This window comes from Salvelinus namaycush, chromosome 34 (genome assembly GCF_016432855.1).
Source record: "Salvelinus namaycush isolate Seneca chromosome 34, SaNama_1.0, whole genome shotgun sequence".
Taxonomy (NCBI): domain Eukaryota; kingdom Metazoa; phylum Chordata; class Actinopteri; order Salmoniformes; family Salmonidae; genus Salvelinus; species Salvelinus namaycush.
Window position 1 is genome coordinate 18,839,171 of NC_052340.1, and position 144,179 is coordinate 18,983,349.

The 144,179-nt window shown below is 42.7% G+C and overlaps 4 protein-coding genes across 4 annotated transcripts; 1 reads left to right on the forward strand and 3 right to left on the reverse strand.

Annotated features, from left to right (window-relative positions):
- Positions 1-2,346: 2,346 nt before the first annotated feature.
- Positions 2,347-9,665, reverse strand: LOC120028625 (protein FAM222B-like). The gene is made up of 3 exons (XM_038973838.1): positions 9,538-9,665; positions 7,527-7,657; positions 2,347-7,355 (listed from the first exon to the last, which is right to left on the reverse strand). The coding sequence occupies exons 2-3, from the start codon at positions 7,609-7,611 to the stop codon at positions 5,182-5,184; spliced, it is 2,259 nt and encodes a 752-aa protein (XP_038829766.1). The 5' UTR covers positions 7,612-7,657; positions 9,538-9,665; the 3' UTR covers positions 2,347-5,181.
- A 457-nt stretch (positions 9,666-10,122) lies between these two features.
- On the reverse strand, positions 10,123-23,978 carry LOC120028724 (flotillin-2-like). Its single transcript, XM_038973947.1, has 11 exons — positions 23,779-23,978; positions 21,835-21,916; positions 20,447-20,537; positions 19,976-20,099; positions 19,269-19,387; positions 14,904-15,017; positions 14,527-14,646; positions 13,977-14,191; positions 13,430-13,613; positions 12,763-12,912; positions 10,123-12,436 (listed from the first exon to the last, which is right to left on the reverse strand). Exons 1-11 carry the CDS (start codon positions 23,933-23,935, stop codon positions 12,398-12,400), a joined length of 1,395 nt encoding a protein of 464 aa, XP_038829875.1. The 5' UTR covers positions 23,936-23,978; the 3' UTR covers positions 10,123-12,397.
- Positions 23,979-57,960: 33,982 nt separating this feature from the next.
- Positions 57,961-67,179, forward strand: LOC120029079 (polypeptide N-acetylgalactosaminyltransferase 17-like). The gene is made up of 11 exons (XM_038974384.1): positions 57,961-58,198; positions 58,533-58,716; positions 60,950-61,116; positions 62,812-62,986; positions 63,492-63,689; positions 63,829-63,946; positions 64,306-64,491; positions 65,220-65,357; positions 65,563-65,658; positions 66,428-66,589; positions 67,024-67,179. Exons 1-11 carry the CDS (start codon positions 57,961-57,963, stop codon positions 67,156-67,158), a joined length of 1,797 nt encoding a protein of 598 aa, XP_038830312.1. The 3' UTR covers positions 67,159-67,179.
- A 6,967-nt stretch (positions 67,180-74,146) lies between these two features.
- LOC120028268 (calcium-binding protein 8-like) lies at positions 74,147-119,103 on the reverse strand. The gene is made up of 5 exons (XM_038973443.1): positions 118,986-119,103; positions 113,739-113,882; positions 109,264-109,376; positions 76,516-76,672; positions 74,147-74,274 (listed from the first exon to the last, which is right to left on the reverse strand). Exons 1-5 carry the CDS (start codon positions 119,101-119,103, stop codon positions 74,147-74,149), a joined length of 660 nt encoding a protein of 219 aa, XP_038829371.1.
- Positions 119,104-144,179: the final 25,076 nt, after the last annotated feature.

The window sequence follows — 144,179 nt, forward strand, 5'->3', positions numbered from 1 at the left end:
AACTGCCTTTGCTATACCTTATCCACCTCGTCCAAATGTCTCAACTTGGTCTCATTTCTCCAGTAACGATTCATCAACAATTTCTTTTAGCTAAATATACAGGTTTAAAAATATATACTTCTGTGTATTGATTTTAAGAAAGGCATTGATGTTTATGGTTAGGTACACGTTGGAGCAACGACAGTGCTTTTTCCACGAATGCAACGCAGGACACGCTAGATAAACTAGTAATATCATCAACCATGTGTAGTTAACTAGTGATTATGATTGATTGTTTTTTATAATATAAGTTTAATGCTAGCTAGCAACTTACCTTGGCTTCTTACTGCATTCGCGTAACAGGCAGGCTCCTCGTGGAGTGCAATGAGAGGCAGGTGGTTAGAGCGTTGGACTAGTTAACTGTAAGGTTGCAAGATTGAATCCCCGAGCTGACAAGGTAAAAATCTGTCGTTCTGCCCCTGAACAAGGCAGTTAACCCACCGTTATTATTGGGGCGATGGTTCACATTCCAACAGGACAACATCCCTAAACACACAGCCAAGACAATGCAGGAGTGGCTTTGGGACAAGTCTCTTAATGTCCTCGAGTGGCCCAGCCAGAGCCCGATCTAACATCTCTGGAGAGACCTGAAAATAGCTGTGCAGTGACGCTCCCCATCCAACCTGACTGAGTTTGAGAATATCTGCAAAGTAGAACGGGAGAAACTCCCTAAATACAGGTGTGCCAAGCTTGTAGGGTCACACCCAAAAAGACTTGAAGCTGTAATCGCTGCCAAAGGTGCTTCAACAAAGCACTGAGTAAAGCATCTGAATACTTATGTAAATGTGATATCAGTTTGTTTTTACTTTGTCATTATGGGATATTATGTGTAGATTAAGGGTGGGGGGGACAATTTAATACATTTTAGAAAAAGACTAATGTAACAAAATGTGGAAAAAGTCAGTCTGAGTACTTTCTGAATGCACTGTACATGTTTAGAATGACTCACTGTATATCATTTGAAAATTCAATTTCATACGTATCACCTCAAGCCTTGCTGTTACAAATAAAATAAACAGAATCGGTTTTGCAAATGCAAACTTTATTTTGGTTAGGGGAGAATGTTTGTGCAAGGCATAGTTTCTGAAGGATAGGCAAACTGGAATAACACAATTCTACAAAGTAGAGAAACATGAGCTTCCCCAACCACTGCCATTCATGTCACATTTCCACTTATATGGAGCAGAAACTCTCTCTCACAAGCACAATTTAGTCATCACAGTCCCACATGCTGTTCCTACAACTGTCTAGAGGAAGGTAGACAACTTTTGTCACCACCTTAAAATAGCATGAGTCATTAAACTTAATTCAATCCAACCTGCCTAAAGAATGTTTGTGTCCAAAATGGCCCCCTATTTTCTAAATAGTACCCTAGGTCAAGTCATACACTATAGAGCAAATAGAGTGCCATTTCGGACACAGCCTGTATCTAAGCTTTGGGCCATGGTGGTGGGGAAAGCTTGGTGACTTTGGTCAGTGGTTCAGTAGCAACCATTCAGACTCCTAACAGTGTCTGGAAACATTGTGGCACGTGAGAACGGACTTCTGTCTAGTATCAGTAGTTAGAAGCTTGGGCCCCCAACAATGGATAGAAGTGCACCACTGTGTAGTGTGCACAAGCACCTAGGCTATGCTTCACACCCTTTCTCTCTCTCGCGCACACACATTCCATATTAAATCCAGTGGAGGCACTTCATTTGAAATAGTAACTGTAAACCTGATTTTCTCGAGCGGTACAACATAAAACAGGACAAATCAGCTAAAATGTAACGACAGGTACATTGCTTGGTTCACTGTAGCAACAGTTGGTCCATTTCCACTGCAAAGATTTACCATCTCGCATTTAAAAAATCCATGACAACAGTATAAATAGTAACCTTTATTCCACTAGTACAACCCATACATCATTACTATACACACACACACACACAATTGTGTGTTCAGACTTGAATTCATTAGCAGCTTCAAGGGCCAGGCACACAACAGTAGTAAGAGCCAAACAACAGAATCTAGCTCCCGCCCTCAGGGAAGAAAGCTCAATCCATAAGATTAAAGGTGCTACACATAGGGGACAAATTCTATCCAGAAGCTCTGTGAATTGCAACAGCACTAGGCTACTTCCAAAACAAAATCTACCCTCTCCCGCAACCCATTTCCCCTAACATGGAGACTCACGCTTGAGCCTTTTAATTTCGGTTTTGGTCCACCAGCTTCAAAACAGCTGTAAAAACGATATATTTTTTGTTATTGAAAATATATTTCACAGATTTAGATGGTACAATGATTCCCTACACTATTCAGTGCTTGTTTTCTCACATACAACTGAAATACAACAGGAAATTACGGAGCGTTTTTTTTTTTTACATTGGCCGCTTGACCCGATTTCCACTAAATAACACAGCTAAAGTCAAAACAGCTTTCCCATTTCAACAACATTGAGACTCCCAACAGTGTCTCTGGCGGGAGATGAATATCACAGCTAATTGGGCAGGTATGTAATACTATGAAACGATATCATTCCACTATTACTGCAGATATATTATGGCCATTTTATGAAATGACAATGCAAAATCCTATGTGTAGCACCTTTAAGGCTACATAAAATGACTTATGACTTTTCCATCTCTTACTGAATGCAGCTAATTGTGAGACGTCAGTTTGCATTGTTTTGTGTCTGATGATATGCTTTACCTATGGCACCTATGAGGAAAAACCTATGACTTCAGAATGCAGTGATCAAGGAAATAAATTAGCTAAGATCTAAATTACTGAAGGCTATTTGTCACATAGAAACAACTAAAGAAACGTAGTCTGAAGACCATAGTTACAGCCCAGTGCCACACACACCTATAAAACTCTGCTAAATACTATTCATCCATTAAAGGAGGATTTTTACTTAGCAATTTTACAGTGTCCTTAAATGAAAACATATGCAGAAACAATTGCTAGTATCATAACTATTTTCGATATAGGATTCTACACCATGCAGTTTGAGGAAATCCAGCATGGTGTGTAGTAAGTCATACAACATTTAAGGTGTCGAGGGTAACTAATACAACATTTTAAGGCTTTTTTTTCAAGAGTTATCAGGGAGGAGGAATGTGAGGCCATCAAAAAAGTAAGCCGTTACCCAAGCTAAACTGAGGGAAAATGCAGCATGCTAGACCCATAGAAATACAATTACTAGAATAAGAAGTAATTATATTTCTACGGCTAGACCCATCTACTAGTATGAGGTAACCTGCATTTAAAAGAACTGGATCTCAGTTCTTCTTTCTAGGTAGTACAGAGACAATATACAATTAGGGTTAGGCTAGCAAGTGAAGGACAGGCGTATCCTACGAAGCAAGCTAGATCTACTTAGGGTTTTCTAAAGCTAGCCAGAATCCGTTAGCGTCACAATCCAGCTCTTATTCGTACTACGAAGGTGGATATTGCTCATCCGCAGGGTAGGGTAGTGTAGTAACTGCACGTGTCGCACATGGCTGAAACATCAATCCATGGGCGAGTCAGTGCCACATTTTCATTTGTGGTGAAATCAAAATAAAATCTTTCAAATTCCACAGACTATGGTATGAAATGGGCTTTTAGAAGCACCATCTTTATTACTTATCGTTGATGCCAACTTGGTGCGCTTATCAATGAACAACCACAAGGACCTTTTTCCCCACTCCTATCGATACAATTTTATTAAGTTATTAAAAGTGTTACTGGGTGTGAAGTATAAAATGCATTGTCATTACCAAATATGTAATGTGATATATTTTAACATTACTCTAAGACAAACAAAAATGTATTAAATATTTAAATCACTAATCTTCCTCAAATGAAAGGGATCATGACGCTATCTTTGCAAGAGGGTGGAAATCTAACTCTGTTGGTCCTCCACTCGTGGCTCAGTCGTTTCATTCAGTGTAAGTGGAGTTAGCCTTCCCCAACGCAGGTTAGTTCTAAAGGATTCGTTGCCAGAGATTTACCTGGCTAAAAGGTGAGCCACTTTCGTATGACCGGTTATCCCGAGTTGAACTCAGTTGACCAAAGTTACCTCTCTAACTCCTCAAACCTGCTTCGTAGGATACCCCTCAGCTTACCACAACCCCCACAGACAGGCAAAGATCCACAAGGAATTGTTTACAGTAGTGTATAGTGGTGAAACAAAGTAGCAAATTAACCTCCTGGTATGTTCAGTTGTACTTGCAAGTGATCAATTTGGTCTTTGCACACACAGATAATTCCTTTCAAGATCAAGGGATTGATTCTACAGGGTTCACATTATTCAAAGACATTTAATGTTTTTCCAGAAGTGAGCTTATGTTCCTTTTGTAATTGTTTAGCATAACATTTTGATTCTCCAAGTCATCACACTGAAAACGTCACCGGTGAAATTCAAGTAGAGACAATTAAAGTAACAGCACAAGGTAGGGATAAAATAAAACAATTCAAAATGACTTCAAAAGCACTCCGTCTTAAGGCCTTACCATACACAAGAGGGCAGTACACAATGGCTGTAGCATTACCTTACTGTATATGGGGAGAGATTGAAGTAAGAATATACTCTTAGACATTGACCTGATTCATATTAGCATACACAAATACCCCTTCAGCAAATTAGTCTCATTGGGGCATTAAAAAGCATGTATCCTCCATCATGTCTATATGGAATTTTTATAGATGCATAATTGTAAATGTAAACATAGGACAGGAAAGAAAACCCAATTTTAAGCCACTGTAAAAGGGAGTGGTTGGTTCCATGACAACCTGGGCATAACTGGCACTTATGTGGACAGGATGTAGCCCTACTAGGTTCTCTACCTAGTCCTAGATCACAATAGCGTTTCCCAGAAAATACTACAATCAGCAGATGTCCATGTTGTGGTATGAGTAAGTATTCCTCATCACTGGAATAACAATATAAAACCTTTCATCTGGCACTAAGGTTTAACAGATACCATTTTAAAGGGCTGAGGACGCATTTTTAAAAAGACAGATAAGTCAGCGATTGAACATTGAGAGCAGGAGCAACCAACTAGGGAGAACATTCAATTGATCACTTGCAAGATATCTACAACATGTTTACACCTGATTGTAACCTTGAATCATTCACCAACCATAACACATGACTGGTGAGGTGAAGAGAGATATCTATCTATAGCCTGGGTGGTGAGCATGGATATTTCTACTGTTACCTAGCTCTGGGCTCTGGGCTGGAGCTCTACCCATGGGGGGCCTGTGCATCTTCCCCATGGCGCCTGGGTTCTGCTGGAACGCCTGGAACTCCCCAGACAGGTAATCATTCACATTCTGCTGCATCAGCTTGGTCTGACCCAGGTCTGGGACCCCGGGTCTGGCTCCAGGTCGGTACTGTGATCCTGGTGTGCTGCAGTCTATGGAGTCCCCTGCCGGGCCCCCCTGGAAGGCCATGGGCAAATCCTGTGGGCCTAGACAGTCACTTTTGGCTGCTTGTAGGACGCTGCCCCATGGAACCTGCAAGTAGCGCCCGTTGGTGTAGCTTGGCATGATGCCGCCCGCTGGGCCGGTGACGGGGGGCGAGGGGATTGTCTTGTCTGATGGGTGTTTAATGGGGAAAGATTGTGGCTGCGAGGCCAGCAGCTTTTGGGGGTAGTTGTGGGTCTTGGCAGGGAAGCCAGGCCCAGAGGGGGCTTCTCTCCTTGGGTTCTTGCAGGGGTGGGCTCCATCAGGCAGGTGCTGCATGTGAGCCAGCTGGTGCTGGTTCCAGGAGCGCTGCTGTTGGATTTGCTGCTGTTGGAGCTGATGTTGCTGCTGTAACTGATGTTGTTGTTGCTGCTGCTGGTGAACCTGTTGGAGCTGCTGTAACTGATGTTGATGCTGGTGAGCCTGTTGTAACTGCTGTAATTGCTGCTGCTGTAACTGCTGCTTCGTGTCAGTGTGGAAAGTAGGTGGCATCCTGTTCATAACAGCCATGTTGGGCTGTAGGCCATTAGCACCGGGGGCTTTCTCTGTGTGGCCCAGCAGGCAGGAGGGAAGGAGGCCAAGGTTGTGGGGTGTGTTGACCCTGGAACTGGCGTTGATGAGGAGGTTACGGCTGATGGGGCTGGGGTTGGCGATCTGGCCCTCGCACACTGAGGTGGCGCCTAGTCCGGCCCGAGCCTGGCAGAACTGGTTGATCTGGTGCACGATGCTGCTAAGGTCGGTGCCCGGCCGGTTGTGGTGCAGGGCGGCCGCCATGGACAGTGGGATGGTGGAGGTAGATACGGTTACGTTTGGTGGGACGTCTGCATCTGGCAGCTTCCTGGGGCCATAGGGGGGGCCTGGCTGGGGTTGCACGGCATTGGAAGCAGAGGGGGAGCCAGGGCCGGCACCGGAGGCCTGGGGGAGAGGCTGAGATGGGGGGAGGCCCTGGGAATGTTGCAGACTGGGTGGCTGGGCCTGGGCCACATCAGGCAGGTGTCGCAGGCCCTGGGGGAGAGGCTGTGACAGGGCCAGGCAGTGGGGGTGCTGCAGGCCCTGGGAAAGTTGCAGACTAGGTGGAGGCTGGGCCTGGGCTACGTCAGACAGGTGCAGGAGACCTTGAGCCCGAGCCTGCTGTAGTAAAGCTTGTTGGTGGGGAAGAGTCTGGTGCTGCAGAGTCGGAGGATGAAGAAGATGCTGCTGTTGTTGCTGCTGCTGTAAGGTTTGTGGCCGTGTCTGATTTTGCTGCTGCTGCTGTAGTAAAGTCTGCGTGTGAGGCAAAGTCTGCTGCCGCTGGACATTCTGCGGGTGCGCCAGATTCTGCTGTACCGTTTGCAGCTGGGACAAGCTTTGTTGCCGCTGTAAAGTTTGAGGGTGGGCCATGTTCTGTTGCTGTAAAGTCATGGGGTGAGCCATGTTGTGCTGCTGCTGTAGAGCATGCTGTGGATGTGGGTGGCCCTGTTTCTGTGCCAATGCCTGGGGCTGGGTTTGAGACATGCCCTGGAGGTGGGGGACAGGCTGGGGGAGGTTTAAAGTGCTCTGAGCAACGTATGGCCCGCTGTGGAGGTTCATGGATTGTTTGGGAAGCAGACGGGCTCGGCTGCTGTCTGTGTCTTTGAGGACGCCTTTGCCGGGTGAAGTGCGGAGGACGGCCAGGAGGCCCGCTCTGGTGCTGCTGACCTGAGACGGGTAAGGACTCTGGCGCTGGCTGGAGCTGGATGTGTCCAACCCGTTCACAGTGCGGCGGATGTGCTTCCTCTGTGGTACTTTGACACTGTTGGGGAAGATCTTTATGGTCAGAGGATTGTTGGCGACTTTCTTAGCAAAGGCATCCAATTCTGCTGGGGTTGGATAGTTGGCAGATTTCATCTTCTGTGTAGTGTCCCCTAGGATGGGAACAAGGATAGAGTGAGGGAACAAGGAATTTTAGCCTAACCAAAGTTAATTCATTCAACTAATGACTGGAAAGGATATACAACTCATTAAGTGGAAATATGAAGAGGAAACTGATTTCTCTGATATTATAGTACTCAATTCTATCAGATAAAAACACTTACATTGCTGAAGTCCAGTGTTCATCTGCGTGTGGGAGAGAAATCGCGGGGTAGGTTCACCTGATGATGCTGGCAGACAGGCCAGCATGTCACACTTCCACTAATGCAACATGGGAAAAGCTCTCCTCACCATGCTGAGAGAGACACACACGTCAGCAGTCAAACACCACATTGACCATGTAAAATGACTCAGCCATAACGCTATTTATTTCCTGTACATTGTGACCTTTCTAAAATGGCAGTCAGCAATTAGCCGGCATTTGCGCCCCAGCCTTCAACAGCAAACACCTTGCCTGCAGCTAGACAGAGATAGCAGCGGGTTTAAGATGGAGATGCCTTTTCTCATTTCCCAGGGCACAGCAGGACAGACTGCATGATGGCTACCAGCTAGAGAGCCTCCAGCTGCCTTCACCAATCTCTATGTCTGCATCCCAAATTACATCCCTTTCCCTATATAGTGTACTACTTTGACCAAGGCCCATCGGGTGGTGATGAGGAAAAGGCACTCCAAAGACCCTTCGTGTCCGGAAGTAATTTAGCCATTCATTATAGTCATTGTGATCTGTAGAGCTAATATTTTCTCGAATTTTCTTGTGCCAATTACCACATGACATTCCTGGATAGCTCATTATATTAATAAAGTCTGATTTAATAAACTACAATAGTCAGTTGAAAAAAGGTTATGGGTATAAGACTGTACATATCTGTCTGTGTTGGTAGAATCACAATTGAGGGTGCAGTATTTATGACGTTTTGCAATGAGGATGAAAACTAGCATTCAGTTAGCCAGCTAGTTTACCAACAGGGAAAACGAGCATGGGCCAACAGTAGTGTGCATGTGCACCAGCTGGTCACCAGCTGGGCGCACATGTACACTAGGCTAATTCAGGAAACAGATTGTAGTTTTTATTCCCTGATATAAGGAACCGGCTGCGAAAAGTATGATTAAACAACTCAGACTGAAACGAATAAGTCAGATGACTTATATTTAAGGAGAGCAAATCGATATACAATCCCAAAATCAGCGGTAACTGTCAACAGTAGAACAAAACGATGTTTGAGTGAACCCTGAATACAGAAAATGAATGGTGAATTTCCTTCCGGACACAAACTCCTCACCACTATATAGGGCTCTGGTCAAAAGAAGTACACTATATAGGGACTAGGGTACCATTTAGGTGGGTGTGTCAATAGTTTACAATACTAAGCAATGCAGAACAGCTTTGTGTTATGTATGTAATGGTGCTTTGTCACCCAGAACCCTTTTCAGTTCTGTAACGAAGCTAAATGTGACCGAATTCTGAAGTCCCAATGACGCAAGCATGATACGTCTTACACTTTAGCTGGTTAGTGTATCCAGCGGACCAGTTCTTGTAAATTATGGACATGTAGCTACTAGTTACAATAAATATATTCATTCTGATGACTGGGTCTACCAGAAATGTTCCTGCATCATTGCGTAAATATCAATAACACTAGTCATTCAACGTGGTTGTAGCCTAGGTAGGGCTTCTCTGATCTAGAATGCCAGGACTTGCATATTACTAGCTCGCTAGTTATGAACAAAGATAATTCTTAAATATTATCTAGCTGGTGTCACCGTTGAGCAGCATTGTCTAGTAGTCAATAGACCATTCAAAATGTAAATGAACACTAGCTAGCTACTTAGCTACTGTACTGCCAATATTTGCGTGGCAAAAAGTATATATTTTTTCAAATGTATAATATAACCCTGGAACTGTAGTTCTAAATCAGTAACGTCACTTAACTAGTTACCTTCTCGTTTAACTGTAGCCTAAGTTAATCGGTTAATAAATAAGCAAGCCATGTAGATAGCAATGATGAATGCTAACAAGCTAGTGTTAAATACCTCGAGTCATAGCACCACAAAGCATTGACCACTTCTTTGTGCTGCTAGCGATCAGATAGGCTAACTAGCTAACGTTAGCCAGCTACTGAAGTAACACTTTTGCTAAAGGAAACACCAAAAACAAATAATACGCAAAATACTTACTCCCTGCGAAGTCAAGAGAAAGGAATTTGCGAAAACGTCATTTTAGCGAGATGATCGAACATAGATATTTTGGTTGTTAGCTCAACAGTGGCTTATTTCTGGTATTTGCTTTCTGCAACAGCAACTTTGAGAACACATGCGCAGTAGGCACTCTGTGGGTTTTAGGACCTTTATTACGCATATTTTAGGTGTGCATACTCAATGCCTGACTAATATTCCTTGAGATTGCTGATGAGAGATGAAAGTGCTGAGATTCTTCCTGCAAGATGCATTACAAAAGATTTATGATAAGGATTGATTGAATAAGTGACAGACTTTGGCTCAAATTAGTAAAGTATTGCAAGACTAACTGGGGCGGTAACCGAAAAGCGTTGGGCCAGTAACCGAAAAATTGCTGGATCGAATCCCCGAGCTGACAAGGGAAAAATCTGTCATTCTGCCCCTTAACAAGGCAGTTAAACAACTGTTCCCCGGTAGGCCGTCATTGTAAATTGGAATTTCTTAACTGACTTGCCTAGTTAAATAAAAATCTGGTTTTACATGCCATGAATGTTGCAGCTGTCCACATCGATGCAAGATACTGAATTATTAGAAGAGCACAACTATGTTGTAATTTTATTAGCATGACAGACGAAGACTCAAATAAGGTAATATTATGTAACATTCACAAATATGTAGTCCTGTTGAAAAATAAAAACATCTACATTGACTTTAAAAAATGGAGTGCATGAATCTCTCTATATTTGACACAACAGTAAAGTGATAATTATTTAACAAAAAGTATCCAAAAAGTAAAAAAGTATCTTTAGTGGATTGTCAAAAATAAAAGCTTAGCCAGAACAATGCATTTGGTCGTGAAGCCACAATGTAACTCAAAATTCCAAATTACAGCTGTTACACAACTGAAACCTTTTCACAGTATTGTCAAAATTACTTAGATTACAATGGCTGCAATGAAGTAGAGTCAAATCAACTTGAGGGCAGACAAAAAGAAACATAACAGTAACAGTCCATAAGTCGTTTTCATTTGACTAATTAAAAATAACATTACGATATGTCTTGGAGGGGGAAAGGACAAGGGAACATTTTTCCAATCCAAACATCATTTGAGCGCTGATATTCTTTATAATTTGCTCAGTGCTTTTTTGTAATCTGTCCACTTACATGATAGCTGGGAGTTTTCCCATCTTGGTTTACCATTTTCCATGAACTCATGTTGAATAGTGCAAGTCACCAAATCAGTGATGATGGCATCCACATATATAAAAAAAATGACCAAGATCTGCCGTTTCCCTGTCCTTGTACAAAGGGCTACTCTCCACCTTGGTTAAGATTACAACGTAAATAGTGATACTAAACAACAAGCAGAAAGTTAGTCTTTTACCTCTACGATGACTAACCACAATACAACAAAAAGCCAATATAAATCCGATTGTGATTCAGTCTTGGAATGAGCTCAACAAACAGATCATAAACATGGAGGTAATATGGAATGGCAATAGTGTAACAGTACATATACCCATTTCCACAATTATAGATGATTAAAAGCAAGATAAATTACTAAATACATTGAACAGCATTGTCTAAACAGGAGTGATATCTTTCTCTGACAAGTGTATGATATACAGAGTTATCTTTAACAAAGATTACATCGTGGACAGAACCTGAAGAGCTGTCTTACATGGCTTAAAATGTACTTATATTACTATATAAAACTGCAACAAGTGTCGGTCAATGTTATAATCAAGTCACACTAATCAATTGAAACATGAAATTAAGAAAACAGAATTAACAAAATGACTTATTAAAAACATATCACAGCTCATAAAAAAATAAAAACTATTCCTGAAAATAAAAATGATAAGGAGCAATGACTAGTGTTTGGCTATGAGTAACACCATTTTACTTCTTCTTGGACTCAAAAACACTTCAATATTTCACATACTGAACTTTCACCAGGACAAAAAGTTCTCTCAATAAATTACGCTACATCATTAGAATCCCACAAAGTACTTAATCTCTCCCTCAAACTTACTTCATGCCAATTCAGAAAGAGGCATCATAGCCAAAGAAACAAAAAGGACTGCCAATCAGGTTTCTGGGATGAGTATAAAAAGCCATTCTTGTTGCTATAAATGAAAATGTGTTTGGAATAATGTACTAAACAATGTTTGCAACGTAAAACTAAATGAAAACACATGATTTCTTAAAGAGTGGGAAGAATTCCCAGTTACCCAGAGTTTTGACAAAGTAGAAGCCTAAATAAATTGAGGATAGTAAGCAGTGAGCACCTTGTTTCATGTAGCACTTGATACAACTTGTCACCTGATTGTGAAAACCCATAACTCATCATAATGGACACAAATTAAATCAGTTAAATTAAAAGTTATATACATTAGAGTACAGTAACTTCCATAACCTATAAAATAGTCACATGAGAGCAAGAAGAGATAATTACTGAGTAATAATGAAGTGTATAATAGGCAAGGTGAGTACAACTTTGAAAGAAAATCATAGAGATTGCTCTTCTTGACAGCTGTTCACTGACATGATATGGTAAGGTAGAGACTAGAGGTTTATGAGTAACATCAAAAAGGCTCAGTTCATGCTAAATGATAATGTCATGCGATCTACTTATTGTAAAAAGCTTCATGATTCAAAAAGTAGTGAACTCAAAAGATACATAGAGTATATAAAGGAGCAGCGGTACATGCAGATATTCTGGTCCTGTAGAAATTAAGGCACCAGAGGTTTAAAAAAATCCACTTGTTCATATTTAATAAATCAATAATAATTTCAAGGGTATTGAAGGCAGTCTATGAGTGTGCATAAAACAGAGAGTAGAAGGGAGAGATTGTTTTCAGGCCTGAGCATCAGTCATCCTCTGCAGTAGTGGGATCTGTGGAATAGGAAACAAAAAAAAATCAATTTAGGCTAGAAAGAGATATTGTATGCTAACGTTTCATTTCACTATTTCTGAAAAATTGCATGTAGGTTGGAACAATCCAGCAGCACCAATAGGATTCTATAGGACATATTGGCTAATTCATAGAATTAGAACAGACATTACCACTCTAGTGGTAAGTCAACGTTCCATGATGGGTGTAATTATATTTCTATGGACTCACTAATCTGTTTTACCTACCATTTTCACCATGCATGTCTGGTGAACAATACTATACTGATGCTAAGTGAAGTTAGACTTCCTGTCCAGCCCCTAATTACCTTTGATAGGTCAATTCCTGTGAGGGCGCTGACGGACACAGGAAGTTCAGCCAGGAGGCGGTTCACTTCCCCCGTCACATGGTTTCCCTCCCCGCTCAGGATTACTATCTCATTGGTCCTGGCCAGCGGCGCCGCCACCTTGGCTGCAATCTAGGAAGACACGGGCACATTGAGATGTTTTTATTGTGCTCACATCACAAGACACATTTATGGTATATAATGGCATATTACATCAACAAATCATCTGACTTCTGAGTCACTTTAAAATGGTGTAATCTTACACTTGTACATGCAGTCTACCACCTCTAACACTGGCTGACAAAGATACCATAGATAACTACTGGCTGATGACTGATACTTCTGTACTTTGTCAAGTCAGAAATAAAAAGTCAAACGCTGGCATTATTACTGTTACTAGATTTTAACTGTTTATTACTGCTTTATTAGTATCAATGTTACTAGGTTTATCTGGGGGCATGTTAATGAGTGTCTACTGTACATCTACACATTACTACCTCAATATAAATACATCTGTATGAAGGTCTCATCAAGGCAGTAGTGATTTAATTTGATCACATCTAAACTATTCAAACGCACGCATGAATACACTGCATTTAAAACAATCAGTGCAATATGACTTATGTGACTTAATTCCATAGTCTGTTACCTTGGGCAGGGCCTCCAGGACAAGAGCAGTCTTGGCTGCCTCTCCATACTGCTGGTAGGCCTTAGCCTTCAGTCTCATCTTCTCAGCCTCAGCCTTCCCTATAGCCTCAATGGAGCCAGCCTCTGCCTCGCCTATTCTCCGGATCTTCTCTGCCTCTGCCTGGGCCGTCAGAACCTTCTTCATCCTGAAAGACACACCACACTTGTATCAGAACAACTGGGAAACTAGATTGTTTTCCAAAAGAGACTAAAAGTATCCGCTAGTTTCCAAAATAAACAATTTAATTCATATGCTATTATTGTGTAATTACCATTTTAACTGCTCACTTGATAAAAAAAACTAGCATTTTTTTTCCACAGTTAAATGAAGTGCTACCAATCTACATGTGTTGAAGAATTCCAGACTCATGAGAAAATATTTCTGTGATAGAAGACAATGCACAAAGTTGAGTGGAATCACTAGTGATCGACAGTTTGTATGTTACAGCTAGGTAAGCGTATAACGGGACTGTGGAAATGCTCTGTTATGATATAAAAGCTGTTCCCACTTCTGTCCCTCAGCCAGCTGTTGCATCTTGTATGCCTCTGCCTCGGCAGGCCTCTTCACCATGGCGATGAGCTCCTTCTCTGTGCGGGAAATCTCCTTCTCCTCAATGGTGATCTGCTTCTTCCTCTGAACCACCTCAATCTCTATCTCCTCCAGCCTGATCTTCTGCTGTTCTTTAGCTGCCTGCAGCTCATAGGCCAGCTGGGCTTCCGCTTTCTGGAGACACAGAGACAGAGAGAGACATGACCATGACGTCCATGTTGAAGCACACAGACAGAGAGACAGGATCATGACATGGCCGTCTATGTTGATAGAGGAGTTTTTATGTTGAGGTTGGCTGGAGGAAGCGTTTGGCTGCTTAGGGCTATATTTAATGTTAATTCCGGGCTCTTTGATCGCGTAAAATGTTGCATTTACTAAATTACTAACGCCTACTGATAATTTAGACTCAGATGGACCAACATCATAGAATAACTTAGTAGACTGGAATTGCTATCGCACTGTACTCATTTAACTGACATTCAAAAGTGGAGTATGGAGTTCATGCAGACCTTGGTGTTGACTTCTTGGTTGAAAGCAGCCTTCTGCAGTTCAAGTTCTCGTTTGGAGTCTGCCATCTTTGTGTCGGCGAGGAACTTGACATCCATCATCTCCTTCTTGCACTCCGCTTCCTGGCGAGAGAGAGTGAGACAACGAGAGAGAGAGAAAGACAATGAGAGAGAGAGAGAGAGAAGAGATTTGAATGTACATGAGAGAGAGAGAGGGCGAAAGGATGAGGAGAGAGAAACAGAGTGGAAGTGTATGAGGAGAGGAAAAGGGGAAATTAATAAAATGAGCTTACAAACCTTTCAAATGAAATGTATGTACATTATTACATTAATATAGAAATAATTGCCCCTCTCGAATTATTAAATTTATTGAATCTTACTCTTATCCCAGCATCCCTTTCTGCCTCTGCCACACCGATGTCTGCATCCCTCCGGACTGCTGCTGTCTGAGTCTTCCCCAGTGAGCTCAGGTAGTCCACTTTATCATAGACATCCTACAACACACACACACACACAGTAGCTCAGATTACCATACACTACCAGAGATACTTGAGGGAACAAAAACGTAAATAAAATGTCCAACATCAACATATAATAACATCTAATTCATTGTCGCACTTGTAGTGAAGAGCTTGTCATGACATGGCCCTTTCTGGGTGTAGATCATGGCTTCCCCCCCCTCTCACACTATCCTAACCCAGGTTTATCACCTCCGGTCGTAAATACCGGGTAGAAACTACCATGCAGTATTGAGGGAGAGTGTCTCCTAGAACAGAGACTTGGCCAAACTCCTAATCCCCAAAATGAGAGAATTAAACCATATGGCTACTTTTGAGAATAATCCGTGGACACTTAAGGGACAGTTATGACAAGTGTGTTTCATTTGATGATCTCATGAAGAACAGGAAACACACATAACGGTATCTCTTAAAGTGTACATTTCCCAGCTGGCAGGTTTACATCTAAATATTGTGAAAAGTATGTGATTAAACATGAAACTATTTGTGAAAAGATGTAATGTGATATTGACCTTCTAAATGAGTATGGATTTTCATATAAAGATTAACTAGTCAGTGGTCACACCCCCAGGAGCCTAGCCATCACATTAGGCGCCATGGACCACCCTTTTCTACTGTTACGTATAAAACCAACTCCTGATGAAATTCACATCAGACTAAGCAAACCCCAGTGTGAGCTGTTTGTGGCCTGCACATTTGTGGCCTGCTGGAGGTCATTTTGCAGGGCTCTGGCAGTGCTCCTCCTTGCACAAAGGCGGAGGTAGCGGGCCTGCTGCTGGGTGGTTGCCCTCCTACGGCCTCCTCCACGTCTCCTGATGTACTGGCCTGTCTCCTGGTAGTGCCTCCATGCTCTGGACACTACGCTGACAGACACAGCAAACCTTCTTGCCACAGCTCGCATTGATGTGCCATCCTGGATGAGCTGCACTACCTGAGCCACTTGTGTGGGTTGTAGACTCCGTCTCGTGCTACCACTAGAGTGAGAGCACCGCCAGCATTCAAAAGTGACCAAAACATCAGCCAGGAAGCATAGGAACTGAGAAGTGGTCTGTGGTCACCACCTGCAGAATCACTCCTTTATTGGGGGTGTCTGGCTAATCGCCTATAATTTCTACCTTTTGTCTATTCCATTTGCACAACAGCATGTAAAATGTATTGTCAATCAGTGTTGCTTCCTAAGTGGACAGTTTGATTTCACAGAAGTGTGATTGACTTGGAGTTACATTGTGTTGTTTAAGTGTTCCCTTTATTTTTTTGAGCAGTGTATATTTTTTTTACACCTTTATTTAATCTTTATTTAACTAGGCAAGTCAGTTAAGAACACATTCCTATTTTCAATAGGAACCTAGGAACGGTGGGTTAACTGCCTCGTTCAGGGGCAGAACGACAGATTTTTACCTTGTCAGCTCGGGGGATTCAATCTTGCAACCTTACAGTTAACTAGTCCAATGCTCTAACCACCTGCCTCATTGCACTCCACGAGGAGACTGCCTGTTACGCGAATGCAGTAAGCCAAGGTAAGTTGCTAGCTAGCATTAAATTTATCTTATAAAAAACAATCAACCAATCAATCATAATCACTAGTTAACTACACATGGTTGATGATATTACTAGTTTATCTAGCGTGTCCTGCGTTGCATATAATCGATGCGGTGCGTATCGTTGCTCCAATGTGTACTTAACCATAAACATCAATGCCTTTCTTAAAATCAATACACAGAAGTATATATTTTTAAACCTGCATATTTAGCTAAAAGAAATCCAGGTTAGCAGGCAATATTAACCAGGTGAAATTGTGTCACTTCTCTTGCGTTCATTGCACGCAGAGTCAGGGTATATGCAACAGTTTGGGCCGCCTAATTTGCCAGAATTTTACGTAATTATGACATAACATTGAAGGTTGTGCAACGTAATAGGAATATTTAGACTTATGGATGGCACCCGTTAGATAAAATACGGAACGGTTCCGTATTTCACTGAAAGAATAAACGTCTTGTTTTCGAGATGATAGTTTCCAGATTCGGCCATATTAATGACCTAAGGCTTGTATTTCTGTGTGTTATCATGTTATAACTAAGTCTATGATTTGATAGAGCAGTCTGACTGATCGATGGTAGGCACCAGCAGGCTCGTAAGCATTCATTCAAACAGCACTTTCGTGCGTTTGCCAGCAGCTGTTCATGACTTCAAGCCTATCAACTCCCGAGATTAGGCTCGTGTAACCGATGTGAAATGGCTAGCTAGTTAGCGGGGTGCGCGCTAATAGCGTTTTAAACGTCACTTGCTCTGAGACTTGGAGTGGTTGCTCCCCTTGCTCAGCAAGGGCCGCGGCTTTTGTGGAGCGATGGTTAACGCTGCTTCGACGAGGGTGGCTGTTGTCGTTGTGTTCCTGGTTCGAGCCCAGGTAGGAGCGAGGAGAGGGACGGAAGCTATACTGTTACACTGGCAATACTAAAGTGCCTATAAGAACATCCAATAGTCAAAGGTTAATGAAATACAAATGGTAGAGAGAAAAATAGTCCTATAATTCCTATAATAACTACAACCTAAAACGTCTTACCTGGGAATATTGAAGACCCATGTTAAAAGGAACCACCAGCTTTCATATGTTCTCATGTTCTGAGCAAGGAACTTAAACGTTCGCTTTCTTACATGGCACATATTGCACTTTTACTTTCTTCTCCAACACTTTGTTTTTGCATTATTGAAACCAAATTGAACATGTTTCATTATTTATTTGAGGCTAAATTGATTTTATTGATGTATTATATTAAGTTAAAATAAGTGTTAATTCAGTATTGTTGTAATTGTCATCATTACAAAAAAATACAAAAAAATTATAATAATTAAACAAATATATAAAAAATAAATTTAAAAAAAAACGTCAGATTAATCGGTATCGGCTTTTTTTGGTCCTCCAATAATCGGTATCGGCGTTGAAAAATCATAATCGGTCGACCTCTAGTTAAGACCACGCAAACCTCAGTGTAAGCTAAGGTAGCAAATGGTTGAATCTCTAAGACCAAAACATGCCGGGTGATGCTGGTGTTCGAAGTGGTTTAAACTACAACTCTACCAAAGGACAGGACTATACCACGTGGAGCATTGGCTACATGGCTGGAAATGGTTAAACAGACTATCGATCCCTACTGAATAAGAGCAAATCTTAGATGTATAATTACTAATCCGCAGCTAGAAATGACGTAAACCTAGAACGAGAATACCAACAACCGCCGAAACATCTATTCTAGGAGAACATTCCCGAATGGTACTCTTTAGTATCCATTCTAACAACCACAAAATACTTTAATCTTCAGGGAATTGCATCCAGAGAGACTCATGAACTCTCCAGCAGACGGACCGGATTCCAACAGAGAAGACAACAATGACATACGGGCGTAAATATATACTTCCAATTATTTTCGAATGAGCAGCCGTTCATGTGCGAAGGATTAGCATTTCAATTAATATAAATATAGACTGTGTGTAATGAATCTATTTTGTCTTTCCCGCTCTCAGTATCACCCTTCCCTTTTGTCTACCAAACTGTCATATCGGCTTTACCCACTAGGGACTTTCCTATCATTGTTAGTAACCAATATCTACTGTTTGTTATGTATTTCTGTGATTTGATTAGTTAGTAAATAAATAATTAAGCCAATTTGTATATCGCTGATTCATAATTTATGCTAGTGTTCGTGCAGATAACCAAGAATTTTACGACGTTCAGATGAGACTGATAGAATGTAAAGAATAATTAATGATTGATTGCTATTAATATAAAAGATCTTTAAGAGTGGATTCGGGAGATAGCCTCTCTATATAAACTAATGCTTCAGTGGTGCTCCAACTTCCTAGTTAATTAAGTTTACATGATTAGTTTAATCACGTAATAATAATTACACATAAGGAATTGATTTGAAAATAGCATGTCATCTCATTTAACCATACTAGAGACACGACAAGCTGCTAATAAAAAGTGGATCTCATTGACGGGGACTGTGACAGTCTAGGCTAACGGCTATTAGAACTACTACCAATCCACATTACTCAATCCTAATCAACAACGGTAAAGACTAGTTAAGTGGAGTCGCCTCTCAAACAGGTTTACATCATCCATTAAATGCCATAGGATAAAACACACCAATAAAACAAAAACATTCAAATAAAAACGTGTGTTTAACTGCATTTACCCTCCACACTTCATGGCACCACCAATTGACTCACCTTGATAGTGAAGCTGAGGATCTCAATGCCCATCCTGCCCACGTCGGGCGCTGCCACCTCCCTCACCAGCTGGGCAAACTTGTCCCTGTCCTGGTAGATTTGCTCCACCGTCAGTGTACCTGGGGAGAGGGAAGAGCAGAAGAGCCTGTCAGTTTCTACAACACTGGATATAGACCTACTTCACTTAAGGCTATCCCACATGGTAATCAAATAATCACTGAAATTCATTGGTATTTACAAAGACAAAATGCATTGATAAAAACACATAGATCTCTAAAGTCATCATCATCATCATAAAGTAAGACATGATAAAATATCATAATACAGAACATATAACGTTTACTTTTCAATAGTGCAGTCTATATTCTCAGATTTCATGTTTGTGGTATTAGAAGTTACCCTTTCACACATTCAGGCTCTCATTACATTGACTGTCATTTCTACTTTTTTCTAAATTATAATAATTTAGACAGGCTATATTTAGTACAAAGCTTGAACAAACTGTTTGAAAAGCTACCCATCTGCAATTCTATGTTGTTGAAAAACTACTCATCAGCAAAACCCATGTGTATGTGTGTGTGGGACGCTGAGGTTTAGCCACTGATTTACATCAGCTAACAGAACAAAGCTGACAACAACCAACTGAAATCAACAGAAGACCATAATATAAAAAAACATATATTTTACTTTGGAGAGATTCTCCTCACCTAGAATTGAGCGTAAATGTCCCTCCAAGGTTTGCAAAACCACTCCTTTGATTTCGGGGACGGATTTGCCCAAAAACTGCTCGCAAGCAATTGCCAAAAGATCATGATCTGTCATCACTTTGATCTGGAGAAGAGATGAAGGAGAGATTCGGAAAGACTGTGGCCTGGTTGCATACGCAAATATGAATCACTGTGATTTAACAACTTGATCTATGGCTGTAAGTTAGTTTACACAAAGAGCTCGCTATAGCTGCAGTTTGTAAACTGGTATGCTACAATGAGATATTAAAATTAATAACAATTAAAGTTATAAATATTTTCCAATTCAATGGTGTCGGTTTTATACAACTGACGAAACGATACTTTGGCACTGTTTTCACTGACAACGCATTTTGCGAGACAAATTATGGGAGGTATGTCATGGTGGTGACTAGTCTATTTCTAGCAGTTAAATTTTTTTTTTTTTTTTACCTGTGCCACCCCTGTGACAGTGATGGCGACCCCCTCTGCAGTCTCAACATCCTCACACTTGGGTTGGAGTGTCATAATCTCCAGTGTAATCCTATATGAGGGGAAAAAACGTATTTTAGTTAATGCAGACCTTAAATTAAAGGGGCAACCTGCAGTTGAAACAATAACGACACGTTCTCTCTCCACTGTTTCGGAAAAAAGCTAAGGGATGGGGCTGTAGAAATGCAACCACTCAAATTCATACAGAGCTATGGATACAAGGAGTGACCATCCATGATTTCAAAATTATAGTTTTAACCATCTTGTGAGGCTATAGTATACAGTGTTTGTTTTCATTCACTTTGTTTACAAACATAGTAAAACAAGCTTAAATTTTGGGTTCTGATGGAGTACGACAGTTGAACTAAGCTCATGAGGCCTTTATAAGTTAAATTATTCAAGAATCAATGGTTACATATCATTAACCAAAAATGGATATAGCAACTGCAGAAAAACACTCTGCATCAGTATTATGTGACAATGTTGTCACTGACAACACATCAGGAGAAGAAATAATGGAATAATTTGGAGGCTCAGCTGAAATATTGTTATCTTATCTCATCATTGAATAAATATCATTGGGAAGTCACATGAGGAGTTTCACAATGGCAACATTTCAGTCATGGAATATTTCTATAGTGGAACGTTTATTGTTTCTGGAGATTTACTACTTCTATTGCCACCACTTCCTTGACACGCCCCAAACGACTAGTGACTAGTTACTGGCTATTGAGCAAAAATAACCTGAAGAAACCCTAAACAAAACATTGCATGCTTTCATGTAAACCCAGAGGATAATGCCTTACAGTCAGTTAATAAACAGAGGACAGCACCTAACCTACTGTGAAAAAGGGTAAGAATGGGGCCAAGTGACACACGGGGAAAAAGGCAGAATAGTGAATGTGTACTGTAGTGTAAGGTGGGGCCAAGTGTCCTTTGCCATGTTTCCATTTGAAACATCCAGAATTCATTAACACAATGTAGGTCAGTCAGGAAAGTGTGGCAAAGAATAAAATAATAGTCTTCCACGCACACACCTCCTGGCTGATTTTTAGTCTGCTTGGTGTGTTTACTGAATTATAGGCTATCATTGTGGAAATCTACGATAGCTGAAAAACCTGTTGGAGCTGTGTCCATAAATGATTGTGGGTTTCTAAACCTCAGGCAGCCCTTTTATCCAATTTAGTATTTGTATGGAAACGTTTGTATTTGTATGGAAACGTCTTATTTATCCATTGAAGAAATAAAACAAGCCTCCTCCAGACCATTTGCAAAACAACCCATGATTGCTGATAGACTGATGAAGACAATTCTATAGCATACCATGACATCGTCATCAACGGTCTCACCTTTGAATGTCAGTGATGAGCCACCAGGCCCAGGCCCAGCCCCCCACCATGTAGGTCTTCTCATCTGAGCCACAACAGGCACCTGAGAAATGAAAAAGACAAGATTTCCATCAGGGAATGACTATCATTCATCAGCACTCATTACTGATGCTCAGTTGACACCCTTCTTAGTTGTTACCACAACAATTCCTTTGTCTTGGTGCCATGCAATAGCTAGGTTACTACAGGGCCAAATGTAAAACATGTAGGTATAAGCTACTCATAGACTTCTATAAGGGTAGGCTACATGATTACATAGCATTGTGTATAATTTCCCTGCAAGCTAAGAAATCCCTTGGCCTTGCACTTGGCAGCTAAGTGAGGATCATATTACAGTGTACATAGCTAAGGATGTAGTAACTCAAACAATCAAAACATGGAAGTGTTGGTATCACTTCGCTCATTCAAAACTATAATTTTGACCTAAAATATTTTTGTCCCTCATATAGGTTTACACCAGAGATTATGACACTCCAAACCAAGTGTGAGGTTGCCATCCCTGTCACTGGGGTGGCACATGTAAAAAAGAAAAAAAGAACCTGTCCATAGCCTGCTTCTCAGGCATATTGCATGACTGTTATTTGGAATTGTGGTAAAGGCCACCAGCTGGAAAGAGACTAGTTACCACATTGCATTAGCAAGGCTTGCATCCCAGTTCAGCAACATTAAAGTGACTGTGTTTCCAGAATTCAAATCAAATTGTATTTGTCACATGCTCCGAATAAAACAGGTGTAGACCTTACCGTGAAATGCTTACTTACAAGTTCAAGAAATATCCTGCTAAGCATTCAAAATGTAATGAGTACTTTTGGTTGTCAGGGAAAATGTATGGAGTAAAAAGTACAATATTTTCTTCAGGAATGTAGTGAAGTAAAAGTTGTCAAAAATATAAATAGTAATGTACAGATACCCCCAAAAACGACTTAAGTAGTACTTTAATGTATTTTTACATAAGTACTTTACACCACTGCCATTTTCACAGGTAGACTGGTCCTGGCAGCTAAATCAATCAAATAATCAATCTATCGATTCTCAAATGCGATCCAGTTCTAGAAACAAATACATTTACTTTCATATCACATCTACATTTCACAAATGCAAAATACACACTTTATTGTACACTGTTTTAACCGGCTTTACCATAGTTGCAGCCGACAATATTTTTCAGTTACAATATGTTTCTGGCGACCTTCTTCGGTTACACACAGGTGTTCGGAGCACGCAAGTTAGCTAATTAGTACAGGTGGTCCCTCTGTCTTTCTAATTAGCATAGGTTGTCCCTCTGTCTTCCGTAAACAGTAAACACGTGTTTTAACATAGATATATGGCTGTGTGGGAACAATAACCCTATAAAAAAAATGTGTGTATCAACTTAATATTTTCATTTTTCAAAATGATTTGATATGAAAGATCAAGTCCTTCTGCTTCCAAAATCCTACCACAATCAATGCGTGTTAATGTTCAGACAGAGTTGCTTTCAACAAAACTCCCCACAGAAGACGCCTTCCTCCAATGACTCGTGTGTGTAATGTAATAGAACTAGGAGACATGATCAAGGGCTAGTAACAACCTAACTGACTACGTTAGTGAAGCGATATGACTTATGTTGTTTATCCGTCGAGCAAAATCAATGCAATGACCGTTTCATTAACTAGCTAATCAATCAAATGTATTTATAAAGCCCTTCTTACATCAGCTGATGTTACAAAGTGCTGTACAGAAACCCAGCCTAAAACTCCAAACAGCAAGCAATGCAGGTGTAGAAGCACTATACATTAACTGAACCGTTGGTAAACGAATAGGTTAACAAAATAACCATATATTAACAATTAAGCTTGTATGATAGCAAGCTAGCTACGTTAGCTTCCTAGCTACAGTAGCATGGCAGGAAGGGGGGACACCTACCAGAGACAACCACGGCTTCATTTGGTCCAACTGTAAGGCAGCTACCCATCTTCTTCTGGTGATATAATCTCTCAAATATACGTGAAACCCTTCTGTATTGTAATATATATTGCTGTGTGGTTAAATGTCTCTCAATTCGATTAAAAACAGTAAACATTCACAGCGTCTTTGCCACCTTCCTATTAAATCTCCTGCAAGCCCCCGCCCCAAATCAAGACGGTGACGTAGCCTAGCTAGAAGCTAACGTTTGTCAACACGACATGCCCTGCCCACTTCATGGGTCTCTCTCCCTTCGCATGCAGTGTACTAGTAGCCACTAGGTAGTAGTAGTTTCTATTGATAAAGAAGGAAATATACTCTCTTACAGAAGGTTCTTAGAAACATATAACTTCCCAATACATTATAAAGATTGTAATTCTATATGCAAAGCAATACCTTCAGGACTTACTCAATTAATTAAATCTAATTTGTGTTTTGTGTTTTGGAGAACATGTCAAGATAGATGCACAATTTATATTAGAAGATTGCCCCCTGCCGGATAAGAAATGTAATAATATTTTCATAAGATAACTTTTTATTTTTTTTATTTTTTTTATTTCATCTTTATTTAACCAGGTAGGCCAGTTGAGAACAAGTTCTCATTTACAACTGCGACCTGGCCAAGATAACGCAAAGCAGTGCGACAAAAACAACACAGAGTTACACATGGGATAAACAAACGTTCAGTCAATAACACACTAGAAAATCTATTAGCAATGTGTGCAAATGTAGTAAGATTAGGGAGGTAAGGCAACAAATAGGCCATAGTGGTGAAATAATTACAATTTAGCAATTAAACACTGGAGTGATAGATGTGCAGATAATGATGTGCAAGTAGAGATACTGGGGTGCAAAGGAGCAAAAAAAATTATGGGGACGAGGTAGTTGGGTGGGCTATTTACAGAGGTGCAGTGATCAGTAAGCTGCTCTGACAGCTGATGCTTAAAGTTAGTGAGGGAGATATAGGACTCCAGTTCCAGTGATTTTTGCAATTCGTTCCAGTCATTGGCAGCAGAGAACTGAAAGGAAAGGCAGTCAACGGAGGAGTTGGCTTTGAGGATGACCAGTGAAATATACCTGCTGGAGCGCGTGCTACGGGTGGGTGCTGCTATGGTGACCAGTGAGCTGAGATAAGACGGGCTTTACCTAGAAAAGACTTACAGAGGACCTGGAGCCAGTGGGCTTGGCGACGAATATGAAGCGAGGGCCAGCCAACGAGAACATACATGTCCCTATCTGTGGTGAGTTGGTACAGCCTATCCTGACTCCCCATGATCCCTGCTTACCACCTACAGAGCGATATTCGAGGAATCCTGGTGCCTGCCTGAGTTTTCTTTCTCAGTGCTTGCTTATTTTCGAGATACAGCCATCTTCGTTTTCTTCAGACCGATCGAAGATAACATATATTATTACGCTAATGTCGGGAAGGGTGCTCTTCTGGGCTACAGCAGTTTGGGAACAACAATCGGCCATCTGGAGGAATTCATGGCAGAGGTGAGAAGTTTGAGTCTCCGGTATCCGGGAGAAAGGCTTGAATCCGGAGTCTCTTTTTGATACTTTTCTGCACAGATTATCTGAGGAGGTTAAGGATGAGCTAGCTGTTTCCTGTCTCTCTGTGCCAGTTTGTCTTGTATGTTTCCAAGTCAACCAGCGTTTTTTCTCGTTCTCCTGCTTTTTGCATTCTCCTTTTTCTAGTCCTCCCGGTTCTGACCCTTGCCTGTTTCTGGACTTTGTACCCGCCTGCCTGACCATTTTGCCTGCCTTGACCACGAGCCTGTCTGCCACTCTGTACCTCCTGGACTTTGATCTGGTTTTGACTTTTTGCCTGTCCACAACCATTCTCTTGCCAACCCCTTTGGAGTAATAAACATTGTAAGACTCCAACCATCTATCTGCCTCCTGTCTGCATTTGGGTCTCGGCATGAAAAGAGTGTCCCCTACTGTGCATGTTGTAGGGGCCATTTCCGTCTACTTATGTCGATGGCTTATGTCTCATTTAATCAAGTGTTGTGAATATATTGTCTGTCTAGGGCTGTTTTAACTTCGTCATTTGTAAACTAGTGTGACGCACTCAGGCGTAGTGGGTGCGGAGTCAGGCGCAGGAGGCTGAAGGTACAGAATAGTGCTTTTATTACAGCACAAGGAAAATCGTACACGCCAAAATGCCGGGCGCACAATCACGATTAGCCCAAAAACAGTATCCAACTAGTCCGGAGAAAAACCCAACATGAAACACACTGCCACACATAAACACAGTGGAAAAATAAGCCCGCACAAAGAGCAGGCGGGCCTACCGGCTTAAATAGCCCAACTAAAAACCTAAACAAGAAACAGGTGAAACCAATAAGACAAAACGAACAGAAAAGGGAAAAGGGATCGGTGGCAGCTAGTAGACCGGTGACGACGACTGCCGAGCGCCGCCCGAACAGGAAGAGGAGCCACCTTCGGTAGGAGTTGTGACAACTAGGGGCACTCTCACATGGGGTTAGGTCACTGGTCACGTGTGTGTATATAAGTACACAGGTGACCAGGACGTGTTAGCACAGCATGAACACACCTCTGTGCTTTTGTACAGTAAATTATTTTACATTTTCCAATAAATAGTTTACTCAACTAAAGAAATACATCTGGATAGGCAATTCTATGTGGATGTGTAATGGGGCTTTTGGGTGCCTAGTAGTATTAATGTATAATATCAGCTCTAGGCCTACTGAAGTTGAGCTGAGTCTGCTGAGTGCCATGCCATATCATATTGTTTGTGTGCCACCCTGTGGTCAATCTATAAAAGCTCTTTATTGACATTGTTTCATAGAGTACTGTACCACATTGTTTTCATAGACAGGTGTAGGCCATTGTCATCAGCATCAAAATTCTTGCAACTAATGGATAATTCCAATGAGCTCATCTTATACTATCTGGTAGTAGTATGCTATTTCAATACACTTTCCACACTTCTAAGCCGAGCTGACCCGAGCCAAGCTGTACTTGGATGGCCCGGAAACGCATTCACGATCATAGACTACTATTGCCAACTGTAGTCTGCTTTGCTGGCTCTATTTTTCAGCACAGTTCCAGCAACAAGCTGGACCTGTGCTGAAAAGGAGATATCAGACCCAGCAAAGTAGCCTACAGTTGGCAACACCAGTCTACAATAGCGTGAAATATTCTGTCTAAATTCTTGTCATTTTCCCCACCTAGCCCCCTCAATAGTTAATTTGCCAGCCAGTGGAGTGGGTGAATCAGAATATGCAGGGCAACAGCCTGCCTGTCTGCTCAACATTAATCCCAAACTATTCTATGCCTTTAAACATACAGTACCAGTCAAAAGTTTAGACACCTACTCCAGGGTTTTCTTTATTTTTTATTTTCTACATTGTAGAATAAAATTGAAGATATCAAACTTTGAAATAGCACATGCAATCATATAGTAACCAAAAAAGTGTTGAACAAATCAAAATATATTTTATATTTGAGATTCTTCAAAGTAGACACCCTTTGCATTGTTGACAGCGTTGCACACTCTTGGCATTCTCTCAACCAGCTTAATCAGGTAGTCGCCTGGAATGCATTTCAATTAACAGGTGTGCCTTGTTAAGTTCATTTGTGGAATTTCTTAACGCCTTTATGCGTTTCAGCCAATCATTTGTGTTGTGACAAAGTAGGGTTGGTATACAGAAGATGGCCCTATTTGGTAAAAGACCAAGTCCATATTATGGCAAGAACAGCTCAAATAAGCAAAGAGAAATGACAGTCCATCATTACTTTAAGTCATGAAGGTCAGTCAATCCGGAACATTTCAAGAACTTTGAAAGTTTCTTCAAATGCAGTCGCAAGAACCATCAAGCGCTATGATGAACCTGCTCTCAAGAGGACTGCCACAGGAAAGGAAGACCCAGAGTTACCTCTGCTGCAGAGGATAAGTTCATTAGAGTTACCAGCCTCAGAGAAATGGGCAATTAACTGCACATCACATTGCACCTCACAGAGTTCATTTAACAGACACATCTCAACATCAACTGTTCAGAGGAGACTGGGTGAATCAGGCCTTCATGGTTGAATTGATGCAAAGAACCCACTACCAAAGGACACCAACAATAAGAAGAGACTTGATTGGTCCAAGAAACACAAGCAATCGACATTAGATCGGTGGAAATCTGTCCTTTGGTCTGATGAGTCCAAATTTGAAATTTTTGGTTCCAAACGCCGTGTCTTTGTGAGACGCAGAGTAGGTGAATGGATGATCTGGTGCTTTGCTGGTGACACTGTTGGTGATTTATTTAGAATTCAAGGCACACTTAACCAGCATGGCTACCACAGCATTCTGCAGCGATATGCCATCCCATCTGGTTTGCGCTTAGTGGGACTATCATTTGTTTTTCAACAGGACAATGACCGAAAACACACCTCCAGGCTGTGTAAGGGCTATTTGACCAAGAAGGAGAGTGATGGAGTGCTGCATCAGATGACCTGGCCTCCACAATCACCTGACCTCAACACAATTGAGATGGTTTGGGATGAGTTGAACCGAGTGAAGGAGAGTGAGTGAAGTGAAGAGAAGAAAAGAAAAGCAGCCAACAAGTGCTCAGCATATGTGGGAACTCCTTCAACTCCTTCAAAACAGTTGGAAAAGCATTCCAAAAGCATTCCACTACCTCATGAAGGTGGTTGAGGAAATGAAAAGCTGTCATCATGGCAAAAAGGTGGCAACTTTTTAAAGAATCTAAAATATATAACACTTTTTTGGTTACTACATGGTTCCGTATGTGTTATTTCATAGTTTTGATGTCTTCACAATTATTCTGCAATGTAGAAAATAGTAAAAAATAAAGAAAAAGCCTTGAATGAGTAGGTGTGTCCAAACTTTTGACTGGTACTGTATGTCTTCCAGGAGAGGCATTAAAAGAATCCCAGCACTCTTGAGAGAGAAGAGAAGAAGCAGAACCTGATCTGGCTTTGTTCTCCTTTTTTTTAAAGCCCACAACAATACGTCTGCTACTCTTCTAATGTGCGGCGTTCGCAGTCGGTTTGGTTGCCTTGCCTGCCTTCTCTCACAGAAACAGAGAGAGGAGCAGGAGCTCTCGGATAAATATTTACCGTAATTACTTTCACTCCACCATGTCACGCCCTGACCTTAGTATTCTTTGTTTTCTTTATTATTTTTGGTTAGGTCAGGGTGTGACAAGGGTGATATATGTTTTTTGTCCTGTCTAGGGTTTTTGTATGTTTATGGGGTTGGTACTAGTCTAGGTGTTTTGTATGTCTATGGTTGCCTAGATTGGTTCTCAATTAGAGGCAGCTGTTTATCGTTGTCTCTGATTGGGAACCATATTTAGGCAGCCATATTCCTTGATTATTTCGTGGGTGATTGTCTATGGTTAGTTGCCTGTGTCAGCACTATTATTATATAGCTTCACGTTGTTTTTGTATAGTTCGTTCAGTGTTCTTTCTTCATTAAAGAAGATGTACTCAAATCACGCTGCGCTTTGGTCTCATCACTATAACGAACGTGACACACCACCACTAAGAGAGAGAGGGAAAGATGGCAGCCAATGTTGCATTAACGACCACTTGTGCAGTGGCAGCAATTATCAAGTGCAACACTGCAGTTATCGGCCTATCCACCATCATCAGGATTACACAGGCACTTACATGTATTTCCTGGAGGAAGGGAGAATGGCGTATCTGTCCCTGTGGAAACCTTTTAGAGATGTCATTATTTATTTATTTGCAGAACACAGAGCTGTGGGATTGATTCATGGGATTTGCATTGCAGAGACACTATAAAAGTTGCGTTGTTGCAACTTCTAGCTCTTGTTTCCACTGTTTGAATGTCCTAGACCCCCCCCCCCCCCCCCCCCCCCAAACACACACACACATACACACACACATTCTAAAACACCTCACACACATTTGAAAGTTTCCACCCCTACAACCACAGTAAATATCCAATCTGTTGTCCTCAATGCTGCAGTTTAGTACGTGGACACCCATTCAAATTACGGTAGTGGATTCTGCTATTTCAGCCACACCTGTTGCTGACAGATGTATAAAATCGAGCACACGGCCATGAATCTCCATAGACAAACATTTCCAGTAGAATGGCCTTACTGAAGAGCTCAGTGACTTTAAACGTGGCACCGTCAAAGGATGCCACCTTTCCAACAAGTCAGGTCGCCAAGTTTCTGCCCTGCTAGAGCAAGTCAACTGTAAGTGATGTTACTGTGAAGTGGAAATGTCTGGGAACAACAGCTTCTTGTGCTGAAGCACGTAGCGCGTAAAAATCGTCTGTCCTCGGTTGCAACACTCACTACCGAGTTCCAAACTGCCTCTGAAAGCAAAGTCAGCACAAGAACTGTTCGTCGGGAGCTTCATAAAATGGGTTTCCATGGCTGAGCAGCAGTACACAAGCCTGAGATCACCATGTGCGATGCCAAGCATCGGCTGGAGTGGTGTAAAGCTCGCCGCCATTGGACATCCGCCAAACTGGGTTCCTGCCCCAATAAATAGTGACAACTGTAAAGTTTGGTGGAGAAAGAATAATGGTCTGGGGCTGTTTTTCATGGTTCGGGTTATACCCCTTAGTTCCAGTGAAAAGAGATCTTAACGCTACAGCATACAATGACATTCTAGACGATTCTGTGCATCCAACTTTGTGACAACAGTTTGGGGAAGCCCCTTTCCTGTTTCAACATGACAATGCCCCCATGCACAAAGTGAGGTCCCTACAGAAATGGTTTGTCGAGATCGGTTGTGGAAGAACTTGACTGGCCTGCACATACCCTGACCTCAACCCCATCGAATACCTTTGGGATGAATTGGAACGCCAACTGCGAGCCAGGCCTAATCGCCCGACATCAGTGCACTCCCTCACTAATGCTCTTGTGGCTGAATGGAAGAAAGTCCCCGCAGCAATGTTTCAACATCTAGTGGAAAGCCTTCCCAGAAGAGTGGAGGCTGTGATAGCAGCAAAGGGGAGACCAACTCCATATTAATGCCGAGGATTTTGGAATGAGAAGTTCGACGAGCAGGTGTCCACATACTTTTGGTCATGTAGTGAATCTTTCCTCTCTAATACTCAGGCTACTCCATACTGCTGCATGGGAACAGACTTCTAAGAGCATTGTCGTGTCTTTTATCAAGTCCATTATCAATGTGTAATTATTATTATGTGATTAACCTAATCATGTAAACTTTAATTAACTAGGAAGTCGGGGCACCACGGGAAAATGTTTATAGAGTCTCTATTTCCCGAATCGACTCTTCAGATATTTTATATCTTATCAAAAACAGTCGCTTATTAATTAATTATTATTACCTCATCAGTTCTCATTACTGAACGTCGCAAACCCTTGGATAACTGCACGAACGCTAGCCTAAATGATGAATCAGCAATGTACAAGTCGGATTAATTACTTATTTACTAGCTAACTAAATAATCACAAAAATACATAACAAACAAACAGTAGATATTTGGGTTGCTACATGATACAAAGAAAAAGTCCCCAGCGGATGAAGCCGATATGACGGCTTGGTAGACGGGAAAGACTAAATCAAATTTGGACTCATCAGACCAAAGGACAGATTTCCACCGATCTAATGAGCGGGAAAGACTAAATGGATTCACTACACACAGTTGATAATTATATTAATTGAAATGCTATTTCTTTGCACATGAACAGCCGCTCATTCGAGAATAATTGCAATGTATATATTTACGCCCATATGCCGTTGTTGTCTTCTCTGTTGGAATCGCCGGTCCGTCTGCTTGAGAGTCAGTTCATCAGAGAGTCTCTGGTTAACTTCCCCAGAAGTCACAATGTCCTTTGTGGTTGTAGCTTTCTCCGCGGCTCTGGATAGTGTCTGTTGTAATGGATACGTCAGGTCTACAGATGGTCGTTGCATAGAATAGACGCTTCCGCGGTTGTCGGTATTCTTGTACTAGATTTACGTAATTTCCAGCTGCAGATGAGTAATTATACGTCTAGGATTTACTCTTATTCTGTAGTGATTGATAGTCTCAGAGTTGAACCATTTCCAGCCGTGTAGCCAAAAATATAGCTGTATGGTCTCTGTGGCCTATAGAGTTGTAGTTCTTAACCATTTCAACATGTAGCATCAGCTCCATATTTTCTGGTCTAATGTACATTTTGTCAGGAGTGGGTTTTATACACTTCTGAGAAAAGGGCGGTCCATGACGCCGACGTAATGTCTATGCTCACGTGGGCGTGGCCATTGATTTGGTTAACTTTATATGAAAACCCATATTTTCTCATTTAGAAGGTTAACATCACATTACATCTTTTCACAAATAGTTTCATGTTTAATCACATGCATTTCACAATATTTAGATGTAAACCTGACAGCTGGGAAATGTACACTTTAAGAGATACAGTTATATGTGTTTCCTGTCCTTCAGGGTTTCTACTTCCGGCGCCGACAGAGATGGCCGCCTCGCTTCGCGTTCCTAGGAAACTATGCATTATTTTGTTTTTTTTACATGTTATTTCTTACATTGGTACCCCAGGTAATCTTAGGTTTCATTACATACAGTCGGGAGGAACTACTGAATATAAGAGCAACGTCAACTCACTATCATTACGACCAGGAATATGACTCTCCCGAAGCGGATCCTGTGTTTTGCCTTCCACCCAGTACAATGGATCAGATCCCAGCCGGCGACCCTAAACAACGACGCCGTAAAAGGGGCAAACGAAGCGGTCTTCTGGTCAGGCTTCGGAGACGGGCACATCACGCTCCACTCCCTAGCATACTACTCGCCAATGTCCAGTCTCTTGACAACAAGGTTGATGAAATCCGAGTAAGGGTAGCATTCCAGAGAGACGTCAGAGACTGTAACATTCTTTGCTTCACGGAAACATGGCTCACTCGAGAGACGCTAACGGAGTCGGTGCAGCCAGCTGGTTTCTTCACGCATCGCGCCGACAGAAACAAACATCTTTCTGGTAAGAAGAGGGGCGGTGGGGTATGCCTTATGATTAACGAGACGTGGTGTGATCATAACAACATACAGGAACTCAAGTCATTCTGTTCACCTGACTTAGAATTCCTCACAATCAAATGTCGACCGCATTATCTACCAAGGGAATTCTCTTCGATTATAATCACAGCCGTATATATTCCTCCCCAAGCAGACACATCGATGGCCCTGAACAAACTTTATCTGACTCTATGTAAACTGGAAACCACACACCCTGAGGCTGCATTCATCATAGCTGGGGATTTTAACAAGGCTAATCTGAAAACAAAACTCCCTAAATTCTATCAGCATATCGATTGTGCTACCAGGGCTGGTAAAACCCTGGATCATTGTTATTCTAACTTCCGCGACGCATATAAGGCCCTCCCCCACCCTCCTTTTGGAAAAGCTGACCACGACTCCATTTTGTTGCTTCCAGCCTACAAACAGAAACTAAAACAAGAAGCTCCAGCGCTCAGGTCTGTTCAACGCTGGTCCGACCAATCTGACTCCACGCTTCAAGACTGCTTCGATCACGTGGATTGGGATATGTTCCGCATTGCGTCCAACAACAACATTGACGAATACGCTGATTCGGTGAGCGAGTTCATTAGAAAGTGCATCGGCGACATAATACCCACAGCAACGATTGAAACATTTCCAAACCAGAAACCGTGGATTGATGGCAGCATTCGCGCGAAACTGAAAGCGTGAACCACTGCTTTTAATCAGGGCAAGGTGACCGGAAACATGACTGAATACAAACAGTGTAGCTATTCCCTCCGCAAGGCAATCAAACAAGCTAAGTGCCAGTATAGAGACAAAGTAGAGTTGCAATTCAACAGCTCAGACACAAGAGGTATGTGGCAGGGTCTACAGTCAATCACGGATTACAAAAAGAAAACCAGCCCCGTCGCGGACCAGGACGTCTTGCTCCCAGACAGACTAAATAACTTTTTTGCTCGCTTTGAGGACAATACAGTGCCACTGACACGGCCCGCTACCAAAACCTGCGGGCTCTCCTTCACTGCAGCCGAGGTAAGTAAAACATTTAAACGTGTTAATCCTCGCAAGTCTGCAGGCCCAGACGGCATTCCCAGCCGCGTCCTCAGAGCATGTGCAGACCAGCTGGCTGGTGTGTTTACGGACATATTCAATCAATCCTTATCCCAGTCTGCTGTTCCCACATGCTTCAAGAGGGCCACCATTGTTCCTGTTCCCAAGAAAGCTAAGGTAACTGAGCTAAACGACTACCCGCCCGTAGCACTCACTTCCGTCATCATAAAGTGCTTTGAGAGACTAGTCAAGGACCATATCACCTCCACCCTACCTGACACCCTAGACCCACTCCAATTCGCATACTGCCCCAACAGATCCACAGATGACACAATCTCAATCGCACTCCACACTGCCCTTTCTCACCTGGACAAAAGGAACACCTATGTGAGAATACTGTTTATTGACTACAGCTCAGTGTTCAACACCGTGGTGCACACAAAGCTCATCACTCAGCTAAGGACTCTGGGACTAAACACCTCCGTCTGCAACTGGATCCTGGACTTCCTGAAGGGCCGCGCCCAGGTGGTAAGAGTAGGCAACAACACATCTGCCACGCTGATCCTTAACAGTGGGGCTCCTCAGGGCTGTGTACTTAGTCCCCTCCTGTATTCCCTGTTCACACACGACTGCGTGGCCAAACACGACTCCGACACCATCATTAAGTTTGCTGACAACGCAACAGTGGTAGGCCTGATCACCGACAACAATGAGACGGCCTATAGGGAGGATGTCAGAGAACTGGCAGTGTGGTGCCAGGACAACAACCTCTCCCTCAATGTGAGCAAGACAAAGGAGCTGATCGTGGACTACAGGAAAGGGCGGGCCGAACAGGCCCCCATTAACATCGACGGGGCTTTAGTGGAGCGGGTCGAGAGTTTCAAGTTCCTTGGTGTTCACATCACCAACAAACTATCATGGTCCAAACATACCAAGACAGTCGTGAAGAGGGCACGACAAAACATTTTCCCCCTCGGGAGACTGAAAAGATTTGACATGGGTCCCCAGATCCTCAAAAGGTTCTACAGCTGCACCATCGAGAGCTTCCTGACCGGTTACATCACCGCCTGGTATGGCAACTTCTCGGCATCTGACCATAAGGAGCTACAGAAGGTACTGCGAACGGCCCAGTACATCACTGGGCCAAGTTTCCTGCCATCCAGGACCTATATAATAGGCGGTGTCAGAGGAAAGACCATAAAGTTGTTAGAGACTCCAGTCTCTCCAGTTATAGACTGTTTTCTCTGCTACCGCACGGAAAGCGGTACCGGAGCTCCAAGCCTAGGACCAAAAGGCTCCTCAACAGCTTCTACCCCCAAGCCATAAGACTGCTAAACAATTAATAAAATTGATCTACACTGCTGTGTTCAGTCCACCATCCGTAACTTAAGAACATACTTATTTTTCTGACAGTTTTGGGACATTTTTACTGAAAATAAAAAATACAGTACTAGCAGAGCCCCAAGTCCCATGGTGACGTCCTTAGCGGCGTGGATGTTCTCCCCATCAAAGGCCAGCGTGATTATTAGAATTTTGCCACTCGCCTTGCGCAGTCCTTAAATTATATTTTAATCTATTTTCATTCCATGGACTTGATTCATTTCTGAGAAGATCTGAAAAGATCATTTGCACACATTGTATTTCTGGAGGTTTAACTTGATTCACATAGCCTTTTAAAAAATGGCAAATGTGTGACCTAACTCACAATGCTGAAGTGACACAGTGCAGGAAACTCATTGAGACTCTTTTTGGTGTGGTGTGTGCCGATAAAATGGTCTGTCTCCACCGAGATTCTCTTCATTTTGTCCTGCAGGAGGCTACGGTCAGGATGGTTTCTTTTGCATTCTGCCTTCATTCTTTCGATGTGCTTTGTCACACTGAAGGTGTTTTCTGCACTCTGTATCAGTGTCTAGTAGAGATTAGTACAATACCAGTCAATTTCGTCAGAATAATGAGCATATGTTGACAATTATATGACTGTTATTTACTTGGTTTAAAAGTGATGTAGCAGACAGGCCCCCAAGTAGCTCCACATCATGTGTGCCATTAATCACCTATGACACAAACACACATATGCACAGGTAAAGGGCTTGATTTTTAAAGAATGTTCCCACTTCATCGGAGAGTCACATATACTGTATGGTCCATATATACTCAAACTATACTCACAAACGATTAACTGCAACTTTGTTGACAAGCAAACACTTGCTGAAACTAAGGTTAGGTTTAGGTTTATGGACAGGGGTAAGGTTAGCCACAAACCTTGGCTGTCTTTGATGCTGTGCCTGCAATCCCATCAGAACTCCTTTTCTGTGTGAACTTAGCTCTGATAATTGCAACCTCTGTTTTTGTCATTGAAGAGGTTGCCTTTCTTTTTTTAATGTATTTTTGATCATCCCATGCCATGATTCCTTAGTAAAGGAGAATGGAGATTTAGTTATTAGTAATGACCACACATTACTGTGAAATGTGTAAAAAAATATATATAAAAATATTACTCATGTATCCTTGTCCTGTACGGGTCCCTTAGAAATGGGAACTTGGAAAACCAATGATGTCCAGACGTTGGTATATTGTCTGCTTGTAGGGTATCTTTGAAGAGTAAATCAATGTAGTTCCATTATAGCATAACACATCACATGACTACACACACACAAACTCACATGATGTGCCAATTAAAAAAATTACCAGGTATATATGCACATGGTATACATTTTTTGGGGGATGATTTGGATCCTCCACTTGGACCAATGAGTGGGAGAGTGGAAATCTTCTCTCTGTTGGTTGAGTTTACACTGCAGAACTGTGGGGAACTCAGGGAGGGTGAATATTGTGGACCACAGTTTTGCGTTGGTTGGTGGATGGTGGTTGTTGGTTGTTGGCTGGTAGTTGGGACTGGTAGCAAATTGTAGTGGGTTGGTCTTGTTGGAGAGAGCTGAGACATAGAAGCATATAAGTTTACATGTTAAGTTCTGTCGTCACAAACACAAAGCAGATTGTAAAATCTATACAGCAAGAAACAAGGTATGAATTATTGTTATGGTATTACAAGTTCAATAGCTTTGTCGTACAAGGAACAATTATGTAGAGATAATTATATTGAAAAATAGCTGATAATTACCTCATAGTTACATCCTTTTTAAAATGTCCAATTAATTTAGCAAATCGAACGTAAGTTTTCATGACAGGAAACAGCTGTTTGATCATACTGTTGTTTACGCCCATGAGTGTCTCACCATCGATGGGGTGGTCTGTTGAGTAAAGTTGAGAAAGTTGTATTAGATATGAGATATTCATATTTTACAGGATTATATATTGCATTGTAGTCAAGACTGGAGCCAAGTCTACAGACCAATACCCATCCTCTTAAAACCAAGAACTAGGGTATCAAAAGCTATGACGAGATCACAACCAGTTTAAATGCTAAAACACAAGACGCAAGACGCAATATTTTAGACAAAATCACCTGCAAATCCAGTGCCGGACAGGGATTGTGAGTCTACTGTCACGTTCCTGACCTGTTTTTCCTTTTTCTTGTATTTATTTAGTTGGTCAGGGTGTGAGTTGGGGTGGGTTGTCGATGTGTTATTTTCTGTGTTCGGCCGGGTATGATTCTCAATCAGAGACAGCTGTCAATCGTTGTCCCTGATTGAGAATCATACTTAGGCAGCCTGGGATTCATGTGTGTTTTGTGGGTGTTTGTATCTCGTGTCAGTGTTCGTACCACACGGGACTGTTTTCGGTTTTGTCACGTTTGTTGTTTTTGTATGTGTAAGTGTTCAGTCTACGTTAATTAAAAGATGACCACTTTCCACTCTGCGTGTTGGTCCGATCCATGCTCCTCCTCGTCTGAGGAGGAGAACGACTTCGACAGCCGTAACAGAAACACCCACCATAACAGGATCAAGCAGAGTGGGAACAGACAGCAGCAGAGACCGAGGACACAGGACTCGTGGACTTGGGAGGAGATCCTGGATGGCAAAGGACCCTGGGCTCAGCCAGGGGAATATCGCCGTCCCAAGGCGGAGCTGGAGGCAGCGAAGGCAGAGAGGCGCTGGTATGAGGAGGCAGCGCGGCGACGCGGTTGGGAGCCCGAGAGTCAGACCCAAAAATTTCTTGGGGGGGGGAACACGAGGAGTGTGGCAAAGCCGGGTAGGATACCTGAGCCAACTCCCCGTGCTTACCGTGGAGTGAGAGGGCGTCGTACTGGTCAGACACCGTGTTATGCGATGAAGCGCACGGTGTCCCCAGTACGCGTGCTTAGTCCAGTGCGGGCTATTCCACCTCGCCGCACTGGTAGGGCTAGGTTGGACATCGAGCCGGATGTCATGAAGCCGGCCCAACGCATCTGGCCACCAGTGCGTCTCCTCGGGCCGGCATACATGGCACCAGCCTTACAGATGGTGTCCCCGGTTCGCCAGCATAGCCCAGTGCGGGCTATTCCACCTCGCCGCACTGGCAGGGCTACGGGGACCATTCAACCTGGTAGGGTTGGGGAGGCTCGGTGCTCAAGAGCGCGTGTCCTCCTTCACGGTACGGTATACCCGGTGCCACCTCCACGTACCAGTCCTCCGGTGGCAGCCCCCCGCACCAGGCTGTCTCTCCGGGTTCGCTCTCCAGCTGCTCCCACCTGTCCAGCGCTGTCAGAGCTTTCCTCCTCTCCAGCGCAGCCGGAGTCTGAACTGCCTGCCTTCCCAGCGCTGTCTGAACTGCCTGCCTTCCCAGCGCTGTCTAAACTGCCTGCCTTCCCAGCGCTGTCTGAACTGCCTGCCTTCCCAGCGCTGTCTGAACTGCCTGCCTTCCCAGCGCTGTCTGAACTGCCTGCCTTCCCAGCGCTGTCCGTCTGTTCCGAGCCATCAGAGCTGCCCGTCTGTACTGAGCCTTCAGAGCCGTCCAGCCAGGACCAGCCAGAGCCGTCCAGCCAGGACCAGCCAGAGCCGTCCAGCCAGGACCAGCCAGAGCCGTCCAGCCAGGACCAGCCAGAGCCGTCCAGCCAGGAGCTGCCAGAGCCGTCCAGCCAGGAGCTGCCTGAGCCGTCCAGTCAGGAGCTGCCTGAGCCGTCCAGTCAGGAGCTGCCTGAGCCGTCCAGCCAGGACCTGCCTGAGCCGTCCAGCCAGGAGCTGCCTGAGCCGTCCAGCCAGGAGCTGCCTGAGCCAGCCAGTCAGGAGCTGCCAGAGCCAGCCAGTCAGGAGCTGCCAGAGCCAGCCAGTCAGGAACTGCCAGAGCCAGCCAGCCAGGATCCGCCAGAGCCAGCCAGCCAGGATCCGCCAGAGCCAGCCAGCCATGATCCGCCAGAGCCAGCCAGCCAGGATCCGCCAGAGCCAGCCAGCCAGGATTCGCCCCTCAGTCCGGTGCTGCCCCTTAATCCAGTGGGGTTAATTTGGAGGGTGGCCATTGGGAGGAGGCCAAGGAAGCGGGGTTTGACTATGGTGGGGTGGGGACCACGACCAGCGCCAGAGCCGCCACCGTGGACAGACGCCCACCCAGACCCTCCCCTAGACTTTATGCTGGTGCGCCCGGAGTTCGCACCTTAAGGGGGGCTTATGTCACGTTCCTGACCTGTTTTTCCTTTTTCTTGTATTTATTTAGTTGGTCAGGGCGTGAGTTGGGGTGGGTTGTCGATGTGTTATTTTCTGTGTTCGGCCGGGTATGATTCTCAATCAGAGACAGCTGTCAATCGTTGTCCCTGATTGAGAATCATACTTAGGCAGCCTGGGATTCACGTGTGTTTTGTGGGTGTTTGTATCTCGTGTCAGTGTTCGTACCACACGGGACTGTTTTCGGTTTTGTCACGTTTGTTGTTTTTGTATGTGTAAGTGTTCAGTCTACGTTAATTAAAAGATGACCACTTTCCACTCTGCGTGTTGGTCCGATCCATGCTCCTCCTTGTCTGAGGAGGAGAACGACTTCGACAGCCGTAACATCTACACTCGGGATCAAGGTAGCTGTCCAGACCATGGAATGCCAGTTCCTCCCCAGGCACCACAGCTGCCCACTGGAGACTGTCCTCAACCACATAGGCATGTGCATGGCTGTTGAAACTGGAGGGAGTCATGAGCTTTCCACACAAATACCAGCTGCCCAATATGCGGTATATATGTGGTTTACTTTGAAGAACACTGGAATCTCCTTAGTGTGCGCCATCCCAATCACAAGACAATCACCAATCTTGTATTACACGCTGTTTACAGTGAAGCACTTCGTTTTGCTGACATGGTCTTGATTCAGATCCTCACCAAATCTAGCCTGCAGAGCACAAGTGACAAAGACCGGGATGGCACGAATTGGGATGTCTCTTGTGTCTGCGCAGAGTGGTACTGTGCTTCCTAAGCATGTGTTCTTTGACTGCTCCCAGCATTGCCTCATCCGGTGTCTTTTGGCCAGTGTCTTTGCAATGTTTTTGTAGTTGCAGATGACATGCAATTATCTTGAAGTACTGATGTTTGGCTTCAAAGCGCATACATGACAGATGGATAAGTGGTCCATATGCCATCAGCAGTCGGATCTGAAAGTGCATCTTGGGTGTTTGATTGTTTGGGAAGACTTCTTGAAAAAGAGCATGAAATTCCATAATTTCCTCTTGAAGGTATGATACCCAAGACCTTTTGATGGTAGGTGCCATGATTATGTCCCCAATTTCTCTCAGTAACAGGTACACTTTCCATGCATCATAGCTGGATATTTGGGACGCAATCATTTGGGGAAGCAATCTAAAGACGGTGAATTTCTTAGATATACTACCAGCCAGATACCCAGATATTCCTCAGGACATGCTCAGATAGTGGCGATGGTCTGGATGATCTGTCGTAATTGCCATAGGGGAAGTCATCAATCTCGTAATTTAGCTGGGCCACAGTGATTTGTTTTGTCTTCACAAGCTCCTGTAACACAAACCTCAATACAGCAGGTATGATGCCCTCAAGGAAGTCATGCATCACATCAGGGGGAAATAAATACATAATGGCTGAAGGTGCATATGTCATCTCAGAGAAGCAGCATGGATTTCTGACACCATTGTCACGTTCCTGACCTTATTTCCTTTGTTTAGTCTTGTTTAGTTGGTCAGGACGTGAGCTGGGTGGGCATTCTATGTTATGTGTTTCTATGTTGGGTTGTCAACTAGCCTGATATGGTTCTTAATCAGGGGCAGGTGTTTTACGTTTCCTCTGATTGAGAACCATATTAAGGTAGGCTGTTCTCACTGTTTGTTTGTGGGTGATTGTTGCCATGTCTGTGTTTGTGCGCCACACGGTACTGTTTTCGTTAGTTCGTTTGTTCACGTCGTTTATTTGTTTTGTATTTTGTCAAGTGTGTTTTTCGTCTTCGTTGCTTTATTAAAAGATATGTATTCAACCCACGCTGCATTTTGGTCCGATCCTTGCTCATCCTCAGTCGAGGAGGAGGACGAGCGTGACAGAATCACCCACCAACCATGGACCAAGCAGCGTGGTAACGGGCAGCAACAGCAGCAGCAGCAGCGGCAGAAATCTCAGGACTCCTGGACATGGGAGGAGATTTTAAACGGAGAAGGACCCTGGGCACAGGCTGGGGAATATCGCCGCCCCAAAGCTGAGCTGGAGGGAGCGAAAGCTGAGCGGCGGCGATATGAGGAGGCAGCACGGCAGCGCGACAGGTACGAGAGGCAGCCCCAGAATTTTTTTTTTGGGGGGGGGGGTTAAAGAGGAGTGTGGCTAAGCCAGGTAGCAGACCTGAGCTCACTCCTCGTGGTTATCATAAGCAGCGCGTTACTGGTCAGGCACCGTGTTATGCGGTTAAGCGCACGGTGTCGCCAGTGCGTGCCCATAGCCCGGTGCGCTATAGGGCAGCCCCCCGAAAGTGTCATGTGAGTGTGGGCATCCAGCCAGGGTGTATTGTGCCTGCTCAGCGCGTCTGGTCTCCGGTACGTAGTTTCGGTCCAGGGTATCCTGCGCCGGCTCTGCGTGCTGTGTCTCCGGGGCGCTGGGAGGATGCAGTGCGTCCTATGCCTACGCTCCGCTCGTACCGGGCAAATATGGGAGTGGAGCCTAAGGGAGAGGTGCGCGTAGTAGGCACTAGATCTCCAGTGCTCACCCACAGCCCGGTTCAACCTGTGCCTGCACTCTGGAGGGTCCGGGCTGGAGTAGTATTCCAGCCTGGGGGAGTGGTGCCAAGGCTGCGCACCAGAGCTCCAGTGCTCCCCCACAGCCTGGTCCTTCAGGTGCCTCCTCTTAACACCAAGCCTCCTGTAGGTCTCTCCAGCCTGGTGGGTCCTGTGGCAGCCCCACGCACCAGGCTGTCTCTCCATCTTCTCCCTACAGGTGTGCCCGTCTGCCCAACGTCGCCTGCACTGTCCGTCTGCCCAGCACCGCCTGTACTGCCCGTCTGCCCAACGCCGTCTGAGCTGTCCGTCTGTCCAGCGCCGTCTGAGCTGCCCGTCTGTCCTGAGCCTTCAAAGCCGCCCGTCTGTCCTGAGCCTTCAAAGCCGCCCGTCTGTCAGGAGCCTTCAGAGCCGTCCGTCAGTCAGGGGCCGCCAGAGCCGTCCGTCAGTCAGGAGCCGCCAGAGCCGTCCGCCAGACAGGAGCCGCCAGAGCCGCCCGCCAGACAGGAGCCGCCAGAGCCGCCCGCCAGAGCCGCCCGCCAGACAGGAGCCGCGAGAGCCGCCCGTCAGACAGGAGCCGCCAGAGCCGCCCGCCAGACAGGAGCTGCCAGAGCCGTCAGCCAGCCAGGAGCTGCCAGAGCCGCCAGCCAGCCAGGAGCTGCCAGAGCCGCCAGCCAGCCAGGAGCTGCCAGAGCCGCCAGCCAGCCAGGATCTGCCAGAGCCGTCAGTCAGCCAGGATCTGCCAGAGCCGTCAGTCAGCCAGAATCTGCCAGAGTCGTCAGTCAGCCAGGAGCTGCCAGAGCGACCTGTCACGCCGGCGATGCCGGAATTCCCCCTCAGTCCGGAGCTGCCCCTCAGTCCGGAGCTGCCCCTCAGTCCGGTGCTGCCCCTCAGTCCGGTGTTGCCCCTCAGTCTGGTGCTGCCCCTCAGTCCGGTGCTGCCCCTTAATCCAGTGGGGTTAATAGGGAGGGTAGCCATTAGGAGGAGGCCACGGAAGCGGGGATTAACTATGGTGGGGTGGGGACCACGTCCAGAGCCAGAGCCGCCACCGCCACCCAGACCCTCCCCTACAGGTCAGGTTTTGCGGCCAGAGTCCGCACCTTGGGGGGGGTGGGGGGGGGGGGGGGGGACTGTCACGTTCCTGACCTTATTTCCTTTGTTTAGTCTTGTTTAGGTCAGGACGTAAGCTGGTTGGGCATTCTATGTTATGTGTTTCTATGTTGGGTTGTCAACTAGCCTGATATGGTTCTCAATCAGGGGCAGGTGTTTTACGTTTCCTCTGATTGAGAACCATATTAAGGTAGGCTGTTCTCACTGTTTGTTTGTGTGGGTGATTGTTGCCGTGTCTGTGTTTGTGCGCCACACGGTACTGTTTTCGTTCGTTCGTTTGTTCACGTCGTTTATTTGTTTTGTATTTTGTCAAGTGTGTTTTTCGTCTTCGTTGCTTTATTAAAAGATATGTATTCAACCCACGCTGCATTTTGGTCCGATCCTTGCTCATCCTCAGATGAGGAGGAGGACGAGCGTGACAACCATAGACTCTTGCATTTTCTGGGTTTTCTTGGACTGCCTGCAGGTGGTAGCTGTAATTTGTTGAGTCACGCATAGTGAACTCCCCCTCTGTAAACTTAGAAGAAAAGCGGCAGATCCTTCCTGAACTTAAGTTTTTTGATAAACCAGCAGCATCATTGGAAGAGAGGTTGTCGGCGGAGATGGTGGAAATGGTGGCATGAAAAACCTTGCTTTCTCCTTTGCACTCCAAAGAAACACCTTGTGTCTCCAGTTGTATCATCAAGCAGAGGCTGGAAGAATTCATCATAACTTGTTACTCCTTTCTGAATTAGCTTGTGTTGTATCAGGGTGGAGAGGTAAATGTTTTGCAGCTGAGATGTGAGTTTCTTGTCAAGATTGACAATTTTGAAATACACAGCTGAAAGCTTGTTTTCCTTTTTTTGATCCAAGTGGATTGACAACCTCAAATTCATCTATATAAAAATGAAGCTCCAAAGTTTGTTTTTGCATGAGCAAGGGATTGTTCTTCAAAAAATTCTCATCTGTGAAATCGCTCAAGATTTAATTGTTGGCAGTTTCTTCTTCTCTATTTAAGTTCGCCCAAACATCTTAATTTTGTGACACCTTCTTCAAAAGGTCAGGTATGGGATTTATGGAAAACTGCCCCTATCCTGTTCTTCACCACTCAGATGTGTCTCTCATACTAACTATTCCCGTTTCTTCACAGCAGTATTGTTCCAGCATCCACCCAGTGTTGATGCTTCTCATGCACTCTTCAAAAGCCTTTGTCTGGTTTAAAAGCTCACACAAGTCATCGTCCTCATCTACATTGAAGTGAATGTTTCGAAGATGGATTTTCAAGGCAACGCTGTACATGAATAAAGAAAATAATGAAAATCCTCCACTATACTGTTCTGCACAGTCGCAGGAACACAATGCTTCTCACTGATCTTCAACATAAAAAGGCAGAGGTTTCTCTTAAGACTACTAACCAGGTCTTCAGTTTTGAAGTTCACGGACTCAATAACATTAGTTGCCCACGTGAGATCAGAGTCGTCATCGTTCACATTTTCCTCAATGTTGTCAGGCACAGGGATTACAGAACCATTAGGCCTATCTGTCAGCAAATCTTTGTGTTTTCTGTAGATATGTGTCTTATATGATGCAAAGCATTTACCTGTTTTCATGCAATCTCCAATATGTTAACAGGAACCATGGCTCACTCTGGTGATACAGACCAATGTGGCGAATCTGTTTTTATGAGCAGAAATAAATGCTTATTGCATATTGGGTTAATTACAGTGCATTCGGAAAGTATTCAGACCCCTTGACTTTTTCCACATTTTGTTACATTGCAGCCTTGTTCTAAAATTGATTTAAAAAAATATTCCCATCAATCTACACACAAAACCCCATAATGAGAACGCAAAAACAGGTTTTAAAGAATGTTTACAAATATCGCATTTACGTAAGTATTCAGACCATTCACTGTGTACTTTGTTGAAGAACCTTTGGCATCGATTACAGCCTCGAGTCTTCTTCAGTATGACGCTACAAGCGTGGCACACCTGTATTTGGGGAGTTTCTCCCATTCTTCTCTGCAGATCCTCTCAAGCTTTTTCAGCTTGGATGGGGAGTGTCGCTGCACAGCTATTTTCAGGTTTCTCCAGAGATGTTTGATCGGGTTCAAGTCTGGGCTCTGGCTGGGCCACTCAAGGACATTCAGAGACTTATCCCGAAGCCACTCCTGCGTTGTCTTGGCTGTTTGCATAGGGTCGTCCTGTTGGAAGGTGAACCTTCGCCCCAGTCTGAGGTCCTGAGCGCTCTGGAGCAGTTTTTCATCAAGGATCTCCTTGTACTTTGCTCCGTTCATTGTCTCCCAGTCCCTGCCACTGAAAAACACCCCACAGCATGATGCTGCCACCACCATGCTTTACTGTAGGGATGGTGCCAGGTTTCCTTCAGACGTGACGCTTGATATTTAGGCCAAAGAGTTCAATCTTGGTTTCAACAGATCAGAGAATCTTGTTTCTCATGGTCTGAGAGTCCTTTAGATGCCTTTTGGCAAACTCCAAGCTGGCTGTCATGTATCTTTTACTGAGGAGTGGCTTCCGTCTGGCCACTCTACCATAAAGGCCTGATTGGTGGAGTACTGCAGAGATGGTTGTCTTTCTGGATGGTTCTCCCATCTCCACAGATGAACTCTGGAGCTCTGTCAGAGTGACCATCGGATTCTTGGTCACATCCCTGACCAAGACCCTTCTCCCCCGATTGTTTAGTTTGGCCCGGGCGGCCAGCTCTAGGAAGAGTCTTGGTGGTTCAAACTTCTTCCATTTAAGAATGATGGAGGGTACTGTGTTCTTTGGGACCTTCAATGCTGCAGAAATGTTTTGTGCATCGACACAATCTTATCTTGGAGCTCTACGGACAATTCCTTCGACCTCATGGCTTGGTTTTTGCTCTGACATGCACTGTCAACTGTGGGACCCTTATATAGACAGGTGTGTGCATTTTCAAATCATGTCCAATGAATTGAATGTACCACAGGTGGACTCCAATCAAGTTGCAGAAACATCTCACGGATGATCAATGGAAACAGGATGCACCTCAGCTCAATTTTGAGTCTCATAGCAAAGGGTCTGAATAGTTATGTAAATACAGCTTTCTGTTTTTTTACTTTTCATAAATTAGCCAAAATTTCTAAAAACCTGTTTTCACTTTGTCATTATGGGGTATTGTGTGTAGATTGATGAGGATTTGTATTTATTTAATACATTTTTGAATAAGGCTGTAATGTAACAAAATGTGGAAAAGGGTAAGGTGTCTGAATACTTTCTGAATGCACTGTACAAAGCAGGCATTTTGACTGGTGTTGACTGGCAGGTAGCCTAGCAGTTAGCCTAGCAACAAAAATCTGTTGTTCTGTCCTCGTGCAAGTCAGTTATAACACCCCCACAACAAGAGCTACCCTGTAGCGGAAGTCAAGTTTTGGTTGGACCTTGCATGCAATTGACGATAAAAAATGTATTTAAATTAAAAACCTTGGAAAGGAGGGGTGTAGTCCTCCAACTGTTTTTGCTGAAGCCACTGGCAGACATCCTCCACTGACCATCCAGACGCTTTAGAATTTCTGAAAAGAAACAACAGAATCAGGTTTCATGCCAAAGTCCAGTTAGGCTATGCAAATGCACCACATATCTTGTCCCTACGAGGAATACCTATGAAATTACTAAAACCAACTCACCAAAAACATTTGAAATCCATTTATATGCTCATAGATTTCAGTTTGTATTGACTGCTATGTAGGTTAAATGTACACTTCAAGTGCAGCTGTCTTACAACATATCCATACCTTCTTCTTGATCCCAATTGCATTGTGGCCATGTTCTGTCCTAGGAATAATTTTAAAGGCAGGGAAAATGTGTCAAATAATAGTCTTACAAGCATTTAAATAAAAAAAATTGTAATATATATTTAAAGAAAAATGGCATCGACATACAATTGAATGCAAACTAGACTAACATATTGGAGAAAGCACTCGTTAATACTGTACTGCTATACAGTGAAAGTACTACCATACAGGCCTAATATCAAATGTCAAGCTATCTTTGTACACAAAGTGTTCAATATTTTATAAGGCTTACTTGAAAGACTATAAACAACATTTTGCTGCTTGGCAATACTGTGTTTGGATTCTGAAGGGCATGCATATATACAAAAGAGGTAGTCTAGTCACTGTATTAATAACATTATGCATTTGAATCCCATCTAGCTAGCTACCATCTAAGATATTAATTTCCCTCCACAAGGGGGCATACATGTAATGTTTCCAAAAGGGGATAGTATTGTACATGTAATATTATTCCCCCTTCTGAGTTCATGATGGTAGCAGGCTATATAAAGAGGAAGCCCCCCATTGACAGATTTAGTTCATCGCAGTGTTGCCAACTTAGCGACTTTGTTGCTATATTTAGCAAGTATTCAGACCCCTCTAGCGACACATTTTCAAAAAAGCGACTATCAAATCAAATCAAATTTTATTTGTCACATACACATGGTTAGCAGATGTTAATGCGAGTGTAGCGAAAAGCTTGTGCTTCTAGTTCCGACAATGCAGTAATAACCAACAAGTAATCTAACCTAACAATTCCACAACTACTACCTTATACACACAAGTGTAAAGGGATAAAGAATATTGTTGAAGAATATTGTTGGAGAATATTGTTGGACCCAGTTGCACAGGGCGGGGTCGAGACCCAGGGTCTCGAGCTTGATGACGAGTTTGGAGGGTACTATGGTGTTAAATGCTGAGCTGTAGTCGATGAACAGCATTCTCACATAGGTATTCCTCTTGTCCAGATGGGTTAGGGCAGTGTGCAGTGTGGTTGCGATTGCGTCGTCTGTGGACCTATTGGGTCGGTAAGCAAATTGGAGTGGGTCTAGGGTGTCCGGTAGGGTGGAGGTGATATGGTCCTTGACTAGTCTCTCAAAGCACTTCATGATGACGGAAGTGAGTGCTACGGGGCGGTAGTCGTTTAGCTCAGTTACCTTAGCTTTCTTGGGAACAGGAACAATGGTGGCCCTCTTGAAGCATGTGGGAACAGCAGACTGGGATAAGGATTGATTGAATATGTCCGTAAACACACCAGCCAGCTGGTCTGCGCATGCTCTGAGGATGCGGCTGGGAATGCCGTCTGGGCCTGCAGCCTTGCGAGGGTTAACACGTTTAAATGTTTTACTCACCTCGGCTGCAGTGAAGGAGAGCCCGCAGGTTTTGGTAGCGGGCCGTGTCAGTGGCACTGTATTGTCCTCAAAGCGAGCAAAAAAGTTATTTAGCCTGTCTGGGAGCAAGACGTCCTGGTCCGCGACGGGGCTGGTTTTCTTTTTGTAATCCGTGATTGACTGTAGACCCTGCCACATACCTCTTGTGTCTGAGCTGTTGAATTGCGACTCTATTTTGTCTCTGTACTGGGACTTAGCTTGTTTGATTGCCTTGCGGAGAGAATAGCTACACTGTTTGTATTCGGTCATGTTTCCGGTCACCTTGCCCTGGTTAAAAGCAGTGGTTTGCGCTTTCAGTTTCACGCGAATGCTGCCGTCAATCCACGGTTTCTGGTTTGGGAATGTTTTAATCGTTGCTGTGGGTACGACATCGTCAATGCACTTTCTAATGAACTCGCTCACCGAATCAGCATATTCGTCAATGTTGTTGTTGGATGCAATGCGGAACATATTCCAATCCGCGTGATCGAAGCAGTCTTGAAGCGTGGAATCAGATTGGTCGGACCAGCGTTGAACAGACCTGAGCGAGGGAGCTTGTTGTTTTAGTTTCTGTTTGTAGGCTGGAAGCAACAAAATGGAGTCGTGGTCAGCTTTTCCGAAAGGAGGGCGGGGGAGGGCCTTATATGCGTCGCGGAAGTTAGTATAACAATGATCCAAGGTTTTACCAGCCCTGGTAGCACAATCGATATGCTGATAGAATTTAGGGAGTTTTGTTTTCAGATTAGCCTTGTTAAAATCCCCAGCTACGATGAATGCAGCCTCAGGGTGTGTGGTTTCCAGTTTACAAAGAGTCAGATAAAGTTCGTTCAGGGCCATCGATGTGTCTGCTTGGGGGGGAATATATACGGCTGTGATTATAATCGAAGAGAATTCCCTTGGTAGATAATGCGGTCGACATTTGATTGTGAGGAGTTCTAGATCAGGTGAACAGAATGACTTGAGTTCCTGTATGTTGTTATGATCACACCACGTCTAGTGACAAATCTAGCGATTATTTCTGGTGTTATTGGAGACATTTGGAGACTCTGACGTGAAAGCACGTATCGTTCTTACTCTTCTCAACGAGCAGCGGGTGCTGCCGTGGGCCCCACCCCTGTCCCAAAGCACTCACAGGCGGCCCAGTCCTCGTGCAGCAGTCCCTCCCAGCTGCAGTCAGAGCAGGAGATGTTCACCCCTCCGCGTCCAGACTGCAAATGAATCGCGCATGTGGGAAGCCGCCGCTGGCTGATCCCGCCCTGGCTTACATGCAGGGCGGGATGTAAAATGTAAAAAACTAAACTAAATTATTATTTTTTTAAATAAAAAACAAGAATCAACAGAAGAAAGTTCATTTGTAGTTCTAAACATATTTAGTTTTTTTTTACTCACTTTCTTCTCTCTGCCACGAAAGTACTCCTCTCTCCTACAGCGTCCATCACAATTACATGCACATGGCCAATTATGCAAATTAGGCGATGACATCATTTAGTGACTTCTAGCGACTTTTAGGACAGCCAATAGCGAAGAAGTGCCAAGATGGAGGCTTGAACAGACGCTTTTTTACCGAGCTCCGTACCAAACTTCAGAAAGATTGTGAAAAAAAAAACAAGTTTACAGTCATTACTATTTTTATTTGTTCAAGATATGTGAACGCTGCGTGTAACAAATCCGGTATCAGGATAAATAAAAAGCAAGGTCTGCTAACTTTCTTTAATTATGTTTAATTACCGCAAGCAATGAATGGCAAATGCAATTTTCGTATATACGGGTTCGCTGTATCTCCACGCAGGGTAGAACAGGGAACTGGCAGGAAGTACGTAAACAGCTGTTTTTATACCGTGATGACGTAGTTCCAACGCGTCTGTTGGCCTATCACAGTAGAGGCTGAGCGCGGTTTAGACTTTGCTCCGCCTTTGCTGGCCCTCGGACTTGTCCAAGTCCCTTAGTGCTCTCCTCTGTCCACCTCTGGTTGTTGGGTAGATTAGATCCGTCTTGTGCCGCTACACTCAAACAGTTCCTTATATGGTATTGTCCAGTGTCCTAACCTCCCTGGTTGGCCTGGAGATATGCACCCCTCCCCTCTCCAGATTGACCACAGCTTTTATGGCCTGTCACTCAATGTTGGTCAGTCTTTACACACATACATCTGTATTGTTTGTGTGTGTGTGTGTAACAAAACAATATTCATCTTCATACAATATGGTAGCAGGCTATAGTGCATAAACATACATCCTAACAGATATAACACAGATATATTTCGGCATGTCCAAGCAAAGTTGTGACAAAAAAAGAAAGGAAGAAGCTAGCCGTTCTATTGCTAATCAACAAGCGAGAAACCGTGCTTATAGACAACTGCCATAACTACGTTTGCCCTATGGATAATATCATGCTTTCGAATGCTGTTGAAGATGACGAATTCCCCTCTTTACCGGTTACACCGTGCAAACCTCCACCCTCCAAAAAACCCAACATGAACTCTGACATCGTGGCTACTCTCTCCTTACTCATCAACTCCAGGTCTGACGCCATTGAGAAAATGGTTGGCGCGAACACCATGGTTATCGAAGGCTTGAAAAAGACTGTGGAGTTTGCATGTGGTGAAATCAAGGATGTGAAAACGAGAGTGGCAAAAGTTGAAAAAAGTGTGGAAAAGAATAACAATGTCTACCATAGACGTCTCACTGATCTGGAACAATACACAAGAAGATGGAACCTGAGACTCTACGGCTTGCCAGAGGTGGAGAATGAAGATGTGCGAGGAGAGGCCAAACGCATCTGCCAAGAAGTTATGCCTGCAGAGAAGAACAAAGTTGGTGATACCATCGACGTTGTGCATCGCCTCGGCAAGAAGCAACAGCAAAACGATTCAAGACCAAGGGGTATCATCATCCTCTTCACTGCCAGATTCTACAGGGATGCTGTCTGGAAAGCTGCTAGGAAGAACGCCTTCCTTCAGAGCCATGGTATGCGTTTCGCCGAGCATCTCAGCCCGGAGGACATAGAAAGAAGGAACAAGTTGTGGCCAACGATCAAGAAAGCACGAAATGAGGGAAAGGCTGCTTACTTCGTCGGAGGACGAGGCTTCATCAACGGTTCAGAAATCCATATTCCTCCCTAAAATCTCACCAGAAGGAACAGGTTGATGATTTCAGCTATGGTATTCTCATTTTCCTTATGTTGTTTACCTAACAAGCATCAGGTGACTGTTTTTCAGGAATACTCAGGTACCTCAATTTATTAGTTTGTTCTTGTATGACCAGAAGGCCTATTTTGTTTACAAACTTACGAAGAAGATTGAAAGCTGTATTTATTTTTTATGTATACAGTAATTAAGATACTGTTTTAAAGGGAATACAGGTCTGCTCTGACTTTACACGGTTATTGTTCCATTTAGTTATTAATACTTATTTCCAAAAAAAGATCTTAGGAACGTGTATATGTAAAACATTTTTTATTCAATTATTTTATGATCAGTTTTCATATGCACTTAAAATAATAGGTACCCTTTTATTTAAATTATTATTTTGTATTTTATTTCTCAGAATAGTTCCTGATTACACTAAAGAGGGTTTTTAGTCTCTCTTACTACAAGAACCCTTGGTTTGGTCTTGAACATAATTTTCAGTTGAGTTGAATTTCAAAGCCGGATAACGTCTAGCTCAAAGTTTATGGAATAAGATATTTTCACTTTAAATTGACTTAAATGGTGCAGATCTCGGTTCCTTATCGTTTACGTTCACTGCTCCTACGTCTTTGACTCATCCTACTACAGTTTATACTTGTATATCATCTTTGTTGTTTTGTCTTTGTCTTTAGTTTCTCTTAATGCTAGGGGGTTACGAAACAATGTGAAGCGCAAGGCCTTATTTTTATTTGCTAAACAATTTCGAACAGATTTTTGCTTTCTTCAAGAGTCTCACTCAATTTCGACTGATGCCAACTTTTGGAGGTCACAGTGGGGCAACGATATTTGGCTTTCCCATGGATCTGAACGGTCCGCTGGTGTCACTACAATGAAAAATACCTTTGGTGGTAATATTCTACACTCGGAATGTGACCCCTTGGGTCACTTTATTTGTCTTGTGATCAGTTACAATGACATTACGCTCATTACTGTAAACTTCTACGGGTACAACACCAAACATGAGAATGATGAATTGCTTGAATCTATAGAGAAACATATACTTCATTGGTTATCTAAATTTCCCAATTCGTTATTATTGATAGGAGGGGACTTTAACATTACAATAGATAATTCAACTGATAGATGGCCCCCAGGTAGACCAACCAATCAGAATTTGGGTTTAATACTTTTTATGGAAAAGTTTGATCTTACTGATATATGGAGAGAGAGGTTTCTGGCCGACAGATCATTCACTTGGAGTAACAAAACAGGTTCCAGACAATCCAGAATAGATTTTTGGCTTATATCCAAATGTATTGATAGTGAGCGTGTTACTACAAATATCTGTACTACTCCTCTCACAGACCATAGGGCCATTTACATTGATATCAAAATATTTACCCCTGATACTAACCTTGGCAGAGCATCTTACTGGAAGCTAAATAGCTCATTATTAAATACTGATATAGTTAAATTTGAGGTTAAAGATCTGCTCTCACACTTTTGGGAAAGGGCTTGTGAAGAAAAATCTTATTGCAAGAACTGGGAGCTCTTTAAATTTGAGGTGTCCAAATACCAAATAATAGAAAATATGGTAGTAATCTTGCTAAGACCAGAAGAGCTGAGGAGGAAAAGGTGATCATTAAGATAACTTCCCTTTCTCAGATGTCCCCAGCCGGCCTCTCGGTGGAGGAGAAGATGGAACTGAATGAGTTACAAAATAAACTGGATAATATATATAGATTAAAAGCAGAAGGAGCCTTTATTAGATCTAGGAAAAAATGGATTGAGGAGGGAGAACAGAATTCATCCTATTTCTTTAGACTTGAGAAATGTCACTCTAAAAATAACACTATCCATAAATTAAACATTGATGGTGTTATTACAGATGACCAAAAAATAATCGCTAAATATTGTAGCAATTTTTACAGAAAATTGTATAGCTCTACGTACTGTCAGGAATCCACAGATATGTTTTTTAACTCACTGAATAATGTTCACTCTATCAGTGATATAGAATCTAAACAGTGTGATGAACCCATCAAAGTTGAAGAGATTATAGAGTCTATCAAACATCTAAAGAACAATAAATCACCAGGTGTTGATGGAATTACATCAGAATTTTACAAATTATTTTCTGAACAAATAGCTCCCTTCCTATTTGAAGTCTTTTTAGAGAGTATTAAAAACAATGTTCTCCCTCCTACAATGAGTCAGGGGTTAATAATACTGATACCTAAGCCTAAAAAAAGAAGTGCTGCTCATTGATAACTGGCGTCCAATTTGTCTTCTTAATAATGACTATAAGATATTAGCCTTACTACTTGCAAAAATAATTAAAGAAGTCCTGAATGCAATCATTGATGAAACACAGTCTGGCTTCATGAGGAACAGACATATTTCTAACAATGTCAGACTAGTATTAGACATACTTGACTACTCAGACCTAATTACTGAGGATAGCTTCATATTATTTTTAGATTTTTATAAAGCATTTGACACAGTAGAGCATCAGTTTCTCTTCCACTCCCTTGAGAGACTTGGCTTTAGGGATTTTTTCTGTAAGGCTATTAAGACTCTATGCAAATGGTAACAGCTCTATCAAATTGAAATATGGCACCTCACTTAGATTTGAGTTAAAGAGAGGAATTAGGCAAGGTTGTCCTATCTCCCCATATCTGTTTTTATTAATCACCCAACTTCTTGCAAATTCTTTAAAAAATAGTCCTGTACAAGGTATTTCCATAGCTGGTAAAGAAATTATTATAAGCCAGCTGGCTGATGATACTACACTTTTTCTGAAAGACGCTAACCAAATTCCCATATCGATCAATGTGATACAATCCTTTTCCAAAGCGTCTGGTTAATAAAGCGTCTGGTTAACATTAATAAATGTGAACTCATAGCTGTCAAAGATTGTGTGACACCTTCATATTATGGTATTCCAGTAAAAGAAGAACTTACATATTTAGGCATAACCATTACAAAGGATCAGAAGTCTAGAGGCTTACTAAATTTTAACCCTCTTATTAAAAATACCCAGAAGTGTAACAGCAGCCTTCCTCCTCTTCAAGAGAAGAGAAGGTGTAGCAGGGATCGGACCAACACGCAGCGTAGCCAGTGCTCAACATGTTTAATGATGACGAATAAACGTGAACACTTAACAAATAACAAAATAACAAAATGTGGCAAACCGATACAGCCCTATCTGGTGAAGAGAAAACACAGAGACAGGAAACAACCACCCACAAAATCCCAACACAAAACAAGCCACCTATATATGATTCCCAATAGAGACAACACAAAACATCTGCCTCTGATTGAGAACCATATTAGGCCAAACATAGAAACAGACAAACTAGACACACAACATAGAATGCCCACCCAGCTCACGTCCTGACCAACACTAAAACAAGCACAAACACAACAAGAACTATGGTCAGAACGTGACAAGAAGAAGCTAAATCAATGGCTACAGAGGGACTTATCTTTAAAAGGTAGTCCTAATAACCAAGGCTGAAGGTATCTCTAGACTAACATATGGCGCTCTATCTTTATATCTTGACAGTAAAATAAGCAAGGAGATAGACCAGATGCTTTTCAACTTTCTTTGGAGAAACCGTACCCATTACATTAGGAAAACTGTTGTAATGAACACTTATGAGAATGGTGGACTGAATTTTCTGGACTTTACTACTTTAAATAATACTTTTAAGATCAATTGGATAAAGCAATTCCTAAGAAGACCCACTTCTATCTGGAATTTTATTTCTCATCATGTTTTCTCTACTTTTGGTGGCCTTAACTTCATGTTGTTGTGCAATTATAATATTGACAAAATTCCAGTGAAACTTTCAGCTTTTCATCGGCAGGTTTTCTTGTCATGGTCCTTAATTTATAAACACAATTTTTCTCCACACAGATATTATATATGGAATAATCGGGATATATTGTATAAAAATACTTCTTTGTTTTTAGAATATTGGTTCTGAAATAATATCCTATTGGTGAGCCAACTGGTAAATGCAGAGGGTCTTTTACGCAGTTATAAGGAATTCTTATCTCTTTACAAGGTCCCTGTAACACCTAAAGATTTTGCAATTGTTTTAGACGCCATTCCCTCAGGTGTTGCTCTGTTATTCAGGAACGTGTCAAGACCTGACCCTCAGGGACTACCTTCTATTGACCCTTCTATTGACCCCTTGACTCATCAGTAGGAAAGATTTGTTTCTCTTTTGGCCCATTCAACAACAGAGCGATACGAACCTTGTTTCAGCAGGATGTTGTATCTATACCTTATGTCATGCCTTATTGGAATGGATTTATTGATAAATATCTGTTGGAAAAAAGTTTGGATGTTGCCACACACATACATACCTACTTGTTAACAAAATTAAGGAGGTTTCCTTTAAAATTATTCATAAATATTATCCTGCCAACCACTATATGAAGAAGTTTAAGGAAAACATTAACTCAAATTGCTCCTTTTTTTTGTAATGACCACCCAGAAACAGTGTTGCATCTTTTTTGGCATTGTATACAGTGGGGGGAAAAAGTATTTAGTCAGCCACCAATTGTGCAAGTTCTCCCACTTAAAAAGATGAGAGAGGCCTGTAATTTTCATCATAGGTACACTTCAACTATGACAGACAAAATGAGAAAAACACATTGTAGGATTTTTAATGAATTTATTTGCAAATTATGGTGGAAAATAAGTACATGTAAGAAAACTGTGGCAAGACATCAGTAGATTTATAATTGAACACATTTATGAAGATTTTACACTATTGTGGAGAGATGTACTGCTTGGATTCTTTACATACGATAAAAAATAAGCTGAAACATTTACAGCTAGCTAGTTCATTCTCACAAAAGTGAGAAACCTGCTCTAGATTGGAAACTTACTTTAATGAGTGTAAAGCAACGTTGGCTTTATGTAAACTATATACAATATATGGGGCAGAATATTGTTCAGTAAACAATAAAAACCTAGTTCTGCCTAGTTAGCTAAGTAGCTTGTTCATACAACGGTCAAACCCAGATTTCTAACGTTTACTTTCATTCTTCTGAACAACAATTATCTAGCTAACGTGACAGCTAACATTACGGAAGCTATTCATAGAAGACCACATGCACAGAAGCTTTGGGACCTTTAGCTGTCGGGAAGAGGGGTCCAGAAAAGTCAGATCCACAGGCTCTGCTCGCTTTTTAAGCTTGCAATAATTACATTTAAATAGCAGAATAAAAACGATTTTAGTATTCTGATAAGATTTGTAATTGTAAAATTGGTAGGCCTATGTGTTTTTTGAAAGTTTTGGGAAGATAGAAGTGGGGGAAATGTTGTTCATTATATCACAGTTTTATGTTATTTCAAATGCATTATTTCACTTGGGACATAGGCTTACAGTAGCTTACAATAATCATGGGAGGAAAGTTTCAGACAAAATATGATTTGAATGCACCATAATTGCAGATAATTGGTGCGAGTCAACTCAGCCCACCCATCCGTCTGCTTTCTTCACTGTGTCACTGGCTGGCACACTAACCAGGCACGCTCAAAACAAATCTCTTCCTAGGAACTCAATTCCCTGTTTTCCTGCGTGCCATTATTAAGCGCTATCTAGCTAACACATTGGAATAATTCGGCAAAATTTGATAACACGACAAAATAAGAAAACGGCGAGAATACGGGTATAGTGGAAAAACGTTTTACATTACTTTGAATAGTCCGAATGTGAGACGACACCTCGCTTGGAATTATTTCATCCGCATTTATGTTCTGCATTTGAGGTGTCTTTCATCGGCGCTGCTGCATTCTGCGGACGGTTATATTTTAGGCTGGCTGGCTGGCTGTGTAGCAGTCTATTCGTGCAATGCACCGCTCAAAACGTCTCACAATTATTTCTCCTACACGTGGAGGATCAAAGCTGCACAGAGAATGCTTAAACATAGGATAGGTGTTTTATGTGGTCAGTATATATCTGCTATGATTTTGAAGATCCGAGGTCAGAGACAGACAGTGGCTGTCCTCAATCGCGTCATAGCCCACTTCTGCTGGATGCAAAGAAAGAAAGACAGACTTGAGATAGCCTTCTGACTCTTTAAATATTTAAGAAAACGGACTCAGTCTCTGTCTAACATCTTCTACGCTTGATCTTCTAACAATACATTTTAAACAGAGAAGTCACGTATGAGAGCCCATAACCAGGCTCCAAAATTACCCCGAACGAGGACGCAGCCTAAAAATTGATCCAATGCGAAATGGTAGGTGGTTAAAGCTTATTATTGAAATGTTGTAATTAGCCTAAATTATGTTAGAATATGAGCAATCGAAATCTGAAATAGAGCCTATGTTTCAGCTTTGTTTCTCTGTTAAACGTCCGGCAGATAGTAGCCTAGCCTATCAATGCGCACACAGTTCAATTTGATCATACTGTAGCAATTATCTACTGTTGATTTGCAGCACCAGCTTCTCCAGTTGGAATGTCGCCTACGGTATATACATACAAAAAAATGCCTTCATCAACACAAATTTACATTGAACCTTATTGCACATCGCAACAAGGAGGACTCCTGAATTTGTCCTGAATCGTTCCAAAAATACTGCAATTTGGATCCCGGACATCAACAACTTGAATGGCTTTTGTGTTAAGAAGATGGAGAGTGTTATTGGTGCTGAACGTGGTTGCGGTTGCGGGGTTCATGACACTTTGGACCAAGTGCACCCACACCCGAGTAGCAAAAACCATCGGTCAGGACGATGTGAAAAGACAATCACGATCTAACGGCACTGCTCAAGGTTTGAGCATCAGTCATGAAGTATTGCTAAAGAGACTCGGGTCGTTGGAGGACGTGGTTTACAGACAGCTTAATGGTAGGCTATGACTCTTTAGCACTCTAGCTTACCCATTTAAAAACAATGACTATGCTTCATTGGTTACTTTGTATGTCACTCAAAACCTACCACGATTGCTGTTATTTACATTGGCTGATGCTTAGGATCCTCCCAAATGGCACTCTATAATTAGTGGACTACTACTTTTGACCAGGGCCCACAGGTTAGTGCACTATATAGGGAATAGGGTGCCATTTGGGACATATATAGTATACAGCTACTGTACCTCCTTTGTTAAAAGTCAATGATTCTCAAAACAAAGAAGCAAATGTGTTATAGCATAGTGACCTTTTCTTGACTGTGTGAATTCCAGGTCTGTCCAAGTCCCTGGGGCTGATTGAGGGTTTTGGGGGGCGAGGTAAAGGGGGTTTCCCCGCCACCCTAGCCTCAAAAGAAGAGGCTGATGCCAAAGTACTGAGGGAGAAATATGGATACAATGCTTACCTCAGCCAAAAGATATCACTGGACCGGTCCATACCAGACTTCCGGCCTAGCAAGTAAGTTTTCGGCACCCTATATTGCACTCTTTTTGGCCCATAACGGCACTCTATTCCTTATATTGTGCAGCATTACTTTTGACCAGGGCCACTCTTACTATAGCTCAGCTGACAACCGTGTTTCAGTAGGATAGACCCGCTACAATTTTCATGTGCTTTTATGTTTTTCCAAAGACCAATCCAGGCTTTGACATAGGATTGTGTCAAAACATTACATTTGGGTTTGTAAGCTGCAAGTTGCAAGCATTAGTCTGTGTGTGTGTGTGCACTTTATTTTATTTTATACCCATCTCTGGATCTCAGCCATATCTTGGGCTCATGATCTAATCAGAAGTGATAAACATGGTAGTGTATACTTTGGTCTGTTAGTTGTTTCGCTGCTACTGGATTGTTGCCATGGTCAGAGAGTCATGATTAAAGCTATGACAGCAGATGTTAATGTTTTGGCACCACTTAGCTTTGTGTTAAAAAAATACAATATTCTTAAAACCATCTAGTATTATCTCTGTAGCCTAATCCCTCTTTCTTTGTTGTTTTTTTGCGGTCTTATTTGTGATGAAGTTGCAGTGTAATGCGGCAATTGACACTTGGACGCATGTCGGAAGTGCGCGCACACACACACACGTTATGTTTGTGCGTGTACACAACCCATCAGCACACAGAAACAAATGTATGTTTGAACATTAGCAGTGCAGCTCTTTTAGACACTTTTCTAAAGAGACATTTCTATCTGTCCCCAATGCTGTGCTGGTTAGCAGGCAGACCCCATTTGAAAGCCCCTGATGAGAACTCCCTCGCCCCAGCTCTGCTCTACTACCAGCTGTGATACACACCCGCCGGCAGCCGCAGGGAATGGGAACACACCCACACTCACATCTACTAACACACAGACACACGCATTTGTAATTTAGTTTCTCTATTTCGAGCTCTAAGAGGACCATGATGCATGTAGAGTGTGATTTATCTTTGCATGGTAACACATTAGAATGGGAGCCTTCTCTTTTTGGTATATCTTTGCTTGTTAACAGAACAGTATCGTCTAGCTACCTCCTACAATGGAAGCCTTCTCTCTATTGGGTATCTCTCTCTATGCCCTGCAGCAGAAAGAGCTAGGATTTAGAGCCATGAAATTGACTAGCATCATCCAATCCTTTCCTTACTTACTTGGATGTACTGTATCACAATTCTTCGGATGTATCTCAGCAGTCGAAAGTGACTGCTGACTTGCTCTCAACTGTCCAATTCTTTAAGACCAGCACAGTTGAGGGAAAGGCGATAAGAGGAAGGATAGATACCGACACATTGTCGAAGAGTAAAAACTTCAAAACAAAAGCCACTTTGAACTATTAGGACATAGCCAGCCACAGATTCCTCACTTCCTCTCATTAGGGCTGAGAAACAAACAAATGCTACAGTAAAAATAGACTTCCTATCGCTCTCTCCCACAGTGTACTTGCTGTGAGGCTAGGGAGAGGGGGTGTGTTGAGACTTGTGAAAAACGTGATTGTGAGGAACAGGAAGAGGCACGTGGTTCTCATTTTCAATTGCAAACCAAAATGTGTCAGCTCATCATCAACATGTACAGAAGAGACTTGGAGAAGAAGCAGCTTGCATGGTGGTGATAAACTTGGAAACCTACACTGGAATGTTGGGTAGTACTTTACATGAGCCCTCTGCCATAAGGGCGGGTTACATTATATTTTAAACTGGGTGGTTAGAGCCCTGAATGCTGATTGGCTAACAGCCATGGTATATCAGACCGTATACCACGGGTATGACAAAACATTTATTTTTACTGCTCTAATTACGGTGATAACAAGTTTATAATAGCAATAAGGTACTTTGGGGGTTTGTGGTATATGGCCTATATACCACAACTAAGGGCTGTGTCCAGGCACTCCGCGATGCGTCGTGCATAAGAACAATATACCCGTGGTATATTGGCCATATACCACACCCCCCCATGCCTTATTGCTTAACTATACACATATTATTATTATATAGGGCTACTTAAGACAGTAGCTTTACATAGGAGTGTTAAAGTACCATGTTCCTGAATATTGAATATTGAATGATGGATTCACTGTTTGCCTTTATCTATAATGTTTAAGGATGTATTAATGTTTGATGTCATTAGTGACAATAGCTAATGATGTGTGCGTGTATGTCTCTCTGTGTGTGTGTGCATGTGTGTCTGCATATGTCTTTGTGCGTGTGTGTGTGTGGTCTCCAGGTGTAAAAAGGCCAGCTTCCCCAGGGATCTTCCAAACATCTCCCTTATCTTCATCTTTGTCAATGAGGCGTTGTCAGTAATCCTCCGCTCCGTCCACTCAGCTGTCAATCACACACCGGCTCACCTCCTCAAAGAGATCATCTTGGTGGACGACTACAGCGATGACGGTGAGGAGAAATACATATGCACACACACACACACACTGCCATACGCAGACATACACACACACACACACACACACACACACACACACACACACACACACACACACACACACACACACACACACACATACCTGAAAGTGCATGTTGGTGAAGAAATGGTATGAGAACACATACACACACATCCAATATACATTGATGCATATTCATACAATATACATTTTGTTTATGCATTTAATTTAATTATATTCTATGCTTTATAAAGACATCCTTGTCCAACATGCTGTTTTGCTGCACGGACAGGACAGTCAGATCAAGGCAAGAGAAGATGTCTGTTTGACAAAATCCATCCAAGGAGAGGGACAGTTGTGAAGCGAGTAAGCAGTGAGCAGAGAGAGAGGTGGTTAGAGAGAGGAAGAGAGACAATTATAGGCGCAGAAAGGTGGATTTAGAAAGGAAGAGGGAGAGATGTGGGTAGAGGGAGAGAGTGAAAGGGTGGAAGAGTTTAGTAGAAAGTGAGGGGCAGAGGGAAAGAGAAAAAGGAGAGAAAATCGGTTCGATTTCCCCCACGTTCCTGGCACGGCAGGATGGAAGAGGACCAGCAATCCATCATGGGGGGTGGGGGCATAAGATATTGCAGTGGTTGAGATGGAGAGGCATGCAAACAAATAACACACACCCTCTTACTGTCTGCATAAGTCTTCTCTCAGCCACACATGCACTGCACATCCGCCAGCATATCGAGAAGGGCATTGCTGCATGTGGACATACCTGCATCTGCAGGAACGTCTTTTTATGCTATTTGTAAATGTTTAAGCTAGGACAGGCTGGAGGCAGGGGCGCTCCAGCCTGCCGAACACATGCCCTCACTGTCGTTAGCAGAACTGCGAGGAAATAGTACCCGACAGGTGAGGGCGATGGACACTGTCTACCAATTGACTCTGCCTCAGGCGGGAGGCTGGGGCAACACCATGTGCTAGCTAACTAGATCGCTTGTTAGCGACACCGTGTGCTAGCTAACTGGCAAGCTAGCACACGGTGTCGCTAACAAGCGAGCTAGTTAGCTAGCACATGGTGTCGCCCCAGCCTCCCGCCTGCTGGGGAGGCAGGGTCAATCGGTAGACAGTGTCCACTATTTCCTCGCAATTATGCTAACGACGGTGAGGGCATGTGTTCGGCAGGCGGGAGTGAATGACACTGTCTAAACTCAGATAATACTTTTATTTCCCTTTTGACCCACATTTAAAAAATATCACAAGCATGAAGATGTTGTGCTCGTTCATGTAGGAGCCAATGGACTCCATTTGCATACTATTGAGCAGATCTGCCAGTGTGTGTTTGAGTGAGGGCTGTGGGGGTTCTGAGAGCGTGTCCAGGGGGAAAAAGTTCATAGCGCAGAAGCCATAGCTCAGGAAGCACCCAACTCCCCCTGGTGTTGTTGTGAGACTGTTAGAAAGCACTGCAACGCTGGGGCCCATGAAAACAGATACATCTCTTCTCTCTCTGTGTGTGTGTGTGTGTGTGTGTGTGTGTGTGTGTGTGTGTGTGTGTGTGTGTGTGTGTGTGTGTGTGTGTGTGTGTGTGTGTGTGCACATGCGCTTAAGTGTTTTTCTGAAAGTGTTTGTGGGTGTGCTTCTGTGTGTGTCTGCTTGCTTATGTTTGTCTGTGTGTGTTGCTTAGTTATATTTGGTTGTGTCCCAGAACAACTGAAAGGGCCGTTGGAGGATTATGTAAACAAGCGTTACCCAGGTATGGTGAAAATCGTGAGGAACCAGAAGCGAGAGGGACTGATCCGTGCCCGCATCGAGGGCTGGAAGGCAGCCAGTAGCGAGGTGACGGGTTTCTTCGATGCCCACGTTGAGTTCACACCCTCCTGGTGAGTGTATGTGTGGGTTTCAACTTGAACTTTCAGTTGTTGGGATCGATGGTTTAATAAACTTTGACTTAAAGGGGGGGATCAGAAAGAATACTTCAGCAGTTGGTCAAGCAGCAATGTGAGATTTTCCAGCTGAAAGAATTGCATACTACTTCTAGCCATCTAGAATATCTGCATGACCATATTTGTAATAATATTCTAAAGAACTGAATTGCCGTAAGCTTTTATCAACTGACAGTATTAAAAGTAGGCCTAGTATTCAAGTACAGTCACGGTGTTGGTATGTTCCTTATGTATACACTAGAGTTGACCAGGGCCCACAAATACACAGAAAAACTACCCACTACCCAGGGAGCTGCTTCTAACTCAACTCAACTTGACTTGACTCAACTCAACTCAGAAGAACTAGGGGGACTGACTTGGAGGCTTAGGGAGGCAGAGGGGGAGAGAAGGAGACAGTAGATCTTAAGAAACCTCCGGCCCCATCTTTCTGTCTCTATGTCAGGGCTGAGCCGGTTCTGACCAGAATCAAAGAGGACCACAAGAGGATCATCCTGCCCTCCATCGATAACATCAAGCACGAGACTTTTGAGCTGGAGCGCTACGAGAACTCTGGCCATGGCTACAATTGGGAGCTGTGGTGCATGTACATCAACCCCCCCAAACAGTGGTGGGATGACGGGGACACCTCCGCACCCATTAGGTAGGCTACACACACACACCGGCACACATACACAGGACACAGGGGCACGCAAACGCATCCACACAACTAAATAAACACTTGAATTTAGAGAACCCAATTGCCAAAATAAGGGAAACAGAATCCCCTCTTCCCCCCTCAGAACTCCTGCAATGATTGGTTGCTCCTTTGTGGTGAACCGGGAGTACTTTGGGCACCTGGGGCTGCTGGACTCTGGCATGGACGTCTACGGAGGAGAGAACATCGAACTGGGGATCAAGGTTTGTGTGGCACCCATTTCTCTGTGAAGGCTGAGCATAAATGGGCTCTGGTCAAAAGTAGTGCACTATAAAGGGAATAGAGTGCCATTTTGGATGCAGTTATTGTATGTTAGGGTGGCGAGAGGCAGGGTGACTAGTGTGTGAATAGTGCATTCTCTATCCTGTATTTGTTGTATTTTGTCCTATTTCAGCAAGTATGTAATTGTGGTTCTTTGAGTAGAGCTAAGCATTGGGTTGTTTGTTCGTGTGTTTGTCTACTTGCTTTCTTAATTATTTGTGTTAGTCCTGCAGAACATTTGTTGTGTGTGAAGGTATGTGCTCTGTTCTCATACTATTTCTCCACCAACATGCACTACCAGGTGTGGCTGTGTGGGGGCAGTATGGAGGTGCTGCCCTGCTCCAGAGTGGCTCACATCGCCAGGATGAAGAAGCCCTACCACAGCAACATAGCCTCCAGCACGCGGCGTAATGCCCTGCGCGTGGCCGAGGTCTGGATGGACCAGTTTAAGTCCCAAGTCTACCTGGCCTGGAACATTCCAATGGAGGTTAGTTGCTCCTACATACTGATTTGAAGTCATTTTTGGGGGGGCATATGAACATGTATGTTCAGATAGAACTCCAGGTCAGGGAGTTAGGTGAAGTTGAACCCTATACACTGATCTATGATCAGTTTTGCTTACATACATTACCATTCAAAAGTTTGGGGTCACTTAGAAATGTCCTTGTTTTTAAAGAAAAGCAAAAAGCAAAAAGAAATGTCCATTAAAATAACATCAAATTGGTCAGAAATATAGTGTAGACATTGTTAATGTTGTAAACATTAACGATGTCTACACTGTATTTCTGACCAATTTTGTTATCTTAATGGACAAAAAATTTGCTTTTCTTTCAAAAACAAGGACATTTTTAAGTGACACCAAACTTTTGAACGGTAGTGTGTGTTCAGATAAAACGCCTATTCCCCTACCTAGATTTTCACTAGTCTATTTCAATTAATCTCTTCATTATCCTAACTACATTATGCAGTATATGTACACCATCCATTTCATTGCTAATGTTACATATTTGTAATTGTGTGTGCATCTCAAATGGCACCCCATTCCCCATATAGTGCACTACTTTTGACCAGAGCCCTATGGTGTTAGCCTTGCGAGCCACCTGGAATTCCGTACAGCGAACCATTATTGTAAGCTTGCGAGATCAGGATAGCTCACGAGGCTACTTTGGGGTGCCATTTGGGAAACAATCTGTAATCAACCACTCCCTGTTCCAGAACCATGGGATAGACTATGGGGACATTTCTCAGAGGGTAGCCTTGAGGAAGTCTCTGCATTGTAAGAACTTTGAGTGGTACCTGGACAACGTCTATCCAGAGATGAGGAGGTACAACAACACTCTCTTTTATGGGGAGGTGAGTTTTACTGGCGACAGGGCCTATACACAACATTTTACTAAACACTCATCAAACACTCATAAGATGCTTTTAGCAGCCAAGTAGCTTTTTCCCCTCATAAAAAGTTTCCCACCCTTTCTCTCTTTGTCTTTTTCTCTTTCTCTCTCTACCCCCTCCATCCCCATCTCTCTCTCTCTCTTTCTCTCTCCCTCCCTCCCTGTAGATTCGTAGTAGCAAAGCGACCCATCTGTGTATGGACCAGGGAGAGAAGGTAAACCACACGGCCACCCTGCACCCCTGTCACGGAATGGGACCTCAGGTAACCGATTAAACTAGGTATACAGTATGTCCCAAATGGCACCTTATTCCCTACTTAGTGCACTACGTTTGACCAAAAGTATTGCACTATATAGGAAATAGGGTGCTATTTGGGATACATTCTAGGTTCACTAGAGAGGCACTGTGCCTGCAAGCTGTGAGAGCAAAATCTGCAGGGGAACTTTTTTTTAAACCAGAATGTAGTCCTTTGCCCCTGTGACATACAAATGTAGCGGATATCATGACAGGTTCTACAGTCAAAATAAAATATGCAGACAAAATGTCTCAATCATATCATGTTAATGCATTTTTTTAAGACCCACTTTGAATGAGAGCGGATATAATATCATATCACAAATGATTTCAATTGATTTAAAATAAAATAGAAACAACTTGCTCTGCAGGAAACGCAATACAACAACTGCAGTCGAAACAATCTACCAGACTTGTGTCAGAAAATAATTTGTTAGCGTTTGTGAAATAAAAATATTTGATAACTTTTTACTTTTTAGCCATGTACTACTGTAACTTGTCTCTCTGTGTGTTCTTCCCAGTTGAGTTGAGGAGGACACACCTAGTTGTTGTTGATAGCCCTTTACCATTCACCACTTAATTTGGTCTCCCTGTGTCTCTCTCCTACCAGTTGTGTCAGTACATCAAAGAGGGACAGTTCTTCCTGGGTGCTCTGGCCAGTACAGGGGAGAACACATGTAGTGTTGTTGATAACCCTTGACCAGCCATTCACAGTAGTGTATCCCTGTTCCTCCCAGTTGGGTCGGTACACCAAGGAGGGCCATTTTTTCCTCGGCGCTCTGGGCAGTACAGGGGACGAAACACACTGTCTGATGGACGACCAGGTCTCCAATTTCCCTCAGCTCCTCAACTGTGACAAAGTCTCCAACACCAGGCTGACCACATGGCACTTCTCTCAGGTCAGACTCACTTTTACATCGTTTTTTATTTTTTAAATGTTGTAATTTTTTAAAACTCCTTTAATTTAAGTTTATCTTATACCGTGTTACTTACTTACTTACTTATTTACTCCTCTTCATTCCCTGTAGAGCATAGGGCCGCAGCGAGCCCCTGCCATGCCAGACCTGTGCAGGTTAACCCTGTGTAGTAACACTGTAATAACACCACATTGTAAGGACCTGTGAAGTCGGAAATAAAAAATGATAGAAGCTGCCTGGAGGTGACTGTTGATCATAAAGCATCTAAGAGTAGGAGTGCTAATCTAGAATAATGTAAAAGGCTAAACTGATTTTAGATCAGCACTTTTAGTCTGAGAAGCTTTATGAATACTCTGAGGTCCCATGAATGTAGTAGCCTACTCAATTGAGAACATTCTATTTCCTCTGTTCTTCAGAACGAGTCAATCATCAACAGAGCCACGGGCCGCTGTCTGGAGGTGATACAGGCGAACGCTTACTTCGGACACTCGCTGGTGCTTCAGACCTGCTCCGGACAGAAGTGGAACATCAAAAACACAATGAAGCAGTAGCCACAGCATGATGCAGAATTCTTCTTTGGCCAAGATAGTGTTATTGTACTGAATTGTATCAGATGTCATACTGTATTATTACAATTATTCACTTGGTGTTATCAGTTGGACTTTTCCAAGATTGTCTTCCAATAAACTGCTGGTCTGATGGTATTTAAAAAACATTTTTTTTTAAGTTGTGTATTCAAATACCACATGGGGTGATTAAGTTGACACAATATTAACCCATCACAGCCTACAACAGATTTATTCAACTTCAATGTTTTGATTTCTTGAAAGGGTTTAGCCCTTCCTTTTCAGCAACCTATTAAGATATTTCCAAATGGAAAAGAAACAAATATGAAAAGTGCATTAAGACCAAACTGTTTTGTGACTGATTCAGGATTCAGCACAACTATCTCTGACACACCATGCTTTGTGTTCTTCATTTTTTTATTTCACCTTTATTTAACCAGGTAGGCCAGTTGAGAACAAGTTTTTATTTACAACTGCGACCTTTGTTAGTCCTCTATTTATTTACTGTTGTTAAAAAATATATATTTTCACTGTCAATGAGAGCATCCAAAATCATTTTTAATTGATTTCAAAAGAGACTGTCCCTTTTTTACATTCAGCTTTATCCCAGCTGGCTAGCATCAGGGAGGAAACTGCCAGCAGAGCCATGAGAATGCGGCTGAGGTATGAATGGAACAATCACATTCACTATGTACTGTGTCTGTGGGAGTAAAGGAGGAGGCAGCCATTAAAAACGAGGCAGTCGAGGCCCGTATTCATAAAACGTCTCAGAACAGGAGTGCTGACCTAGGATCAGTTTAGTCTTATTTAGATCATAACGAAGATTGCATGGACAGAGGGACTTGATCCCAGATCAGCACTTCTATTTTGAAACGTGTTATGAATACAGACCCAGGGCCTGTATTCATAAGGCCTCAGATTAGGAATGCTGATCTAGGATCAGTTCTAACTTTTAGATCATAAATAAAAATGAGGGAGCTAGCGAGCTGAAGGAGAGTGCTCTCGACTACCTATTTTATTTTGTATATTTCAAACATTTCCATTTTTTTGTTTTTGTGTTATTTATTTGACACCAATTTAAACATCAACCACCCGCTTGTGCTGGCCCGACCACGGAATCATGCCAAAGCTATACCTGTTGATCCCCGGTAAGCAAGCCCGCTGTCCTCCGGCACACACACACACCCAACAAGGTTCGCACACTCATACTTCCATGTTAATGCACACACCTATTGAGGTTACAGAACAATTAGGCTTGCGCCTAGGGCCCCTCGACTCAGCGAGTATAGTGCAACAGTAGGCTGTGTAATCAGTTCCATAACAGTTGTCTGACCTAGTAACTAGGATCAGTTTTGCCTTTTAGATTACATGGACAGGGATCGGCACTCCTACTCTGAGATGCTTTGTAAATATGGGCGCTGATCTATAATTTACAACCAGGTTTACAGTATACTGATGTACTGGCTTATACCTCCATTTTGTGGTCTTCTAAACAACACTAGTCGTATCTGATGGAAGACAATGAGATACAGCAAATTTTACAAAAAAGAGATGTTTTATTGCATAAATGCTTTCCATTTACTTTTGTACCGATTTCAGTATTTACAGATACAATATTCAGGCTATTATTAATAATACAACTTAAATCTGGACTAAAAAGCACTTTCAATGGAGATTTTCCATTGATCTTGCTATTTAGTCCAGCACGAGGCTAAATGTGTGTCCGGGAAACTGCCCCTACATGTTTTAATGGTGTGCATGCACAGTTTACATGTGTATATGTATGTACTGTATTCCAGTGCTTAATTTGTAAATCGGGAGGTGCCGGAACAAAAAGTGAGCGTGGGGGGCTGACCTGGGGAGGTACCGGAACTGCTGCTGCAGTTCATTCAGAACCCTTCGCGCGGCTATGATTCTATAAGGAAATACATGATGAACTGCAACGGAGAGATGGATGAGAGTTGCAGGCTCATGTCTATCAGAGCAGAGAGGGAGAGAGATCATACAAAGTGAATCCCATTCCAGTATGTGAGAGATAATGGCGCGCTTCTCACACAGCCACCGCCAGGCGTTGGCCTCAAACATAGGTTAGTTACAATGTTGCTCAAACCATAAACCCGGCCGGCCCAACTCAAATCAACACTTAGAATATTAGGCAAGGGGTGAAAACCTACTTTTTTAACATTACGTTTTTTTGTGAGGGTAGGAGATTTAACGAAGAAGCAACTCGAATGAACTTTCATTAGAATTTTTACATTGTACTTATTGTACATTTTCATGCCACAAGAGGTACCGGATCCGGCCAAATAGTTTCCGGAACAAAACAGTCCAAAATGGAGAGGTGTTCCGGCAGGATCCGGCTCAAATTAAGCACTGTGTATATCTATGTATTTTATGTACAGTGTCCATACAGCACATACATGTGTAATTCAAACACAATGCTACTGAAGTGAGACTGTTAGTTTTCCAGTCACATTCACCATCAGTTTTAATGATCAAGACATGCACTGATTCTGTGAGAGCAGGTACAGCTCCATCCCCTGTAACAGTATAGTATACCCAGGCCAGAGCCTTTTATGTGGACTAACATGTATTTATTTATTCATCAACACAAGGTTCAGACTATACCCTGGTATTACAGTGTATTGTGGAGTTAGGGCAGGGTAGTGTCCCAAATGACACACTATTCCCTCTATAGTGCACTACTTTGACTAGAGCCCCATGGACCCTGGTCAATATTAGTGCACACATATGTATTAGGGTGCCATTAATGAAGCAGACAAGGGTGACAGCTCAAAACAGCTAAATAAGGAACAAACTCCAGTTTGACAGAATACATTATACAATGAATGAGGTGAGAATTTGCACCTAGTACGCTTAAATTGGTGGTCTCAACAATATTAAATCCAGTGTAGCCTACTGTATTTGCAAGATGATATTGCACACAAATCAGTGCTTTTACTTTGACGTCATAAAACAAACTTGGAAACTTCACAGAGGAACCATACGTCCAAACATGATGTTAAAATTAATGGGGACGTTCATTGATCATACTTTAATGCAAACCTCTTCATGGTGATAAAAAAAGGAGATTTTCTGCCATGGGCAAGACATACAGAATTCCAATAAAAGACTACTATCTATGTCCCACAAACAGTGCAGTTAATCGAACCAACAATTATTTAGGTAGAACATTCATAATTTCATAAAACCTTCTATACAGATAGAATAGAGAAGAATCATAATATTATTTTCAACATTTCATGTTCTGATGATTAGACATCTCAATACAAGGCATCAATTATTCACCTGACATTTCCACATACCTTTCATGTACTATAGCTTAATTCAACCATATCCCATTTACTGTAATATTGTCTGGGCCAGTACATACAGTGCATTTGGAAAGTATTCAGACCCCTTGACTTTTTCCACATTTTGGTACTTTACAGCCTTTTCCTCATCAGTCTACACACTATACCCCATAATGACAAAGCGACAACAGGCTGAATTTTTTTTGTGCAAAAAAAAACAAAAAAAAACGAATTACCTTGCTTACATAAGTATTCAGACTCTTTGCTATGAGACTCGAAACTGAGCTCAGGTGCATCCTGTCTCCATTGATCATCCTTGAGATGTTTCTACAACTTGACTCCAGCTTAGAGTTTGCCAAAAGGCACCTAAAGGACTCTCAGACAATGAGAAACAAGATTTCTCTGGTCTGATGAAACCAAGATTGAACTATTTGGCCTGAATGCCAAGTGTCATGTCTGGGGGTAACCTGGTACCATCCCTACAGTGAAGCATGGTGGTGGCAGCATCATGCTGTGGGGATGTTTTTCAGCAGCATGGACTGGGAGACTAGTCAGGATCAAGGGAAAGATGAATCGAGCAATGTGCAGAGAGATCCTTGATGAAAACCTGCTCCAGAGCGCTCAGGACCTCAGACTGGGGTGAAGGTTCACCTTCCAACAGGACAACGACCCTAAGAACACAGCCAAGACAACGCAGGAGTGGCTTGGGGACGAGTCATTGAATGTCCTTGAGTGGCCCAGCTAGAGCCCGGACTTGAACCCAATCGAACATCTCTGGAGAGACCTGAAAATAGCTGTGCATACTTATGTAAATGTTTTTAATACATTTGCAAAAATAAAAAATACATGTTTTTGCTTTGTCATTATGGGGTCGTGTGTATATTGATGAGGAAAAAACAAAACAATTTAATCCATTTTAGAATAAGGCTGTAACTTAACAAAATGTGAAAAAAGTCAAAGGGTCTGAATACTTTCCGAATGCACTGTATGCCTCCTACCTACACAAATTACTCATCATACAAATAGATTTTGCAAGACTAGCCACATCCTCTAATTATCTGACTCCATCTACACCTTTGTTTAAGAAACTCAATATCTCTTCTATTTACGACATTAATGTACGCCAATTATGCACTTTCATCTACAAATACTCATACCTCCCAGAAAGTTTACCTAAACCCTTCAATGGATTCTTCCAGGTAATTCTGAAATCCATCTCTTTAACACAAGCCACTGCAATAATAATAATTCACCCTCCTCACTGCCGCACCTCACATAGTCAATTCTCTATCAGATACAGAGGTACCATACTCTGGAATTTGTATCTTGACATTGCCAAAACCTCATCAACTTCAAGCGAAAACTGGGGGTCAGCCTGATGAACCAAACTACCCAATAATCCCCTCTAAGTAGCCTAACTCTCTCTCTCTCACACACACACACACACACACACACACACACACACACACACACACACACACACACACACACACACACACACACACACACACACACACACACACACACACACACACACACACAATCAAACATGGCTTTTCTTGTATACTGAGTTGTATGCTTTGTTTAACTGATTGAACAAACTTATATTTTTGTATTTTTGTACTTATATTTGTGGTGTGGTTTTCAAATAAGCCCTTTTGGGCTTCCAACCTCACCTGCACACTGTTTTTACCAAGGTTTGCAGGCTGCATTTGGACCAGAGCTAGGAGAGCACACTGTGTTACAAAAAATATCAGAATTTTTGAGCCAAACTCTAGATGGGGCTCTTACACCAGACTGTGATTCTACTCTCTGTTCTGCTTATGGGGATAGATGGAAATGATTGTACAGCGCAAAAGGGTGGGTGAAGGAACCCAACAACATGCACAAAGGATGGACTGTTCCTACTGAAAATACACATTTGTAACGGAAAACAACAACAACCATTTAGTGTTCTTCAGTCAGTACATCTCTATTGAGTTCTATGGCTTTGGCCAGAGGGTGAGGGGAACATAGAGAGCTTTGTGTGTGTCTGTCTGTCTGTCTGTCTGTCTGTCTGTCTGTCTGTCTGTCTGTCTGTCTGTCTGTCTGTCTGTCTGTCTGTCTGTCTGTCTGTCTGTCTGTCTGTCTGCCTGCCTGCCTGCCTGCCTGCCTGCCTGCCTGCCTGCCTGCCTGCCTGTCTGTCTGTCTGTCTGTCTGTCTGTCTGTCTGTCTGTCTGTCTGTCTGTCTGTCTGTCTGTCTGTCTGTCTGTCTGTCTGCCTGCCTGCCTGCCTGCCTGCCTGCCTGCCTGCCTGCCTGCCTGCCTGCCTGCCTGCCTGCCTGTGTATTGTGATTTGGAAGGCAGCAGCCTCTGGTTTCACAGTGCTCTCTCCTTCCCTCTACCTCTAAATCTGCAGGAGTAGAGAGTACCAACAATCATGCACATACAGAGTAGAACACCGTCACTCTATACACGTAGACAACAACAACATGGGTTACATACATATTTACATATCGACGTAGACTTGATCACATGCAGTACTGTAGCTATTACAAGCAGTCTTCAGCAAAACTGTAGGTGGTTTAAATATTACCATGAGAGTCAATACAATACAGGAGTTCAGGCCTACCTACCTCAAGAGGAATTAGATCATAGGTACATTACAGCCCAGACTTTTCACAGCTATGGTCTTTCAAACACTGTTCTGTTTAGCACTGGGAATGTACACAGATACAGTAACAGTGTGGAATTTGGGCACAGGAATACCCACCGATTTCACTCCGGAACTCTGGATGAAAGCTTCTAGAAGAGCTTAAACAACAGCCTTACAGCAGACGGCACCATCATGCCTGTCGCATCCAGAGCCTTACTGTATGCTCCAGTGGTGAGCTAGCTTCCACCCGCCCTCAGGAAACTAGAATAACAGGCCAATTATTGTGTGTGTGTGTGTGTGTGTGTGTGTGTGTGTGTGTGTGTGTGTGTGTGTGTGTGTGTGTGTGTGTGTGTGTGTGTGTGTGTGTGTGTGTGTGTGTGTGTGTGTGTGTGTGTGTTTGTGTGTGTGGAAGTACATGCGTAGATGCATGCGTAAGAGTGTATGTGCGTAGCCAGACTGCAGCGGTGCGCCCTGTAGCTAATCAGGCTCTCTGCACTGCAGGAGGCACAGCTCCATTCTCTCTCACACAGATCCAATTGAGGGTATGTCTCAATCCACAAGGATGCTGCCTTGTACAAATACACTTAGGGCATGTCTCAATCCACCATGATTCTGCCTTCTGAGGCAAGAAGTTAAAATTGAATTCCAAGGTACCTTCATATGAAGACTCTGGGTAGGGAAGAGAGGAAGAGTACTGAACTCCTGTACTTGTGTCTTTATTGCATTAGGGAACAGAGACAGCAGAGTAAGCGAAAGTCAGCCCTTGAATGTCCCTGCCAGAGTAATGGGGTTATGAGGGGTCTCGCTGGACTCCTCATGCTGGCTTCTCAGTGTCGGTGGACGTCAGACTGTCATCCACTCAGAAAAATCTGATGGTTTATCAGTCAGTGTTTTCTGTTTTTTTGTCACCATCAGTGAGACATTTTTGAAGTCGTTTTTTTTTCTTTCTAAAGAAACAGGAAATGACCTCACCCACTTTCATCATGCACATGCAGGTTAGTTTTTCCCGCTCACAGTGGGCGTGGCTACTCCAGGCCGTTCCGCAGCATCTGATTGGCCGCGATGAGCATGACGCTGATGATGAAGGCCATGGCGAAGGCGCAGATCAGACTCTTCCTCACGCACGTCTGCCGGTTCTTATTTTTAGAATGAACTAATAGAAGAGAGAAAAGGGGGAAGGGAGAAAGAAAGATAAAGGTGCATAGAGGTTTATTACCAAAATCCATTTCAAGCTGGCACCTCACATTCTTGCCATTTGCCGTTCTCTGTTGTAAGAAAAGAAAAAAGAGAAAGCCTAATACCAAGTCATTTTCAGCAGTGTTGATGGGGTGAAATTACTATTAAACAAATTGCACCAGGCTCTCTTCTGAATAACCTGATTTAGGTGGGACCTGATTTAAGTTGGAGAAATTTGTTATTTGTGTTGGAAAGTCAATGAGTAAGTGAATGAGGGAGGGATGGAAGAAAGGAAAGGAGGGAGTGAGTGGTAGGGAGAGTGTGACTCTGGCAGAGAGAATGCAGAGGTGAGATTAATCCTATGCAGCAGCTGAGGCTCTGCTCTCTGTCACATGATGTGTTTGTGTTTGTATCCGCAGCGCAGTGGGACCCGAGATGAAAATAGAACTGACACAAATATATAGTACATATGGACAGATATGCACGCACACACACTTGAAAGCCAAGCCAACTTTAGGCCGTGATATCATTATCCGGTTCAGTCTCCCACCGGCATAGAATGGTAAGTCAGCAAGTCTCCCTCCCCCTGGCCAATCAGTGACCTGGAAACAGCGGAGCTGGGTTATGGGGCCGTGGTAACCGTGGTAATTAGGTGGCCTGGGCCAATGACCTGCAGGTACAGAGTCCTGTGTAGCCCGCCCCCGACTCCCTTTACATCTCACTCTCTCACTCTCACAAGCTATTTATAATTCTGATGTTATAAAGCACTGAAATCATCACTACTGACACAAAAGTTAACTTGTGTAATCTAAATTAGCTAAAATGTATAGATTTGCACCTAATAGAGCTCCTTACAAACCATATCCAGCCCTGCTATCTGTTGCCACTCCTACAGCATGAGAGGCCATTTTGTTTCTGCAGCATCACACAGCCTTTCCAGTTTCACAAGGAGCAGTGTGTCTCAGACTGTCACAGAAGGAGATTAAGAAGAGAATGACCTCTGAGTGGCTCTAACCTGAAAGGCTACAGAACCAACATCTTACTGGGGAAGGTGTGAGTAGTTATACTCAAAGGATATCAGGGGAAATGCTTTAATGTTTGTTTTGTTACTATTCATCTGAACTCTGGTCTCCTGCTCCTGACATTCAACTGTTGTATTATCTTCACTACAGACATAATAGGGTCGTTCCAAGGTTGTTCCAAGGTACCTTTTGAAAAGTGTAACTTAGTCCAAAAATAGTTTTGATTTCACCTAATTTTAACATTCTGTCAAAAAGAGCACATGTTCGACTTCATAAAAAACATGTTTTCCCCTCAAGAGATTACATTTAAAACTAGACTTTACAAGCATTTCACTACACCACAAGCATTTTGCTACACCCGCAATAACATCTGCTAAATATGTGTATGTGACCAATAAAATGTTATTTGATTATAGTAAGTAAATGCCAAATGAAGTCACAAGGTTGACCGTAAAAGGTTGACGATTGCATCCTAAATCAGCCATAAATCCCATTGTGAATGGGGGAATGGAAGCTTGTGTGCAACAGGGAGTGGTAATTGAATGCAAGCTGAACCAAAACAATTAAATTGCTAAAACATTTCCAGCTTGTCTATCTATGGGTAACAGGGTTGACGTGTTATGCTCTTCCTAGAAGATTTTGGCACTTTAGCAAGCCTTTATTCATATAGAAAATCTGATTTATTGAATTCTCCATGTTGTCTATATTAAATGGCACTTCAATTAATATAGCAGGCTTTTAAAATTCAATATTGGTGCAAAATGTCTACTTAAAATATCAAAGGGACACAAAAGGCACTCTTTTTGTGGAACAACCCAATAACAAACAAAAAATAAAGATTCATATCAACCTAAACACCCTTCTCTGCTACTGCGGTATTCATAACTTCCTGAAGACACCATTTTGCAGAGCCAGGCTATGCATATTTAATCACTGCTAGCCATAGCCCAGGGGACCACATGACTTCCTACACCATAAACACCTTCAATCAATAAATCAGCAGGTGGAGTCTATGAAAGGAATGGATCCTGATAGCTGGAGTCAGATCCGTTCTGACAGGAGGATGGGCGTGCAGCACGCTCTGCTCCGCCAATGACAGCTAGCATCTCTCTCTCTCTCTCTCTCTCTCTCTAACAGACACACCACCCTCCCTCCTTCTTTCTTTCTCCATAGACTACAGAATCTACTCTACTCACTTCCTTCAAAGTCTGCCTGACAGTGTCCCGAGTTCTCGTTGAGGCTCTCCTCCTCGTTGATGATGATGTTTTCGATGTCCTTCATGGTCAGATGGTCTCTGAAGGCGTGGAACAGGATGTGTTTCAGCTCCTCAAGGGTGATACGCTGCATGTCAAACTGTAGGGGGGAGGAAAGGGGAGGAAAGGAGTAGTGAGGTAAACGTTTTGAAGAGAGGGAAAGCGAACAACAACCTTTCCTTTGCTACATAGACACTGTGGGACTGGAATGTAGGTTCCCAAATCAATTGTACATTTGTTATTATTATTTTCAGTTTTTACAAAAGGTATAAAATAGTATTGATTACTCTACAGAGATACCTTTTGTCTGATGGATGCAAATCATGCAACTATTTCTGTAACTATTTTCATACTTCAATACAGTGCCGTTTAAGATGAGGGAGGATGATTCTTTTTTTTATGAGCATGGCCTTATTTCTATTACAGCATATTGGATGACTGTCATTCCATTCACACAGTTCAATGTAACATCGATAGGTTTAGGCTACTACATGATACTCTAATTTCCCCTATACCCATCATGAGGTTGCTACAACCTAGACTATGAATACAAGTTTACAACGTAAGTGCACACAGGTCGACAGAAAAATTTGAGGCGAAAGACAGTGACATATGGACAGACAGTGACACATTCAAAACCGCCTTGCACACTCTTGCCTGCATCTAGCTGATCTAGGGTAAAATCATTAGTCCAACAGTTGCAAACAAGAGTTTCTATTGGACAAATTCAGGTATGTTTATCCCCGTTTCGTTCTGTTTGCTTCCGTTTAAGAAAAGTTTTTCAACAGAATCGGTGGAATGAACACACCCCTGATCACACGTAAACACAGTTCACTTTCATAGCAACCACGTTGTATTCTTTCTCACATCTACACGCATTCCTCCTTTCACCTTTTCTCTTCGCTTGTGGACTTCAATGCACAATACATCTTCTGTCTGTGAACAGGCAAAAAAATATATCCAAGCCAAACCATATCATAATCTCTGACCGCTACACACGGCCTATATCGTTGTCACTATATTAGCTAAAGTAACGTCATAGTTAACATAGCTAATAGAACTAAAGCATTAGTAAACCCTTGTCATGACTGGCCTGCCAGGGTCAGATTACTGTGGCCCACACCCCTACAAGAGACATCTCTCACACCCGCCAGAGGGAGAGAGATCCAGAGGTATGGAGGTGGGGGATTTTATGACACCTCACGCCCATTGTAAATCTTAAGGCAGCAGACAAAATCCCTTTGTCCTCTCACTGTGGAGGAATGGAATGTATGATGGGCCTATGGAGATCCTACCTCAGAACAGTAAAATGCAATAAATGGACTTTGGGACAATATGTTTTGCCAGCCAAAATGGTAGTAATGACGATAGATGGAATATGAAAATGAATTTCATTTTTGTTATGTTATTAAAAGTTAAATGACGACGTTATAACGAAAACATTGTAACTTGAAGAGTTTTCATAATATGTACCTGTTGTTTGCATACTGTATTGTACGTTGTGTGGAAAACATCCAGATCAAAGCTAAGGTTTTTGTAAAGATGAAATGTGAAGTTAGTTGTCTAAATCTGAGTAAAATCCAGACCTTACCTTGTAACTAGTTACGCCCAGAAAACCTGCCCTAAAGTCAGAAATGCCCATTTCTGACCCGAGAATTAACATCAAGGTCTGAGTAGTCAGCAACCCCAAAACGCAACACGAGGTTGAAGAAGTCAAAGGAACCTTTTAGCAATCTATGCTACTGATGAGTAGCTGTGTCTAAGAGGTGAATTCAAGCAGGACCACCCGGTTATTCTCTCCAAGGAATCGTGTGTCTACACTGCTTTCATTCCCACGCTGGAACCACCTACAGTTGAAGTCGGAAGTTTACATACACTTAGGTGGGATCATTAAAACTTGTTTTTCAACCACTCCACAAATTTCTTGTTAACAAACTATAGTTTTGGCAAGTCGGTTAGGACATCTACTTTGTGCATGATACAAGTAATTTTTCCAACAATTGTTTACAGACAGATTATTTCACTTATAATTCACTGTATAACAATTCAAGTGGGTCAGAAGTTTACATACACTAAGTTGACTGTGGCTTTAAACAGATTGGAAAATTCCAGAAAAGGATGTCATGGCTTTAGAAGCTTCTGATAGGCTAATTGACATCATTGAGTCAATTGGAGGTGTACCTGTGGATGTATTTCAAGGCCTACCTTCAAACTCAGTGCCTCTTTGCTTGACATCATGTGAAAATCAAAAGAAATCAGCCAAGACCTCAGAAAAAAAATTGTAGACCTCCACAAGTGTAGTTCATTCTTGGGAGCAATTTCCAAATGCCTGAAGGTACCACGTTCATCTGTACAAACAATAGTACACAAGTATAAACACCATAGGACCACACAGCCGCCATAGTGCTCAGGAAGGAGACGCGTTCTTTCTCCTAGAGATGAACGTACGTTGGTGCGAAAAGTGCAAATCAATCCCAGAACAACAGCAAAGGACCTTGTGAAGATGCCGGAGGAAATAGGTACAAAAGTATCTATATCCACAGTAAAACGAGTCCTATATCGACATAACCTGAAAGGCTGCTCAGCAAGGAAGAAGCCACTGCTCCAAAACCTCCATAGAAAAGCCAGACTACGGTTTGCAACTGCACATGGGGACAAAGATCGTACTTTTTGGAGAAATGTCCTCTGCTCTGATGAAACAAAAATATAACTGTTTGGCCATAATGACTATCGTTATGTGTGGAGGAAAATGGGGGATGCTTGCAAGCCGAAGAACACCATCCCAACCGTGAAGCACGGGGGTGGCAGCATCATGTTGTGGGGGTGCTTTGCTGCAGGAGGGGCTTTACAAAATAGATGGTATCATGAGGCAGGAAAATTATGTGGATATATTGAGGCAACATCTCAAGACATCAGTCAGGAAGTTAAAGCTTGGTCGCAAATGGGTCTTCCAAATGGACAATGACCCCAAGCATACTTCCAAATATGTGGCAAAATAGCTTAAGGACAACAGAGTCAAGGTATTTGTAGTGGCCATCACAAAGCCCTGACCTCAATCCCATAGAAAATGTGTGGGCAGAACTGAAAAAGCGTGTGTGAGCAAGTAGGCCTACAAACCTGACTCAGTTACATCAGCTCTGCCAGGAGGAATGGGCCAAAATTCACCCAACTTATTGTGGGAAGCTTGTGGAAGGCTACCTGAAACGTTTGACCCAAGTTAAACAATTTAAAGGCAATGCTACCAAATACTAATTGAGTGTATGTAAACTTCTGACCCACTGGGAATGTGATGAATGAAATAAAAGCTGAAATAAATCATGCTCTATTATTCTGACATTTCACATTCTTAAAATAAAGTGGTGATCCTAACTGACCTAAGACAGGGCATTTTTACTAGGATTAAATGTCAGGAATTGTGAAAAACTGAGTTTAAATGTATTTGGCTAAGGTGTATGTAAACGTCCGACTTCAACTGTGTTACATTTTGAGTTTGCATACCAATATTACACTTTATATACACTGAGTGTATAAAACACCTGCTCTTCCCAAGACAAAGACTGACCAGGTGAATCCAGGTGAAAGCTATGATCCCTTATTGATGTCACTTGTAAAATCCTATTCAATTAGTGTAGATGAAGGGGAGACAGGCTAAAGAAGGATTTTCAAGCCTTGAGACAATTGAGACATGGATTGTGTATGTGTGGCATTCAGAGGGTGAATAGGCAAGACAAATGATTTATGTGCCTTTGAACGGGGTATGGTAGTAGGTGCCAGGCGCACTGGTTTGTGTCAAGAACTGCAATGCTGCTCTTTTTTAATGTTCTGTGTGTATCAATCATTTTTTTCTTCATAATATTGATTAATTATGAAATTATAAAACATATTAATGACATTCCACCCATGAGGCTTTTAGTGGGTGATTTTGTCAAATGACTGCAGGAAAGGGCTACCACTTTAACAACAATGAACAATTCTCCAAGATGATAATGTTTCTATGAATGTTCTGCCTAATCTCTCTCTCTCTCTGTCACCTAATTACATTTTTCAATAGTGTTCTTCTGTAATGAATGAAATGGGGTGCCACACGCCAGCCAGGGCAGGTGAGAATGAACGTATAGACTCGAGATTACACTTTAGTGCTTTCAACAATTTTTATGAGACTCATATACAGTAGCATGACAAAAACATTATATTTTATGAAAGTTGTACACTGTAAAAAAAAAAAAAATCCATCTTAACCAATTGCTTAATCGGCGTTATTCTGTGAGTTGAGTGGACTTCAAAAGGACAGGAATTTGAGCTAATGTGTTAGTTAGCTTGATTTTTCAGAATTGTTTGTTTCAATACCTGTGTTTTTGCATGTACTTTGATCGGTTGATTAACCTTATGCTACACAAACATAAATAACATACATTTTTCTAAACTAATCCAATCTGTTAGTAGTTGGACTTACTGCACCCGTTGCTGAGATGGCTGTTCCAGTTGATATGATTTAGGTAGTCTCAATAATCAGTCTTCCCTTCCCTGGCAATTCTGAATGCAGGATGCCATCCCAGAATTTTGGGAAACCAATCGTAGTGTTCCAATGGATAGCAACTGTCGACAAGTCCGACACCTCAGACAAGCTCATGTTTGAAACGTATGAAAGCCAGTGAGGACAGTAGGAAAAATTGTTACTTAATATAACTTGTTTTCTTTAAATGTGTTGGATATATTAGGAATATAACAAAATCAGCAAACAATTCGAGAGCACTTGGTACTTAGTAACTTTGGTTAGTAGCTTTGACTGCATGCACAGTGCATTCATAGCCATTCATTGACTAACCACACTACAAACATCATTTTACCAGGTTCCTGTGAAGCAATTGTAATGACAGTCCACCACAACATACTGTACCTGAGCGTTTCCTGATTTCTTATTTTTTTATTTTTTTATTTCACCTTTATTTAACCAGGTAGGCTAGTTGAGAACAAGTTCTCATTTGCAACTGCGACCTGGCCAAGATAAAGCATAGCAGTGTGAACAGACAACAACACAGAGTTACACATGGAGTAAACAATAAACAAGTCAATAACATGGTAGAAAAAAAGAGAATCTATATACAATGTGTGCAAAAGGCATGAGGAGGTAGGCAATAAATCGAATAATTACAATTTAGCAGATTAACACTGGAGTGATAAATCATCAGATGATCATGTGCAAGTAGAGATACTGGTGTGCAAAAGAGCAGAAAAGTAAATAAATAAAAACAGTATGGGGGTGAGGTAGGTAAATTGGGTGGGCTATATACCAATGGACTATGTACAGCTGCAGCGATCGGTTAGCTGTTCAGATAGCAGATGTTTAAAGTTGTTGAGGGAGATAAAAGTCTCCAACTTCAGAGATTTTTGCAATTCGTTCCAGTCGCAGGCAGCAGAGAACTGGAAGGAAAGGCGGCCAAATGAGGTTTTGGCTTTAGGGATGATCAGTGAGATACACCTGCTGGAGCGCGTGCTACGGGTGGGTGTAGCCATCGTGACCAGTGAACTGAGATAAGGCGGCACTTTACCTAGCATAGCCTTGTAGATGACCTGGAGCCAGTGGGTCTGACGACGAACATGTAGCGAGGGCCAGCCGACTAGGGCATACAGGTCGCAGTGGTGGGTCGTATAAGGTGCTTTAGTAACAAAACGGATAGCACTGTGATAAACTGCATCCAGTTTGCTGAGTAGAGTATTGGAAGCTATTTTGTAGATGACATCGCCGAAGTCGAGGATCGGTAGGATAGTCAGTTTTACTAGGGTAAGTTTGGCGGCGTGAGTGAAGGAGGCTTTGTTGCGAAATAGAAAGCCGACTCTAGATTAGATTTTTAGATTGGAGATGTTTGATATGAGTCTGGAAGGAGAGTTTGCAGTCTAGCCAGACACCTAGGTACTTATAGATGTCCACATATTCTAGGTCGGAACCGTCCAGGGTGGTGATGCTAGTCGGGCGTGCGGGTGCAGGCAGCGAACGGTTGAAAAGCATGCATTTGGTTTTACTAGCGTTTAAGAGCAGTTGGAGGCCACGGAAGGAGTGTTGTATGGCATTGAAGCTTGTTTGGAGGTTAGATAGCACAGTGTCCAAGGAAGGGCCAGAAGTATACAGAATGGTGTCGTCTGCGTAGAGGTGGATCAGGGAATCGCCCGCAGCAAGAGCAACATCATTGATATATACAGAGAAAAGAGTCGGCCCGAGAATTGAACCCTGTGGTACCCCATAGAGACTGCCAGAGGACCGGACAACATGCCCTCCGATTTGACACACTGAACTCTGTCTGCAAAGTAGTTGGTGAACCAGGCAAGGCAGTCATTAGAAAAACCGAGGCTACTGAGTCTGCCGATAAGAATATGGTGATTGACAGAGTCGAAAGCCTTGGCCAGGTCGATGAAGACGGCTGCACAGTACTGTCTTTTATCGATGGCGGTTATGATATCGTTTAGTACCTTGAGCGTGGCTGAGGTGCACCCGTGACCGGCTCGGAAACCGGATTGCACAGCGGAGAAGGTACGGTGGGATTCGAGATGGTCAGTGATCTGTTTGTTGACTTGGCTTTCGAAGACCTTAGATAGGCAGGGCAGGATGGATATAGGTCTGTAACAGTTTGGGTCCAGGGTGTCTCCCCCTTTGAAGAGGGGGATGACCGCGGCAGCTTTCCAATCCTTGGGGATCTCAGATGATACGAAGGAGAGGTTGAACAGGCTGGTAATAGGGGGTGCGACAATGGCGGCGGACAGTTTCAGAAATAGGGGGTCCAGATTGTCAAGCCCAGCTGATTTGTATGGGTCCAGGTTTTGCAGCTCTTTCAGAACATCTGCTATCTGGATTTGGGTAAAGGAGAAGCTGGGGAGGCTTGGGCGAGTAGCAGTGTGGGGGGGGGGGGGGGGGCGGAGCTGTTGGCCAAGGTTGGAGTCGCCAGGAGGAAGGCATGGCCAGCCGTTGAGAAATGCTTGTTGAAGTTTTCGATTATCACGGATTTATCGGTGGTGACCGTGTTACCTAGCCTCAGTGCAGTGGGCAGCTGGGAGGAGGTGCTCTTGTTCTCCATGGACTTTACAGTATCCCAGAACTTTTTGGAGTTAGAGCTACAGGATGCAAATTTCTGCTTGAAAAAGCTGGCCTTTGCTTTCCTGACTGACTGCGTGTATTGGTTCCTGACTTCCCTGAACAGTTGCATATCGCGGGGACTCTTCGATGTTATTGCAGTTCGCCACAGGATGTTTTTGTGCTGGTCGAGGGCAGTCAGGTCTGGAGTGAACCAAGGGCTATATCTGTTCTTAGTTCTGCATTTTGTGAACGGAGCATGCTTGTCTAAGATGGTGAGGAAGTAACTTTTAAAGAATGACCAGGCATCCTCAACTGACGGGATGAGGTCAATATCCTTCCAGGGTACCCGGGCCAGGTCGATTAGAAAGGCCTGCTCGCAGAAGTGTTTTAGGTAGCGTTTGACAGTGATGAGGGGTGGTCGTTTGACCGCGGACCCGTAGCGGATACAGGCAATGAGGCAGTGATCGCTGAGATCTTGATTGAAGACAGCAGAGGTGTATTTGGAGGGCAAGTTGGTCAGGATAATGTCTATTAGGGTGCCCATGTTTACGGATTTAGGGTTGTACCTGGTGGGTTCCTTGATGATTTGTGTGAGATTGAGGGCATCTAGCTTAGATTGTAGGACTGCCGGGGTGTTAAGCATATCCCAGTTTAGGTCACCTAACAGAACAAACTCTGAAGCTAGATGGGGGGCGATCAATTCACAGATGGTGTCCAGGGCACAGCTGGGAGCTGAGGGGGGTCGGTAGCAGGCGGCAACAGTGAGAGACTTATTTCTGGAGAGATTAATTTTTCAAATTAGAAGTTCGAACTGTTTGGGCATAGACCTGGAAAGTATGACAGAACTTTGCAGGCTATCTCTGCAGTAGATTGCAACTCCTCCCCCTTTGGCAGTTCTATCTTGACGGAATGTGTTATAGTTGGGTATGGAAATCTCAGAATTTTTGGTGGCCTTCCTAAGCCAGGATTCAGACACGGCAAGGACATCAGGGTTGGCAGAGTGTGCTAAAGCGGTGAGTAAGATAAACTTAGGGAGGAGGCTTCTGATGTTGACATGCATGAGACCAAGGCTTTTTCGATCACAGAAGTCAACAAATGAGGGTGCCTGGGGACATGCAGGGCCTGGGTTTACCTCCACATCACCCGAGGAACAGAGGAGTAGTAGGATGAGGGTGCGGCTAAAGGCTATCAAAACTGGTCGCCTAGAGCGTTGGGGACAAGGAATAAAAGAAGCAGATTTATGGGCGTGGTAGAATAGATTCTGGGCATAATGTGCAGACAGGGGTATGGTGGGGCACGGGTACAGCGGAGGCAAGCCCAGGCACTGGGTGATGATAAGAGAGGTTGTATCTCTGGACATGCTGGTCACAATGGGTGAGGTCACCGCATGTGTGGGAGGTGGGACAAAGGAGGTATCAGAGGTACGGGGAGTGGAACTACGGGCTCCATTGCAAACCAAAACAATGATAACTAGCCTGAACAACAGTATACAAGGCATATTGATATTTGAGAGAGACATACAGTAAGGCATAAAGTAATTGCAGGTCTTGATTGGGAGAGCTAGCTAAAACAACAGGTGAGATAACAGCAGCTAGTCAGCTAACACAGCAACAGCAGGTAAAATGGCGATGACTAGGCAGAGAGGGTCGGATTAACTACACACAGAGCCTGAGTTAAAACACAGAGCCGACAGATAAAACACAAATAAACAGAATGGAGTACCGTGAATTAATGGACAGTCCAGCAGGCATCAGCTATGTAGCCAAGTGATCATAGTGTCCAGGGGGCAGCCGTAGATGGAGCAGGGAAGCCGCCACTACGCTAGCACGCGGCGTTTAAAGTTAGTAGCCCGGGGGTGGTCTGCTCAGACGGAGGAGGTCTGCTCAGACGGAGGCCGGTTGAGGGCACAGCGGATGGGGTATTCGTCGGCAGACCAGACGTGGTGGTGCGGCGGGGCGCCGTGTTGACAGAGAATCCAAGCCAGATGGCGAAAGAGGTATTGTAGAATTTTGTTTGCTAACTGGTGCTAGCTTCGTGGCAGTGGCGCTAGCTGCAAGCTAGCTGTGAGGATCAGAAGTAGTGGCTCAGGGATTACGGCAGGAATCCTGCGTTGTTGTGGAGAGACAGTCCGATGCTGGTAAATTGGTGAGTAATATCCAGGCTAATAACAGGGCTGGTGTCTGTGCAGAAGGTAAAAGCTGCTAGCAGTGGCTAAAAATGACTAAATAGCTTGTAGCTGATTAGCTGGTTAGCTACTGGAGGTTCTTGAATGTGTTCCAAAGTTAAAAAATAATAGCGATTCCGTATCACATTGGGTGAGGTAGGTTACCGGAAGGTATAATCGAATTAAAAATCGAAAAGAGATAGATTTAAAAAAAAATATATATACAAAAAATACGAAAAATACAAAAGTACACAAGAGGACGAAACAAAACACACCTACACTGCTACGCCAAGGGGTCGTCTGTGTTTAATCTAATTTCATATTAAAAACACAGTTTGAGATCATTGAGGGGATTTCACCAGTGGTTAGAAGGGGGAATTAGGCTTGCTGGGAAAATGTTGTCCAACAGTAACCAAGAGGGGCAGGGCTTAGCGAAGGGTCAATTGTTGAATATCCTCACTCTGTCTGGATTTCAATTGGAATGACACATCACTTTTCAAGCCAGCATAATGTGACTTGCAGGCTTGATGTGGCCTGTAAACCAGGAGTTTCAGATCACTGTGTTAGGGTGTAACTATGCCCTCAAAGAAAGGCCTTATGATATATGTAATGTATTGTCATAAAGAGTTTCATTTTAAAGATAACATATTCACTTAGACACTCACTTGGTGAAGGCTACAGTACTGAAAACCATTGAATACAACAACCATGGCTTTGTCGCTAACTAATAGTAATGGGTGGTAACTATGGTAACTATAATTCCCACGAAAGGCACTCTGGGAAATATGCAAATAAGGTAGAATAAAATATCAAGTTGACAATGATGCAGTATACTGTAGTCTCTGTCCCAATATCCACACTTGAATCATACTACTTATAATTTAATAATTTAATCTTAGACTGATTCAATGTATTGGGCTTGCATTTCCAAGTGTGTGCTAGTACTATATAAAGTGAACCGATGACATTGCTGAAGTATTGGTAATATATTAGTATGAGGAGCATGCAACAGAATGAGGAGCAGGACAACGACACCTTTATAACGAAAGTGGAGCTCCCCAACCTTTAAACCACTTGACAGAAAGAGCTTGACAATTTCAAATACCTTGTTTCACATTACCGATCAGGTATGTCACACAACACGGGCAGTGTTCCAATCCACCTGGTCCAAGATACTGCATTTGGACAACATGAGTTGTATTGTAAGTCCATATTACCATTCATGAGCAGCACCAGTATATCTCTCTCTCTCTCTGTATTTATATGCTGCCTGGCAGAGTGAGTGACCTTTAAGAGTGAGTGGTTACGGAAGGAAGGAAGGAAGAAGCAGAGGGGAGGGAAGGAGACCGGACCCTGAGTAAATTCCCAAAAGACAGGCTCTGTAGGATGTATATGACATGCTAAATACTGAACCCAGTCACAGAAGTCAGACAGTCGACCATGGTGTGCTAATGACAATCAATGTCTGCTGTAGCATCCATAGCAAATCAAATGGCATTTAATTGAGATGGTGGGAGATGGAGGGAGAGAAAGACAAAGAAAAAATATATATAGAGAGAGAGGCAGAGACAAAGAGAGACAGAGCGAGAGAGGGATGGGGATGGGGTTCTATGCACTGTGACCAGTGAAAAGATATTGGCACTCTCCGACTGAATCCACTGTCTGGAGCAGACTAACTATGTCGATGTATTCTGACCACTTTGCACATCAATCCACTTAAAGGCAATTTGTGACACATTAACCTGATTCCTCCTGCTGGTCTGAACACCACGGGTCCAATACAGCCAGACTAGACAGAGTGAAGTTCCCCCCGCACCCCCATGTGTACTGCTTCTACCTTATGCAAGGCACAGGAAGAAGCATCAATGAAGCACCAGGATATAATAGGGAATATTCTCCCATTTTCTCTACCTGTCTCCTCTTTTCCCTCCATTGCAATGTTATCTCTAACCTTCAAACTGCAGGTGTTTGAGTGAGAGCAAATATGGAAGCTGTGCATTTGAATTCCTCAGCCCCTGAGTTTTTCTGTTTCTTTATTCTGCACTATCCCCAATGACGTGACCTACTGAATGTCTGAGATAATGTCATTGTAAGTGAGTCTCCACAGCTAGTGGTGCTGGCGAGGCTACGTGTTTAATTGTCTTCTTGCCGGTCCCTGTGTTCTCATGTAGCAGCAATAGCTGTATCACAGTGACTGTTCTGGTACTACCTGCATTACCCTGGTGATGGTCTCTCTCTGCTGTATATTTCTGCTGGGACACAGACACTGACAGGAATGCAAAGCAGTTACAGCTTAAATATGAGCACCTGAGAAGAGTTGGCGGCCACAACAAAGTGCATTCTCATCATCACAGGCAGCAGGATAGTGCGGCTTGGGACCCTAAGTAGGCCAACAGGAGTTTGGCAGTAGTTTAGTTAAGAAAACGAACAAACATTGAATCTGTCGGCTGCGTAAATGTGTATCGTCAAATCAAATCAAATCAAACTGTATTTGTCACATGCGCCGAATACAACAAGCGTAGACCTTACCGTAAAATGCTTACTTACAAGCCCTTAACCAACAATGCAGTTCAAGAAGAGTTAAGAAAATATTTACAGAATAAACTAAAGTAAAAAATTACATTTATAAAAAGTAACACAATAAAATAAGAATAGCGAGGCTATATACAGGAGGTACTGGTACCGAGTCAGTGTGCGGGGGTACAGGTTAGTTGAGGTAATTTGTACATGTAGGTAGGGATGAAGTGACTATGCATAGATAATAAACAGCGAGTAGCACAAATGGGGGGGGGGGGGGGGGGGTCAATATAACAGTCCGGTTGCCATTTGATTAATTGTTCAGCAGTCTTATAGCTTGGGGGTAGAAGCTGTTATGAGACTTTTGGTCCTAGACTTGGATTGCAGGAATCTTGGCCCCTGTGATGTACTGGGCCATACACACTACCCTCTGTAACGCCTTACGGTCAGATGCTGAGCAGTTGCCATACCAGGCGGTGATGCAACCGGTCAGGATGCTCTCGATGGTGAGCAAAGGAAAGGATGTAAACAAAGGTTGGTGGAAACTACATATAATCTTAAATAAGTTTGTCTTACATGTTAAAACAAAGTCTAGGCAAGACTCAGCATCATAATGGGTTACACCTGAAGGCTTTAAGTAAAGTATTACCATTTAACAAACCACTGGAAAGGCTCCCAATCCTCAGGGATCAGACTGTTTCTTATCTAATTTCCAGAACCCAATAAGCAGGGGGACACTGCATCACTGTTCCATTATCACCATGGTTACCCAACCATCTCTGTGCCATTATTACCACGGTTACCCAACCATCAGTTTGCTATTATCACCACGGTTACCCAAATATAGGAACCCTGTAAGCTGCTAATTTTCCAAAGGGTTATGATAACACCTATTTCAAAAATAACATTGTTTTACAGCTCAGTAATACATTATGTTAACATGGCCGTCGGAAGTAGTAGTATTATTTTAGTAGTATTTTAGTATTTTATTATGATTCCCAATTAGCCGCTGCCAAAGCAACGCCTTCTCGTCCTGGGCTCCAAACAGAAAATAAAACAACAAATAAAATACACACAATACACTACCGTTCAATAGTTTGGGGTCACTTAGTAATGTCTTTTTTTTCGAAAGAAAAGCACATTTTTCTGTCCACATTTCTGTCCACATTTTTAGTTACGTGTTTTTCTTTCAAAAACAAGGCCATTTCTAAGTGACCCCAAACTTTTGAATGTACATAATATACATAAGACTACATAATACTACATAATCTCCTGCCTCTGCCTCACGCTTCAGAAACAGGAGATGTCTCCTGCCCTATGATCCGTTCCCGGCTCGCACAGGCCAAGGCTCGAACAAGGCCACCCACCTACATAATACAATAGATAATACAGTGCAAATTCCAATAAAAATATATAAAAATGGCTGTGTCTCTTCACAGTCCCTTTGCGCTAACAGTCCAAGTCTGTTTTTATTTATAGCTTAATTTACTTGGGGTGGCAGAGAGTTCCATGTAGTCATGGCTCTATTTAATACTGTGCGTTTCCCAGCCTCTGTTCTGGACCTGGGGACTGTGAAGAGACCTCTGGTTGCATGTCTTGTGTCGTACTGATGAGTGTCCGAACTGTGTACCAACTGCTTCAACAGACAGTTCGGTACCTTCAACACATCAAAACCTTGCAGTCGATCTCTCCTCAACTTTAAGCCAGGAGAGATTGACATGCATGTTGCTGACATTAGCCATCCGTGTACATCTAAGTGCAATATGTGCTGCTCTGTTCTAGCCCAACTGCAATGTCCCTCTTTGCCGCAGATGACCACACAACTGGGCAGTAGTCCAGGTGCGACAAAACTAGGGCCTGTAGAACCTGTCTGGTCTACTGAGATGTCAATAAAGTAGACCAGCGCCTTATAATGGACAGACCTCTACCCATTTTAGCAACCATTGAGTCTATGTTTTAACCATGGCAGCTTGCTGTCTAGGGTTAAACCCAACAGTTTAGTCTCCTCAACTTGCTAAATTGCCACATTATTCAATAATAGATCTCGATTAAGTTTTGGGTTTATCAAGTGATTTGTCCCAAAAACAATGCCTTTAGTTTTTGAGATATTTAGCACGAGCCCCTTGCCAGTCCCCCATTCTAAAACTGACTGGAGCTCTATGTTAAGGGTGTCAGTTATTTGTTTTACTGTCATAGCCGATGTGTATACTGTTGAGTCGTCAGCGTACATAGACACACAGGCTTTATTCAAGGTCAGTGGAAGGTCATTAGTAAAAACAGAAAACAATAATTGCCAATAATTTCATTTAAGGTACTCCAGAGCTTTTAACTATCATTCTTTATATAATTTATCTTTGTTCCATAGTATAGTTTATTATTCTTTTTTTTAGTTTAGTTACGTGATTTCTCAATTTACTGTATGTTCTCCAGTCTGCTGTGTCAGACTTATTTGCTCTTGTCTAACAGCTTGCGATGGACTGAGGATGCTGATAGGAAAAGGCCTTGACAGCTTTTAGTCTGTTCATGTTAAAGAAGAGGCCTAATGAGCACTGTGTCACGTTCTGACCATAGTTCTTGTGTGTTGTGCTTGTTTTAGTGTTGGTCAGGACGTGAGCTGGGTGGGCATTCTATGTTGTTTGTCTAGTTTGTCTGTTTCTGTGTTCGGCCTAATATGGTTCTCAATCAGAGGCAGCTGTCACTCGTTGTCCCTGATTGGGAATCATATATAGGTGGCTTGTTTTGTGTTGGGGATTTGTGGGTGGTTGTTTCCTGTCTTTGTGTTTTGTCTGCACCAGAAAGGACTCAAACGAATCTTTTCATTCATTATGCAAGATTATAATCTCAACTGAATTTCTACGCTCCAACCTGAAGAAGACTCATGTTAATTAATTCTGTTCTGACAGCTTGCTATTTCTAGTCATGGGTTTATGTCCTAATTGTTGACGTGGTTGTTGCAGCTCAGCAATGGCAGCTCAGCAACAGTATCGATCTCAGCCTCTAAACAGCATATCCCCCGTAAGACCTGCGCCATCAGACGATATTTATGTCTTTATTATCACAGCTCACCGACCTGTCAATAGACACATTTTTTTAACATTAGCTTATGCTAACAACGACAACAGCGCACAAGAAAATGAATTGACAGCTATGTCTCAACCAATCATTAGACTACAGCAGAGGGTGTTGACAGGGTGTGTGTGCGTGTCTGGTGTGTGTCCCTAAAAGTGTTGACAGCACCTAATTGGGCCATTGGCCAGATTCCATACAGGGTGTGAAACAGACATTGGGTCCATGATCCACCAGGGGCACAGAGTGTACGATGACAAGCCAATACAACATTGGACACTATTGACGGTCCAGAACGATCCATAATAGGGCTATTAGGGTAACAACTCAAATGTCAGGAAGCCTTGCTGGTCCTAGGGGTGAAGTGAGGCTCCTGTAGTGTTGTAAAGAAAAGCTCATCGGTGTGCATAAGTCCCAAGTTTGAACCCAGTCGGTTACATCAGGAGGTTTGGAAATGGACAGGAATGACAGATTGCTTTAGGTGATGAGGACAGCAGGCTGTCACATTACAAAGTGCCCAGATGTATTAATAACCAGGTTGAGCCATCGCAGGCCTTCCCTCTGTGCAGATGTCCCTTTCTCTCTCTCTCTGAATATGTCAAGAAAGTTCACGCCAGTCATGTGATTTCTCTCTAAAATATTAGAGATGTTGACCAGACAGCTGACAGACAAGACCTTTATACTGTCCTATTCCCTCTGATAAACAAGCGTTTTTGTCATTCTACAACTCTCATAAAATATTCAGTTTTTGTCATCCTTACGTCTCTCATAAAATATTCAGTTTTTGTCATCCTTACGTCTCTCATAAAATATTCAGTTTTTGTCATCCTTACGTCTCTCATAAAATATTCAGTTTTTGTCATCCTTACGTCTCTCATAAAATATTCAGTTTTTGTCATCCTTACGTCTCTCATAAAATATTCAGTTTTTGTCATCCTACGACTCTTTTCTAATATTCTGTTTTTGTCATCCTATATGGGCCTCTCGAGTGGCGCAGTGGTTCGATCCCAGGCTGTATCACAACCGGCCATGATCGGGAGTCCCATAGGGCGGCGCACAATTGGCCCAGCGTAGTCCGGGTTAGGGAGGGTTTGGACGGTGGGGCTTTACTTGGCTCATCGTGCTCTAGCGACTCCTTGTGGCGGGCTGGGTGCCTGCAGGCTGACCACAGTTGTCAATAGAACAGTGTTTCCTCTGACACATTGGTGCAGCTGGCTTCCGGGTTAAGCGAGCAGGTGTTAAGAAGCACGGTTTGGTGGCTCATGTTTTGGAGGACGCATGACTCGACCTTTGCCTCCTGAGCCCGTTGGGGAGCTGCAGCAATAAGACAAGATCGAAAAAGGGGGTAAAATACCAAAAAATAAACAATTGCCACAGTAGTTACAGTAGAATGTATTTCCTAGCTAAAAGTGTAATCTAGAGTCTAGAGTTCATTCTTAGCTGCCTTGGATAGCGTGTGCAGTGGCACCCCATTTCATTCATTACAGAAGAACACTAGTGAACATTTTATTAGTACCATCATACCTCACTACTTGAGCCTTTAATTTACAGTACACATAAAAAGCATCTGTAATTTATCACTCTGTTGTCATGTAGCGTCTCATCTCTTTCTATGACCACTTCAACCTGTCAACTCCCATCAATTAGCAGCTTTGTTAACAAAACAACACTGAGATCCAGGAATTTCAATTAGCCGGGCCAATAAATCTTTATGACGCATGATTAAAATTTTAAGCATGATTGGATGATTATTAGATTACCCTGAGTCTTGTTTTGGGCTCCCGAGTGGCACAGTGGTCTAAGGCACTGCAGACCCTAGTTCAATCCTGGGCTGTATCACAACCGGCCGTGATCGGGAGTCCCATAGGGCAGCACACAATTGGCCCAGCGTTGTCCGGGTTAGGGAGGGTTTGGCCGGGGTAGGCCGTCATTGTAAAATAAGAATTTGTTCTTAACTGACTTGCCTAGTTAAATAAAGGTTAAATAAAATAAAATAAAAGTCTGAGATAACAAAATGTTATTGATTTTAAGCTGTAGAGCGAGAAAGAGAGAGAGAGAGAGACAGAACGCACTGTGGTTTCCTTCTCTCCCCTTGTCAGAAAAAGTTTAAGAAAAATAAATATTACATCTCAAGCTGAGTGCTTTTGAGTATGTGATAGTACTGCTTCTCAGCAGGAGGCGGAAGTTCTATCAAACATTGGAACCTCTGATCTGAGCAATGAGAGAAGGAACATACAAAATACAGTACAAAATACAGTACAATACTACACACCATGTTTCCACTTCTTCAGACTGTACTCTTTCTTCACAGAAAACTGTTTTCATGTTAACTTTATAAAATATTTTTTCTGGGTGTGCGCCAGCTCATGTTTTTTATTGAACTTTATATAATAACAACAGAACTAAGTCACATCTGAAGTCAAAAAGTAAACTTTAATGAGGCAATCAGAAGGTAAATGTTGAAAGACAATGGCATCTTTTATGGCACATGTTGAGGAGTTTCTTGTGTCTGTCACAAAGGATCATTAGTTAAATGATACTCACTCAGAGTATCAGACTCACCGTTTCACACACAGTTACACATATCAACCTCTTGCAGAGCTCACACAAAGTGATTATGATTATTCAGCATCTGACTGTGTGAAATTGACTCTTCCATCAGCAGTAGCTAAAGACTTCCCACACATTCTCTACCTCATGCTAATATCTTCTTTCATGAATGAATATTACAGTCCGTTCCCTATGGCTGTCGGTGTTTCAGAAAGTTAACTGTTTAAGATCATACAGAGGTTATTGTCTGTACAATGTGCTCCAAAAAAAGTGCGAGAAAATGACAAGAGGGAATCTAGATTGCCACTTTGCCACAACCAGGGACTGTCGTAATGTCTCAGATGTGTATGTGTGTTGGTGTGTGTGTGTGTGTGCCTCTCTTTTCTCAGATGAACCGTAATGATGACAGTTAGCAGGGTGTGAAGTGATTAAGACAAACTGAGTCATTTTCACAGCAATAAAAAGCCTGTAATCCAGACTCCCGACCTTTAACACTAGCTGGAACCAAGGGATGAGAGGAGCACATTACACCACCGTTACTGAAAGTGGATTAGACTAATTTAAAGGAGGGTGATTATGGATATGGAGATAATGAGGGGTTGTGTGTGTGTGTGTGTGTGTGTGTGTGTGTGTGTGTGTGTGTGTGTGTGTGTGTGTGTGTGTGTGTGTGTGTGTGTGTGTGTGTGTGTGTGTAATCGATTAGCTGGCTATGTCTGCTGTGACGCTGTGTCTCATCCTTCATTGGTATGCAGAGACACGTCGTTTGACACGGAGGAATATTACTAATATTTTTCTCTCCTCTCTTTCTTCTCTCTCCTTAGGCAGAGCATGTGGGACGCCCCCACAGTGCAGTAACATCCCTGGCGCGGCACCGGCCATGTCATTAACTGTCACAGTGTGTCAGGCAGTACTGGAGAGGGAGTTAGAGAGAGGGGGGACTGTGGGGACATCAGGGACTGAATTAACAAATAGGCTTTGTTCCAAATGGCACCCTGTTCTCTGGTCAAAAGTAGTACACTATAGAGAATATGGTGCCATTAGGGACACAACCATAGTCTTAGAGTAGGAGTGTTGATATACTGTAGGATCAGCACTGTCCACTCTTTCTCTCTTTATACCCAGCATCATTTAAACTATTTATCTTTATACCCAGCATCCTTTATACTCTCTCTTGTTATACCCAACAACCTTTATACTCTCTCTCTTTATACCCAGCATCCTTTATACTCTCTCTCTTTATACCCAACAACCTTTATACTCTCTCTCTTTATACCCAACATCCTTTATACTCTCTCTCTTTATACCCAGCATCCTTTATACTCTCTCTCTTTATACCCAACAACCTTTATACTCTCTCTCTTTATACCCAGCATCCTTTATACTCTCTCTCTTTATACCCAGCATCCTTTATACTCTCTCTCTTTATACCCAGCATCCTTTATACTCTCTCTCTTTATACCCAACATCCTTTATACTCTCTCTCTTTATACCCAGCATCCTTTATACTCTCCCTCTTTATACCCAACATCCTTTATACTCTCTCTCTTTATACCCAGCATCCTTTATACTCTCTCTCTTTATACCCAGCATCCTTTATACTCTCTCTCTTTATACCCAACATCCTTTATACTCTCTCTCTTTATACCCAACATCCTTTATACTCTCTCTCTTTATACCCAACATCCTTTATACTCTCTCTCTTTATACCCAACATCCTTTATACTCTCTCTCTTTATACCCAACATCCTTTATACTCTCTCTCTTTATACCCAGCATCCTTTATACTCTCTCTCTTTATACCCAGCATCCTTTATACTCTCTCTCTTTATACCCAACATCCTTTATACTCTTTCTCTTTATACCCAGCATCCTTTATACTCTCCCTCTTTATACCCAACATCCTTTATACTCTCTCTCTTTATACCCAGCATCCTTTATACTCTCTCTCTTTATACCCAACATCCTTTATACTCTCTCTTTTTATACCCAGCATCCTTTATACTCTCTCTCTTTATACCCAACATCCTTTATACTCTCTCTCTTTATACCCAACATCCTTTATACTCTCTCTCTTTATACCCAACATCCTTTATACTCTCTCTTGTTATACCCAACAACCTTTATACTCTCTCTCTTTATACCCAACATCCTTTATACTCTCTCTCTTTATACCCAACATCCTTTATACTCGCTCTCGTTATACCCAACAATCTTTATACTCTCTCTCTTTATACCCAACATCCTTTATACTCTCTCTCTTTATACCCAGCATCCTTTATACTCTCTCTCTTTATACCCAACTGTCACGTCTACTTCCGCTCCCCCGCTCGACGTCACCGGTTTACTAACCACCAGTCTTCGCCACCATCATTACGCACACCTGGCTACCCTCATTACACACACCTGCTCCCCATCATGAGGCACACCTGGACTCCATCACTACCCTGATTACTCCCCCTTTATCTAGCACTCCCTAGCATCACTCTTCAGGCAGTATTGATTCTGTGTTCCTGTCCAGACGCTCGCTTGTTTTGTATAGCGCTATGTTCGTTATTATTAAACTCACCAACTGCACCTGCTTCCTGACTCCCAACATCATCGTTACATCAATGCTGCCGTTCTATTATACACAGATCTACTGTAATTTGATCACTGTCATCGCAGAGAATTTTCTGCGTAGCAGGAAATGCAAATTGTAGCGCATTCAAGGTTTTACGTTTGTAATTTCCACTTTAAAAATGTCAGACTTGATTTGCCCTAACAAAAAATGGATCAACCCTTTCAAAAATGTCCATTAATCATAATCCACATAATAATTCACATTTCCTGTTGTTGCAGGATTATTTTCCTGCTGTGAGAAGCATGGTCAAATTAAGATAATGCATCTGTACTATTTATTCAAGTGCTCGACCAAAACACTTATTGATATCGATTATTGTACTGCAATGTTGAAGGAGCTAGCACGTAAGCATTTCACTGCACCTTTTATACCTGCTGTAAACTGTGTATGTGACAAAAACAATTTGATTTGATTTAGTGAGTCAGTCAGTCTCTACAGAAACTTTCAATAGGAAATTAAATACTTTACAGTATTTTTTTAACCAGTAGTCTCATTTCAATTATGTAATTCTAGCCTGAGAGATCTAGAGGATGTGTTTACTGATGCACAATATCAGAGCATGTTTTGTAACTTTATCTTTGTCTTAGTTGCCCCGAGCAAATAGTTTTATGAGTCTGTCTTTCTTCCCAAAGGTTGTAGGCTACCTTTGGTACACTTTTTCATGTGACGAAATAGGGAATAAATTAATGTAATATCGAAAAGGAAAACTCTGAGCCACTGATGTTCAGGTTTTCAAATTATAATCCAACTGTCACCAGAGAGAATATGGCAGACATGCAGACAGCAGATAGCTGAGGGCACTTGTAGAGTTCTTCTCATGACATGGAAATGAGAAGTCAGAAATATGTATACCATTACTGCCATTCAATTTCCTGTCCATTAGTACATTACTATCAGTGCTGTGAGAGAAGCCCGTTAAATAATGTTCCTTATGTCCTATAACAAATCATAACCCAGAGAAGCAATTATTATTAGTTAATAATTAACTCACCCAGTTAAAACGTCCACTGTGTAACTGATGATATAAAAAAAACAATTTCCGTCTCTCTTGGTTTCCCTGTCTCCCTACCTGCCTGTCGCCCTCCCTGTCTGTCTGACTCCCTCCCTGCCTATCTCCCTACCTGTCTGTCTGACTCCCTCCCTGCCTATCTCCCTGCCTGTCTCTCTGCCTGTCTGTCTGACTCCCTCCCTGCCTGTCTCCCTGCCTGTCTGTCTAACTCCCTCCCTGCCTATCTCCCTGCCTGTCTCCCTGCCTGTCTCCCTCCCTGTCTGTCTGACTCCCTCCCTGCCTGTCTCCCTGCCTGTCTCCCTACCTGTCTGTCTGACTCCCTCCCTGCCTATCTCCCTGCCTGTCTCCCTGCCTGTCTGTCTGTCTGCCTCTCTCCTCTCTCCTCTTTCTCTCTTCAGAAAGATTATTGTGGTCCATGTATAATTCATCATATTTGATATGCTTAAAAAAGAGATGCCCCTGCACAAAGGGAAGGAAAATGAAAGATTAACGGAAGTGATTTATTGATGAGAGTAAAATGTATTAGGCTTCAGACAGAGTGCCAGCTAATGCACAACACATTGCACAACACATCTTAAACTGTCTAAATATGGCTGGGATCAGAATAAGAAAACCTAGCTATAGGCCTAGATTAGATACAGCCCAAGATTCTTATTTCAAGGGAAAACAGTATGTCAAAACATCAGCAAATCTAAAAACAATGTATAGTTTCAGAATGTGTTAAAAACCATAATGGATTGTCAGTCCTTGCATCCATAGTTCAATCATAGCTCAATTAATTGGAAAGTGGTACATTTCCCCAGTCTCATCCCTAAGCTTTATAGACATTTGGCTGCAACACAATTCTCATCAATGGCTGAGGGAAAACAGTTGGTCTACATATCTGTGCGATAGTGAAACTCAATACACATGAGCACAGTTTACATGATTTGCACAGTTTACAAATCATGTAAACTGTGCTCATGTGTAGTGAGTTTCACTTACTGCCTAGTACACAAGGGTACAAAACTGTAAACCTCAATGGTAAAAACAAAACTGTAAATAAACAACATTAAATAGATTTTTCTAATTAGATTTGACATTTCTTATTTAGATGATGTGAAAAGAACTAGTTGATGAGGTTCTGAGCTTGGAATTGATAGAATCATAGGATGAATCATCACAGCCAGAGACAATTAAATCAGCAGCTTGAATCTGCTGCTGAGTTCCAGAAAGCTACAAAGAATAATCTCACAACTCCCAAAGTCACATAAAAAAGGGGCATTTTGGTAATTGTTTGTGCGTTTCAGAGATTTGTATCATACAAGGGAAAAAAGAAATGCATTTACTTAGTAAGAGTTTTTAAACTTTCTGACTGTAATAATAAGCATTGATACAGACTGGTGTGGAAGAGGAAGAAGAAGAAGTATGTGAGGTTGTGTGAATAATTAGAAAGGTTCAACCTCTCAATAATGGTCTCACCCCATGCTGTGCTCTGTCAATCCTTCTCTAGGCAGGTCCTAATCAGTCATCTCACCTGGCTGTCAATTATCTCAGCTACAGGAAAGGGTTTTGTTATGTTAGACACAAGACAGCCCAAAAATTACATTAGTCTTTGCTCAACTTGCCTTCGGAAGAATGTAAAAAAATACAAAATATATTTTACTTCACTGTATCTGGATGTGCAGGACACAGACATTCTGTTTAACATTCAGCAGGTATGTAAGAGCACTGCTGGCTACCCCTGAGCCCATCTATTAACATCGGACAGATCAGGTAACTTGACCTGTCCCACTGGGCACAGAAACAATTCAATGTCTATTCCACGTTGGTTTAAAGTAATTTCATTTAAATTACATGGAAACAACGTTGATTCAACCAGTGTGTGCCAGTAGGGTGCTCGTAATTATTCAAAACAGGTAGGAGTTTCCAGAATAACGGAAAACTGAAGTCAAGTGCCCACATTTGTAAAGTATCTCAGAGTAGGAGTGCTGTGCCCCCTTGTCCATGTAATCTTATTCATTATGACCTAATAGACAAAACAAATCCTAGATCAGCACATATTTTTTTAGATGGGCCCTGGAGGTGAGGTGAAAGGAGAAGTGTTAAGGTGACATTGTAGGGTAGGCTAATGTAAACTGACCTGTTCCAGGGGTAATACATGTATCTCTTTAAGACTGAAGCATTATTGAGACTTTATGATGCCAACGTCCGTGAGGTCCTATCTAATCAGAATCTGGCTTGATCTGTATTCAAGGATTATTACCTTTTCAGAACAGCCAAACACTGGTGCAAGAGAAAGAGCAACCTTTTATATTTTTAAAAGTAATGAAATGAACTTGTGTATTCCTCTCAAACATGCTGACTCTGAATTCATCACAGTAAATATTGCTCTCTTTCTCTCTCTCTCTAAGAATTCAATTGACTAACATAAATACCTGAAGTTACCCATTAAACATTGTTTTGATATTTCAGGATGTATAACAGTCCAGCAAAATGTCATGCCTAAATAATAAGCATATTTTGAGAGAGAAAGAGAGAGGGAGAGAGAGAGAGAGAGACATTGACTGACTGAGTGTGTGCTGTGAGAATAATGCAATGGTAATGTCTCTTACACAGATTCAGTTCACGGAGGCTGTATGAAAGCAGCTTTTATATACAGCTTTTAAAAGGCAGTAGCTCATACAAAGGTTTGGTGATAATGAGTAGAATGGTCTCTAGAGTTAATTAAAGTTTCACATGATATAAAGCCCAGAGAGAAAGGCCAGAATTTGAGATCATTAAAGAGACTGCATATTGTGCATATGTAGCAGATGGGGATCTGTAAAGGTCCAGAGTTTGATTGTCGGAATGAGATGGATTGGGGGGAAAGAGATACAGCTAAGCAAGCACAGTGACGTCCTTTAAAATGGTCAGCTCAACCACTGGGGTCATTGTGGAGTACGCTTGGGGAGTGAATGTCGTAGATGGGGATCTGTGAAACTTACAGCACGAAAATGATGTTATAGAGGCCATTTCCTTAGTTAGTGACAAATATAAACAAATAATTTGTCATTTCTTTGGCATGGTCAGAATAAACTGCCAAGGGCTGGTTGAATGCAGAGGTGAGATGATGTAGTTTATTTGCGTTTCTGTCTTGCTTCGGTGTACTGGGGTGATGTCGATGTAAATGTGTCAACATATGAGGTGTTGGCAGCTGCATAGGCTATTCTCGTTGAGCGTGGCACCATACTGTTGACATTTTATCCACAACTCTCAGTCCATCGACGTTGTAATCTACTGGGAAGCCAAAATGTTCCCAAACTGGAGATTTAAACAATGATGGAGGATTCTCCAATTCTGGTTTATTGACCCCACCACTTGCCATCGCAGGGCCTACAGAACTAGTTCCCAGCTGCGCCTCACAAAAGGACATTTTAAAATGTGCCAATTAGGATGATAATTTTGATTACATCTTGCGCATAGGCTGTAGTTGTTTTAACGGAATAGCCTGAAATGTTTTTCAGTTCAGATTTACAACGCAACGTAGGCATAGAAACAATGTTGGCACTGCATCCCTTCAGAGAATAGATTTATCCAATAACAGAGTATGAGAGACTGGTGAGAGACCAGAGGCTGCTGTGTTGAATCACAATAATTTCCTGTCACGAACTCAAATACCTCACATCAAATCAAATCAAATTGTATTTGTCACATACACATGTTGAGCAGATGTTATTGGTCACATACACATGTTGAGCAGATGTTATTGGTCACATACACATGTTGAGCAGATGTTATTGGTCACATACACATGTTGAGCAGATGTTATTGGTCACATACACATGTTGAGCAGATGTTATTGGTCACATACACATGTTGAGCAGATGTTATTGGTCACATACACATGTTGAGCAGATGTTATTGGTCACATACACATGTTGAGCAGATGTTATTGGTCACATACACATGTTGAGCAGATGTTATTGGTCACATACACATGTTGAGCAGATGTTATTGGTCACATACACATGTTGAGCAGATGTTATTGGTCACATACACATGTTGAGCAGATGTTATTGGTCACATACACATGTTGAGCAGATGTTATTGGTCACATACACATGTTGAGCAGATGTTATTGGTCACATACACATGTTGAGCAGATGTTATTGGTCACATACACATGTTGAGCAGATGTTATTGGTCACATACACATGTTGAGCAGATGTTATTGGTCACATACACATGTTGAGCAGATGTTATTGGTCACATACACATGTTGAGCAGATGTTATTGGTCACATACACATGTTGAGCAGATGTTATTGTGGGTGTAGAGAAATGCTTGTGTTTCTAGCTCCAACAGTGCAGTAATATCTAACAATTCATACACACAATACACACAACCTAAAAGTCAAATAATGGAATTAAGGAATATATAAATATTAGGATGAGCAATGTTGGAGTGGCATAGACTAAAATACAGTAGAATAGAATACAGTATATACATAGATGAGTAAAGCAAAAAATATGTAAACATTATTAAAGTGACTAGTGTTCCATAATCAAAGTGGCCAGTGATTTCAAGTCTATGTGTATGGGGCAGCAGCCTCTAAGATGCAGGGTTACGTAACCGGGTGGATGCATTCTGCACCTCCACCTGTTATTTTGGCCTATTGTTTATGAAGTTTTTCTTTTGTTTTCTTTTTCTTTTGTTTATAAGTGTTTGTGTCAACACCTGCTACCAACTAGCCAGCTAGCTATCTAGGTTGCAATGGAACCCGCTTCTCCTGGAATAGCTAAGGAACGTTTCCAGCACTGTAGAAACAGTGTATATTACGCTTTGTCCACGACAATATTGACATTCTGGAGTTCCGATGTGGCAGTTGTTTGCTTGTGGAGGATTACAGGAATGAGGTGGCTATCCATAGCAAGCACATTTCTGTTCTGCATGAACTTATGGGGAAAACGCACATTTGAACTTTCTCAACTCCTGTCGCCGCTCGGGCCTGATGTATACTGCTAAGTGGACTGGAGTGTCTGCGAGAGGTTCGGAGCAGACTGACATAAGGAATAGCTTCACTGCACTCAACAACATTGTTGTGGAGTTCGGCTCCTTTCCCTGTCTCTGGATCTGACGGGGCACTGCCTGCTGCGGGAGGTCTGGACGTATCGCCGGGAGCAGCTGGCGTATGCTATCCTGCTTCTTGTGGGCCTCAACTAAATCTTGTAATAAATCATGTGGAAATTGAGCACGTTGAGGTGACTAAACTGCTTGGAGTAACCCTGGATTGTAAACTGTCATGGTCCAAAAAATTTGATACAGCAGTAGCAAAGATGGAGAAGTCCATAATAAAGCACAGCTCTGCATTTTTTACAAGACTATCAGATCCTACAGGCTCTAGTTTTGGTCGCACCTGAACTACTGTTCAGTCGTGTGGTCAGGTGCCACAAAGAGGGACATCGGAATGTAAATGTATACTGAGAGTTAACATTAATAATATGCATGTAAATCTCTCATGGCTCAAAGTGGAGGAGAGATTGACTTCATCACTACTTGTATTTGTAAGAAGTGTTGACAAGCTGAATGCACTGAGTTGTCTGTTTAAACTACTAGCACACAGCTCAGACACTCATGCATACCCCCACAAGACATGCCACCAGAGGTCTCTTCACAATCCCAAAGTCAAGAACAGACTATGGGAGGCACACAGTACTACATAGAGACATGGCTACATGGAACTTTATTCCACATCAGGTAACTGATGCAAGCAGTAGAATCAGATTTAAGAAACAGATAACAACACACCTTATGGAATAGCAAGAACTGTGAAGAGACACACACAGGCACATACACACATACACATGACAAGACACGCACTCTACACACGTATACATGAATGTTGTATTGTAAATATGTGATAGTGGAGTAGTGGCCTGAGGGAACACACTGTATTGGGTAGTGTTATGAAATGTAATGTCATGTAGAATGTGTAATTGTATATAACTGCCTTAAAGTTTCTGGACCCCAGGAAGAGTAGGAAGAGTAGTAATGGGGATCCTTAATAAATACAAATACAAAATAGCCTATAGGCCTTGTGTTTTCATTTAGTATTTTATTTTATTTTAATGTAACTGTACACACGTGAAATAGCCTACACGCCAATCACCAAATACAGAGGTAAAAAGGAGAATGCTTAATTAGTTAATATTAAGGCTGTATGAGAGGTTCTAGACCTACAGTCAGTGTCCAGATTTCAGTTTCTATTTAACCCATCTGAACAGTTGGCTACAGTTCCCTTGACCTGTCATAGGCCTATTTGAAGTCCCTGTCTTGTGACTGTTGAATGTATATAGTGCCTCACAATCACTGCACATAACATAACTGCTATCATCCTCTTTTACCATTTCAACAAATCTTCCACAAACATTACTTTTCTGGCCCTCCCTTCTCTTTATTTTCAACTCTCCAATTCACAGATTCTCTCTTATTGAATCAAACTCCGACATTGTCCTTTATGTCTCTGTGGATCAACCTTAACTTTTCTGTTGTTCCCAAAAGCATTTGGCGATTGGCGTGTAAGCTTTTTAGTGTGGATACAGTTAGGCCCTAAAGCTTACACACACACACTAATGCCAGTTAGCCTAAAATAATTAAAGAAACACTTCAATGTAGCCTATGTAGCCTTTATTCAGCCTGCCCTCCACCCACAAGCCCATCATCCACACAATATTTAATGACCCTAAACCCGCCTGCAGGGACAGCGTGTTATGAGTCAACCCGGACATCGCTATTCTGTTGACAGTCTTTTGTATTCTGCAGTACTAATAAGAAACAAAGTAAAGGAGTGACACATTAAAGCTCTCATAACGCAAGTTTACTTTGTATCCTTGCTATATTTGTGTGCTGGTCAGAGGCAGGGAGATGAAGATGGAGAGGGAGAGGGAGAGGGAGAGGGAGAGGGAGAGGGAGAGTAATGCCTTTTATGCTCTCAGGAATACTTAAAAGATGGAGACTCTTACTTAAAGTATAGAATATCAAAGCAATGACACTCAAGCCCCAAACCACATGAAAAGCTGATGAGGCGTGACTGTAATTGTGGTATCATTAGAGAAACCCTGTGAATGCGAGAGACAGATGAATAACATTAACATCAACATGAACGTGAGACGTTTGCTGTTGTCTAATTACATGCACATATTCACCCCAATGGGATAATTCGGTACATTAAGAACTTCTACAAGAGCAGAGATGAGTGAGTAGGTAGGTGAGAGCCATGACAGAATGTTAAATAATTTCTTACTGAACCAACCAACCTCTACAACTGGGAAGGATGTGAGTGTGACATCACCACCCTAACATTAGTAGATTGTCTTGTTCTACCCAGCAAATCATAAACTTGAACTTACTCCATTGACCTTAATGTATGACTAAGTTAAAATTCGACTTGAGGAAGTTAGTATTCGCTTAGATTGGATGACACAATATGTCATAGGGTTTTGTAGTCAACTGCAAAAAATAAAGTTGACTGTTTAGCTTTCAGATAACAGAAAAACAGGAACCTGGGCTTAAGAACTCCTCTGCTGAGGCACCAGTTGCAGAACCCCTGAAGACCTCTAAAGTCTGAAGTGTCTTAAATAAGTTAGCTGTGCCTTCTTCAGCCTGCTTCTTAGAGTGACTGAGCTGAAGAGCCTTGTGCTTGGTGACACGCACACACACACACACACACACACACACACACACACACACACACACACACACACACACACACACACACACACACACACACACACACACACACACACACACACACACACACACACACACACACACACACACACACACAAACACCAGCCTTGTGTCTCTCAGAGAGACTGAGCCGAGAAGTCCTGCGCCTGCTTGGTGACACACATAGCCCCTGATGGAGAAAGACCCTGAAGCAACATGCCACAGAGAATAAATACTTTAAAGCACCGTCCTCATCCTCCATCCTCCCCTCCGAAGCATCAGAGATTTATGAAATGCCAGCAGAAGCATTGACAACCAGAACTTTCATAAGGTTACTCTCCTCGTCTCCCGGCTAATGCTTTCAGTGTCACAGAATTGTTGTGCGTCTGCCCCGTCATCCTGATTCATGTTTTATGGAACAGGTTGGCTATTCAAATGTATTCAGATTTCACCTAGGATGTGTTCTGCCAAGAGGCACAGTCATAACGCTGTGATGTGAAAGCTTTGCCAGTCTTGTTTGCTGATGGCGTTTATATCACTTTGTTACTTTGTTCTTGTTCATCATAGCCTCTGTCTAGTTTTCTTTCCATCAATCAATCAAATAAAGGTATTTTATAAAGCTCTTTTTACCTCAACAAAGTGCTTAACAGATATACTAAATTCCCACTCTGCACACACTGGTTGAATCAACGTTGTTTCCAAGTAATTTCAACAACAAAAAATGTATGTGATTACGTTGAATGAACATGGAAAACAGATTGGATTTGCAAAAGTCAACAACATAAAGGACTTTTGGGAATGTATGTATCTTTTTCATCCAACTTTTAATCTAAATCCAATAACATGTTTCAAATATTTGTTGATTTCACGTTGAATTCACATTAGTTATAAAAATAAAGAGAGTCGCACACTCTCTATGTAAACTCCCAGTAATTTATTGGGTAAATCACCAATGTTTCGGCATCACTGGCACTGTGTATATATATATATATATATATATATATATATATATAGAGAGAGAGAGAGTATACGACTGTCTTTATTTGTATAGCTTATAGTTTATTCTCCGTTAGTCAGAACGTCTTACATAAAACACTTTTCTCTGGTTGTGCGTCAGCTCATGTTTTTTATTCAAATTCACATAGGTTGACAACTCAATCAAATATAAATCAAAACTGGATGTTGAAATGACGTCTGTGTCCAGCAGGTATAGAGTACTATGTTCATTAAGGTTAAGTGTTTGCACTCTATTTATTGTAACTGAAACACATCAATATGGAATGGAAGTTGGGCTAGTGCCCATATGGTTATTGTTTGCATTTACCAAGAACGATAAGCTGCACTTTTACTCTTTGATTGGCAAAGAACAACATTGTCGGTTGTTTTTTATGCAGTCTTAACTTAGCTTAGGTACCAGTCTCTTTAGCTAAGCCACTCCCTGTACTCCATGTCATGTGCCAAAGAGACTGGCCTTTCTGCCATTTTCAAATATGAACGTTCTATCATTAATGAGCTTGAGAAGAGCAGAGGATTTTAATTTGTTACTAATGCTATTTGAGGCTCCACATGTTTTCATGCCATGGAAAATATTGATGTTATTTGAAGCAATGAGCAACTCCGTCATAAATTCAGCGCATATTGAACATTGAGATTGGATGTTTAGAACGGTACAAAGTTTTTGTCAAATTAACGTAAAAAGTTGACATTTTTAGCATTTTAGCTAACCCTAACCCTCTTCCTATCCTTAACCTAATTATCCTAACTTGATACATTATTATCCTAACCTGCTACGTAAGTTCTCCTAACCTGCCACGAAAAGTCAAATCTGACGTTAATTTGACAAAGGCTGGATCCCATCTAGCCAAGACCTTTGGTAATGACAAGCAGTGGGAAGGAGTGGAATGTTAGCTAAAGAGACTGGTAGTCAGACTAGTTTTAACTACAGGACATGCTGGTTCAGCGTTATTCTCTCTAACTCTCTCTTCTCTCTAACTACTTAATTGGATAATTCCTCTGAAGAGGAGATTTTTTAGAGCCTTGTTCCTTCTCTATAATATCTGCTTAGTGGTCTGGTTAGGAAAACACTTGGGTGAAAATATAGAGTGTTGCAAGTTCAAATCCCAAAGAGTTCCAAAGGGTACTTCTGTATTTACACCTGCCAACTGCCACCTGCCACCTGCCCTTAATGTCAATGGTAAAGATGTAGATGAAGTGAATTAATTTAACCATTTAAATCACTGTGAAGCAAAGAAAATAGAATGTCTGTTTTTTGTTAGACTTGCATGCAGAGATATTGAAGTAAAAAAATAGAAAAATTATTCTGTCAAACTCATTCAGAGCTCAGGGAGCTCAATTCAGAAAGAGACCAACTACTACACACAAAAGGTTTCTGACTCAGAGAGACAAGGTATTGTACTGTAAACAGGAAATTGGGAGGGGGAACCATTGAGCAACAAAAACAGGTGTTACACACACACACACGTTCATGCCAGTTACCTCAGGAAACTGGACATTAAAATGTAAAACTGTAGGTTACAATACATCGACCATGGAGAATGAGGCGGGATTATCAGGATGGAATCACATTAAGATATTATTTTCTGAAGAGCAAACAGAGATACTGTATACTGTGTATCATCACAAACAAGATTAGATTAGCAAGATTAGCAACCAAGCGCCTCTGGATATTAATTTATCAAACAATGAAGAATGTGAGTATGAATATGAGGGAACCAATTCCTTGAAAGACACAAGACCAACTCCAACCCCCCTCTTTGGAGGACAACTATAGACACAGGAGTAGCTAGAAATCATCTGAGCAACTCCAATTCCCTGATTTCCCCCCACTTCTCAGAAAGATACAACAATTCCAGACAGCCACCCGCTCTGGTCTCCATCCTCCCGCCTCATATCAGAAAGCCAAGGTCAGAGCAGCTCATCTCAGCCAAACAGGGTTGGCACGGAGACCACAGTGTCTGCACCTGCAGCACCAGAGAGCATGTCCTCACAGTGAAAACCAAGAGCTACTGCTCCCCAGAGACAGACTGGGTCACAGCCATGATAGCATCAGAGAGAGAACCCTGCCAAGTGTGCTCCACAGAGCCAAATGTCCCTCTTTTTCTCCCTCTCTCTCCCTCCTGGACTGTTCTCTCTCTCTCCCTCTCTCTCTCTCCCTGAGTGGGGTTCTCTCTCTCTCTCTAAGTGTTGTTCTTTCACTTGCTCTCGTTGTCTTTCTCTCCCTTACACTCTTTCACTCTTTGATTAATTCGCTTTCACCTCCTACTTCTGTTACTCACTCGAATCTTCTCACCCTGTCACTTCCACTCACTACTCTGACTCTGACTCCCTCTCTAGCTATCATCCTCTCCCCCTCCATTTCAGTGCAGGAACATCTGGCCAAACGGCACATGGATTATGTCCTGCCACCATCTCCAAGGCAGGAGGCACTGCCACCAGACAAGACAACATCTGGCCATCAGGTGACTGACACACTACACTCTGCCTCTACACACTACACACTGACACACTACACTCTGCCTCTACACACTGACACACAACACGCTGCCTCTGCACACTACACTCTACCCCTTTCACACTACACACTGAAACACTACACTCTGCCCTTTTCACACTACACACTGACACACTACACTCTACCCCTTTCACACTACACACTGAAACACTACACTCTACCCCATTCACACTACACACTGACACACTACACTCTGCCCCTTTCACACTACACACTGACACACTACACTCTACCCCTTTCACACTACACACTGACACACTACACTCTACCCCTTTCACACTACACACTGACACACTACACTCTGCCTCTACACACTACACTCTACCCCTTTCACACTACACACTGACACACTACACTCTGCCTCTTTGGTTTCATTGCCAGCTATTGCACAGCCTGGCCATGACTGCAGCTATTGCAGGACAGTGCTTGGTAAAGGAAAGGTGATAGAAGATAGAGGTTAAAAGAGAGAAGTCCTTACCTGCCAGAATATACTGTCTATTGTGCTCCCCAGGAAGCCCTCCCTGGTTTCAGACGACAGGAGCTTGGGTCCCAGGATCGTCATGAACTCATCGAAGTCTACCTGCCCGTCTCCTAGACACACAGTATGACATGTTTAATTCCAAAGTTTAATTGCAAATCAGTAAGAAGGACAAGAACTTTATGTTAATTTGAGTCTGTGTTCTTTCCATTCTATACCTCTTCTCTCTCCTCCCTCCTCTTCCTCATTTCCCTGCAGAAGAGGTTGTGTGTTGCCCATGCAGGGTAACTCAATCTGCCCCTTCACTCTTCCTCTCCTCCCTCTCCCCTGACAGGTGTGACCTCCTTAAGGCACGCTGGCACTGTCACATTTGATGCCATCGATTGTCCCTCTCTGTGCCCATGCATTTTCAGAGTGGCTGACTGTCCCGCATCCTGCCTCATAACTGGGGACAGTCAGCCAGTGTAGCGAGTGCAGTCAGGGCCCCTGAGCTATCGTGATGGATGGATGGATGGATGGATGGATGGATGGATGGATGGATGGATGGATGTGATTTAAACCAAAAACACTTCCTAAAAAAAGCAGCTGATGACAGGCTTCATGTATTACGAACATTACACCACTATAAAAAGCAAATGGAGCAATTGCAATGCTGAGATCTCGAACAAAGACCACAAGCTCCTAAGCAATCCACCAAGGGCATTCTGCTGAGCTGGATAACAATCTGAGGGATCGTTCTGAAAGTAGAACACATTATCAGATCAACTCAATGAGTCAATCCATATTTTATAGTGATCAGCTGGACTTTTGCAGCTGCTGCTCAGAGAGAAAGAATCAATGGCCATCCGTGAATGTGTCACGTGTCTCTAATTCACACAGCTGCTAGCTTGGCAAAGACAAAATAAACACCCTCAAATCCCATTTATCTGGCAATGTTCTTGGCTATGGATGCCTCCTCCGTTTGATCACCCTGGTCTTTTGTGTTGTGTCTACAGACATGAAAATGAGATGAGATTGAAGCAAATTGCTTTGAACAGAACACAAATGTACGTTTTTAAAACATCTCTCACTGTAATAATAGAGACTTAATAGCAACAACAATCCAGCCAACCCTTCTTATCTTAGCTAGCGAGTTTATCTCCTTCTGAAGGAATGTCTTCACTCAGTCACAGCGAGTGAAATCAACTGACATCGCAAAGGCATCGCAGATGAGAAATGGTCCTCCAGTTCTCCCCCTCTACCAAACCAACAGGGACTCATACATTGATTGCTGTCACACCTCAGAATGTACAAGCAATATCTATAACAAATATGACAGAGAGGTGCTCCTAGATATTCTAACTTGCCATAGCAGGAGATGAAAGCAGTATTTCAAACAAACCTTTAACAGGAGGAGAAATTGTTTTGCTATTCATTCTTATCTCAAGTGGAGAGGCAATAGGAAGCAGTCCACATCTTTGAGCATTCAGTTATCACCTTTCTATCTTTCTCTGCACCATTCCAACACACTACAGTTTTTATTGCAATTCTGCCAAACAAAACAAAACAAACAAACAACAAACATTTGAGTGGAAAATGCAAGTTTAAAAAAAGACTAATGGGTGAAAAACTTGAATATTTTTCAATTATGTAGTGTTTTGAAACATAAGGCCAGCAAATGCCATATGTTACATAATGTGTATGGCTATTACAGTGGACACATCTAATGTTTCCACAGAAGGTGATGGCTTCCGATTGAAGAGTTTATTTCCAAAATGCTATAACCACCAATTCTTTACGTGTTTTTTCATCAGAAGTGATTGCTTATGGGTACCTTCATGTGTACCCATGTGTGAAAATGAAAATGTGTTTTTTGCATAACGCTAGCTTATTTCCATTGTTTAGCTGGAATGGAATGGTCGTATCCTGTATATTTGACAGTGATATGTGGTTGTCTCACCCAGCTATCTTAAGATGAATGCACTAATACTGTAATTCACTCTGGATAAGAGCATCTGCTAAATGACAAAAATGTAAAATGTAAATGTTTTACTTACAGATCTCATATTACTATATTGAAAACATTTGTAAAATGTTTTGTTAAATATGAATGTCACAAATATAGCATTCGTACAGTTCTTTATAAAAAGTAGTTATTTGTTACATTTGACTGTGTAAATCTTAGCAGTACTACTTATTTCTCTGAGACTGAAGCGGATATGTAGCATTTAGCAAAAAAACATGATTATTTGTCTATCTGAAATGAAACCATCAAGTGATAGATTTTAAACAAACACATGTATGTCATTGAACAACCCCATGCCATGATTAGATAGTGAAAAAACACACTCTTTCATAAGACCTTTAAACAATTAGAGCTAATTTACCAACATTTTTGAAAATGTAGAGTGGCTTTCGGAAAGTATTCAGACGCCTTGACTTTTTCCACATTTTGTTATGTTACAGCCTTATTCTAAAATTGATTAGATTGTTTTTTTCACCTCATCAATCTACACACAATAGCCCATAATGGAGAAAAAAATAGAAATATCACATTTACATAAGTATTGAGACCCTTTGCTCAGCACTTTGTTGAAGCACCTTGTCAGCGATTATTCTTCATGGGTATGAAACGCTACAAACTTGGCACACCTGTATTAGGGGAGTTTCTCCCATCCTTCTCTGCAGATCCTCTCAAGCTCTTTCAGGTTGGATGGGGAGCGTTGCTGCACAGTTATTTTCAGTTCTCTCCAGAGATATTCGATCGGGTTCAAGTCCAGGCTCTGGCTGACCCACTCAAGGACATTCAGTGATGCTGCCACCACCATGCTTCACCGTAGGGATGGTGCCAGGTTTCCTCCAGATGTGACACTTGGCATTCAGGCCAAAGAGTTCAGTCTTGGTTACATAAGACCAGAGAATCTTGTTTCTCATGGTCTGAGAGTCTTTAGGTTCCTTTTGGAAAACTCCAAGGGGACTGTCATGTGCCTTTTACTGAGGAGTAGCTTCCATCTGGCCACTACCATAAAGGCCTGATTGGTGGAGTGCTGCAGAGACGGTTGTGATTCTGGAAGTTTATCCCATCTCCACAGAGGAAGTGTGGAGCTCTGTCAGAGTGACCATCGGGTTCTTGGTCACCTCCCTGACCAAGGCCCTTCCCCCCCGATTGCTCAGTTTGGCAAGGCGGCCAGCTCTAGCAAGAGTCTTGGTGGTTCCAAACTTCTTTGATTTAAGAATGATGCAGGCCACTGTGTTCTTGGGGACCTTCAATGCTGCAGAAATGTTTTGGTACTCTTCCCCAGATCTGTGCCACGACACAATCCTGTCTTGGAGCTCCACGGACAATTATTTTGACCTCATTGCTTGGATTTAGCTCTGACATGCACTGTCAACTGTGGGACCTTATATAGAGGTGTGTGCCTTTCCAAATCCAATCAATTGAATTTACCACCGGTGGACTCCAATCAAGTTGTAGAAACATCTCAAGGATGATAAATGGATACAGGATGCACCTGAGCTCAATTTTGAGTTTTGTAGCAAAGGGTCTGAAAACTTATATAAATAAGGTATTTCTGTTTTTTGTTTTTAATACATTTGGAAAAATTTCTAAAAACCTGTTTTTGCTTTGTCATTATGTGGTATTGTATGTCGTTTGCTGAGGATTTTATTTATTTAATCCATTTTAGAATAAGGCTGTAACGTAACAAAATGTGGATAAAGTCAATGGGTCTGAATACTTCCTGAATGCACTGTAGATCTTCTCTGTCAGGTAGGGACTGGCTTCAGTACAGAAACCACAGGCACCCTGTGTGACCTACTGTAATCACATGTGTTGTGTGTGTGCGTGCATGGCGCGTGCGTGTTTGTGCGTGAATGTGTTAGCGTAAATATGTGCAATTCGGTGTATTAAGATGAAATGGAGCAAGGGACCACAGCCAACATGTTACACATCTACAGCTTAGAGATAGATATTGCTACAGTGGGACTATAGGATGTGTTAAGTGCTTCTCCGGTGTGTGTTTGGATAGTAGGATCCTTCATGCTTATTTAAAATGTAAAAGTCATGATTTGAATGTATGGTGCGAATGAGTGCACATTTCTGTGTGCATATAATGTACTGCATGTACATGAAAATGTGTGTGCATAATGGTGAATGAGTACTCATGTAAATGTATTGATTATGCTTGTGATTATGTAGTCATAGGTAGGCCCATGTGTATGAATGTGTAAAAAAGGAAGAACGGAATCTATTTATGTATATGTGTGTGTCTGATAGTGTGTCTATGACCCTGTCCCTGTCTTTGTGTGTGCGTGATCATGGTGTGAAAACAGGAAGGAAGGGATCTGTTTATGTTTAAATATGTGTGTGTGCGAGTAACAGAGTAGGTCCCGTTCCTGTCTCTCACTGGACTCGAACATGGGACCTTCTGTTACATGTGCAACTGCATGTGTCTGTGTACTGTAAATGTGTGAAATGTGCACTGAAGGTGACTCACCATCCATGTCTAGTCTCTGCATGATGATGGCCAGCTCCACCTCACTGGGCATGTATCCCAGAGACCTCATGGCCATGCCCAGCTCCTGCTTGGAGATGAACCCGTTCCCATCCCGGTCCAGCACTCTGAATGCCTCCCGGATCTCTGTCAACACAAACACACACAAGGAGAAGGGAGAGGAGAGGGAGCATCCACCATGGTTAGGGATTCTTTTAGCTCTGTGCCTTAGCTCAAGAACAATGCAAATGACATCTGCAATAACCGGTAGGCAACTTTTATGGTGGTGTCAAATAAGCTTGCCCTGTGTGTACGACAAGCCGATGTACTGTGTCTGTGTTACTCCTTCCCTTCAGTTTTTAACATACCCGTCAGCGCTGAGCCTAAAAGTAATCAGGCTCCGCTGTGCTTTTATGAATTCATATTTCATTAGTGTGTCTACAGAGAGGAGAGGTCTTATGACTGGGAGGTAGTAAGCAGGAATAAAGAGACAGAGAGAGAGAGAACTAGAGAGAGACAGAGAGAGAACTAGAGAGAGACAGAGAGAGAGGGTTAGAGAGACAGAGAGAGAGAGAACTAGAGAGAGACAGAGAGAGAACTAGAGAGAGGGTTAGAGAGACAGAGAGAGAGAGAACTAGAGAGAGACAGAGAGAGAACTAGAGAGAGGGTTAGAGAGACAGAGAGAGAGAGAACTAGAGAGAGACAGAGAGAGACAGAGAGAGAGAGAACTAGAGAGAGACAGAGAGAGAAAGAGAGAGAGGGTTAGAGAGAAAGAGAGAGAGGGGAAAGAGAGAGATGCAGAGAGATTGAAAGAGAGAAAGGCAGCCACGGGTATTTTTAATTAAAGGTACAATTTCAGATCTCTAAAGAACACTATGTTTGCATGGTATGCTTCAGCACACTACTGAATACTGAATAATTTGAGGATGGGTACTACTGGAATACATGGCTTTAACTCACCAGGACCAGGGAGAGAAAGAGGGAGTCACCCAAGACCCAGTCTAACTCAAACATGAATCAAGTCCAAACGTGTTCCAGATATGGAACACGGGACCACAGTGGGACTATAGGATGTGTTAATCAATGTCATACACTTTTTGAGAACACAGGTGCTAACAATAACATGAATATTACGGGTCCAGTCTTGAAAAGACCATGCGATTAACAAAACATAGTGGTGGTAGAGTTCTTGGCTGAAACCATGAGAAAGAGCAAACAACAGGTTAACTTACACTTATAGTAGTCCAAAGATAACCCAAGCATGAAGTAAAGTTTCATCCTAGAGGTGACCTGCCCATGCGGCCAATCTTTAGCCTATCCTTGGTCAATCATCTGTCAATCATCTACTGAGAAGCTGTCATTCCTTCATAGCCAGTCAGGGGAGTAGGAATGATGTGGTGCTCTGAGCTGCAAGGAGGACAATGGTGTGTAAATGTAATGGTTTTTCTCTGTATTTAAATCACCTCGTAAAATGAGAAACTATTTTTGGGGTTATTAAAAGCACTCAGATGTTACTGAGGGCTCAGGTTAGTCATTCTACCAGCCTCTGAACAGTCTTTTGTTATTCCCTGCTTCCCAAAATATCTGGCCCGAGCAAACACACTTAGCCATTATCCTTCATAACGCAGTACAAAAGCTAGTTCCAACCAGACGCTTGTTTTAGAGAACACACACACACACACACACACACATACACAGCATAACACAACAAACAGAGAACAACACAAGCACAATAAAGGTGTATGGATTTATTTTGGTACACTGAAATGAGCGTCTCATGAATAAGCCCATCAGGAGGAGCAGATCAGAACAGAGCAGTGAGTGACTCAGGCCTTTGTAGAGTAGGTTCCTGTGTCTGAGGACTCGGGCCTTTGTAGAGTAGGTTCCTGTGTCTGAGGACTCGGGCCTTTGTAGAGTAGGTTCCTGTGTCTGAGGACTCGGGCCTTTGTAGAGTAGGTTCCTGTGTCTGAGGACTCGGGCCTTTGTAGAGTAGGTTCCTGTGTCTGAGGACTCGGGCCTTTGTAGAGTAGGTTCCTGTGTCTGAGGACTCGGGCTTTTGTAGAGTAGGTTCCTGTGTCTGAGGACTCGGGCCTTTGTAGAGTAGGTTCCTGTGTCTGAGGACTCGGGCCTTTGTAGAGTAGGTTCCTGTGTCTGAGGACTCGGGCCTTTGTAGAGTAGGTTCCTGTGTCTGAGGACTCGGGCCTTTGTAGAGTAGGTTCCTGTGTCTGAGGACTCAGGCCTTTGTAGAGTAGGTTCCTGTGTCTGAGGACTCAGGCCTTTGTAGAGTAGGTTCCTGTGTCTGAGGACTCAGGCCTTTGTAGAGTAGGTTCCTGTGTCTGAGGACTCAGGCCTTTGTAGAGTAGGTTCCTGTGTCTGAGGACTCGGGCCTTTGTAGAGTATGTTCCTGTGTCTGAGGACTCGGGCCTTTGTAGAGTAGGTTCCTGTGTCTGAGGACTCGGGCCTTTGTAGAGTAGGTTCCTGTGTCTGAGGACTCGGGCCTTTGTAGAGTAGGTTCCTGTGTCTGAGGACTCGGGCCTTTGTAGAGTAGGTTCCTGTGTCTGAGGACTCGGGCCTTTGTAGAGTAGGTTCCTGTGTCTGAGGACTCGGGCCTTTGTAGAGTAGGTTCCTGTGTCTGAGGACTCGGGCCTTTGTAGAGTAGGTTCCTGTGTCTGAGGACTCGGGCCTTTGTAGAGTAGGTTCCTGTGTCTGAGGACTCGGGCCTTTGTAGAGTAGGTTCCTGTGTCTGAGGACTCGGGCCTTTGTAGAGTAGGTTCCTGTGTCTGAGGACTCGGGCCTTTGTAGAGTAGGTTCCTGTGTCTGAGGACTCAGGCCTTTGTAGAGTAGGTTCCTGTGTCTGAGGACTCAGGCCTTTGTAGAGTAGGTTCCTGTGTCTGAGGACTCAGGCCTTTGTAGAGTAGGTTCCTGTGTCTGAGGACTCAGGCCTTTGTAGAGTAGGTTCCTGTGTCTGAGGACTCGGGCCCATTTGAACACAACAACAACATTCAGACCACGTGTCATATATTCATTCAGATCTCTTCCGCTATTTTGCTATTTCACGCACCACTGCTCCCATATCCATTAGGGCCCTCTTCTGATGCTCTGAAAACCAAAGCTTTACCGCGGAGAACGATGACAAAGAATGGATGACAAAGTACTACCAAAGGAACAGGAATACCTAAGGAACATTTCAGACAGAGAAATAAATCAGAGTAAAAAAATACTTTAGAGCCACTTCAACAGCACCCTGCTTTGCAATCTAGTCCGAGTGCATCAGCACGCTCATGTTCAGTAGGGCACACCGTAGTAAAACTTTTTACAATGTAAAACTTAAATATTTGTTCTAATTGGACAACTTCAAGTAGTAGCTCCTGGATTGAAAACATTTTCTCCCTACTAAACACTACTTATCCCTACTTTTCCAGTGTTTATACTGAGTGATATTTGCTATGTGATATAAAGTTAGTGCTATCGGTGCTGTATGTCTCTGTAAATTATAATCTCATACACACACCTTGCTTGACCTTTCAGACACAGCATCAGAAGCAGTAGCAGCACAGATCGACAGAGGCAAGACTACCTGGTACACAAAGATCTCTACCCAGACCAACATCTATTCTACATGCTGCAGCGCTCAGAGCACTACACACACACACACACATACCAACCACACACAAATCAGACAGTCCACATCACGCTAGCAGAACAAGACACAAAGGGAAACTACATCCCCTCTCCAACAGGCTGAGAGTTTAACAATGTGTAGCTGTACTAAAGCTGACTGACGACAACGTGCTGTATGTGGTGAGTCAGATAGTTCAACTCAGTGCAGTTACGCTGTATCACTTTAATGGCCATAGATAAAGACACTTACAGGTAGGAACACCAAATTGCCTCAGTAAATATCCCCATGGTGGAAATGGTGAACATGTTAAATGGTAGCTTTGTGTAAGCTATTATGGATAAACTAATAAGCCAAGGAGATGATTGCTAATCATTACTGTAGTGTAGTGTGTATATATGATCAATAACTTTGTCTTTATTTCTGCTGACAGAGGTGCAGTATATGCGTATTTGTCCATTACATTGATTGACCTTATGAGGACCTCCCAATAAGAACTATATACATTACCCAATTCATTACATTTACCCAATACATTACCGCTGTCCCAAAACAACTTAACAAATCAAACTAGAGAAAGCCACGCAGTGCAAACTGCCAATTTTGCTGTAGCATAATAACGCCACTCCGACTTTGACAGAGTAGGTGGCTATTAGCCATTTACGGGGCACTCTACATCCAATTTGCCATAGACACCTTAAAGGAAAACTTTCAAAATACAGAAATCATCATTGTATGATACATTCTGCATCATGCAAAATGCATCATAAGGTGATGATTTCTGTATTTTCAAAGTTACATATCTTGAAAACCTGATTGCTGACAAGCAAAACATTTTGGAACTATGTCAACAATGGACTACTGAAACAAATACCAAAAGATAGTTTTAGGGTGGAAGTTTCCTTTAATGAGACATCATTGGATTACTACAGTATTTGTGGTTGAAGCATCTAGTGTAGTCAACTATGAGCACTGTGATCATGTTGTTGTTTCCAGCAGAGGATTGAATAATATTGATCAGGCCTGGGCTCCACCTCCGGCCTGGCCAGTGGGGTGATTAGTCTCAGAACGACGTACAGAACACACACAAGACAAACACAGACTCATAAACACAGACTCGGCTACTACCTCTAATTAATGTCAAAAACAGAGAGAGCAAAAGCCCATGAATCGAATTCTACTGGTGTGATAAGTGATGTTAAGAAAATGTAGTCATAGTTAAGGAGGTTCATAGTTTATAAAGACAACGGTTTGTTGGCTCCAGCGACAGGAGCAACTGGTGTTTGTCAATAAATGTTTTGACTGGTCCAACCTCACTGATTCATGTCAAAACTGTGTTTAGGCTCAGAATACTGTCTTACTACTTATCCCATTACTATCTCTAGCCTACTGTTTATCCTGCCCATATCAAACACCCAAACCCCAGCCTTCCTCAAAGTCCCTCTATGCCCCTCACCAGCCAAATCCACAGTCCCAGTCCTAATCTCTATCCCCTCTCACCCAAACCAACCCAACCCAACCCAACCCAACCCAACCCAACCCAACCCAACCCAACCCAACCCAACCTAACCCAACCAAGCCCAAACCAACCTAGCCCCAGTAGTACCAGCCCAAGCCCTGAGGGGACTCACCGTTTAGCTCCTCCACAGAGATGCTGGCCAGCTGGTCACAGTCGTTGTCCTCAGACAGAGAGTGACTCAGATAGTTCCCCTTGTACAGCAGCCCTGCCGTCACATGGTGGAACGGCATCTTGTCCCTAAAGGGAGAAAAAGGGTGGGGGGATTAGTTTAAGAACAGTTAGATCAGAACGAGAGAGAGAGAGAGAGAGAGAGAGAGAGAGAGGGAGAGAGAGAGAGAGAGAGAGAGAGGGAGAGAGAGAGAGAGAGAGAGAGGGAGAGAGAGAGAGAAATCTAATGTTATGTGTCACATGCTTCATTAAACAACAGGTGTAGACCAACAGTGAAATGCTTACTTACGGGCCCCTCCCAACAATGCAGAGAGAAAAATAGATAATAGAAAAATAATAACACAAGGAATAAATACAGAATGAGTAAAGGTAACTTGGGTAACTGAGATAGATATGTACATATAGGTAGGGATAAAGTGACTAGGCAACAGGATAGATAATAAACAGAAGCAGCAGTGTATGTGATGAGTCAAAAGAGTTAGTGCAAAAAGGGTCAATGCAGATTTCAAATATTTTACTGAGTTACAGTTCATAAGGAAATCAGTCAATTGAAAGAAATTCAGTAGGCTCTAATCTATGGATTTCACGACTGTGAATACAGATATGCATCTGTTGGTCACAGACACCTTAAAAAAAGGTAGGGGTGTGGATCAGAAAACCAGTCAGTATCTGGTGTGACCACCATTTGCCTCATGCAGCGCGACACATCTCCTTCGCATATAGTTGATCAGGCTGTTGATTGTGGCCTGTGGAATGTTGTCCCACTTTTCTTCAATGGCTGTGTGAAGTTGCTGGATATTGGTGGGAACTGGAACACGCTGTCATACACGTCAATCCAGGGCATACCAAACATGCTCAACGGGTGACATGTCTGGTGAGTATGCAGGCCATGGAAGAACTGGGACATTTTCAGCTTCCATTATTTGTGTACAGATCCTAGTGACATAGGGATGTGCACTATCATGCTGAAACGTGAGGTGATGGCGACGGAAGAATGGCACGACAATGTGCCTCAGGATCTTGTCACGTATCTCTGTGCATTCAAATTGCCATAGATAAATTGCAATTGTATTCGTAGTCCGTATCTTATGCCTGCTCATACCATAACCCCAATGCCACGATGGAGCACTCTGTTCACAATTTTGACATCAGCAAACCACTCACCCATAAAATGCCCTATACATGGTCTGAGGTTGTAAGGCCTTTTGGACGTACTGACAATTGAACGCTCCCTCAAAACTTGAGACATCTGTGGCATTGTGTTGTGTGACAAAACTGCACATTTTAGAGTGGCCTTTTATTGTCCCCAGCAAAAGGTGCACCTGTGTAATGATCCTGCTGATTAATCAGCTTCTTGATACGCTACAACTGTCAGGTAGATGGATTATCTTTGCAAAAGAGAAATGCTCATTAACAGGGATGTAAACAAATTTGTGTACAACATTTTAGAGAAATAAGCTTTTTGTGCATATGAAAACTTTCTGGGATCTTTTATTTCATGAAACCAACACTTTACATGTGCGTTTATAGTTTTGTTCAGTATATTTAACTAACTATATAGCAGTTTTATGGCTTGAGGTATAAGCTGTTCAGGGTCCTGTTGGTTTCAGGGCCTTCCTCTGACACCGCCTGGCATAGAGCTCCTGGATGGCAGGGAGCTTGGCCCCTGTGATGTACTGGGTCGTACGCACCACCCTCTGTAACGCTTTGCAGTCTGATGCCAAGCAGTTGCCATACCAAGGGGTGATGCAGCCAGTCAAGATCTTCTCAATGGTGCAGCTGTAGAATGTTCTGAGTATTTTGAGGGCCCATGCCAAATATTTTCAGCCTCCTGAAGGGCTTGTTGTGCCTTCTTCACGACTGTGTTGGTGTGTGTGGACTTTGATAATTCCTTAGTAATGTGGTCACCTAGGAACTTGAAGCTCTAGACCCGCACCACTACAGCACCATCGATATGGATGGGGGTGTGCTCGGCCCTCCGTTTCCTGTAGTTCACGATAAGCTCCTTTGTCTTGCTGAAGTAAGTATGTGGACACGTCTTCAAATGAGTGGATTTGGCTATTTCAGCCACACCCATTGCTGACAGGTGTAAAAAGCACACAGCCATGCAATCTCCATAGACAAGCATTTGCAATAGAATATAGCTGCCCCGGTACACTGTAAGTGCTGTTATTGTGAAGCGGAAACGACTAGGAGCAACAATGGCTCAGCCGTGAAGTGGTAGGCTACACAATCTCTCAGAACGGGAACGCATGGTGTTGAAGCACGTAGAGCGTAAAAATCATCTGTCCTCGGTTGCACCACTCACTACTGAGTTCCAAACTGCCTCTGGAAGCATTGTCAGCACAAGGGGTTTCCATGGTCGAGCAGTCGCATACAAGCCTAAGATCACCATATGCAATGCCAAGTGTCGAATGGAGTGGTGTAAAGCTCGCCACCATTGGACTCTGGAGCAGTGGAAACACATTCTCTGAAGTGATGAATCACCCTTTACCATATGGCAGTCCAACGGACAAATCTGGGTTTGGCGGATGCCAGGAGAACGCTACAATGAATAGTGCCAAATGTAGAGTTTGGTGGAGAAGGAATGGGGCTGGGGCTGTTTTTCATGGTTTGAGCTAGGCCCCTTAGTTCCGTTGAAGGAAAATCTTAACGCTACAGCATACAATGACATTATAGACAATTCTGTGGCAACAGTTTGGGGAAGACCCTTTTCTGTTTCAACATGACAATGCCATTGTGCACAAAGCGAGGTCTATACAGAAACAGTTTGTCGAGATCTGTGTGGAAGAACTTGACTGGCCTGCACAGAGCCCTGACCTCAACCCCATCAAAAACCTTTGAGATGAATTGGAACACCGACTATGAGCCAGACCTAATCGCCCAACATCGGTGCCTGACCTCAGTAATGCTCTTGTGGCTGAATGGAAGCAAGTCCCTGCAGCAATGTTCCAACACCTAGTGGAAAACCTTCCCTGGAGAGTGGAGGCTGTTATACTGTAGCAGCAAAGGGGGGACCAAGTCCATATTAATGCCCATAAATTTTTATGAGATGTTTGACTACAAGGTGTCCACATACTTGGTCATGTAGTGTATATGGCAATTACAAATCAAAACTGGAGGGTTTTCACAGACAAAAATGTATATACTGTAGTATGTATAAGCTGGAAGTAGAAGCCTAAGTGTTGTTGTCCATTAGTTTACTCCAATTAGGGGAGGGGTGGTAGGGTTAGGGGAAAATAATAAATAACGAAAATATATTTAATAATAAAAATATACAGTATATTAAAAATAATATATATTTACAAAAATATATACAGTGCATTCGGAACGTATTCAGACCTCTTCCCTTTTTCCCATTTTGTAACGTTACAGACTTATTAAAAAATGTATTAAATGATATTTTCTCCTCATCAATCTATACACAATACCCCGCAATGACAAAGCGTAAAACAGGTTTTTAGAAATTTTCGAAAGGTTTAGAAACCTTATTCACATAAGTATTCAGACCCTTTGCTATTAGACTCAAAATTGAGCTCAGGTGCATCGTGTTTTCATTGTTCATCCTTGAGATGTTTCTACAACTTGATTGGAGTCCACCTGTGGTACATTCAATTGATTGGACATGATTTGGAAAGGCACACACCTGTCTATATAAGGTCCCACAGTTGACCGTGCATGTCAGAGCAAAAACCAAGCCATGAGGTCGAAGGAATTGTCCGTAGAGCTCCGAGACAGGATTGTGTCGATGCACAGATCTGGGGAAGGGTACCAAAACATTTTCAGCAGCATTGAAGGTCACCAAAAACACAGTGGCCTCCATCATTCTTAAATCACAGACGCTTGGAACCACCAAGACTCTTCCTAGAGCTGGCTGTCCATCCAAAATGAGCAATCGGGAGAGAAGGGCCTTGGTCAAGGAGGTGACCAAGAACCTGATGGTCACTATGGCAGAGCTCCAGAGTTCCTCTGTGGAGATGGGAGATCCACCCAAAAGGACAACCATCTCTGCAGCACTCCACCAATCAGGCCTTTATGGTAGAGTGGCCAGGCGGAAGCCACTCCTCAGTAAAAAGCACATGATAGCCTGCTTGGAATTTGCCAAAAGGCACTTAAAGGACTCTCAGACCATTAGAAACAAGATTCTCTGGTCTGATGAAACCAAGATTGAACTCTTTTGCCTTAATAACAACAGTCACGTCTCGAGGAAATCTGGTCAATCCCTAAGGTAAAGCATGGTGATGGCAGCATCATGCTGGGGGGGATGTTATTCAGCGGCAGGGACTGGGAGACTGGTCAGCTCCGAGGGAAAGATGAACGGAGCAAAGTACAGAGAGATCCTTGATGAAAAACTGCTCCAGAACGCTCAGGACCTCAGACTAGGGCGAAGGTTCACCTTTCAATAGGACAATGACTCTAAGCACAGAGCCAAGACAACGCAGGAGTGGCTTCGGGACAAGTCTCTGAATGTCCTTGAGTGACTCAGCCAGAGCCAATCGAACATCTCTGGAGACCTGAAAATAGCTGTGCAGAGACACTCCAAATCCAACCTTACAGAGCTTGAGAGGATCTGCAAGGAAGAATGGGAGAAACTCCCCAAATACAGGTGTGCCAAGCTTGTAGCGTCATGCCCAAGAAGACTCGAAGCTGTAATCGCTGCCAATGGGTGGATGCCTCTTGAATTTTTTTTTCACCTTTATTTAACCAAGTAGGCCAGTTTAGAACAAGTTCTCATTTACAACTGCGACCTGGCCAAGATAAAGCAAAGCAGTGCGACACAAACAACAACACAGAGTTACACATGGAATAAACAAACGTACAGTCAATAACACAATAGGAAAACATCTATATACAGTGTGTGCAAATTATGTAAGATTAGGGAGGTAAGGCAATAAATAGGCCCTAGCGGCAAAGTAATTACAATTTAGCAATTAACTTCTTTGGGATAGGGGGGCACTATTTTCACTTTGGGAAAAAATTGTGCCCAATTTAAACGGCCTCGTACTCTATTCTAGATCGTACAATATGCATATTATTATTACTATTGGATAGAAAACACTCTCAAGTTTCTAAAACCGTTTGAATTATATCTGTGAGTAAAACAGAACTCATTTTGCAGCACACTTCCTGTCAGGAAGTGAAAAATCTGAAATCGAGGCTCTGTTCCAGGGCCTTCCTATTCATTTGCTTGAAATCTATGGATATACATGCACTTCATACGCCTTCCACTAGATGTCAACAGGCAGTGAGAGGTGGAATGGGGTGTCTAGCTTGATCTGAGGTCGAACAAGAGCTCTTGGAATGACGTGACCCCAAATTTCCTTTGTTCAGCAAGGCGCGGGAAGGAACCCTGGATTGCCTTCTGAAAAGCTTTCGGTGTAGACGGCTAATATCTACGGCTTTGATTTTATACACATTTTATACATGATACATGTGATAATATCATCGTAAAGTATGTTTTTTCAATATAGTTTTATCAGATTATTGAACGTTTATCGGGAGTTTTGGCGTTTTCCGTTCTCTGCGTTTGGTGAAGATGGACAACGTCGCGCCACTTGGCTAGCTTTGGTTGCTAATTCGACAGGAGAAGAGGACATTCTAACACCAAACAACGATTATTCTGGACAAAGGACACCTTGTACAACATTCTGATGGAAGCTCAGCAAAAGTAGGAACCATTTATGATGTTATTTCGTATTTCTGTGGAAAATGTTTAGTACTATTTTCCGCCCTCATTGCAGGCGCTGTCTCGCTATAACGTAAGCTGTATGTCGTACTAAAGTTATTTTTAGAAATCTAACACGGCGATTGCATTAAGAACTAGTGTATCTTTCATTTGCTGTACAACATGTGTTTTTTAGTAAAGTGTATGATGAGTTCTTTGATTAGATTAGGTGAGTGTCAGAAATATATCCGGATAATTTTGTGCAGTTTGGCTACGTATTCACATTGTAAAACCACGATTTGTACCGCTAAATATGCACATTTTCGAACAAAACATATATGTATTGTGTAACATGATGTTATAGGACTGTCATCTGATGAAGTTTGTCAAGGTTTGTGAATAATTTTATATCTTTTGCTGTTTTTTTGCGATCGCTACCTTTGCGGTGAATGAATGCGGTTGTGTGGTTGGCTATTGTGGTACGCTAATATAATGCTATATTGTGTTTTCACTGTAAAACACTTAAAAAATCTGAAATATTGGCTGGATTCACAAGATGTTTATCTTTCATTTGCTGTACACCATGTATTTTTCATAAATGTTTTATGATGAGTATTTAGGTATTTCACGTTGCTCTCTGTAGTTATTCTTGCTGCTTCGGTGCTATTTGTGATTGTAGCTGCAATGTAAAACTATGATTTATACCTGAAATATGCACATTTTTCGAACAAAACATAGATTTATTGTATAACATGTTATAAGACTGTCATCTGATGAAGTTGTTTCTTGGTTAGTGACTAATTCTATCTCTATTTGGGGGTTTTGTGCAAGCTACCTGTGCTGTGAAAGAAATGTCTGTGCTTTTTTGTATTTGGTGGTGAGCTAACATAAATATACGTGGTGTTTTCGCTGTAAAACATTAAAAAAATCGGACATGTTGGCTGGATTCACAAGATGTTTATCTTTCATTTGCTGTATTGGACTTGTTAATGTGTGAAAGTTAAATATTTCAAAAAAATATTTTTTGAATTTCGCGCGCTGCCTTTTCAGTGGAATGTGGGGGGGCTAGACAGGTTAAACACTGGAGTGATAGATGTGCAGAAGATGAATGTGCAAGTAGAGATACTGGGGTGAAAAGGAGCAAAAAAAACACAAAAAAATAACAATATGGGGATGAGGTAGTTGGATGGGCTATTTACAGATGAGCTATGTACAGGTGCAGTGATCTGTGAGCTGCTCTGACAGCTGATGCTTAAAGTTAGTGAGGGAGATATGAGCCTCCAGCTTCAGTGATTTTTGAAATTCATTCGAATGAGGAGTTGAAAGATAGAAAGAGGCTATGATATATATATATTTTAAAATCTCATAGGCCAACGGGTAAGGTAGTGTACACATTCTCAACTGAACACTCCCCCAACCACCACTCTCAATAGAGGGATATTTGTCAAGCTTTGACTTGCAACCTCTCTCCAACTTTTGGGGAACTAATTTCAGGATTCAGAGATGCATCACAAAAACTAATTGGCGAAGGAAGTTGCGCAGCATAACATTAACCAGGGCCTGGAAAATGGAACATTAGTAAGTCCAAAAGGCATGACCCGGTACTCATAATGTCCATTAGGAGTGTTGAACGCTGTCTTCCACTCATCTCCCTGTCTGATGCGCACCAGATTGTACGCGTTCTGTAAATCTAATTTAGAGAAAACCGTAGCTCCCTGGAGTCTCTCAAAAGCTGATGACAAAAGAGGAAGGGAGTAACGGTTCTTGATGGTAATGTTCTTGATGGTAATCCCCCATCCTTCTTCCCAACAAAGAAAAAACCCGCTCCTGCAGGTGAAGTGGACGGCCGAATAACATCAGCCGCCAGCGCCTCCTCAATGTAACTGTTCATGGTTGCAGTATCTGGACCTAAGAGAGAACACAGCCCTCCTCTCAGAGGAGTGGTACCAGACAGGAGGTCGATGGCACAATCATAGGGCCTGTGAGGAGGTAGTTTGCCCTTTGTTTGCTGAAGACCTGACCCGAATCCCAGTAATCCCGAGGTACGCGGGAAAGGTCAGGCTTGTCAAACCCAGCCAGAGGAACAGGAGGATCGGAAGACTCCAGATGAGCAGGACCGGAAAGGTGTGGAGAGAGTTGCTGGCAGGTGAACTGGCATGACGGATTCCATCCCAGAACTCTTCCCGAAGGCCAGTCAATTTGAGGATTATGGGTGGAAAGCCACGGATGTCCAAGAACCAGGGGAAGTTCAGGAGAGTCCACCAGATGTAACTGGATAAGCTCCACATGGTCATCCAGAACTCATAGCTGAATAGGCATGGTGAGTTGCTTCACCTTCCCAGACCCTAGGTGTTGACCATCCAGCGCAGTGACCGACAACGGAGTGTTCAGCTCAGTGAGTGGCAGCCTCTGTTGGTGAGCTAATGTGCGATCCAGAAAACAGCCAGTAGCCCCAGACTCTATGAAAGCAGGAATGTCCAACTGTCCATTGTCCCAACGCAGGTTGGCCGGAAGCAAGGTGCGTACCGTACCGGCCGCAGGAGACTGTATCTGACTCTCCAGAGTGGCAAGTCTGGTGCCTCCCTATTGCATCGGCTCCTCTGAAGGAAATGAAGGAGAACCATAGCCGAATTGAGAACCCTGACGGGGTACAGGACAAGCAGGCCCAGCATACGGCAGTGGAACAAATGAAGAATCGACTCCCTCAGCGGGGCCCGAAACACTGGAACCAACTCGGAACCCCTCCGTCCTCTCATGACGACGTTCCCGAAACCGGTTGTCAACCCGGATGGCCAGAACGATAAGCTCTTCCAGAGTGTCAGGGTTGTCCCGGGAAGCCAGTTCATCCTTGAGAACCTCCCTGAATCCGTTCAGAAAGACTGAGTGAAGTGCCTCTATATTCCATCCACTCTCAGCGGCGAGCGTCCAAAAGTCAAGGGCGTAATCAGCTCCGCTCCGGCTGCCCTGCCGAAGTGCAATGAGTCTTTGAGCAGCATTCCTACCACTGATGGGGTGATCAAAAACCCTCCTCATCTCCTGAGTGAAGCTTTGCCAATTGAAACAAATGTCTGATTGCTGCTCCCAGATGGCCGTGGCCGTGGCCGAGGCCAGAGCCCGCCCTGAGAGCAAGGAGATGACATATGCCACTCTGGAACGCTCGGTGGGAAACGTTGATGCCTACAGCTCGAAGGCCAGCGAACATTGGAGCAGGAACCCACGATACCTCCCAGGATGCCCCTCATAGCGCTCCAGTGCCGGGAGATGAGGCTCCCGAGGGGAGGAAGATGATGAACTGGTAGAAAGTGGAGGGTTAGAAACCACCACAGGTTCAGCAACAGTTGCTCCTGTCTGTCCCGTCTGCAGAGTGAACATAAGAGTTCCTAAATCCTCCGACAATGTCTTCAGACGCGCTTCATGGCGACCAATCACTGTTCCATGGTGAGTGAGAGCCGACCGTAAGTGGTGGAGCTCGGAATGTCCCTCGGACGACGGAGAAATCTCTGCTGGGTCCATTTTGAGGCTCAGGTCTACTGTGACATTAGTGCTAGTATGAACTCGGACCCAGGCGCAGAGAAACACAGCAGGCAGAGGTAAGGGTAAGTCCAGAATATTTACTTAAGGTCTTCATAGCAAAACAACAAAGCAAGGGCACACGAGAACACTGAACAAACATGAGACCTGAGAAACTGGCCCAGTCCACAGAGGAACCTAAATAGTCATCCAGCAGGTGATCCCGATAAGCCCAATCAGGGTCACCTGGATACTAGAAGTAACCCAAGGGTACACACAAGGGAGAAAACCTGACCTGTGACAGCTTGTCAGTAAACGGGAATTGCTACTGTCCAAGAGATCGCTTTTTGTGAGATTTTAAGATTGATTAATTAAGAAACAAAGAAAGCGAATTGGAACAATCAAAGAATAAAAAACAGTACTCTGTCACTGCTAATACAGTCTTGTCTATTTTCCTGTAATTCTATAACTAGGCTAACTCATCTGTCTTGTGGCATTATTTGTCTGTGAATGTAAAATACTACTGGGCTCCGATCTCTGAAATACTGATGCACCCCATATGAACACTATTCATAAAATTATTGAAATGTTTTACTTATCTTAGGGCCACATTGTGTGCTAGTTTTAATTTATCTTGGGTGTTTAATATCAATCAATGGCATCCCCTTGTGCAAAGAAATATAATTAGCTCAATTTGGTGTTTATATACAGTATATTGTAACTCTATGGTCCTACTATACATTAGGATTTGTCTCACGTTTCTGACACTTTAAGAGCTACTCTGTTTAAAAGGCTTGTGTAACCCAGAGCTTTGCAGCAGACATGGAGGAGAATACAGAGCAGGGAGAGGGTAACCAGAGAGGTCATTCCTACTTTTGGGGTCTCCTCCAGACCCAGGGGTAGGTTAGTGATTCTCTTCCTACAGCCCCTATATCTCTGTGGGTGTAGCACTGTGAGTCTGGCAAGTGAGAGTATAGGTTAGTAAATCTATGACCATGGATAAAATGACCATGGATAAAACAGAACTACATGTAACTGAAACAAGATGTGTGTATGAGTCCAGAGAGACTGCACAGTGTTGGGCCAACTAAACCATCCGCTACTGTATTGTATGCATTGTTCTAACAGCAGGACAGTGTTGAACAAACATAAGTGGGAAACAGTGTACTCGCTCGCACGCGCACACACACACACACACACACACACAGAGTTGTGCTGCAGACACTGCAGTAGATCGACCAGAAGTGGCAACAAAACCCACTACTTATTTTATTTGTTTATGATTCAAATGCATAATGTTACCCCCTTTAGTTACTATATAGGCGTACAATAGAGAAAGCAGAGGTGGTCTGGCTTTCACTCTAAGATTTACAGCCTAATAAACCAGGCAGCAGAAATGCCTCATATTTAGATATAATCATTAGATCAAGCATCAATATTTCAGAGTGTTGTAGGCTAGACTTCAGTATGCAAACTTTTGTCTCTAACGCTGGAAGCAAGACTGTATATTCTCTATGGCAGGGGTCTTTTTTACAGATGTCTTCAAAAGATGTATCATATTTAAGTTGCATTAGTAATAGACCGTAAAACAAAGACTCTGGCAGCCAGTCTGTAATGTAAACCAATCCATCATAGCCCAAACAGAGATCTAGATTTATATTTAGCTAGACTGTTAAATTGGGAGAGAAATCAGGACAGTGTACAGCACTAGCTGTAGTCAACCGTGCATAGCGACAATTCCTTTTACAGCAGCCAAAACAAGACCTAATTGAAATGGTTCTGTGAGACTGAACACAGTGTACTGTATATAACGATTTGTTATTTGTCATATACCCATTACTAATGGCAAACTCATTACTAATGGTGTGCTTTGAAACCAACCTGTGAGAGACAGAAAGAGCGAGAAGCTACATTCCTCCAGATTGGAATATTATGCATCAGGGCCCACTGATTCACTAGACCACAAATGATACTGTATATTCTGGCTTGCCCTCAAGGAGTGGGTCAGAAGGCTATGCATATGCATATGTCCTGGAGGAGAGAGGGGAGGAAAGGTATGACCACTAGCCTGCCACCTACAGGGGGACCTAACCTCAGACCTAAGGGAGTGCTGGAAAGCATAACTAATTAACCTGTTGTCTCATTTAGGTTTGTGCCTGTGTCCAGAGGCTATTCATAACTAATTAACCTGTTGTCTCATTTAGGTTTGTGCCTGTGTCCAGAGGCTATTCATAACGAATTAACCTGTTGTCTCATTTAGGTTTGTGCCTGTGTCCAGAGGCTATTCATAACTAATTAACCTGTTGTCTCATTTAGGTTTGTGCCTGTGTCCAGAGGCTATTCATAACTAATCAACCTGTTGTCTCATTTAGGTTTGTGCCTGTGTCCAGAGGCTATTCATAACTAATCAACCTGTTGTCTCATTTAGGTTTGTGCCTGTGTCCAGAGGCTATTCATGACTAATCAACCTGTTACTTCTCCCAAAACCGCACTAATGTCTTGAGGCATATAGAGGGGAGCAAGGCATGACCAATCAACCTGCTGTATCAGTGAAGACCACAACTGTGTTTGTGTGTGTGTCCTGTCCTACGGGAAGGCATGACTAATCCAACTCCAGCCTTACTACAGGCAGCAGCAGTGTTATGCATTAGCCTTCTGTGTGATGCCCGGGGATACCTGATGGCCATTCCTCACTTCCAACCCCACAGCACACACACACACAAAGTCAATTGTATGATGGAGTTGGACATGGTATGGTATGATGTTGAGAATACTCAGAATTGGATCAGACCAACACAAAATGATCATAGGGTCACACTAAACAAAATTCCCATCAAACTTCTGAAAGATGCAATTCATGTGTAAATATGATCAAACTTAAGTTGATTCTCACATACTGTACTGTAAGTTACAGTGCAGCAACAGCTGTACAGCACAATGCAAGACAGCCTATAGCCAAGGTCGTAACTGTTATATAGTTAAAGACGTATGGTGCTGAATATTCATCATGTAGTTTATATTGATAGTTCCTTCTGCTCATGAGAGCTCAAAAGACAAACCCTCAACACATTGCTTTAAAACATCTCTAGTTATGACAACCCTTGACCGGTGTGTATACAGTATATATAGCCCCCCCCCCCCAAAAAAAAATATTATGTTTTTGTTGATCGATCCTACACATACTGTACAGTAAGCAATGATAGATGAGGTATCAATGAAAGCTGAAGCTTTACATTAAGGTTGTGGCTTGACACTGGCCAATGTGGCCATGCCTGATAGTAAATCTAAGGTCATAACCTGTCCATACTTGACGACACAATTTAGTCCTTCAGCAGTCTCTATTGACGAGCCATGTCAACACTTAACTAAAGTTTCAAGTTTTAATGTCATGTGCACAAGTACAGTGAAATGTCTTTCTTGCAAGCTCCAAACCCAACAATGCAGTAATTAATATCAATGTAGCACTAAAAATAACATAAGTTAGAACAAAAACACACGAGAAATAAAAATAAGAACATTAGAAAGTAAGAAGCTATATACAGGGTCAGTTCCAATACAATATTTACAATGTGCAGGGATACTGGAGTGATAGAGGTGGACATGTATAGGGGTATGATGACTAGGCATCAGGATGTATGATGAACAGAGTAACTAAACCCAGAGCCAACATGATGCCTCCTTCACCATGACTAGTCTGGTGTAAATAAATACAGTATACAGTAGAACGCCTTTAGCCAACTACTGAAGGTAAGGTGCAGCGGGGTGACAACAGTAGTACCTCTGCTGCATTTCCTCCAGTGGAGAAGTCTAAATGGCACAATGACATGATACATTTCCTCATGACACCTTATGTGAAATGTAGTCTGGTTGGGTCGTTCCACCTCAAAAAGCACTAGAAAATAGGAGGTCAACACTCACCATCTCAAATTGTTCTGAAATCGTATCTATTGTTAGAAATAGATAAGATTAGCATTCCTGCAACATTATTTTGTTGAAAAATAATTTGATCTCTGACACATTAAGCTAATTGATTGCAGTCAAACTGCCAATTTTAATTTTTAAGATTTATATAATATTAAATAAATATAGTACTTAACATCGGATTTGGACAACCCTTTTTTCTAACAATGAGTTAGACAAGAAGATCCAAAGAAATGGTCTGAAGCCACCCACGGATGTCTGTAGTGAAGCCTCTATCACTGAGATGCAGTGCCTTAGACCGCTGCGCCACTCGGGGGCCCAGAGTGAGATGGTTTGGGATGAGTTGGACCACAGAGTGAAGGAAAAGCAGCCACCAAGTGATCAACCTTATGTGGGAACTCCTTCAAGACTGTTGGAAAAGCATTCCAGGTGAAGCTGGTTGAGAGAATGCCAAGAGTGTGCAAAGCTGACATCAAGGCAAAGGGTGGCTACTTTGAGGAATCTCTAATATAAAATATATTTTGATTTGTTTAACACTTTTTTTGTTACTACATGATTCCATATGTGTTATTTCATAGGTTTGATGTCTTAACTATTATTCTACAATGTAGAAAATAGTAAAAAAGAAAGAAAAACCCTGGAATGAGTAGGTGTGTCCAAACCTTTGACTGGTACTGTAGGTACCATTGACTTGCATTGGATTTGTACCACAAATGCTAAAAAGTTTACATTTGAAACAGTGGCCAGGTAAACTAAACCAAAGCATGGGTTGCTGTCATCCATAGACGGCTTAAAGGGTAAGAAAAGCAATATGTCCATTTGTAATTTGGATGAACGATCCCTTTAACATCCTTAAAAAAGAATCACCTAATAGCAGAAACAGCACCATCTAGTGGTCTGAAATTGGTAATATCAGGATGTTGGATGGGACATAAACCCAACAACTTCAATGACTAATTTCTCTGAACAGGGTAAAAAACAATAACCAAATTCACTGAGAATACATTAAATAGGATGAAAAAACAATACTCAGAGCCGCAGCTCCATACTACTTGTCAGACAGAGATGTGATACTATATAATGGGGTGGGATTGGAGTGGGTGATTTTTTACCATTTCTTTGGATCCTCATGTCTTACTCATTGTTAGAAACAAGTTTGGTCCAAATCTGATGTTAGGTACTATAATTGTTGAATATTATATGAATACTATAAATAAAAATGGCCAATTTGGGTGCAATCAATTAGCTTAATTTCTCAGAGATCAAATTATATTTCAACAAAATAATGTTTCCGGAATACTTATGTTATCGTTTTTTTATCTACAGATTTTTTTTTAGAACAATATGAGATGGTGAGTGTCATGGCTTGCTGAAATGGAACAACCTCTGAGTAATCGTCTGCTATGAGCTCTACAGTTTTAATCTGAACTCTAAAAACCCATCAATAATGCCATTAAACACTAGCCACAGAAGGACAGACACTAAACTATGATTGAAGACAACTGATGTTAAAGTATGCCACCAATATTGATTACAACTCTGTTACAGTCAAGTGACAAAGGAAAGTAAAAAAGAGCAAAACATATATTCTGGTCCCACATGGCAAGTGAAGTAATACTTCCTAAAATGAGAGGAATACGCATCCCACAGCCATCCTAACTGCCAGCCCAGTCCACTACACAGGCTATACGTGTATATGAGCAGAAGGTTGTTAGAGATTCCAGTCTCTCAGTCCCTGATGTTCTGTTGCTTACCCATACTGATCCCCATACTCTGTGGTGGGGTACAGATGCAGCACAACAGGCTCCTTCACCGGGCTCTCCATCATGTCTCTGGGGGTAGGGGTTCCTGAACCCGGTAACTCTCCCTCTCCTTCTCCTCCTACCTCAGGTACAGGTTCCTCTGTCCGACTCTGAAGCTCCTGCTCCGTCACCTCCATCAGACGTCTCTGCAGGCAGACTCCTAGTCCTAAACACAGCTGCAGCAGCAGGCTGCCTGTCCCCGGACAACTGAGCCCGACTGCTGCCTCACGAATTTGGGCTTCTCCCAAAGCAGCAGCATCAGTATCCGGAAATCCGTTGATAATATTTGAGCCGTGGAAGAGGCAGTATAGTGGCTCTCTCTCTAACTCACTCACTCACCCACTCACTGACTCTCTCTCCCTCACCCATTCTCTTTCTCTGTCTCGCTCTCTTTTACTCACTCACTCAAACACTCCCAAACATTCCTCCACATGTGGAAACAAGGTTGAAGACTCATTAGTGAGTCCTGACTCCCAATGACTGCAAGAGCCTTTAGTCTGCGGCTGCGCTCCCGCTCATACCTAGCAGGGTGTATTCACAGTGCGTCGCGGCATCCTGCACGACAACAAATGTCGCAAAAGTCTACCTGGTGCGCGACATGTGTAAAAAAAAAAAAAAAAAAAAAAGTGACATGCAATGATAAGCCCGCGTAAAAAGCGGGCGTCACGGAAGACTCAGCGGTGACACAGGCAGAGGAGCACCCATAGCGCCTCACAGCCCCGCGGGAGGGACACTCAGCTCGCTGTTCTAATGAGATGTGTGAACATAGAAATTCACACCTCCAGAACAACACAGCTATCCAGAAGAATTTCTGGTAAATTGTTAACCACACACTCATCATCAGTATGATAGAGGGTCAGTGTTGACATGGAATGATCTGATAATCATAATGCATTGGGATCAATTATCCATCTCCATCAGTCACTGAAATGTCATGGCATTTTGCTGGGTCTTTTCGTATTTACATTGAAATGTGCAGTGTCTTGTGAAAATAACTCGCCAATTCATGCCATGGTAGGCCTGCCCTACAAGATCGAAACGATGATGCAGTTCTGTGATTAGTCTACAGTTTTTTTCTTTATCTACTCCACAATATCAAAATACATTTTTTATTTATCGATTTTAGAATCAAGACTATTCTCTATCATAATAACACCAATGGAAAATGTAATTATGATGATCTGATGAAGACTGTTCTATTAAGCCTACTCTGAAATAGAGGATAAATTCGATTACATTTGAAGGATATAGCACACATTTAAGCGTTTTGAAAATTCAAACATCATACTGAATCTGTCAATCCATTCAAAATGATCGTCACTCCATCAAATAATGGTCAATCATGCTAGACAGAGGAACGTAGGCTATTACATAACAACAGGTGTATATGAACCACTAAACACTAAGGCAGTCAGAAACAGGCTATTTCCAATGGGTACAGATAAGTTCAAATGTTACTGAATATGATTAAAATGTTATCTTGAATTCCAGATTTACCTTTCAGGGGAGCAGTGGGTTGTCTTTGAAAGCGATTAATCAAATCCGTAGTCGATAGGATCCCCGAATTAGACGAACTGGGATCCAGTTTAAATACCTCGCCTGAATGCTCATAAATGATGGTTGTTTTTTTATTGTTACAATAAGCTACAATGTGGATTTTTTTCCCCACCACAACAAAAGGATGCGTTGGTTGATCGTCTTTCTATTGACAAGTCCATGCGTAGCTTACTGGGAACATTCACTGCCCCAGTTCCAGCCGGCGCAATCAAACAGTTGCACTTTTGGACCAAGTCCCATCAATTAACAGCCCCTATCCGTCCACACCATATCAATATGCTACAGTGATATAGGTGCTCACCGCTCATAAAATGTTGTCTAAGTAACCCAAGCCGTTTGTTTCGTGTAACTGTCCTATAGCTGGCAGATTTATTGGTGCCAAACGCCTGGAGAGATTGACGATAGAGCCTTCGGCGGCGTTCAAGGCGAAGGTCCTACACAATCAATTTCTCAGGACGCTTTAGAGTTCGGTGTTTAACGGTTGTTTGCCTCTCCAATCCACCTTTCGGTGTCAATTCTAGGTTTTTCTACGGAAAAACAGGTCTTATCCTTGCGAAAACGGTTCAGTCATCATTTCTTCTTCCACAGGCTGTTGTTAACCAATGTGCCGCCCGCGCTCAACAAGGACAGACTGACCAGCGGAGAGTCATTACTCTGGTTTAGCACGGCTTACTTACTATCCGTTAGGTCTGCGCGCCTTATTGAAATGTGGGTCATTTGCATCCCAATCTGCAACCATTAGGGAACTTAAATATTAATTTAAAAAAAATATGCATAGCCTACGCCCTTTTGAGGTTACAAAGGGCTAACATAGCCTATCAATTCTCATCCATACATTTGAGTCAATTTATATGATATGGTCATTGGTCACCTAAATCCAGCTCATTCATGTTCTTCAATACTTCGTTTAATCTTCTCTTTGGCTGTTTTAGACTTTCAGGCTATTCATTTTCAGAAGATTAAATGCACGGTATAATTAACATTCCAGAGACTCCTTTTGCAACATTATAGCCTGCATAAATAAAGACTGCTATGGATTTCACAGTCACCAACAGAATAATTTTCATCTTCCCCACTAAACTGAACCGTATCTCCAGAAATTCTCTAGACAGGCACTACTCCCTGGTTAACAGGGGCAGACTGGGACCAAAAAATTGTCTCTTGCATTTCTGACACACCAGGCAATTATTTTCCGTTAGGCCCCACACGGCCAATTTCTTTCCTAGAGGCCCCCACAAAGGCCCATTTTTCTTGCCAGATAATGATAATTTTGTGCTAAAAACCCATGTTAGACAGGCCCCCTGAGCAAAAAAAGTGTACCCAGTTAACATCACATTGTCACGCCCTGACCTGAGATACCTCTGTTTTTTTAAATATTTTGGTTAGGTCAGGGTGTGACTAGGGGGGATACGCTAGTTTTTGTATTGTCTAGGGGTTTTGTATTGTCTAGGGGTTTTGTATTGTCTAGGGTTTTTGTATTGTCTAGGGTTTTTGTATGTCTAATGTTTTGTAGGTCTAGGTATTTGTATGTTTATGGTGGCCTGATATGGTTCCCAATCAGAGGCAGCTGTTTGTCGTTGTCTGATTGGGGATCATATTTAGGTAGCCATTTCCCTTTGGTGTTTGTGGGTTCTTATTCTATGTTAAGTTGCCTGTCTGCACTTTTTCATATAGCTTCACGTTTCGTTTGTTTTGTTGTTTTGTTAGTTTGTTCAGTGTTCTTTCTTTAATAAAGAAGAATGTACGCATACCACGCTGCACCTTGGTCTGATTCATATGACGAACGTGACAGAAGAACCCACCATAAATGGACCAAGCAGAGTGTTCAGGAAGAATGGACCTGGGAGGAGATTTTGGGCGGAGCATGACCCTGGACGCAGGCTGGGGAATATCGCCTTCCGAAGGAGGAAATAGAGGCAGCGAAAGCGGAACAGTGATATTACGAGGAGTATACCAACGAGGTAGGCCACAGAAACCCCAAGAAAAAAAATTGGGGGGGGCACATGGAGTCAGTCAGGGAGTCGCCTAGGAGCAAGAGAGGACAGCAACGACGTCGGGGAGGTAGGCCACAGAAACCCCAATAATTTTTTGGGGGGTGGCACATGGAGCAGTCGGCGAAGTTGAGGGGTGAGTCAGAGACTGTCGAGGAGTTATTGGACAGATTGGAGGAGAGTGAACGGAGGGGAGAGTATGAGACCTTCGAGGAGTTGTTGATCAAATTGGAGGAGAGTGAAGAGAGAGCTGTTCATTTGGCGTAGTATGCACGGCATTCGCCCTGAGGAGCGTGTTAGCTGTCCGATGCCACCTGTGTCAGTTCCTCGTACTCGTCCAGAAACGTGTGTTAAAGTTCTGGAACAATTGATGCCGGCTATACACACCAGGTCTCCAGTGAACCTTCACAACCCGGTGTGTCCTGTTCCTGCTCCTCGCACTCTTCCTCAAGTGCGCTTCCACAGTCCAGTACGTCCTGTGCCTCTTCCTCTTCCTCGCCCTGAGGTGCGTGTCCCCAGCCCGGTACCACCACTGCCGGCACCACGCATCAGACCTCCAGTGCGCCTCCACAGTCCAGTACGTCCTGTGCCTCCTCTCCGCACTCGCCCTGAGATGCGTGTCCTCAGCCCGGTACCACCAGTTCTGGCACCACGCATCAGGCTTCCAGTGCGCTTTCACACTCCAGAGCTTCCGGCGACAGTACCCAGTTCGGGGCCTCTGGCGACGGTCCCCAGTCCGGGGTCTCCGGCGACGGTTCCCAGTCCTCGGTCCGGTTCTACAAAGGCGGAGGGATCAGCGTAAAGAGAGGGGGTGGCGTCCAGAACCAGAGCCGCCACCAAGGGTAGATGCCCACCCAGACCCTCCCCTATAGGTTCAGGTTTGCGGCCGGGAGTCCGCACCTTTGGGGGGGGGGGAGATACTGTCACGCCCTGACCTGAGATATCTCTGTTTTCTTTATATTTTGGTTAGGTCAGGGTGTGACTAGGGTGGATACGCTAGTTTTTGTATTGTCTTAGGTTTTGTATGTCTAGGGTTTTGTAGGTCTAGGTATTTGTATGTTCATGGTGGCCTGATATGGTTCCCAATCAGAGGCAGCTGTTTATCATTGTCTCTGATTGGGGATCATATTTAGGTAGCCATTTCCCTTTGGTGTTTGTGGGTTCTTATTCTATGATTAGTTGCCTGTCTGCACTATTTCATATAGCTTCACGTTTTGTTTGTTTTGTTAGTTTGTTCAGTGTTCTTTCTTTAATAAAGAAGAATGTACGCATACCATGCTGCACCTTGGTCCGATTCATATGACGAACGTGACACACATTCCCTATGGCTCTATAGCTGAGTGGTCCCACTATCAGTAATAAGTTGGTTTCTATTAATATTTAATAAAAATATATCCCAGGGATTCGTGTAGCTTCATAATAAAGATTACATTAAATGTGCGGCTAAATCCCATGTGTCTGGATTGGGAGAGAGAAGTTGCTTATGTCATAATAAAAGTCAGTTTTGATTTGGAACTTGTGAGAGGCCTGTAGTATGGAGGCAGCCAGCTTTAAGTTTGACATACTTATCACATTTTTCATTTCATGGTAATTTAGATGGTTAAATTAGAAAGCATCTCTATCCTCTTCAAGTTCCACATAATTGTTGACTCCTGAGTGACTGAGAAAGACTCTTCATGAGTCTGCTGTGGACATTGCAATGTTAAGCTACAGTGGGGAATTGTAAAACAAATTTAACACCCACAAAGTTTTTGTATCCACACTCATTAGATTCATGAATACCTTTACTTACAGTCTTTCATCACTGTAGGTGTTACAGAGACAATGTGGATCCAGACAAAATGTGGCAAAATTACCAGATAGAATTGTGAATTCTTTCTGGCTGATGTGTTGTCTGTGCTGTGGGAATATTTGCAGTAAGCAACTGAACCAATTGATAGCTCATTATTCAAGCAAATTAAGCATACAGCAAAGCTAATTAAGTATAATATTCAAGTACAGTGGAGATTGTTTTCCTTTTCAAGATTTTGTTAATTCACTCCTCATTATGACCTTTTCCTCTCTCACACACACACACACACACACACACACACACACACACACACACACACACACACACACACACACACACACACACACACACACACACACACACACACACACACACACGCGCGCGCGCGTAAATGAGAATCCCCCACACTTCTCACACCTTTCATTAGCTCTATGCTCAATCTCTCCACCAGCTGCCTCAGAAGGCTCATCTCATGTGAGTTGAGAGTGTGTGTGTGTGTGTGCATGTGAATAATGTTTCTTTCTACAGAAACAATTTTAGAACAATCTGAGATGGTTGGCGTCATGGCTTGCTGAAATAACAGAGTGACCCCTGTGTGTGCATAATAATTATTATATACTTTGGTAGGTACTTATACGTGTCCTGTTTCACACATACAAGTGTGTATTATACACGTGTGATTTGGAAATATGTTTTTTGGATATCCCAACACCCATTGAGATAACCTTGGAGAGTAGGGTCACAGCCAAGGTTAGCCAATATCATGTGAAGGAGGCTGGATCTGGAGCCTATGGAAGCTGTGGATTAGCTGACTTGAAATATCAAATCTGGCCCAAAACACCTGACAACAGCTAAGGAGATGTGTTGGCATCTCTAAACCATCTCTGTAACAACATAGGATCTTCCTGCCAATCCAACGGCACCATGAGACATTGGCCATTGGACATGGTGCCAGGCAGGCTGCATCATCAGGTCTGCTGCTAACCCTGTTGAAATAGGTCGTTCGGCCAATCAGTGAAAGCCAAGATTACCTGCAAAGACATTTCAATTGGGTTTAGTCATAGCATCAAGGGACAGAGTAAATGTATGGATTCTGAGAGGGAAGCTATAGTGTCAAGGGACAGAGTAAATGTATGGATTATGTCCTGAGAAATCCTCCATACAGTTTAGGAGTTAAGAAAATGGTCCCCTTTAGGATTTACATTATTGTGGTGCAGATGTGAAGGTTGACTATAAACCGAGTTGACATGCTACGGGTGTTTTTAAATTGAGGGAGCATCCCTGTAGATGCTTAGTGCATTACCACTCCCACTCTAATCAACCCATGTCTGGGCATTTGGAGATAGGCCTCATGTCCCTCAAAAGCTCCCAATACCCCAGGGACTTACAACACAGACACATTCATCAGCATTTGTGCCATGTTCCATGCACTGATGTAATAGCCTACCTCAATTTTCACTCTGTGGAAGAAAGGTAGTCACCTCATACAAGTACTTGGGAGTATGGCTAGAAGGACACTGTCCTTCTTTCAGCACATATCAAAGCTGCAGGCTAAAGTTAAATCTAGACTTGGTTTCCTCTATCGTAATCGCTCCTCTTTCACCCCAGCTGCCAAACTAACCCTGATTCAGATGACCATCCTACCCATGCTAGATTACGGAGACATCATTTATAGATCGGCAGGTAAGGGTGCTCTCGAGCGGCTAGATGTTCTTTACCATTCGGCCATCAGATTTGCCACCAATGCTCCTTATAGGACACATCACTGCACTCTATACTCCTCTGTAAACTGGTCATCTCTGTATACCCGTCGCAAGACCCACTGGTTGATGCTTATTTATAAAACCCTCTTAGGCCTCACTCCCCCCTATCTGAGATATCTACTGCATCCCTCATCCTCCACATACAACACCCGTTCTGTCAGTCACATTCTGTTAAAGGTCCCCAAAGCACACACATCCCTGGGTCGCTCCTCCTTTCAGTTCGCTGCAGCTAGCGACTGGAACGAGCTGCAACAAACACTCAAACTGGACAGTTGTATCTCAATCTCTTCATTCAAAGACTCAATCATGGACACTCTTATTGACAGTTGTGGCTGCTTTTTGTGATGTATTGTTGTTTCTACCTTCTAGACCTTTGTGCTGTTGTCTGTGCCCAATAATGTTTGTACCATGTTTTGTGCTGCTACTGTGTTGTGTTTTTACCATGTTGTTGTTATTTTGTGTTGCTACCATGCTGTGCTGTCATGTGTTGCTGCCTTGCTATGTTGTTGTCTTAGGTCTCTCTTTATGTCTCTCTTGTTATGATGTGTGTTTTTTCCTATATTTTTATTGTATTTATTGTATTTTTTTAATCCCATGCCCCCGTCCTCGCAGGAGGCCTTTTGCCTTTTGGTAGGCCGTCATTGTATAAGAATTTGTTCTTAACTGACTTGCCTAGTTAAATAAAGGTTAAATAAAAGAAAAAGAAAAATATCAGGCACTGATCATGGCCAATATAACCATGGCTAGATAGGGCTGATGGTTCTGATAGCTACCTAATAGCTAAAATGGAATGCACATAAGTGGATTATTTTACTTTCTTAGTGGCAACATTTTTACACTCATGTTTACAGTTATAGCCTCAAATATCCACCATACCTAAAATGACTGAAGTGTCTAAAAATACCTGCGTTTCTGAGGTTTGTGTCGGTTTCAGTGACTGAAAAATAGGAAAATTATTTCCATTAGCTGGGCAGAGGGAGGTAACTGAGTGGAAATGTAAAACATGCCCTATTTCCACCACCAGGTGACAGAAAGACGGAAACTACTTGATATCCTGTTAGGCTGGCTGGCCCGACACCGGTACACTTATGACAACATCCAGCTCAAATGCAGGGCGCGAAATTCAAAAGATATTTTTTTAAAATATTTAACTTTCACACATTAACAAGTCCAAGACACCAGATGAAAGATACACTTCTTGTGAATCAAGCCAACATGTCCGATTTTTAAAATGTTTTACAGGGAAGACAAAATATGTAAATCTATTAGCTAACCACGTTAGCAAAAGACACCACTTTTCTAACTCCATCAGTTTCTTACTCCATCAGGTGCTATCACAAATTCGACCAAATAAAGATATAAATAGCCACTAACCAAGAAACAAATTCATCAGATGACAGTCTGATAACATATTTATTGTATAGCATATGTTTTGTTCGAAAAATTTGCATATTTCATGTATAAACCATAGTTTACATTTCAGCTACAATCAGAAATTGCACCGAAAGCAGCCATAATATTTACAGACACCAACGTCAAATAGCTAATTACTCATCATAAAACATTTCTGAAAAATACATAGTGTGCAGCAATTGAAAGACAGGCATCTTGTGATTCCAAACAATATTTCCGATTTATTAAATGTTTTACAGCGAAAACAAAATGTAACGCTATATTAGCATAGCCACGATAGCCAGAAACACTTGGGCGCCCACGACCAGTTCACATGCACGACAGATATATGAAATAACATCATAAAGTGGGTCTTACTTTTGCTGATCTTTCATCAGAATGTTGAACAAGGTGTCCTCTGTCCAGATGAGTCGTTGTTTGGATTCAGAATGGCAAATTTCCCTCTTCACTTAGCATTGGCACTAGCCGAGTGGCACAATTCTCTCCAACGTAATCAAAGTCAGAGGACGGAACACGGCAAAACTCCCGAAAAAATGTCAATAATCTGATTAAACTATATTGAAAAAACATACATTACGATGATATGGTCACATGTATCAAATAAAATCCGAGCCGGAGATGTTAGTCATCCATTACGGCAGCAAAACAGAAGGCAATCGCACTTCCAAGTCGCGCGCTTCAGAGTACCGGAAGTGGACGGTCACGTCAAAGAAATAGCTTTTATTCCACCCCAGACCAAGATAAACACAAAATTTCTTCTCTCACATCATCTTGACACCCAGAGGAAGGCTTATGGAGTGTACGTAGACTCCTACATGTCATGACCATGTATAGGCAGGAAGTTGAAGAGAGCATATATTTCTGACATTCTACTTCCTGGTCAGGAAAAGTGCTGCCAAAGGAGTTCTGTTTCACTCAGAGAAATAATTGCAACGGTTTTAGAAACTAGAGAGTGTTTTCTATCCAAAAAAGAATAATAATATCCATATTGTACGAGCAAGATTTGAGTAGGAGGCCGTTTGAAATGGGCACGATTTCACTGGCTACTCAACACTTTGCCTTGCAGCCATAAGAAGATATGGGACTGTGCTTACTACGACACAGTCCAGTGACCATGGCTTTTGCACAGCTAGAGATGCTTCTGAGATGAGGATTTGAGGTAAGGAGAAGGCAAAGTGGCATACAATGCAACTCCCACCAACACCTAGTTATTAAACCAGGGAGCTATATATTAAACCAGGGAGCTATTCACTGAATGTTTTTCCTTCACAATAATTTAACTCCGAAATGAACAAAGCAATTGTAAAAAATGTCAAATTAAAACGTGTCAAAACATTTGTCAAAAAGAAAGATGAAAACATCTCAACAGTCTCTCTTATCTCTATTATCTCTATTATCTCTATTATCTCTCTTATCTCAGCAGATGAAAGGAGCCGTGATGTCAATTGACACACTTTGCTAGAGCAGTATCTTACGTCACACCATTATCATCAATTAGCTTGGTTTTGTGACCAGAACCTAGCTGTTGCTGTAACAGCTGATGACCCACCTGACTGCATTGCACTTTAACCCAACTCAATTAGCCAACAGATGAGACAACTAGATAAAATAGAAGTACATCCAATAATACATTCAGGCTGAATTGTTAGATTAACAACTTGGTGCACCAAGGTGGAAAGAATGTGCTGTTCTGTACAGCTCACACAGGTTGACAACAAAAACAT

Bases quoted from the DNA above. Each gene is read 5' to 3' on its own strand.
- LOC120028625 (XM_038973838.1), bottom strand. From the start codon at position 7,611: ATGCTGGCCTGTCTGCCAGCATCATCAGGTGAACCTACCCCGCGATTT. The intron at 7,356-7,526 runs GTAAGTGTTTTT...TTCCCATCCTAG, and splicing joins GAACACTGGACTTCAGCAAT to GGGACACTACACAGAAGATG.
- LOC120028724 (XM_038973947.1), bottom strand. From the start codon at position 23,935: ATGTTTACTGTTTTTAATCGAATTGAGAGACATTTAACCACACAGCAA. The intron at 14,647-14,903 runs GTAAGATTCAAT...CTCTCTCGCCAG, and splicing joins AAAGGGATGCTGGGATAAGA to GAAGCGGAGTGCAAGAAGGA. The intron at 14,192-14,526 runs GTCTGCATGAAC...CTGTGTCTCCAG, and splicing joins ACCAAGAAGTCAACACCAAG to AAAGCGGAAGCCCAGCTGGC.
- LOC120029079 (XM_038974384.1), top strand. From the start codon at position 57,961: ATGGCTTTTGTGTTAAGAAGATGGAGAGTGTTATTGGTGCTGAACGTG. The intron at 61,117-62,811 runs GTGAGGAGAAAT...GTTGTGTCCCAG, and splicing joins GGACGACTACAGCGATGACG to AACAACTGAAAGGGCCGTTG. The intron at 64,492-65,219 runs GTTAGTTGCTCC...TCCCTGTTCCAG, and splicing joins CCTGGAACATTCCAATGGAG to AACCATGGGATAGACTATGG.
- LOC120028268 (XM_038973443.1), bottom strand. From the start codon at position 119,103: ATGCCGTTCCACCATGTGACGGCAGGGCTGCTGTACAAGGGGAACTAT. The intron at 113,883-118,985 runs GTGAGTCCCCTC...TTGTGTTGACAG, and splicing joins CTCTGTGGAGGAGCTAAACG to AGATCCGGGAGGCATTCAGA. The intron at 74,275-76,515 runs GTGAGTAGAGTA...CTCTTCTATTAG, and splicing joins TCAGGCAGACTTTGAAGGAA to TTCATTCTAAAAATAAGAAC.